The following is a 144,179-nucleotide window of genomic DNA, read 5'->3' as shown; positions in this document are numbered from 1 at the left end:
TACAGATATAGAGATGTCTAATTGTGTCTGCTGATTTTCTGTATCGTGTGATGAGCTTTTAGAGAAGGAATGCAAAGTAAGGTTCCCATATTGAAAAGTTGATAGAAAGCTCAACTAATACAGCACCGATTTTTATTATAATTATTTAGAGCAATTAACTGAGAGTCAGCTGCAGATTGAGGAACTAGTATCACATTCTGTGGTGTCCTCAGAAATGTGCTGTCAAAGATGAATATGCAGCATGATTGGAGAACTTGCAGAACTGCAAGAATGCGTGTGTTGCCAAATGCCAAGTGGGCAAATTTAATGGTTTCACTACCAGATCTTTGGAATGGATCTTTAACCACAATTGATTTTCTCTCATTACAATAACCAGCTCAGTTGTCAGTGTTTCTTGCACTTAAGGGATGTACTGCACCGCAGCTGAATCTGCAGCCCATGGCACAATATTATATTGACAATAATATTCAAACTTCTTACTGTGTTATTGTTGCTGACAGCATGTGAAAATATTTGTACAGTGCAATATGCTGTCCAGTTTGTGAACAAATCACTCAACTGGGTAACAAACCTTTTAATAAAAGATTGGTGGTCAGTGCCAAAGCAACATCACGAAAGGAACACTTTATTATTATTATTTTTAACTATATTTATTACTGCATATATGTACTATGGCCCAACACTTAAGTTTGTATTTTGAATGCATGTATATCAGAATGCATTTTGTAAAAACATAACATAAGAAAAAGAATATTTCACCCAATTTATAGGAGATGAAGTTGAGTTTGTTTCATTATCAGAACACATTTGGATAAAGGTAGCATTACATTACTTGATTACCAATGGATCCTCTGTAGTGAATGGGTGCCGTCAGAATGAGAGTTCAAACAGTTAATCAGTAATCCACACAACTCCAGTCCATCAATTAATGTCTTGTGAAGCAGAAAGATGCATGTTTGTAAGAAACTAATCTATCAAGCCATTTTAACTTTAAACTGTCGCTTCTGGGTAAAAATATCAGGTCATAATGCATAATAAAATTTCCTCCAGTGAAAAGGTCCCCACCCCCTGTTGTCCTCTCACATCAAATGCACCAACATATTTGTTTTGGACTGTCTTCACTTATTAACAGTGATCACAAATGCGAAGGTATATGCATATTTTCAACCTTTTCATATTTTATGGTTTGAAGTTAAATCTGTCTTGATGGATTTATTTCAGACATGCAGTTTTTGGATTACTTGCATTAGTGGAGGATTATTGTGATGATTTAATGAGCTGTTTGGACTCTCAATCTAATGGCACCCATTCACTGCAGAGGATCCATTGGTGAGCAAGTGATTTAATGCTAAATTTCTTCAAATCTGTTCTAATGAAGAAGCCCCTCTACATCTTGGATAGCCCGAGGGTAAGTACATTTTAAGCAAATTAAAATGTTTTGGTGAACTTTTCCTTTAAGTTACGAAACACAAAATTAAATTTAGAATGACTTGCATCTACAAGCTACAAACAAGATGACTGAAAACAAGGATTTAAGTGCTTTGGTTTTGTCCTGCCTGCCTGCTGTTACTGACGACATCTATTCCCGAGCCAAACTGGGCCCATGTCCGAATGTGGCGGCATTTAATCTTGACTGAGATGTTAGTATGTAGCCAAGTCACACACAATGTCAACATGGCTTCCTGGTGCCTGAGAGGGTGCCAGTAACTTGGCCAGCCCCTGCACTTTGCTGCATTACCCCTGCTGTCTGATTCCGTTCGAGGGAGCATTTTGTAGTCCCATAGCTGTCTGGTTAGAGTCTCTTTATCGTAATCCATTCTTTCACAGTAACTTCTAATGATGATGAGCGACGAGGGCAGCAAATGCATTTTGAACAGTTGGTTTGTTTTTTATTTCTAAACTTAATTCAATAACCTTTTTCTTGTCCACAGACTGACTGTTCATTTGGAAATATTGTAGATCCCGAGGCGAGAATCCTAACATGGTGGACAGAAAGGACTTCGGAAAACATCAGTTTGGTCACTTCTGTTACTATCCAGTTACATTACTTCATTTCCAGGTGGAAAGAAGGCGACGTGCACCTTGGGATGAGGTAGTAGGTTGTATAGTTTTAGGGTCACACCCACACTGGGAGATAACTATACAGCCTACTGTCTTTCTCAAAGTGAAAACGGACCTACGGAGTATCACCCTACCCTACATTTCCTGATGTTTAATATCAGTGATAGTGTTGTCACAGTATGTGCTGGCAAGCTGAAGTGTTTTTGATTGTTAAAAGAGATGGCAATGCTTGTGCAGTGTGAGGTAGTAGATTGTATAGTTGTAGGGTAGTGATTTTATCCTGTGTAGAAGATAACTATACAATCTATTGCCTTCCCTGAGAGGCAGAAATACACACCAAATGAAAACCTATTTATCTTAGACAATGTGATTTTTTTTTTTTTTTTTTTTTTTAAATCAAGCTTTAATTTCTATTTGTGTCTAAAGTAACTTTCACAAGTATAATAAAATTATTAGCAAATTTATCTGTGTTTTCTTTTATTTAAATGATTAGTATTAAGGGCTTCCTGGTTTAATGCCTTTTGATTAATAGAAACATTGTATGGTGCTCAAGTAAAAAGAGGTTGTTCTTATCACCGCAGCATCATGCATTCATCCTGGAGATGGCGCTCTTGTATTGTCTATATATTGAACACATGGCTGAAGTTGACAGGATCACTGTATGAATGATCGGCCACCAAGTTAGACACGTATGAGAGTGTCTTTAATTTTGTATTAAGCATATGCTGGATTTCTCATATTTCGGTTGCTTATTATACTTAAATATCCCTATAGTGTCAACTTACCAAATTTTGCATGCATGAAGGATCTGTAGGTAATTGCTGTGTGGGTCTTTTTGGGATGGATTGTTGCTTAGCAACTAGAAGTTAAATTTGTAGTATTTAAATCGTCAGCCTCACTATCTTGTTTGAGATATACTTACATTTCATCTGAGTTGACCATTTAGGTGAAAGGTCTAAGTCTAAGTGGGTCTGATGTTTCATATTTAAAAGGTTGCACAATTCAAATATACTTACTGATTGATTTTACATGATTAATTTTGATCAGTCTTGAAACCTAAGACTGTCAGTGCTCCATTGATCTTATAAATCGAATGGAAAAAAAATATGAACTGGTATGTCAAAAGTTAAATTGCAGTATTATAGACAAAAACTGCAAACATAACCAGGCACAATGATTTGAGTTTTCAGAGTCATTGTACTAAACAATAACCATTTTCATTTCTGTCAGACAAATTAGTATAAATATTTAGTCTTCATATTATTTAATAATAAATTACAATTTAATAAATTGTGTTGGGCCTTTTCAAGCTATATATATATATATATATATATATATATATATATATATATATATATATAAACTATATGCCTTTAGTAGTAGAGATGCCTCATTTGACCTCTACTAACCTACAAATATCCATTTTTATGATTATCAAAAATCATGGTAAAATAGTTGACGTTTTCATAGTGTGTTTGGCAAGCTTAAAAAAATTACAATTTAATAATAATAAAAAAGACGCACTAAAGAATTCATGAAGTCTTTTAATTATTCTTATCTAAATAAATGTTCGTTATTTTAAGGATATATTATGAAGGTAGCATGATTTGTTGGTGTGTAAAGATAATATGAGTTACTGTCAAATTCATTGCTTACACATATTCTAACAAGAGACACTTTTCTTGGAATGACCTTTCAGTTATGAGCATTTCATCTAACTTTCTATTTCATCTATTCATAGTAATAATCCTTACAGAGTTCAAAAGTTTGTGTTTAATTATTCTGGTTTAATATTTGCTGTCCCGGACTACACGTGTCTTTGACATCTGTGTTTTGGAAGGTGGACAGATGAACACATCTCTCGCCTCGCAATTAAAGACTCGAGGTGGGTGAGGGGGGAATCTAAAGTCGAACAACTTCTTTCTTTTCTCATGGGAGGAGCAAACGGGTGCAGGAAAATAGATAAAAGCTCTGTTTAAGAAGCTGGAGCCTGGAGTTACTGCGATATGATCTTCACCAAGGAGCGCACAGAGAAAATACCTTTCTTAGATTTATCATGGTATTATAGTTATAATAGAGTATAGATACATATCTGTTGCTTATTACTCGGCTGTCGTATCTCAAATCAGATTTTTACCTCCCTACATATCGTAGGCTACTTCTATGTGTGTTGTTAGGTTGAGCGCGTGCTCGCGGTGGGTTTTGAAGTCATTAGTCGCGTTATCAACCTGCTACTCAGCTTCAGGAGCGCACAGACGTATAAAGGAATATCGGGGAGCTTAATTTCCTCCAGAACACGCCTTGATAGATTTAACAGCTACACGATCTGCTGGAAAGTGCTGTGAATGTAAAAGCGGGTAGTTGTAGTCTGTTCCAGTAAAACGAGACGCGTAAAAGTGATACAGAAGTTGTACATATGCAGAATAACATTCATCTCCACACGTCCCGGAGGATATCAGCTCAGGTGTTCACGTCAAGTTTTCACGGAGTTTTGCATCCCTCCAAGGACTTGCTTTGCTTGTGATAAAACCTCGAGTCCACCGGTTAGGCTACCCATCAGGAGACTACTATCATTTCACAGTCTATTAACAAAGTACAGACTGAACATGAGCAGGAAAACACGCCGCTGGATCTTTCACATTTTCCTCTGTTTGGGGATGATATATCTGAAGATTGGGTAAGTAGGGTAAACTGGGATTTGTTTATCTGCTCATTTACTACTGCATTTATGCAAAAACCTAGTTGTAAACAGATTATTATATTAATTAGCATTTAATTATTGCGGAAACAGTTTTACCGCCATTATGACACTGATCAAATTTAGTAAAATGTTGTGAATATATATATATATATATATATATATATATATATATATATATATATATATATACAAACAATAAGTGAAGTGCACAGTTCTGATCTACATGACCAGTGGTTGTTTTTTGTGTCTAAAATGTTTTCTTCTTCTTCTTTTATTTTAAAGAAAACAATAGTTGTGTGGACTTGTTTTCAAAGTTTAAATAAAGAAATTTGTAGTCCTTTTTAATTGATGGTTAAAATAGATTTTTGTAAAAACACACACACACAAAACAAAATTATAAAAACTTTGCATAAGATTAAAAAAAAAAAAAGATTACTCCTTTATATCATCTTGTATATTCTTCATTGTCATTGACTATCTTTGCAGCACAAGATTATCTATTTTTTTCTTCTTTTTCAGTTGTTTATTAATGACAGGTCCCTAAGAACAATGTTAAAATATGCTATGAGTTATAATACATAAGACATTCATATATTGGTTTGTCTCCCAGTGCTTTAGTGCTCAGTTTGGTTACATTCATGTATACTGTGAATTATATTTTAGTCATGGCCCATTCCACTAAAACTGTATTTTAAACAATCAGTATTTTCTTGCATAAATATTAAATTTAGTTTGAAACTTTACAGGGGCTTTTCCTCCGTGGTTGCGTTGGGAGCAAGTGTTATCTGTAACAAAATTCCTGGTTTGGCCCCTCGTCAAAGGACTATCTGTCAAAGCCGGCCTGACGCTATCATTGTCATTGGAGAAGGAGCGCAAATGGGAATCAATGAGTGTCAGTTTCAATTCAAAAATGGAAGGTGGAACTGCTCAGCCCTCGGGGAAAGAACTGTCTTTGGAAAAGAGTTGAAAGTGGGTATGTTACCAAATTATTACATTTATACTGTTACAGTATTCAGAAATGACTATCGACTAAGTTACTTTCTTTCGAGCCCTGGAGAGTGTCAAAGGCCAAATAAAGCTGTTTTTAGATTAAACTTGTGAATGAGGAGACATTTAGATTTCCTTTTTTTATTTTTTTTGCTACGAGACAGACAATCTTTGTGCTATTTAACACTGAAATCAGAGGTCACTCTTAAACACCTCTTAGAACACTCTTACTTTAGTGTTTCTTTCATGCAAATATAATATTTTTTTTTGGAATGACACTATATTGTGTCCTGTTCCTGACATCTCATTTGAAATGATTTGCCATTTAATGTCAGGCGTATGTTTAAAGTCTCACACAACAGTAACAATGTTATGTAGGTTTCAGCTGCATGCATTCATGGAGCAAGTGCCAATGCGGCTGGATTTATAGCTCTCTCAACAGTCCACCCTCTCAAAAGAATTCTTTTTTTTCTAGTCGTCCTGTCTTATCTGTAGATTTTAATGATTTGGCAGTCAGGGTTTTCACTTTACCACGGGTATAAGTTACAGTGGTTGAATAGTAGACCAAAAGAAAGTACAGTATTGTGAAGAAATGTAACAATATGTCACCTTAGCGAGACAAAGCATAAGTAATTAAGTGAGTTTTTCACTCGGGGGTAATGTTATCCATTTTCCTAAGGCAAACTTAGGCCTGTTAAGGAGTCCTTCAGTGCTATTGAGCCTGTGACACATTGATGAATGGTGGTGTGAAGGACTTTGCTTTAGTTTCAGACCCTACTAGCAAATAGGAGGTGGCATTACTGTGTGGTTTTTCCTGTGGCCGCAGGGAATTTCGATGCTCAAATATCCAAACTCTGCTGGAAATAAACTCCAAGATAATATTATCTGAAATTTCTTGTCTTTCCTTTAGCCCCACACTTTTAGGATCCAGTCAGTGTTGTGATGGTGTGGTTGAGGCCCAGGGGAGAAGCTTAGATCTGTAGAGACTTGTATCTATCGCTGAAGGTGAAGCTGTATTTTATCCCTCTGCATCAAAGACAAGCGCCACCTTAAAAAAGCACAGGTTTTTGTCTCTTTCCATCTCATTCTGGAGCTGCACATACTTAGCCGTTTACACTTGAATGGCAGCCTGGATGTGTTGTGGGTTCTGATTATATTATTTAATTCTGTCTGCTTGGACAGCTGCTATGGGTCTCGTGTTGTGTGTGCTCTCATCTAAGCACCTCAGAGCTGACGCTGACCTAGAGTGACAGACCGTGGTCTCTATTTCTGAAGCAGCCCAACTGCTTTATTTACCCGGACTCTTTTTGTCTTTGGTTGGCATAGGGGGGATTAAATAAAGTGGACAACCGTTCAAACGGGATTGGTTTCAGTGGGTGTATGACCAGTCATGCTCATAGTAGCAGAAGTTAGAAGATGAAAAGAGGTAGTTAATCCTGTGGGGAGGGGCTTGCGTACAAGTTGTTGAGTAATGTGCAGTAATTTTCAGGGCCTGGTACCAAGGTCGGCTTTTGGCACACACGGCAATGGATTCCACTTATAGGTGCACTTTTGCACATTTTGTCGTCTCCACTACCCATGGACCCGTTCACCTTTTTATGTGAATGAAGTTCTGATTGAAATATAGCTTGCTGGAAATCAGCAGTTGGACAGATATGCGAAAGGCGTACCATCTATGTGCTTGTGTTACTTTATGTTGCTTGAGCGCAACCCTCCTAAATCTTCTCTGACTTAACCACCCTCTGGTATGCTCGAAAATAGTTTTCCTTCAACAGTATTAATGCCTCAAGTCCAGACAAGTACATTGTATGAGGTTTATAAATTAACCTCTTGCATTTACAGTTTTGGCAAGAGACACCTTGTACAGAATCATGCAATGCCACTGATTCAGATTTCTCTTTAAAAAAAAAAAAAAGACACCTATGTCAAAACACACATGTTTTATGGAAGTCTTATCTGCTGTGTTTGTGTTCAGAATATCTTGAATTAAGTAAACACAGCTCAAGTGATATACAAAGACAAGGAGCATTCTACTCTAGTATTGATAAGAATTTTTACGATTTTGCGTCAATACGGTCTTCATTTTCCTTTCTTCAGGATACATCCCAACTCCTTTGGCGACAAGCCCAAACAACTCATAAAAATCTCCAGATAATTGATGCCCCAAACTGGTCTTTGTTAAATTGCATGGGCAGAGTTCCAAGATGTTTATCATCAGCAGGTCAACACATACCAATGTTAGTTTCAGGAAACCACTGAAGATCGTTGCTGCCGCTCTCAATCGCTTGAAGGTGAAAATTCCTGAATTGCTGAGCCGGTCTGTTAACACTCTGACATACATCTGTGTGTTTTTCACTTCTTGCCATGAAATGATCAAAAGATAGAAAATATATTAATTGTAATAACTCATGACATCAATCTTTATGAGGCCTATAAAGGTTAACTTTTTAAATTGTTTCTTCGGTTCAGGTGTGTAAATGATTCTTAGGACAGTCAATACATGATGACTCATTAATCCAGAAAAGGATATGTACATTTCCGGGAATGTGAACATATCTGAGCAACAATGAATGCATCATATTATTAAGGGATTTTCCATGCAGTGCCAGGTCTCTTTTTTTTTATTTTTTTTTTATTTTTTAGCTTTTATATTTGGCAAATGCTTTTATCCAAGGCAGCTAACATAGTGTGAAAATTGTAAACTTGGAACTCTTGGAAAAGTTATTTGTTGCTTGATGTCACCTTACAAAAAAAGTCACTGAAATAACTCTTCGCAGGACTTCAGACCTATCTTTGTCCTTATAAATGAAGTACACCATTAACCTGGAAGTGCCCTGTTTAACAGTGGCAATCAATTAGAGGAGTTCTCTGGCCAGGGAGGCACTGCATGCCTGAGGAGTTCATCTCCACAGGGTGGATCCCTCGTTCTGACGGAAGCTGGGACAGTGGCCAGGCTAGAGTCTAAACACATACCCTCAATCTCTACCATTCTATTGTCTCTGAAATAAACCCTTGTCCTTTGTGCTTATTAAAGAGATGGACCGTTCCTTCTTTTGTTCATCTATGTGCAAACAGTTATTTGTCTTTCTGTTTCCTCTCTATGACAACTGAAGGACAATTATTTGTGTTTTGAGTAATCACAGGTATTTGATCCGAGTTTGTTTTGCCTATGTCGGTTCCAAGATCATTTTTATATCATGTTTTTCTCAGTAAGCCACCACACCATCGACCAGAGACTGCATACTGTTAATCATTGTGAAGTGTTCATGATAAATGAACTACACTTGACTCAACTAACACATTTCATTATTGCTATGAGTGTCAAGATATGTCAGGTATGTAGGGTGGTTTAAAACTGCCTCTGCTGGATCTTGTTGTCAGCAGTACTGATGGAGAATGTTCCTTTGAATCCAGGAAGTAAGGAAGCAGCCTTCACCTATGCCATTATCGCTGCCGGGGTCGCCCATGCCATCACAGCGGCCTGCACTCAGGGTACACTGAGCGGCTGTGGTTGTGACAAGGAGAAGCAGGGCTTCTACAACCAAGAGGAGGGCTGGAAGTGGGGAGGATGTTCAGCTGATATTCGCTATGGTCTGAGCTTCTCAAAGGTGTTTATAGACGCACGGGAGATCAGGCAGAATGCCAGGACACTTATGAACCTCCATAACAATGAAGTGGGACGCAAGGTATGTAGCATAGTTTGCATTTTTTTTTTTGTACCATGTCATGTATAAAAACATCAATTGGCCAGGGTTGTCCAAAACTGCTCGTAGAGGGCAACTTTTCTGCAGGGTTTAGCTCCAACACACCTGCCTGGAAGGTTTTTACTGATTAGCTGGTCTAGGTTGTTTGATAGGGGCTAGAGCTAAACTCTGCTGGAACATTGCCCTCCAGGAGCAGGATTGCCAGGTGTTTCTTGTCCTACAGCAGGGGTTCTCAAATCTGGCACTTGAGGTCCATTTTCTTGAAGATTTTAGCTACAAGCTAATCAAGGTCTTCAGGATCACTAGTTACAGGCAGACTGGTTTGATCAAAATAGGGACTAAACTTTTGCAGGAAAGAGGACCTCAAGGGCCAAGGTTGAGAACCCCTGCTCTTCAGGGCTGTTAAATAAATTTTCTCTACTTTGGAATGAGTAGTAGATTAACAATAACAAGGTGTAGCAATGCAATGCAGTGCATATAGTTTTGGCATGCACTTGACCAGCTATTTGTGATTATGGCAAAAATAATTTTCATTACTGTGATACTATTTAAAAGTGACAGTGATTCACTAGTGGACTTGGGATCAATTGGTGAGACAATAAAGATACTCCTGGATTTTATAGTCAAAGAAGACAAACAGATTTCTTGTGTATTTGTAAAAATAACATTAAAATGTATACCCAGAATTCCCGGGCAGTTTGACTGACCTTCATAAGCAATTCGTCATTCAGTGTCAATCTGGAGAATGTGATGTTTCAGCACTCTGGACAGAGATTTTTTTTGGGGCTTTAAAACCATAATCCTGACCAGTAACCTTTTATAACTTTTTTTCATAAAACTCTTCTGGTGTATGGTGCCTCACATGCACCAGTCCTCTCTTTATAGCAAGTATAATCAGTCCTGTGAATTGACAATTCACAAGAGGTTCTCAATGAAACTAAGGTCATGGCATCAACATGCCAAACACATGACTGTGATTGGTTAATGGGAAAATGCAAGGGGTGTGGCCTCACATAAGACACATGGATCTTTCCTTTGTAAACTTTTCCTGAGACTTACTGTTTATCAAGAATCAGCAGCATGAACATACTAAGCCTGATATGCATCCTAGATTGCAGACAATTGCAAAAAGACTCCTGAAAGTCTGAGAGGGAGGAAATTTTTTTTTTTAAATGTGAGGTAAAGCCTCTCCCATCCATAGCAAAAGAGAAAAGGGTGAAAGGAAGAGAAAGAGAAGAAGAGAAAAGACACATTAACCAACCACTCCAAAGATTACGCCGCCCTGAACAGGCAATCCACTGATGCCAATCAGACCCCTCGGATATCTTCCATATCTAAACAGGCACTCTGCTTCACTGAGTTCTGCTTACATTTGCCCATTCATTCATCTATTCTGAGCTAACCTATGCTTTTTCTGTGCATTTATGGTGCATTTATAAGCCTACAGCTAAGGTATGTGAAATGCATGTAAGTTTAATATTAGTTTGCATGCAAATTGAACTACAGGACAAGAAATGATACAGCATCGCTCAGTTACACTGCAGCTCAAAATGTTTTGTTTTTACCTGTGAGGTTTTACGTGCGTATGTATAACAAGGGGAGTCACACAGGCACCTGAAACCTGACTCCTGAGCTTTATCTGTGTACACTACACACAGGCTGATTGTTATAGGAACTCTGCGATCATCGTTCAGTCAGTGTTTATATAATATCCTGTGCAGATTTCGCTTTATTGCTTATACAAGACAAGAGACTCCTACAGACAACCTCTGATAGTTTGCCCCTTGCAACAATTTGTGACGTGTGTTGTGTACACAAATGAAATGGTTTCCTACAAGTAGTGAGAGAGCCTTTGAACACAAAGTTGTTGTGTTTTGCAAGCCCACTCTCTACACAGCGAGGGGAATAAGGTAGTCTAGCACTGCAAGTTTAACAATCCTTGCATTCTTCAAATTGGAATGTTAAAAAACATTTGTCTCAACCTGTTAAACCATTCCCAGAAATGTGTCTTAAAATACCAAACTGTATGCCACTGAGGGTGATTTCACTAATCCCCACTGTATTGTTAGTCTATCCAGATCTTGACTGGCTGGAATATGCCTTGTAGATGATGTGAATATATGCAAAAAGTTTAAACATGCTTTTTGACCAAAACTACCACATACCTTCTCGTAAACAACATCTTTTCCTTCCTCATACATTCCCCGCTTAGCATCAGTAATTCTATCTTTTGTAACGGATGATTGCATACTTCAAATTTGTCACCAGTTGGACTAACTAAATCAACAATGAGTCATCAAAAAGTCTACTTTCATAATTACCTTAGGCTAAGATTCCTAAAAGCAACCAAGGTGCCTAAACAATCACAAAAGTATTGACTTGTTGATTTTTCCTCCCACTTCAGGTCTTGGAGAAGAATGTGCGTTTAGAGTGTAAATGTCACGGTGTATCTGGATCCTGCACCACCAAGACTTGTTGGACCACTCTCCCAAAGTTCCGGCAGTTGGGTTACATCCTCAAAGAGAAGTATAACCATGCCGTACATGTGGAACCGGTCCGAGCCAGTCGGAACAAGAGACCTACCTTTCTGAAGGTCAAAAAGCCTTACTCATACCGGAAGCCCATGGACACAGATTTGGTGTACATCGAGAAGTCACCCAACTATTGCGAGGCAGATCCTGCAACGGGTAGCATGGGAACCCAGGGCAGGATCTGCAACAAGACTGCACAGCAGGCCAATGGCTGTGACCTCATGTGTTGCGGCCGAGGATATAACACGCACCAGTACTCACGCGTGTGGCAGTGCAACTGCAAGTTTCTTTGGTGTTGCTATGTCAAGTGCAACACCTGTAGTGAACGGACAGAAGTGTACACTTGCAAGTGAAATATTTATTGCTGGGGAATTGATACACACCTGTGACTAATGCGGTAGAGGGTCCACAAGTGACGCAACCAGATGGCCACTGCTATGGGTTCCAGGTATTGAGAGGAAAGAGCCATTTGCACTGGAGATCGTGGGTCTTGTGGAGTCTAGACGGAGTAATTGTGTGCAATGCATGCAGCTTTGCTCCAGAGTTCTGCTGAGGGCTCTGGTGTTGGTACTAGTACACACCTTTCTGTTCCAGTACTGAGCAACAGAGAAGTAGCCTGCAAAGTCTTGATCTGTAGACCGTGAGAAAGATGTGGTGCGTGATTATTGAGAGTGTTCTGCTCTGTAGACAGCACAGAAGGTATTTCTGAGGAACTTTGTTGGCCTGAGTGATTGATATAACAAATCTTACAACATAAAAAACTGTAGATGGACACAACAGTGATATTTAACTTTTTATTTAGAGACAATGGCTAATGTTAATTTATTTAATAAGGAAACTACTGATTTTTCTCATTGTGTTTACTAGCTTATATTTAGCTTGTCCTTTGTTAAATATCCTGTGTTTTGGATAGAAATAAACTGACCAACCTTTACACTGTACATCATGTGCTTTATCTTAGGGATGAACCAACAACAATGCACAATACAAAAACAAGTGCACAGCACTCAAGGTGTAATTACAAGTCTCTGAAAGAGGAGACTCTACTGTCTTTAATGTATCATTGTAAGGCTTTTTGCTTCCATTTTCCCACCTCCTTAAGTGTCAACCCTTGCACATATATTCCTATGTACAATTACACACTGGAATTGGGCATTATGTTTGAAGGCGTATTCCTTCCAAAGTGAATAACTCTGTTTATAACATTGGTCCACAAGAACATTTGTCTTCAAATTGGAATATTCCAATTAAAATAAGCAAATTGAAATGGGATCTAAAATCTACCCACTTAAACTTTGAGACCTCGTTTTGCACAAAGCTTTATGCTAATGAGGCTGGCCACAAGCTTCCCTCGCTTTTGGCTAATATTTGCTCTGTTGGCAGCGAAAGAGAATCAGTAATTAATTCACTTTTCTAATGGAATAGCCTCAATACAGATGCCCCACCTGCTACTGATGTGGAATGTTGAGATCAGATAACCAGTTCTATTAATGTTAGGTAATAGGTAATATAACACTTTTTGCTGCTAGTTTTGTTCTGTTCTGCAACTGTAGTTAGTACTAGTAGTATTTTGTGTGTTGTGACCAAATGTGGTTGTCCAGACAGATTGTCCCTGTGTTGACATATTTTGTAAGAGATTATTTTTATATTTTATTTATTTTGTGTAAAGGAAAAACCCACTACCGATGTCTTTTAGATGGACAGAAATTAGAGAGATAAGCTAGAAACAGTGTGATTGTGTCACGGTACCAGCTTGTGCAGGTTATTGTAATCTACATCTCAGTGAAGTATTACTCATGGTGATGTAGTTGCCAAGTTCGTAATAATGAAAAAAAGATAGTATTTTACAGTACGATCATACTGGCATTCGAACATGAAAACTTTCAAACGTAGCATTTTCATGACAAAGGTCCTGGATGTGGGATCAGTAAGGGAAAATGTAGTTAAATAATCCTGGGACAAAACTCTCTGGTACTGAGAAAAAATCATGACTGAGGGTTTTTACCAAAGAACATCTGAATTAGAGTTCGGCTCTTTGTCAAGAGCTTAAGAGCAGGATGGCCTTGATGTAATAATTATTTTTCAAGAATCTGTGATTTCAACAGATGTTTTGCCAAATTGATTGTAATTCATTATTGTGTCATCAAAAAAAGATGTTATGCATTATGTTTCCAACAGTGTTAATAAATATTTTCTTGGCTTCTACCATTTTTTTTTCTTAAGGGGGACGCAACAGTTTCCAAGGCATACTTTTTATTTATTTTACAGGGTTAACTCTAGTAAGTCAAATCAAAACTGACCTAAACTAAATGACTTGTTAGTCAGAATCATCACATTTCCCATACTATCTCCCAGCCTAACATCTTACAACCAAACAGAGTCATCACTAGCTTGACAGTCCCTCAAATAAGCAAAAAGCAGTATAGCAAGTGGCAAAACATACACTGCACTTATGGTCTGACATTTTTTACTACATGGATGACCGCAGGGCTGGGAGGAAGCTAACGAAAGTACTTGCATGTTAATGGTAGGGCTGGTGTAGAGCTTTAATTGATGAGTAGCAGCGAGGAGGGTGTCAGAGCAATGGGCAGATAGAAGGGGGGTAAGAGGGGTGATGGATCACTCTGACATCTGCTTCATTCACTTCCCAGCGCCGTCACCACAACAACGCCTCTGTGGCCCCAAAAAATGCTATCCAGTCTCCCTGAGAAGCAGGCCTGCCCATTAGTGAAATGTTAACTATGCAAAATCCAGCTTACTTTTGGATGCTATTTATTTTGTCCCCCCTAAAGGCGATAGGGATGGCAAAAAGAGAGGCTTTGCCATTGTGAAGGATGATGTCAAGAGGAATTTCGATCCAAAAGTTAGAAAAGATCTTAGCATCACCCTTGAATAATCGCCACAAAACGCTCCTTTGAGAATCGGATGAAAACTCATCAATAGGCAGCAGTGTGAAAAGGCAGCTGGCCAAACAGCCTTGGTTAAAGTAACATCGACACCCAGTCACCATGAGCTGAATCACAATATTGTGTGGTTTTGAAAAAACCTTTTGGATGTTACTCTCTTTGGCTCAGACTCCTGCTTCTTTTCCACAATCTGAATGGCATGACGTTGGAGAGCTTAACACTTGTAGATGGAGGAGACAAGAAATGTTAAAAGAACAATTAAAGGGAGACAAATTCCACATCTAGTTGCCTCCGTTCGTTACGCCTTCGCTTTCCCTTCACAATGAAGCCATTTAATTAAAAGAAACTCTCTGTGAAAACTTTCGTCTCAGAGTTGAGTTTTCTTGTCGTCGCGCCAATGTGTCGCCCCCCATTATGTTATCATGCCTGCTTAATTTCAGATGTGCAGGGATCAAAATATCAACTTTTACGCAATGCGTACGTGCTGCAGCTGAACATGTTAGCCACCTGTTAGGGTGCATTGCGAGAAACTGTAAGCCAGGTGTTCGGCATGACGGCAGAAGGTTGACTATGTACCTTACCCTCAATCTGACTGCATTTGGGTTTAATATTATGTTGTCTGCCAGCAACTGTTAATGCCAAGAGGCTATCATTGAAAGGCTAATTAAGATTCCCGCAATGTTTTCCTATAAACTGTGCTGTTTCCCTGCCAAACGCCTGTCTAACAGGGTGATGGTTGTGAACTGAGACTTCCCCAGCTAAAATGCTCTTTTATTGGCCACTTTAGGCGCACCTGTGCACACCTGGAATTCAACAGAAGCCTTTGATTTATAGCTGCCTGCTCATTTACTTGAACCTACTGCTGGAGCAATGCAGGGAACGGGCCACAGAAGACTGGAAATGTCCACAAGAAATGTCCTGGCCTAGCAACTACGTCATCTTCAGATGTCATGATGGCCGTTGTGCCATCTCATCTTTAAAGCTTCCTGTATTTAATATAAAAATTGATAAGGCCTCTTAATTATCAACATCATCAAAATTTTGCTGAAAAACCTGTTGTATACAATCCGCTACATGCCTTTTGCATCTGTTTATAGTTTTTAGCAGTTAAAAAGCCTTGTAGTATTAACAATGAAAATAATTTCAAATTCTAATGGTACATGTTTCTTTTTGCTGTGAAATCTCTACTGATTTCTTAAAAAGTATAAAAGAATGCATTTTATATTGTTAGCAATGTTTCCAGATGAACATTTACTGGGCCGAAGCAACTAAGGTTTACTTGATTATCCATGCATCATGTTTTAGAAAAATCATGTTAGAAATATTTAAAATATGACACATCAGGCTTTTAAAGAATATTTATTTGATATCTTAATCATTCTATTCCATTGCATTATATGTTTTGCCCCACAATAAATACTACAGCGCTTTAATCAGAAAACTAAGCATTTAAATATCATCTTACTGAGAAATATTATTGGGAGGTACAACTGATAATTTGGTGTGTATTTATCTAAGCATTCTGCAATACCATTATAAAAAATCTCAAAGATTTACAATTCAAAATATTAGAATATCATCTTACTTTCTGACCATAAATATAAGCAATTGCTCCAAATTGCATATTTTTGCTCCATTTGGGCTTCTAAATAAGAGAGTTGTTTTCTTTCTCCTTCAGTTTAGCATATTTTCCTGTGTTAAGCCATCAAAGCCTGATGTATCAAGTATGATACTCAAAAAGCACATATGAAAACTTTTTTGTCTATAGGTTTAATAAACTGTTCCATTTCCATTAATTATACATCATGCTTTAATGGGTTAAATCACTTTAGGATCAGTGAGAAACACTGGTGACTTCATTGAGGTGAGATTAGCATAAGATAAGAGATGACTCTTTTGGTTAAGATGAGCTGCTAATTCAGTGTAGGTTACCAAATAGATGTGTGTCATTCTTTTATTGGGCCTAAATAAATGCCTGCCCACTCTTCACAACATGGAACAAGTCTGAAAACTCCCCTTACCCAATATATTAGTCATGCATATTGCATAGTGCATAACTTTTCTTTAAAATATGTTACAACACAATCATACACGCAGCACAAGCCAGTATTATTGAGAATAAACTTTCAATACTGATAACTCCATTTCTACTCTTTAGATATCAAACATAAATCAGGGCACAGAGCAACACCCGAAATGTTCCACTGGCACACATATAATTTGCCAGTGGCATCCATTCATTAATGTTTGTGTGAGTGCCAGTGGAGCAACCATGTATATAGCGCAGCACAAAATGAAATTACTGATAGAATAGTTCATCCAAAAAATAAACATTTTTAAAACTCTGCTAGTCTTTCTAATCGAGGTGGTTACAATGAATGAAGACTAAAGCTCTGCAAAGAAAAATATACAAAAGCGTCATTAAAGTATTATAAAGGTGGCCTATATCACTTACAAATGTGATAGTAAAATGTTTTAAGTTGTTGCGTGATGCTTGTCAGAATTTGAATTCTCAGAAGTTAATTTCTATTTATTTCTTGATCAGCTATAATTACTGTCTTACAGATAGCCTTCTGGTATATAGTGCTTGACCATAAAACTAATCCTTCAGTGACTCTAATCCTGTTGATGTGGTTATTACAGATCTGACACTGTGCATTAGGATTCTTTGATTCTTTTCTTTATGCTCAGCACAGAATTTAGTATAGGAAACAATCTATGGTTGCTTAACAGGTGCACATCCATACATTTCTATAGTAATTAGAGGGGAAAAACAGTATTAGGGTGCCATATAGCCTTTCATTTCAAGAAGAACTTGACAAAAGGACATATAGAAAAGTCTTCTCAAATTATGTCTCGTATCGGAGCCTGAGGGACAAAGGCTACTCCTTGTATTTTTTTTTACAAAGGATTAGTGGTCTTACTGTTGACTTCCTTTGTGAAGAGACATGCAAACATATATGTGTAGAATCGAGATTGCTCCTCAAACATAATACGACCTTTATTTTACATACTCTATGTGTGCCTTAGTATCACAGTCCTTTGTATGACTTCTTTCTACATGTCACATGAGACAAAGATGGTTACAATCTAGGTATCTCACCTCTATGGAACCACAACATTAGATGTTTGGTATAATAACAGAAGATTAAAGCTGAGCCTGTGATCATGGATAAAAGAGAAAAAAGTATTATGCAACAGGACTTGCTTGTATATGCAAATTAGAGCAGGATCTGTCATTAAGAAATTATTTCCATGAGTTCAAAGTGGTGAAGAACTATTATTTAGAACTTTTTTTTTTTTTTTTACGTTTCTTTTGCCATGGAAAAAGATGATGTTGTTACACAAACAATGTCCGATCTGCTCAGTACTTCACACATATGATAAGAGTCCTGGCCTTAACACATCTAAAGCCCAATATTCCGTTATAATCATATATAGCACCACCTGCTGGTAACAGGAAATGGCTTGTTTTGCACTAACTTAAACAAACAATGTCCAATCTGCACCAAACTTCACATGTTTGATATAAGTCCTGGCCTAAAGACATCTACATTCACAACTTTAAATGCATATTCCTTACTATTCGCTGTCATAATGCCACCAGGTGGTGGTGAGCCCAGGTGTGAAGGCCCTTTCAACGCTGTTTGCAGCTTTAATAATTTTTTATATATAATTTGATTACCCTCATGTTGTTCCAAACCTAATGTGCATTTCCTGTACAATAACATAACTTGCTGTTTATGTATAATAATACAATGCATCAATACGCGGAAGTTAAGTTGCTACTTAGACCTTCGTATTGTAACCTTATCAAAGAACCTAATAAAATATGAAAATATTTATTCCATATATTTAATATAGGCTATAGGTAAATGCACTATGATGGTTCATTCGTGAACGAATCTTTTAGGTGAACGAATCACTCTCGTTCACGTAATCCACTGACTCATATTTCTCGTTCCTCCCTCCTCAGCAGCGCGCGAGCTCGGCGCTATTAGCAGCGCATGCGCAGCTCTGTGAACTGTTTCATCCTGTCAAAGAGTTACTCAAGATGTGACGGAGCATGTGACTTGTTGAATGTAGTGAACGAGTACGATCTTCTCGTTCGTGAACGAGTTGAATGAACTGATACATAGCTCGTTCGTGAATTAAATGAATGAGAGTATACAGGGTCAGTCGGCCAAGCATGCAAATCTCGATCAGCAATCAGCAGATACAAAGCACAGTTGTGGGTGCACATACGCTTGTTTTCATATTTAGAATACAGAACATAACTCCACATTTAATCCCCGATTAAACCTAGTGCTTTGTCAATCTGAACAATTTATTTAGACCATTTATTTAATGCGATCATGCACACACCTTAATAAAGCCAAATAAGTTTCTGACACAAGTAAAAATGTTCGTTAACTTAAGACATAACACACAAGACACTCTTTTTCGCCAACTGCTGGCGTATTTGTGTAATATGAAGAAATGGTCACTGAATGAATCAGTGAACTAATCATTTTGGTGAACGAACTGAAAATCAACGAATCTCTTAAAAGGATCAAAATTTCCACCACTAAATTCCATGCAACATAAATGGATTTTTAAAAATGTTGTTTTTAGTGACCTGCCCCAACTCGACCCGCGGGTTACGAGACGACCCGCGCATCACTATGGTATCTGAGAACTACTTTTTGCAGTTTTTTATTCTCCGTTGTTTTGCTTCTTTTCCAGTTGTCTGATCATTTTAAATACAAGTCATACTAACAAGAAACTACAGTATGCTTCTAACCACAGGTTGAGAGCTGTAGTTCCAACTTTCTGATGCTGTTTGTAAATGATTGTTCTGTGAAACATAAGGGCTTTTCACACTTGAAATTGTTAACCCTGGGTCATCCTAAACCCCGGATAAACTGAATACTGTGTTATCTGTAATCATGTTGTTCATACTATACCTGGGCCCAGACAGCAATATAGTGTTGGCCCAGATCCAGCCCACATCTGGCCCACGTGAAATCCATTCAGGCCGGATCTCTGCCGATACTTCTTGCTGTCTGGAGGGTTAACTGTTAATCCTGGGTATTCATTAACAGACGGTTCACACTGTACATTCCTAGACCCCGGGTAAAAGTTCTTATTTGCATATTTGCAACAACTGTAAGAATGATATTGTCTCCTCATCACTCCAGTTCACACAGTTTTCACAGTCCAGTTTTCATCTTTTGACATTTCTTACTTTTCTCTTACTGGCTACTGTTTACACGACATGCGTTTCTTGTTACTGATGTGACATGAGCCTTGCAGCTCACTTTCTGATTGGCTTTCTGTTGCCAAGTGTCCAGCAGCAACAAGCAAACACTGCTCCGTTTCACACTAAACGAACTTAGCACCGCAATACAGGGTTAACACCACAAATGTTGTGCTAACCCTGCCCCGGAGCAGGGGTTCATGACCCCAGGTAAAAAGCGGTGCTAACAACGGCCAAATAGAATCTTTGAATTGCGTTGGCTGACTGATGACTGAATTTGCGACAAGCCGTGTTTTTGGGAAACACAGCTGTGTATGACATTTTTTTTTATTGCTAAGTGTTCCGTTTAACATAGGAAACATTTAATTTAGTGAATCAGAAGTGTGCTAAAATTGAAGAGAAATTGTGTCAAGGAATTGCCTTACCCAAACCTGTAAATATGGTTAACAATATTCCAGCATTGAAATTACTAATCCTTGATAAAAAATAATCTGTTTATTTTGTGTGTGAGTGTGTGTGTTGGTGTATGTTTATTTGGAGGTTTGGGTGGTGGAGGGGATTTGGACTTTCACTTAAGACACATTCCAACGGTTGAGAGTTGTGTTGAGTTTTGAATGTGTACGACACAGGAGGTCCCGCGAAGGCTTTTCAAAGAAGCTGATCGCTCATGTTGCTATAGGAAATACCATCAAACTGCTCTTAATTACAGATCTCCCTCCCTGCTGGCCTCTCCTCATCATGTGTGGCATGTGTCTAAAATTACACTACATGTATAATGTCTTCCCAGACCTGTTCCAGCTTGTAACTCAACCCAATTTGTGGAATATAGAGCAAAAATATTGGTGGTATATTTAAAGCGCACAGCCTAGGTGGAGGTATGGTAGGTGTTTGTACATTAAAAGGCTGAAGTATGCTTCTTTGCTTCATCCCTTTAGATGTGTAAAGAATGTGTTAATGACTCCAGTCAAAGACGACCTGAGCACTGGAGGCCAAACGACTAAGATGGCTGTGAATACATCAGCACGGGAGCAGTTCCAACTTAATGCGGTGAAAACTGTAATTTTCAGAGAAAGGAACAGAAATAATAGCAGGATTATGGTGGTAAAGCAGCCATGTCCGTGGCCTAAAGCACAGGGATAAGTGAACATTTGCTCTTTCCGTGCCTCAAGTTCTAAACAGAGGAGGATGTTGGTTGCTTTTATTGGGGTTTGTGTGAAACACTTTCATCTAGATGTTTGTATGATCTAAAGGTGTTTGATTGCTGCCTGTGGTATATGAAATGAATAGATAAATGGGTGGTTGCAATTGTTTCATTTCTTAATATTTGGAAATGAGATAGTAGATCATCATCAAAGTCATACAATAGTAGTGCCATAAACCTTTATAAGTCTAAATAAACATTACAATAATATTGATAGTGTCAGAATAAGACTATATAAGTGTAAAATAGACAAACCAAGGGTGAAGCATAAAAAATAGTTCAGCTTTGTGTTACTGGTCAAATTAGAATTATTAATTCACTCTTTTTCATCACCTCTACAAGAGCACAGTTAGTGAAAGGAATGTAGTCGATCATCTCTGATGGTCTCCTTGAAAGAAGAAATAAAAACATTAGGACTGTAGAGACAGCGCAAAGCATTGCAAGCCTGTATTTTGAACCGTTTGATGACAGATGAACTCTGCATCACTTATAACAATTGAGTCAGCCGTAAAAGGTATTCAATGACAAATGCAAGAGCAATCACTTCATTATTAACACCAATAGCTATACTACGGTACTTCAAGTTTTTTATGCTTGTAAGGTTACTGTACATTGCTTTAAAAAATAATACTCATTCCAAAGTAACGTTTCTTGGCTTATTCCAAGATTTAGATTTTTCAAATGAGTATTCAGATTTAGTGCATCTCCAATAAAAGCATTATGGCAAAATATTCAGCTAAAGATGATAACTTTACAGCATACTTTGAGATGAGAAGCCCCAAAGCAAAAAGCTAAATTATTCCTCTTAACGTATTCAAGCAATAATTGCTATTTTAGAATCACCTACAATTCACCCTAGTTCAAGGCCAAGTGATTGATTTCATTGCCAAAGGCACCAGTCTCACCCGAGTCCTGCATGATAAGTACGGCAAGCCAAGACTTTCTAGGCCCAGAGGGCTTCAAGGGACTTGCTGCCCTCTTTTTGGTACACCCCCTCCCACCACCACCACCACCACCACACCCCAGAGATTTAAGAGCGTTCAGGAAACATGAGCAATGTTTTCCTCTTTGAGTTATGTGACCTACCTGGCTCTGGGGCTTACTTGTTCGATATGTCTGAACTCCGACAAGTCATATTTCATAGTACAGTAATGACTCTGGTTATACTAGACTTTGGTGACTAAAGGGTCTCAATACTGTGCGTTCCACAATGGCATAATCTAAGTTATACAATTTGTGGATGACAATTCAATAATGATGTTTTCCAAAAGAACGTCTCTACCTTTAATCCCTTAAGATGCTTATGACTGCAGTGTTTGCTCACTAAGACAAAGAAAACCTCGGAGCGAGGCTTATTGAGAACTTAACGCATCATCAACTATGGCTTGAAATGTGTCTCATCATGCATGTCTACCGAGAAACAAGAACAAGTACACATGACAAATTCCATCGTTGCATAATACTTCTGTGACTCTTCAAACTGTTTGGATGTTCTTTCCATTAGCAGAAGATTTCTTTTCCCAATTTTTTCCAAGTAAGCTGCCATATTATGTAGGACACTTGGATCATTTAATGATTGTCAAATATGGATTCTGGATTCTGCCTTGCATCTACCAGTTCAATACGAGGTCACCTTTATGACACTGAAAAGTGAGGTGAAAAACATAATGACTTTGACTACGTGGCTTAGTCATTTCAACTGGCAACACCAGCTGAGTACTGTTTCAATGAACTCACAGATCTGTCAAGCTCCTTCCAGAAAACAAGTTTGAACAAGCAACAAGATGCAGATTCTTCAGGGAAAAGAGTTTGGCTCAACTGCATGATTTCAAGGAGTGGCAACCTTTTGCGTTCATACTATTGCAGCCATAGACAAGAATACAGACAGATGACATGTATGTAATGTATATCACAAGGTCTCCAACATTGTTTGGTGGATATCAGGTAAATGAGTGGAAACAACAATACTGACAAGCTAAATTTTTGGCATAGGTGACACACTTGGTGATGATCTTTCAACTTGTCTGTTTGATGTTCTGACAACTTTGGCACATCAAGAAAGAGAGTGTAAGGGATCGGACCCAGTTTTGAAGTGCTATAATACAATTGCTCAGGTTGCACAGGCAAAGTAATTGTGTAGACTAGAGATACTATGACACAATGAATGGGCAGATTTTAGCCCAAAATTAAGTCGCTGATCTTAACCATTTTAAATGTGCATTATATGTTTCTTATATTTGTGAGCATTAACTGATTGTAAATACAATTTTGTTGCTAAAGAAAACCCTCCAAATTAACTAACCTCTACATGGATTTCTTATAAAGATATTTTGTGAAGTCATCATGATGGTCCTGGCCTGGTATATCTGTGCACCTGGCAATGGAGCAAGTTTAAGCAAACAGATGTGGGAAGCAAGTTCATATTTCTGAGGCAAAGGAAAATAAAACTGTTTCCCTCTACCCCTATTCCAAGTGGCGCATTCCCCTTTCCCAGGGTTGCCTCATGTTGCTTGTTACTGTCCCCCACTATCATTGTTTGGACAGCTTGGTCAGCTTCTTCAAGAATGGAAAGTTGATATTTAGATTGAAACCTTTGATTCACCATTTGCTGGAACAGTTAGATCTCCACATGGAGGAGGCCTTCAAATATTAAACATCAACAAAATAAAGTGTTTAGAATATAACTTTAAAATAAAATAAATATATAAATTGTTTTTGTAGGTGCTGCATTTAACTGTTACCACCAGGATCGTTTGTGCATTGTCTTACTTTTAATAAATTAAATGCATGTGATGGATGCCTTTGGTTGCAACGTCACCTCTTACTGTTTTTCAGCCTCTCGCACCATAAGTGCTGCATTTTTGGTGCTACATCAAATTTGAAGCATTTAAAAATGTATCCTGAGATTCCTGTATTCTGCTCCATTCAACTGTTAATAAACACAAGAATGTGTTCCATATGATTGACCTATGATGCTATACGATTTTCCTTTTCAGTTCTGCACGCTCAGGTTAGTTGAGTAACAGAGCTTCATGAAGCTCCACTGGCTGCCTCCACAGTTCAGCGCTGGGTCAGAGGAGACTGTCCTTCTCTCTTCAGAAAAACACAGCTGGGCAGCCTGTACTGATGTCAGATGAAGACACAAGGAGATAGATGTTAATTAAACAACTCTTCCTGCACTGGATGACTAATTTGGAATTAAATGGTGGGAGAAGATGACATTCCACTCACCGTTTCTAGTGAAGAGCATCAAGTTGAACCTAATGCAGTCGTTTATAAAAATATCTTGAGTTTAAAATATGTTAGGTTGTCTTGTTACATTGACTTTTGTGTTAATCTTTATATAAGGAAGAGTAGAATCCGATAAACAGTACTAGATAGAAACTGATTACATGTAATCTGGATTACCTTACAAACTATCATTTCCATCATCAGTTTGTAATCAGTAATGGACTACAATTTGTAAATAATATACCCAGCACTACAGATGAACATATTGAGTGAGGAAAATGGTATTCACCAGTTTGTCTCTCAGTTAGCATCTCTGTTCACATCTCATCCTGGCAAGAGAAATCAGGAGCAGCCAGTACAGACCTGTTCCACAGAAATATACCTTCATCTTATGTCATGTAAGTGTAACACTGTGCTGGAATGTCTACTGGGGTCCTGGGGGCCACTCTTCCATTCAGCAAACAATCACTGGCAGCTAATAAAGGAGGTATTTGTGTGATATGTCAGTGGTTTGTGTGAGGCTTAGATGGAATGAGATGGTGTGGGGAGATAGCATTCACGGCCTCTCCAGGAGGGGAAACATATACTATTATTACCAGAAGCCATTGTCACAGCGAGCTCTTTGAAATAAAATGTGGCATGGCACTGTCAGCCGATACTTGTGCGATCAAAACCCATAATAATTTGCAGCTCCTCAGGAATATTGATCTCCAGTTACTGGAGGAACGGCTACATTACTGTTAGCTATTCACAGTCACCCTGTTTGTACAGTGTTCCCAACTTAGCAATTTGCTGCTAGATTTAGCAACTTTTTTTTTTTTTTTTTAAAGCACAAATGTATTTGGAAACTTTTTAAAAGTGACTCAAACAATAAAAATGCCTATGTTTTCCTTGTAAATTACACAAAAAGAGGAAACAATTGAACAACTAGACAGCCAAGAAACACATCAGTTTGGACAGAGTTGAAGAGAAGTGCCAACTCATCATATGTGAATTAAGTTGCTAGTTGCAGTTGTTCAATAATAATTATTAATACTACACATTGTGTTATTAGCTTGTACCAGTAACTGATAAGTATATAAACTAATCACAATACACTGCTTAAAACTACAATTGTTCAGAATGTGTACAGAGGTTTTAATAATTTTGTTGTATTAAAAACATAAATAAATCTGATCATAACATATCTGAACATGTTTTGTGTTTCCATTACATTTACAAACAAATGAACATATTTCAAATAGTTTTTCGTGAGATCTCCAATAATTTTTCTTTTAATTAAGAGATGACCAGTGATTTTGAGTATTTTTGACTGTGTATTATACACAATGATTTAATTTTGCATTGTGGTTATTTAATGACTTCACTGCGCAGTTAAATCAATGTCATTTAGCAAATTTTCATAACGAATCAAACTGCATTTGACGTCACCTGAATTTTATTTTAATTTGTATTTTATGTTTATTTTATATATTATGTTTTGTAATTTTATCACGAACAACTTTGAGAATAAAAAAGAAACATAATAATAATAATACCCTTGCTACAAGGTTAGATAATAAAAACCAAGATTATTTGCAAAAGTTTATCCATAAAGAGATTGTTTATAAAAAAATATAGTAACCAAACAACTTGTTTAATTTAAGGGTCAGAAAGAGGGAAGAAAATGGTCACGTACTTTAAGTGGAAAGGAGGAAGAAGTGTAAGGAGAAAAAAAACTGCTACAAAAGTACAGAATATGTCCTGAAGACATTCAGATTGAAGCAATTAATAGAATAAATATCAGATATGACATGGATGGGATTTATAAATCCCATTGCACCTTCTGTTAATGTATGAACATGACTTCAGTGACACAAATATTTATGAGAAGATATAATTTCCATTGTATGTCTGTCACTAAGATTTTGGGGACTGGCCATCTGTGTGATCTGGAGAATCACAGAACGGCCGGTACTCCTGGATGGCCGGTGGGCCGGCCCACCACCTGCCAGGCGTGCAGTCTTTTTTTTTTTGCCCACTAATCTGTTTTACACTCCAGTACTGTAGGTGGCAGCAGTGCACCTTTAAGTTGGATGCCAGCTGCACTGGCCATGGCCGCCAAGTAAGGAGAAGAAGAAGTGCAAGAGTAGGAAGAAACGAACAGCAAAGACGTTAACATTAGATAGAAGAAGCATAGAAACAAACAAACAAACAATATGCATAACGCGGCTGCGGGTAAAAAACTGAAGCCGCTAAATGTCCCAAAGGAACTGAAATATATAGCAATATTTACCAGCAGCAGCACCTCGCAGTTAAATATAAGCAGCAGTGAAAAAGTGAGCCAGACAGCTATGCAGTAACATGCCACCAGTGATGATGATGAGGGACAGAAAGATGAATGGGTTCCAAAGGCAGATCCAGATCCAAGTATGGAACATGAGAGGAGAAAGAGAGTTACTTGCTAGAGATGATGTTAGGAAGTTATATTCAGGTTGCTACATTTTTAATGATTACAGTAGTTAAAACAGCTAAACTTCAACATTTTAGCTGTAAAATGACACATGCAGAAGCTCATATTAAAAAATATGTTGTGCTTTTACTTTAAAAAATGTTGGTAACATTACATTTAATGCTTACAAACTTTTTCATATAACTTGTTTCCGATTTTGAATACAGAAGTTACATTTGTAATGGTGTATTTTCATTTAGATGTGGTATTATTATCTGTGCAGTAAGATTAATTACTGCATAATTTAAGATTATTAAGTAATAAATTCATTTTAAGACTGCATGTAATAAAACCTGTTTTTTTTTTTTATCCATTCCATCGTTTGTTTATTCAGGTTGAGCTTAGACCAAGAGCAGAAAAAGACACCCACTCCAGCTCAACATCTAGTCAACATCAGTGCAATTGCTATAATTTGGATGGTATAGTATCATGAGCCACAATTAAAGTCTTGTGACACTCATGCCAGGCGTTATTGTTGTTGTTGTCGGGTTTACGCGCGCCGATTGCTTTGGGCCGGGCCTAGTCAAAGTCCAGGGCCGTTTTTTAGTCCCAGTCCGTCCCTGGGCTAGCCTACACACGATTTAAAAAAAAGAAACACTATTTGTAAATTTCCAAAACATGGACACACATAAGCTGTTTTACTTTCACTTCCCTGTAGTGTATCCTGAAGCTACAGACATATTAAAGCCATTTATCATCCCAACCAGCCAGAGATGGTAAGGGTGGTGATGGCTTTAGGATTGCCCTAAAATATGATGTGGTTTTGAACATCATTTTTATTCTGCAAGCGACCAGCACTTTTGTTGTGATTATTGTAGAATTAATTATGTTTTGCTGTGACCACCGGTTATGGTATACGTTTGTTCTTATAACAAACATCTTGGCGAGTCAATATAAATGGTTAAAACTGGTTTCAGTTAAAACCTTACAAACCTGCACTTTACAAAGATATTTTAAAAATGTCTAAATGTTCAAGGGATTACATGGCTAGACTGACATTGACTAGCTGTTTCTGGTACAAAATTGACCCTCCCACAGGGAGCTTGACTGACAGGCGATCTGAACAATCATAATGCCAAATCCACCATTTTGTCAATAAACAAATAAGTCAGGAGAGTAGATTAACTTTGGTGGACTTAAACTTGAAAAATTGTTAAAAATAAAATACCTTCTGATGTTAATTGATGTTTATTGTGTGCTTTCAAGCTGGTTTGCCTCTTTGTCGCCATCTCTGTTTGAAACCTGCAATTGCAGTTATTTGTGGATTTATCATCTTTATGTGGCTTGTGCATCGGCATGGCTCCTCAGTGCAGATGAATGGTTTGAAGAGTATGCAGGGCTGTCAGTCACTGGATATTCACTGTACTTCAGAATCACATATTCTAAGCCTTGGAAGTATGACCCAAATAATTATTTTCCCGAAGAAAATGTCATCTGAACATGTAAGTAACAGGTCTGCCACTTTTGTTCTGACCAACGGAGAGAAAAAAAGCATTACAATAAATCACGCTATGAATGGTGTTTAAATCTAACGATCACTTAGCTCATATCAAATAATTATTATTACTATACATTGTTCTCAAATTGTTAATGCTAATGTACTTACTGTTATTAGCTTGGGTGAATCTTCAGTTCAGATACAGATACAGATACAGATAGCTTTATTAATCCCCAAAGGGCAATTCAGTTTCTACAGTACACCGTCTAGACATACAACCATTCACACAGCCATAGTATGTATATAACAAGGGTAACATAGGGTCCGGGTCCAAGGACAGTTTATAAATAAAAAGACATCAAAGCAGAAAAAAAAAAAAAATCACTAATGATTGTCATTTGGACCTTTCTGGATTACAATCCTGATGGGTGCGATGGGTCAACTGAATCCAGACACCTTAATATTCACAATAGAGCTGTACAAACACAACAAAAAGTAAATGTTACTGCCAGCTTTAACTGGAAAGTACCAGAATGAAGAAGGAAATAAAGAAAGAACATGTAATATAGTACACTGCACCCCTTTCATAACAGAGAAGATACTGTCTCCAAGACCACAATGTGTGTTCCAAAAGGGACATGGTGTTATTTGTCTGACCAATTCAGCTACTGAATGTTCACATCTGCAACTCAAACAAAGTGTAAATGAACTCATGATCTCATCACTCTGCTAAAACAATTACGCCTTTTGGCAGTCGCATCAGCATATTTCCAAATTAAGCAATGCTTTCCTTGGTAACTATTATAAAGCTAACCTTTATTGTTTGTATGTATGTCTATGGAACAATTTATGACTATGTTTACGGATGCAATTTAAAATTTCACGTTTATGAACAAATTTCCTGAATTATTCAATAATTGCAAAGTAATTGGTCTATAGCCCTATGGGATGACTGATCCAATCCAAAACACTGACATAATACATTTTAAGCCTTGCTTAAATTTGTCACTGGCCACTTTGAGCTCATCATCTTCCCAAAAGCAACATCATAGAAGTCCAACCAAGCCCCAAAACCGTCAAGATGCTGAACAACAAAGCAGTGTCGGTTCAATCTCTATCCATGTGCTTCTGTTGGGTTAGGCCCCTTTAAATGCATGTAAAGGAGGCAATAATTTTTAGACGCTCAGTCTTGCTAAGCGTGATAAAGCTGCCTGTCACATTTTTGTCCCTAACTACAACAGCTCCCATTCAGGCCTGCGTCAAGCATCTCAGGGAGTGCCACACAGTCACCTCTTTCCGGCCTTCTCTGCATTTAAATGTGATCAAATCAAAAGGTGACTTTCCCTCACAGCTGGGCAGAAAAGCGGATTAGGTCAAAGCGACAGAGTTCCCCCTGAATCCTGAGACGGGTGAGAGTGTGTGTCCGTCGGTCTGTGTGGCTGTGGGAGAGAGAGAGAGTCAGAGAGAAAAAAAAAGAGAGAGAGAGAGAGAAGAAACATGCTTGCAGCCAAACAGCAAAGGTTTGCTGCATTTGTCAGACTCCCATTGTTTCCAATGGCAGGAGGCCAATGATGGTGACCTGCTTTCTAAAGGCTCGTCGTCAGTCTAGAATCTATAATGAAGTTGAGCCTATTGATCCAATCCTACTCACTTACCCTCGTTTCTTTTCACAGTTCACATAATGGCTTAAATGTTAAATATAATTTGCACTTTGTGAATAAACTAATTGTATGGACTGGCTCTAAAACTATCTCCAGGCTTGTTTTTGGGAAAATAACCAGATCTTGGTTTAAACAAGGCACTTGAAAGTAATTGGCTGACGGCATGTTCCACCATTCATGGGGTTTTTATAAAACAAAAAGGATGTGTTTTCATAAACTGCTATATGGTCTTGAAGTTTAGCTCTTGTGGTGCACTTGGTGAACCTCTTCCCAAATCTTCCATTGGTCTAATCTAACTTGGTTAAAGAAAGCAAGCCAGAGCGAATCTTAAGGCAGATACATGTAGAAATGGGAGAAAATAATTATTCGAATCAATATCAGTTTAAACTTAAACCACTGTACTTGCTTTGAAAATGATTTGCTAGTTCTGCCAATGATTTGATTGTGGGGAATTCAGTCAGGCATGATCTGTGATGTGGAGAGCGGAGGAACATTTCAAGTGTAACAGATCAATATTAGTGCACCCAGCTTTCTGCATCGACTAGAAAATTAGGCTGTCGCTTCTAAATGTCTTAATGTTCTAATAATCTGCTTTCCCATGTCCCCAACATCCAAGGTCCAGGAACAAGAGTGCCATCTGCAGGCTGTGTCTCCCCAGACACCATAAGGGGTTTTCTAAAACTTAATGCACATCCGTAAGAATCTGTCAAATTCATTCAATCTGAATAGTCATAAAACTATGAAATAACTTTTTGATGTGTGAATCTCAAATGATCGGAACGGTTGTAAATAAATTATGAATTAACTTTTGATGTGTTAAAAACTGAATTTTAAACTGCTGCTGTTTTCAACAGGTGGAGGCATGGTGTCAGACAGGTAATCAAGACAGGAACTGAAAGACATGCTGGGACATCAAAAGATATCAGCTAAAGTTTAATACGCACCATACAGGAAGATCTTTGGAGGCGTAAACATGATAATTAATGTACATGACATGCCTCCGTCAGTGGTGCTGACAGATATAGCGTCCTTCAGAGGGTATGGGCACTTAATTATTATTTGGCACGCACCTGACAGAACAAAATAAAAGGTCATGTAAAGTTGGTGTTCGCGCTATTCCTGAATTAAGACACTCGTAAATATAGCATATAGCAACTAATTTCACTTTTTAAAATGTATATAAAAAGCACTAGCATATACAAAGGCATAAATCACAGAATAATCTGCTAAAATGAAACACCTAAAAGCACATGCAACATGTTACACTGCATCCCTTCCATAATGAACAAGTCTGTAAATCTGCAATGTGTTTCCTTTTCACAGAGAATACATGTGAAACATGAGCGACTGATTCAACTACTGGACTTTCACATCGGTAACTCAGAAGTGTGCATTAACTAATGATCTCATGACTCTGCTGATATAATTACAGGTTTTGGCAGACACCCAGACGTACTTCCAAATTTGTTATGTTTTCTCTGGTTTCTATTGTACCGCTTCCCAGCCACTTACAGAATAAATGTGACGGCTTGTTTGAATTTGCCATTGTTCACATTGAGTTAATCTGCTTAGAAAAAGCAAAAAAAAAAAAATTGTCCATGTAACCATCTGACACATATTTTCAAAAAGCAGCTTGTCACATCGTCACAGTTCGAGTTTACTTTGAAGTCTTTGATGTGTTAAACTTGGTGGTCTTTGGTTGTTGTTTACAATCCAAATCAAAGCTTTCCGCCTGGTACAGTGTCCAACGCTCACCTGTCACAGCTGTGTATACACCTGTCATCACTCCACTGTCACCTGGCTGCTCTGTACACACACACACACACACACACACACACAATGCCAATTGCTGTAACATGACTATGCTCCTCAGAGGAGCAATTATATCCCTTTGGAGTGCATGAAAGGTTATTCAGCACTTACATTATGAGCATTAAGGGTACAGTTCAACAGCAGTGTAAAAGACCATGTCCAAGTTTTTAAATGTCTTTTAAATTGTTTCATTTTTTACATTACCTAATAAAGGACCTGGGATATTTTATAGTTAGTCTATAATCTAGATGAAATCTTTTCTTTTCCCTATCAATTTTGTTAATTCCTATGAATAAAAAAGCACTTTAACATCTGAAAATCTCTAGGACAATTCTTCGGATTTTAAGACTTCATAATGCTTTTGAAGTTTACAAGGAAAAGCGCTCTCACCTAAGGGCAATTCTTTATCAGGTATACAGCAGACATTTGAGAGCAGACTACAGTTATATTGCTCTGATGGCTGACATATGTTTGCGCTGACAGTGAAAATATTTCTGCCTTGTGGACATGTATGTGACTTGAGCTTGCTCTTCAGTTAGTTTTGACATTTTGTGTTATAACTAAATGTGGAAAGCGGGAATCCCAAGAAGTATGAATTACAGGCCTGACACTAGACATCAATAAAATCTATTCTTTACATCCTGTGCAGTAATTAGTCACCCAGATCTATGGCCGAAGATAACATCAAGGAGGTGCATGGATGTTGATAGTATTGTAAAGAGTGAGAGGAAGATTCCTCAGACAATGGAATGTTTGCTAACAGACAAGGATATCTTAATTAAGCATGGCAGTCAACATGAAGCACTACAGGAGCAGCATTCAGCTATATGCTGCATAGAAGCAATAGTCCTAAATGTTGAAAGACTAATGGCACTAGTTTGAACTACCCAGCAGGTACGGTTTGTCCATCAACAGCAGAGGTAAAAGCCTGAAAACTGGATACCTGAGAGCTACACTCAATCTACTACTGTAGCAAGACATTAAAGATCTGGGTTCAGTGGGGATAATAGCAGTGACAAAGTTTGGTTTCTGCATCAAGTGTGCATTATCCATTTGACTAGATGATTCACACTTTCAGTCTGGCTGTATTTTTTTACGAGGTACCTAAGGCTGTTGCAAACCTGCTGGAACATGGAGTTTTAATATGTCATTATATCATATATCAAACGTTTTTTGTCATTATATTAAGGCTGATTAATCACCACACTAAATTTCTCCGTAGACGTGTGATCTCTTTAAATATCAAAGGTCTCAATCAAAACATATTTACACACTACCAAAAAAAGACGTGTGAAGTCATGGAATGAACAATTATCTCCAGATGCGCCCTTCAAAAGAAAGGCATGGGGGAAAATGGGAGGTTAGGTGTTGTTGTGATGTTAGCTTAACACACCTTGAAGCAAAATATTTAGCCTCTCCATTTTCCACCAGGATTTTGTTGGCTGTATATAAATAGTTGTGTAATTTTATTTTCCACCCTCATCACAGATAAGTCAAGCGTTTGCACTGACACAAGTCACACATTTCAGGCCATTAATCAGATTTAAAAGTGCTGTAAACAGTGAAGCACCACCCATGAATATTAGAAAATACATGCCCGTATTGCACGCAGTCCTCCAAAATCAAAGATCACTCTAGACAGTATATCTGGCTATCAGTCTTTGCACGTAAAGGCTTTGCACTGATTTCTATATCTGCCCAGGCTACATCATGCTCTGTTTTCTCATGGAATTTCTCATTGGAATTTGGGGGAATTCAAAGGGAATCTGAAAAGACAAGTGAGTCCAGCAAACAGGTACCTCAGCCACAAATACTGCGCCGAGGGGTTGTGGTTTTCTCAGTGGAAACAGCAGGTAATCTCAGTGTGAGGCTAATTATCCCTTCACAAGCACGATGGGGCCAGACAACAGGAAAATTACTGAGCAGTCTAAACCCATCATGGGTGAGTGCTACACTGGCTCAGTAGCTCATCACACAGCCGTTAGGAGCTGGACGGCACTCGTTTCATGCAGGCAGTGATGAAAGAACTGTCACTTTCTGAAGCCTCTGATCATGGAGGATAAAAGCACCATAAAAGAAACAGGTGAAATTATGCAAAAAATGACAGGATCAAAAATGTCACCTAATGACAAGGTTTCAGTCAGAGGTCTATGGACATGTATAAAACTTGAATGAAAATTTACTAATGACCTAGCAGGCATAATTTATATAACAATGTTAATGTATCAGTTAAAGCGGTGACACTTTAGTATAGAGACCAATTCTCACTATTAACTAGTTGCTGATTAGCATGCCTATTATTAACTTATTATTAAGCTGTTTATTACTATTTATAAAGCACATATTCTGCATGACCATAATCTACATCCCTAATCCTACCCAATACATAAACATAACAACTAATTACTATTTATAAAGCACATATTCTGCAATGTCCATAATCTACAGTACATTCCTAATCCTACCCAATACATAAACATAACAACTACCTTACTAACTATTTATAAGCAGCAAATTAGGAGTTTATTGAGTTTATTTAAAATTTAAAGCTATCAAGGTCCTTCCAACAGTGCATGATTTCCCATTGAATATCAGAACTACATCAGATGTGGACTTAAATGCATTGCAGCTGTAGTTTAATGTTGTCTAACAAGACTGAGATAGTAAATGTTTTTGAATGTGTGAGGGTGGCAGGTTTTTGAGTGTAATGAGAGGGGGGAATGACAGTGTTTGACAGGCCCCTGCTTAATATCTATATTCAGGAAGTTCAACACCTGGTTTATGTCATTCATTTTCAGCACACTGTCCACACTGGCTCTGTGTTTGTGTGTGCATATTATTATTATGTGTGCAATTACCATGTCTTCATCTCACAGCTTCTTGTGACGAATCTCACATCGACATGCCATTACACCATCAACTTTCCATCTTTTCAGAGAGATTCTAATTGATTTAATTTCCTTAATTATAGATCATAACCCCGTAGCTAATGACAGAGCAGTCTGCGTCTCTTTGAACCGAGATCACTATCACCTGACAGATGGATAATGTCTATATGCCCTGGCCTTAGGAATGCACTGCTAGACCACGTTCATTCATTCACTCTTATCAGATGGTCATCAACCCATTTACATCCTGGATTTAGTAATTAGTCTTAAACATTCAAAATCAGTGTGCATCTACAGGTATATAATTATATGCTGGGGAAAAGCAGCATAAACAATGATTTTGAGGCATTTTTAGACAGGCATGTTGGCTTAGTCAGCATCATATCTTAAACAGAACTAACTGATTAATTTAATGCTTGTCATTCTCAGTCTCAGCGCCTTGTTCAGACAGGCAGTTTTTTTTTTATTAAATCCAAATTAAATCCTTTTCATTTGTCTTAACAGCATAAAAACACCTGAAAACTCATTTAGAATGCAAGGCAAAACCAGTTCCATAATATGGTATAAAACATAATCAAACTTTTTTTGTATACCTTTAAACTATAAATATCAGTATCAATTTCATTTCAGAAGTGACAAATTTACTAAGCACACAATATTGTCTAGATACACTCTTTCACATACTTTACACATTGTTTTTTAAATACGCTTTAATTATATCACAAAATATGTTATATTAACTATGTAGTGTACATTCAATAAGTGAACAAAATTTCTAGATTTCTGTTTTCTCTAGGCATCATACTGTCACTTACATCATTACTAGAGCAACCGGTGATGATACACCTGATATCGACTATAAAAGGATCAGTTTTCATCACTTGCAAATTAACAAAGAAAGTCATTCTTTAAGTTCAAATATGGAAACCAAACCGGATGTGTGAACAAAGATGTATAAAAGATCAGTGTCCTCATCATTGCACATGATTACAACAACGTTCCTGGGGGAAAAAAACAGCCAAATGTTTCCATCTCTCACACACCAAAGGGATTTTCCTTTCTCTAGCACTGTACAGCCAACCCCAATACTCCCACTAGCTATGATACTGATCTTCAGCTCACCCAGATTAAGACCAGCCCCTTCCGTACAACAATGTTGCCTTTCTCTTTTCCATAGTGCCTGGGATATCTGAGTGTCTGTCAACAGATTCCCTTCCCCAGCCCCAACTGCAGTCAGACAGGCCTACAGGTCACTCGCTTTCTCAGGTGAGTCTCACCTGCTAGTGAACTTTCCATTACCTCTCCCTCTCCTTCTCTTTTTCCTCCTGTCTTCACAAAGCAAACAGTGAATTCTACCTTTCCACCCCCAGGCGGTCATACTTCCACTGCCTAATATGTTTTTACATGAAGCTTTTAATCAAGGTGGGAGATTGTTCTGCCCACGTGCTATATAAAGAGACTTATCTCTGGAGCAGCGTTGGTATTGAATGGGTAAATCACGATCAGGAATGGATTCATCGGTTTCAGGCCAATAGACTGGAATTTGGGAAAAAAAACGTCCCCTTAATCTTTAGACCAGAAATATGTCCTTGCAGTTTTGGTAGTATGATAAAAACTTCAACCAATCACGTTTATCGCTATGAAACTATTTCACTTGTTGGCTGTCATTTCTCAGACATGCTCTGACTCAGGCTTTGAATGTGCCTTGGGGTGATGAACCGTGACTTCTGCCTCACTCAATCAGCTTTGATGTGGATTAATCAATGGAAAAACCCCTGTGAACAAGGACAACAAATTATTATTCAAATATTCTGACCTCTTTTTTTCTTTATCACCTTTTCTATTGCTATTTTATTATGTTTATATAATTAAAACATAATATAACATTATTAATAAAATCCAAATAAATAATACATAAAACTAACATTCGGGGACTTCATATAGCCTATGAAATATGGATGTGCAAAATTACACATTTTTACATTACATTTTACATTTTTATGTGCACACCTGTTTAAACCTGTAATTTTAAAATGATTGATATTATTTTGTTTCTATGTGGATTTTACAGTCCAAACTGGGCTAGATTAAAGTGTGTTAAACTGCTAGTACAGAGCACCTTTAAAAAATGTTAAAATGCATAATTAAATAAATAACTGAACAGAATCATTGTCTGACACAGTCATGTCATTACAAATGTATAGATTTCTTTGCTAATGTTTTACTTAAAGACTTTATGTATAATGCATTGTAAATAGTTATTAAAGGGTATAATGCATTATAATTATTCATAATGTGCCTTGTCATACATTATATGTTATCATAAATAATTATAACCAAAATTGAAATGCATAGTGTGTAACTATGAACTGATAAGTGTTATAATGTGTTAACTGTGGGTTAAAATTATTAATGAGATCGTACAACGCTTTATGAGGTGCATTACGAGACATAATTACTGCATTAAAACTACTTTTATAATGCATTATACATAAAGGCTTTAAGTAAATTGTTGCCTCCTTCTTTCTGTGGCTCACACACAAATATTTTGAATTATGGTGGTAACCAAACCGTTTCTCTTCCTATTTACTTTTTCACTGAATTACTTGTCTCTATAAGGAAAGTCAATGGCAACCAAAACTGTTTGGCTACCAGCATTCTTCAAAAATATCTTCTTTTACGTTTCACAAAAAAGTCATACAGGTAACATACTGTAACATAACATGAGTAACATGAGCGTGAGTAAATGATAACAGAATTTTCATTGTTGGTGAACTACCTCTGTAACAAAACAGCAACAGCAGCCATTCTTATTTAAGCAGGCAGGTGAAATTCCAGTTAGGGAACATGGCTTAAGCAATTGGGTAAACAGGTCAGTATGTACCACAAACTGGTTCCATAACTTACATCAGACTAGAGAAGTCATATTTATTTTATTCACTCTGCCAAAGCAAGGCGCATCAAAGGATATTTGCAATCATTGTGAACACACATCAGCCAAATCAAATTAGTCTCCAGTCAGACATCTCCAAATAATGATCACACAAAGCGTCATTACCTGGGAGCCAACCTGATGTGAAGCATGAAAAGGCTAATCGTTTTTGATATCTGAACACCTTTACATTCTTTGCCTCTGCACAAGATGAAAGAATGCACCTGAGCACACTTTATTGGTCAGAGGATTGGAATGAAGCCTGGAGATGAGCTAATGTGAAAACAAATTATTTCACCTCAAAGCAATTCCTAACCCTTAACTCTAAATATGGGCATTCCTATATGATATCTCACTCCCGAAGACCATCCTGATCCAAAGGAATACCAAGCCACCTCTATATGATCAAATAACACATTGTGCTTATTAATGATGTATGAATCGCAAACATGGGCGAAGAGAATGCGCCGCAGCTCATGTTAATGGATGAAGTAGGGCATGTTATGTAGAGCAAACATTTGAAGGCTGCTTTGTACCACTGGACACTGGTGGAATTCCTCAGGTGCATTTTGCAGAAGTCTCCAGTAAAAACACTGTGTGTGTGCGTGTGACCCACAATGCATGGTGTAAAGTGGTCATGCATCCCGACAGATCTGTCACCAGCTGCTTAGAGTGTTGCTCAGTCGATGATGGCTACCACCACTGCGCTTTGTGTTCCGCCCTGCAGCCACACAGACAGGCCTGATTTCTTACAGTTACTCTCTGCATGGAAAACTCTTTGTTTACACCTGCAAACGCATACCACAGTCTCATCATTACCATCAACCGATGTATCAATGGCATGCTGTAGGCATAAGAACTGGTCTTAATGCTCAATAAATTGCTTTAACATTCATCACCTGGACTGCAATACTCTGCAGTGTTGATTTAACAGAGCAATATTCTAAATTTTTCCTGGTTGGGGCACATGGCGTAAATCACCTAGCAGAAGAAACTTCCTCCTGTAATTGGTCGCAAATCTGACGGGACGTGTTGCAGCACAGGCTGTAACCCGAGGAAGATTCCATCTTAAAGGAGAAAACTGCCTTTTACAATAACAAATGATGGAATCGGCTCAGTATATAAGTTATATAGTTTGGCAATTTTAACTTGTAATCACAAAATAACCTTTTTATTTTAAGTTCATGCTATCTCTTTAGTTTTAATTCATACCATTTTCTCTTATTTAATTGTTCCAATCTTTAAAGATATTATTTTTACTTTTTAGAATTTACATTACAATTCAAGTGACAGTAAAGAAATAATAATATAATTATATACAAATAATATTTTAAAATATTGTATTTTTCAACAAAGAAATGAAGCCTTTTTACTGAAGCCTTTAACTTTTGAATCATCAAAGTGTGTATAAAATATAGTATATAAAGTATAAATCTAAAATATATCAAATAAATTCATTGTTATTATTATTATTAATGGTAGTAATAATAAAAATATGAAATATACAGTATAAATGTTTAAAATATAAAGTAGTATATATTTTTATACTTCAGATTTTAGCAGTTAAATTAGATTTTCTATAAATATTTTTATTTTTGCATTTTGTTATATTTCTACTTTATTAAATATATATTTAAATGAAATAATATTAAAAAATAGATTTTAGTAAGCTCATATTAGTAAACAATTACAAAGGATGTGTTAAACTTTTTTAATCACATTCTTTACTATTGTAACATTGATAATATGTGCCCATCAATTCATTTGAATGCATTCTCGCATTATGATAATTAGCATTTTACTTATGAATTTATGCGTGAAACTTAATTTGAAATATAATTTGCACTTTAAAGTGTTAAAGAAAAACATGAGTCAGACACCTGTAATCATAACCCTATGTATCCACTGGAATGACCGACTCATTTTTCAGACCACTACAAACACATGAAACACTGCTATGCTTGCCCGGGGTCTGACAGTGGGCTTTGACTGAGATTTGGGGGTAATGTAGCAGCCAGTCTGAGCCTCTGAGAACCGTAACACTAAAACAGGCGGAGCGCAGACTGTGCACCACACAGAGAGAGAGCAGCAGCATCCGTCACCACCACCATTACCCTTTGTTGTAGCCAGTCAGGTGCTGAAAGTCAGGGTTAAAGAGCATTCACCAAGAGGTAGTTCTCTTCCCTTCTCCGATTTCATTAATCCCCAAATTAATTCCCTTTTATAGAGGCTCTGTAAAGTGAAGGATATTTTTGTATCAATTACAAAGCAGTCGGTTTACTTATCTCAGAGCACTGACCTTGAGATGGGAGCAACTTTTAGACAAAGTCAGTCTGCAGGGAAATTGATTTCCTGAAAGATTCAATGTGATTTTCTTAATTCCGAAACATTTTAAACACTCCTAAACATGTTAAGCTTCTACAGGGGTCTAAAGAATCAACAACAGATTAGCTTTGGGCAGTATGATGGCTAATACTTTTTAACGGTAAAATGTGGCAGCCAGCAGAGTTTGATATACAGTTTTGCTATCAAATGGCAGATACTCTATATAGTCACAGCTAACTGTGAACAACTTACCTTTTAATCAGTATTACTATAGTATTACCAAATTATTATTTTCTTTAAAAATATCAATAGCTTGGTTTCGATCCAAAGATTTAAATTAAATGTATGCGCAAAACTGGAATATCACATAAAACATTTGTGAATAAAGCACCATTTCCATCCAACAAGTCAAAGAGACCACTTAATATAATAATCTGCATATATGGCAAATTACTTGTGCTTCAGTGAGTGAGTGAGTGAGCAGACGAAACACAATAAACACCGTCAACGCTTTCGGAGGTGGATGCTGCTGTTTGGGAACGCAGTCGTGTCAGACAATTATATAGAAATAGGCCTACTTTGATGACAGACTTTCAGAATGACAAAAACAACGTTTCAGGTGATGTGCATCAAGATTGGTCCATGGGTTAGTCAAGTTATCCCGTCCCATCGTGCAAAGTCACATGACATTTTTTGGTGCGCACGGTGGAATTTATTCGGTAAATGTGTTTCCAATGTAGTTTATGTTAAAAAATTATCGAATAAAAAGTTTATCCTACTCAGTTTTTATGCACATTTTTAGAATTTATGCATCTTAGGTGTTTCCATCTAGCGTTTTACATGCAATATTCCAAAATGCCCATAGAAATAAGATTATTTTAATCAGAATTGCACGTGCAGATCTTTCAACTAAAGGAACTAAAGATTTTGTTTACGAGGAAAATTGTTAGGAAAAAAACTGAAGCCATTTGAAAGAACCATCTTAATGAACAATTCACTAACATGAATCAGACTTCCCAAGACTGGTGCAGAATATTCACAATGATTACAATAACAAAATGTTATCGCACATCATCGAAAAACGTTTGAAATACATTTATTCTTTGTACACGGCCACAGTTTGCTGAACATAAAGGCTTAAGTTGTCTGCAAGCACATAAACCAAAAACATGCAAAAGGCCACCCACAAATATTTCTTTCATAACACAGTTCCCATCTTTGCTGATAAGCTCAGAGCCAAAGTAAATACGAACTCACTTTTCCACCTGCCCAAGAACTCGAGAGTAAATAGTGCAAGTGTGCGCAAAGCAGTTGGTCAACATTTTGTCTCTGATATTCTGCTTGTAACTAATAATGGTAAAGTCAAGTATGTAGTCATTTGTTGGTGAAAAAAACTGAAGCTGTGAATGCACAGAACTATATTTTCCATCCACATTCCAAAAGGACGATGATAATATTTATAGGGGCACCGTTAAGATTGCATCCTAACTTTTTTGGTCTTTAAATCATGCTGAAGATAGATTTGTTACCTGTCCAGCAAGCTGAGGGAGGTCCGTGACCTTTCATTCACTGAGAGTTTTATGATCTGTTAGGTTCAGCTCCCAGGAATGTTTTGATTTAGCACTTGTAATTTCATTATCAAAGGTCACATCAAAAAAACTGAAGCTTTATTAGTTCTACCTAAAATCCCTTTATCATTCAAACCTCCCTAATTATACCTGCTCTGACTAGCTCTGTTTTCCCCTGTGAAAGATGAGTCATCTCACACCAGACAAACAGTATCTTCCCCTGATGTGATGATGACTATTACATGAAATGGATTCTTGAGCTCCCGTGGCTTATTTAGTAAACAGAAGAGCGCAGATGCCTGCCACTCAGGTTAAAAGAGGGAAAAATCCTCAAGCTTCTTTTCAAGGGGAGCAGAGGCGGAGTGTCTTAGGGCCGTGTCGAAAGACATCTGATGGAACGGAAGCATTGGCAGGCTTTGTTGTCTGGTCGGGTGGCAACCCATCATTCCACTCTGCAATGACCCCTAACGCAATAACCTTGACTTAGACTTGGACTACTAGGTTTTTTAGTCTGGTTCCGATGCATGACAGTCACTATATGCAATGGCTTCAAAAAGTATTTTGGTGTTTAAACTGTATGAATGTTATTGCATTAGATTAAAAGAAAATAAAGAGGCATCAGTCAATATAAGAGCTTTTCTCAGAACTAACGTTTTTATGTTTTATGAACAAACTAGGTTATTTTAGTTGAAATATTAAGTCAAGTTCACAGAGATGTCTTAGCAGAGTAATCACAAGTGCAGTTCATACATTAACTAAGTGTGAAATGCCTAATGTCCGACAGCCAAAAAGTTCTGGTTGAATAGTATATCTACAGTATATCAAATTTTGAAAAGTAGATCTATTACTTTATCATCTAAAATCTAATAAACTCCTTTTTTGTGCTTTTAGAGCATGCTTATGCTATCTATGTTGTTATCTAAAGCAGTGACATTCATACATTCATACATTTTAAATGTGGCTTAAATGTCAAGATACACTATTGGGCCACTTATAATCTGAAAAATTGCACAAAGCTGTAGCTTTTTATATTGTAGATTTAAAATAATTTCTAATAAATAAGACAGATTCCCAGAAATGTTGGATAACTATGCAACTACGATGAAACACTGGTGGAATTCCTTGTCAAAGTGTGAAGCATGCACTGAGAGAAAGCACTTTCCTCTGCACAAAGCACTGTTTTTGGAGAGGAGAAACTGGAGGATTGATGATCCCAGCTGAAAATCATCTCCCACATTTGGCTGGGGTTCAAAAGCACAAATAACCATGGAAACTACTGGCTCAATGATCCACATGTTGGTTTCGAACACACCGGCTGTGCAGTACGTGGTTGGTACAGTGCTTCACGCATAGTAAACAGACTGAGGACTTACAGTACATCCTGGGAGGCAAGATGGACCCCAATCAAAACATTAAGCATTTCTTAAACGAATACTGAAAGAATACTTCAGACTATGTGAATAAATAACAGCCTAGTAATATATTGTCATAATAAAGTATTGTCATGGTGTGATTATATATATATATATATATATATATATATATATATATATATATATATATATATATATATATATATATATATATATGTAAGACATTTATATTGTTACAAAAGAACACTGTTTCAAATAGATGCTGTTCTTTTGAACTTTCTATTCATTCAAGAATCCTTAAAATAATAACATGATTTCCATAAAAATCTTTGGGGAAGTTGTGGCCTAGTGGTTAAAGAGTATGACTCCTAACCCTAGGGTTGTGGGTTTGAGTCTCGGGCTGGCAATACCATGACTGAAGTGCCCTTGAGCATAGCACCGAACCCCCAACTGCTCCCCGGGCGCTGCAGCATAAATGACTGCCCACTGCTCCGGGTGTGTGTTCACTGCTCTGTGTGTGTGCACTTTGGATGGGTTAAATGCAGAGCACGAATTCTGAGTATGGCTGTATGTCACGTCACTTGCACTTTTTTTTTATTTTTATTTTTTTTAAGCAGTGGCACTATTTTCAATATTAATGATACAAAATAATAATAATGATTCTCGAGCACCAAATCAGTATATTAAAATGATTTCTGAAAAATCATGTGACACTAAAGATGTAATAGCTGATGAAATCAGAATCACAGAAATAAATGACATTTTAAATAATATTCTTATTGCTTATTGTTTTAATAGTGCATGAAATTAAATTAAATGGCTATGATCTGACAATTTAACGCAAAATAATGATAACAATGGTAAACATTGCATAAAAAATTAACACTAATGCGCAATATCTATGTCAAAACTACCTCAAACAAGTCCACTGAAGGCCTGCGATCTGTCACCATGGTAGCTTTTAAACACACAATGCTGTCTTTCAGGCACAGCCAATTTAGTCATTTCGAGGTGGGCAGCAACTGAGTAGTCTAAGGTTTAAACTGCTACCATTAGTGGTTGCTGGGCCAGGCTTGTATTGGGGAGAGAGAGAAACCCAATCTGAACCATTAGCCTGAGTGAAAGCCTTTCAGAATACATTCCGATCCATGCACAATGAGTGCGTAACTCATTCACATCTTTGAGGTTTCATTAAACAATTTGCATGCAATTGGCTGTGTTACTTGAGCTCACACAAGCTGAATGATCAACCTCAATGGTTTGTGTGCAGGGTGTAAATGCGTCTGAATGTGATGTTGAATAAACTCATGTAAGGATTTGACTGAATGAATAATTTAATAACCAGACTGTCTTTGAAGAGATACAGAGCTGAGCGGAGTAAGCCATGCACAACAAGAGATATATGAAATTAGCCAAACAACAATCTGGGAGAAAACAAGAATTGTGTAACACAACCATTATCTTCCATTTGACATTTATCTCAACGATCAGTTTTATGTATGTCTGGCAGGTTCACTTAACAAAGAATATTTGTCTGGTCTGTAGTCACAAACTTTCTTGGTGAATTAGTTTATGTAAGCAGGGAAATGAACTATAATGTTTTAAGGCTGACAAGGCCATGAAACTTTAACTTGAAGTCTTTTAAATCTTTCATGGTCGTACTCATTTTCTTAATTATACAACATGTTTTTCCATATCCTCTTTGCAAATAATTGTTTGTTACGATCTCACAATTATTACAATTGGTTGAGTAAACATTATGCGCTGTCTAATGGAAGATGTGCAGAGTTTTTTTCTAACACAAAAGGTGAAGTTTGTCTTCAGAGCACATAACATGCCTTGGGCAAGCATTTCGCAAAAACCTTTGCGGAACAATAAACAAGACGCTGGATCAGACAGAGTTGAAAATGTGAAACTCAGATGAGTGTATCTGTGAGGTTTTGCTGATGGAAATTCCCCTAGTGGTTTGGTGAACTCTCGTTAACGTATCACCCGCAAATGAAGACACACTAATCAGGGTATTAAAAAAAAAAATGGACAAAGACATTGCACCAAACCACTTTCATCAGTCATCATCATTAAATAAAATTCAAGATGTTACAACCTTGCAATCCTTGGCCTGAAAACAAAATCAAGGATTAATAGGGTTAGTTTTTATTCCTAAAAATAAAAAAGAGTCATCATGTACCCTCATGCTGTTCCAAACCTGTTCTTTTGGAACAAAAAGGATGATATTTTGAAAACTGACTCAGTGTGTTTCTGTCAATTATGTGTGGGAGTAATCTTTTATAATATTTTCTTTTATATTCTGCAGAAGATAAAACATACGTTTAGATCAACATGATGTCTGTTTGAAGTTTTTAGATAATTAGTATCAGGATGAAACATGTTCTTCTGTGACTTGCAAAATTTATGATCCACTTTCTGGATGAGCTCCAGTTAATTGCTATATACATAAATTAAACACGTACACACATAAGATAAAGCCCTATAGAATGTAATGCATGTTATGCTTTGATGCGACTATGCATGTTAGGAATGCTTTTGACATTGCATGTCAAAACACAGAGCGCAGTTTGGTAGCAAACCTAGAGTTCATCTTTAAAGGGGTCATATGATGCTTTTTTAAAGACCATCATTTTGTGTAACAGAATATGTTGACATGCTTTGATGTTCAAAAAACACATTCTTTTTCAAATACTGTACATTATTGTAGGTCCTCTATGCCCCGCCTCTCTCAAACGCGTAGTTTTCTACAAAGTCTCTCTTTCCACAAGCGCCGTCTGCTCTGATTGGCCAATGATCCAGTGCATTGTGATTGGCTGAACACCGCAAGCCCTCGTTGGAAATATAATGTTCCTTTCCATAATTGTGAGTTTCATCTTTCAAAATAAATGTAAAGGTTTGTAGTTTTACCATCAGTTCAAGTTTGAAAGGGGAACAGAGTCACGTGACAGACACAGTGATGAAGCTAGTATGTGTTTGCAGTAAACAAGTCGTGGTTTAGACTCCACTGACTCCACACACACGCCACGTAAAACTCTGCATTTGAACAGTCAATAGCAAATACTTAAATAACAAAACATACTTACAGTAGCTGATTCAGAAGCCCCAGATTGTCGTAGCAATGTCAGAATTACCTTCTCGGTCGTCCATAAAATGCGTTGCTGTTCTGCTCTTAAGTAATCTTAAAGATTCCTATATGCATCTACTTTTGGAAGGCCAAATAAAGTGTTTTGCCATTATTGAAACCACGCCTTCTTTCTTTGCGTGAACATTTGGACAGCATTACGCAAATATTCCCACATAGTGACACAGACATGTGGGGGCGTGTTTAAATTAGCCGTTTAAGGGATAATGAATATTTCCTTGGATTTGAGACTTTAGTCTTTGCATCTTCTTTATGCACCAAGAGCTTGTAAGACCCCAAAGAGAAAGGAAAAATGTAAATCACATCATATGACCCCTTTAAAATTAGTAAAAAAGGACAAAATTTGATGCATTCTATATTATGTTTTTGAATCCCACTTGACTTCTTAATTGTTTGCAGTCTCCACATCTCATGTACACGTCACAACATGAACGTGTGCCTCGCTACTGTAATGCATCAGTGAAGTTTTGCCATCTTTTTGAAAATATGCCCAGGAGAGAATTTCTTGTTTTGGTATTGCTTACCTGACAAAAGCAACTCTTAAGGTGTGGTGGATGAATGAGCTTGCAGACTGTGTGAGCCAGAATTCTGTCGGCTTGCATCTTAATCCACAGGTTGCCTCTTCTCTAAACATCACGGAACAGCAATTTTTCTCCAGCCTCTGGGGAACAACAAAGACAACAGGGGTTAATCAAGTAAATTAATACAATTTAGTACATTTCAACAAGGAAATTTCTCAACTAAACTAAAATGCCAGTTCTAATGCTGGCCATGTCTTGCCTTTCATGTGCAGTGACATTTTCACTCCTGACATTTGCCTCATAATTTAGTGTGTGCTGACAAATGACATCAACACATTACATCAGTTCTATAGAACCAAGTACAATGATAACTCAAAGACGCAAAACCAAACTGTCCCACACATCCAACAAAGAACACAGTCCCTGTGTCTCACAACATCTCAGGCCTTTAAGTGGAGATAAGAGAGTATGAATGAAAGTGTTTGTACTCAGGCAGTGCAGGCCATTGACTGAGCGAGATGAGAATCACCCTTCCCCTTATCAGAGCCCTCAAAGCGAACAGATCAGGGCGATAGGGAGGGTGCACAGCTCCACAATGCCAGAGATTGCACAAGACATAAGGGCAGGTGCAAGGAACAAATGCAAGAAGCACATTCCCTGTGTTTTCTGAGGTGAGACAGCGACGCAGCTGAAACAATGCAACTCCAGTCATTTACTGTAGATGGTGTGATTTAGTTATGCTTAATAAATTTATGTACAATTACCAGAATTCCTCAGAGTATGAAGACAGAAAAGTTACATTACCATCACAGGGGTGATCTTGAATTTGCTGTGTGTGTGTGTGTCTGTATATATATATATATATATATATATATATATATATACAGAGTTGGGTAGTAACGGATTACATGTAATCTAGATTACGTAATCAGATTCCAAAACTCAAGTACTTGTAATTAGAGTAAACTGCTTTTTAAAATACTCGTAATCAGACTACAGTTACTTTTTTATGGATTACATGATTACATTTTATTTACGCAATGGTAATAATTTGTTCACAATTCATTAGTTTTCAAAATTCATGTTTGCAATGTAGCTATTTTTTTTTTTCATTGATAAATTCATATGTACCTCTAGTGTTTAATTAGATTAAATATTTAACCTGGCAGTGATATTGCTGTGAATTTCACATTTTTCAATATTGGTTTTTGTAGTGTGGCTGTTTTCTAAATTTACTTAATTATAAGTAATTAATTATAAGTTTTATTCAGTGTTACTAGCAAACACTAACAGCAAGGCACATTATTGTTAGTATTTTGTAAGTATTAACTGTCCACACATTGCACTTGAAAAAAAAGCAATTGTGGCTCTTGTTGGTGAATTAAATACATTTTGTTGTATATAGTATATAGAGCCCCTGAAATCCAAAAATAGCCCATTGTCAGGTCAATGCCTGGACATCATCCTGTGTGCTTTCAGCGGTACCACTCCTAACAGGTGGTGTATTTTCCATGGCCTGCTTTGGAACACCACTTCCTGGGAACAACCCAATTTACGGAAAATAACAAAACCACTGCTCTCTGGGGACATCCTCCAACTTCCGACCTTTCCCAGAGATCTGAACAGATGAGTCCAAGCATCACACACAACTTTGCTCATGGATTTACAAGAAAAGGAGTCAGTGTTTCTTCTACTTTTGACACATTTATGTCCCTGTTTTATATTTATTTATTAATGAAAACAAATATCATCGTATTTTCTTTTCATTGTTCAGCAAAGTGTGAAACGGATGTAAATCATTTAATTTTCATAAACAATTTTGCCTCAAAGAGTTTGAACTAAACTTAATTTAAATTATTTTTTTTAATTTAAACTAAAAAAATAAATAAATAAATAAAGTTAAATTATGAAATATATGTTTTTACCATAGAATAATAGTAAACACATAATTTGAGATGTGGTGAAAATTTGACAAAACATAAACTAGTGAGGGGTAAGTTAATGTGTGTTTTATTTTCAAAAAGACCACAATGTCAAAACTGCCCATATTTAAAGGTGCTCTAAGCGATGCCGGAAGTCGTAACTTCTTGTTGACGTTCAAATTGTTGTCAAACAAAACGGAGGCTAGCTAGACCAGGCGGGAAGGAAGTCGACCGGAAGTTGAAGTCGGCCGCGTGCCGCCATCTTGTAGCAGAACTTCACTTGCGTTAGCATCCCATTGAATCCCATTCATTTTGGTGTCACTTTGACAGCGAATAACTTTACATCTGAGGCGTTTAAAGACTCCATTTGTCCATTATTTATTTCTAAAGATACACGACAATGTATAAAGGGCTCCATTACCTTCTATGTTACATTATGGCCCCGTAGAAACAGTTTTTGTAAAAATAGGCTAACGATTGCGTCATAACCACTCGACTCTCTGTCGCACAGTAGAGAAATTACCGTACAGACAGGAGGAGAAGCTCGCAGGCAATCGGGGAGACGTCAAGAGAGAAGCCCATAGATACAAGCCCTGGGGTTACATTTTAAAATACTATACAAAATAATTAATCAGAATACTTACTCCTGCTCACTCACGCCAAAGAACTCCCTGCTCAAGCTCGCCCTCTCTGCAAGATTAACGATGGCAGTTTGCACGCACAGCTACTAGAAGATTTAAATCTGTCAGACAGGTTGCTGACGTCATCAAGCTTAGTTTGAGTCTGCGCGTCAGAAACGGAAGTGCTAAAAATCACTAAAAATGGGCTTCACTTGTCTCAATTGAGTTCCAATGGGATCGCTGTGTCCATTTCTTTTACTGTCTATGAGCTAGACCCTCCCTCCTCCTCATCCGTGCACTAACCCCCCAAACCCCACCCCCAAATCTTTCTTTTCGGTTATTGGCTGGAACAGTTTGTTATGTCTTGTGGTGCGGGTGAGCCCAGTTTGTTTTTCTTGTTGTTTGTGGAGCCTGTGGTGTCTAGAGAGACCCCGTTTTTTTACAGTTTGTTCAGGGGACAAGCAGCTAGCGGATAGTGAGGAGATGTTTGCTGGATGTGACAAAAAATGTTTTGGCCTAAAAAATGTGTGACATCACTTAGAGCACCTTTAAAGGCAGGCACGAAATATTGGCGCGCTTATATTAAACGCATGCGCTAAAATGCTTTTCCCTCGTTTAATTGTGCTACAAAAGGCTGGGGTACACATTCACACTGGCATGCTATAAGATGTCCTTTGAATGAACTATTATTGTAACACAAAAATTAAAAATAAAAAAAAATAAAAAAATTAGAACCTGGCAGAAACTAGTTTCATCTCCGGGACGATAAGTTAGTTTGTTTAATAGTGAGATTCGTCTGCTTATCTGACTGCAATAAGATTACAGTGAACTGGTATAATATGCTGATCATAATGGACTCGTAATTTGAGTGGCCCCACCTTCTTTTATTTGAAGTGATACAGTGATCTTGCTTCTCTCGAACTTGAAGTTCACACAGGGATGTATTTGGCTTTGGCCTCATCTCTTAGTGCTCTTGGTATTGCTGGAGCTCCCTCTAGTGGCCAAGAGTACAGTAGCTCTCTCGTATAAAGGCCTATGCATATAATATTGCAGGAGACACAATGGATCCCTTTATTATCCTGGAATGTACTGTTTTACTATAGACAGCTTTTTCATCCTTACCATTTTAATCAGTTTACTATAGGCCTACAGTATTTTTAATTATCCACCTTTTTATTTATTTATTTTTATTTTAGAGAACCAAAGCAAAGAGTGATTACTGGACAGTATGAAGTCACCTGGAACATTACAATCACTGACAGCATGACAGCCTTTTGCTATGGTTCTGCCTTTTCAACTTCTCAAACATTTCTACCCATCAGTCAAAACAAACATCTTATCATACAGATGGGGGGGGGGGGCACATGACATATGTAGACCCACCCATCAATCAATCTGACACTTTATGGTTGAAAACATTTTCATTATAGCATGGGCAACACAAACAAAACACTGTTTGTCTACTAGTTCTTCTCCCACGGCTGTGTTTGTCCATAAATCAATGCCTGATTCACATACAGATACGCTGACACATGGATGCACTGCTTACAGATACATATGCAGGGACCAGGGGTCACATGTTTTATAGAACACTAGGGATTGTTATTCAAGTATTTGACTGTGAGGGATGCTCATAGACAAAGCAAATCAATTTCAGACCTGTCCGAGTGCAAATAAAGATTTCAAAACAAAGTTGATAAGACACTTCTCCTCACTTCTTGACATTACAAATATAAAAATTGTAAACTGCAGTATCATTCTTTTTGTTCCATGCACTAGTTGAAAGCATTAAACCATCAGTTATGAAATGAAGAGTGTTTACATTGTTTACTTTAATATTTGTGTGACAGATTCAAACTGATGAGTCTGTGATTATATAAATAAGCCCTTGAATTTATTTAGCTTGGATAATGTCCAAAACAACCTTTATAGTTCATGCTTCAGACTTTCAATTATTTCACTGAATAGGGATTCGAAGGAGCCATGCTGAAGCTGTTTGCATCATTTCTGCAATATAAAAGCCCTTCTTAGTTACTCTTGTGTATTCTTGCTTAGCACAAGCTCATTAATAAAACTACCTTAAGTGCACAGGAAATGCATTAAGGCCAAACATTTTAAAAGTAAAAGCTGAAGGGCATTTGTTTGTCTCTTCCATACTGTCTACTTCAAATAAAGAAATCAGTTCCAATACCTGAGCATTATTTTTAAGTTGAGGCAGTAGCACAATACCTTGTAATATGAATAATGCATAAGTAAGTTGCAATTATTGAACCCAACAAACTGTATTTTTATTTGTCTAATGAAGTATCTACTGTTATATAAGTTAAATGATACTCATTTCCTAAAGTGGTACAACTACATTAGGCCTTGCATTAAAAAGAGATCTTTGAAAATGAAGCCCTCGCTATTATTATTATTCAGTTGCATTGTGACACTAATGGTTGTATAAGACACTAATGTCTTAAAAGCTCTGTGTTTTTTTTTTTAAGGTATGGTGTAATATGGAGCAGTTTCTGAGTATTTCACTGCAATTTACTATAATTTCACACCAACAATACAGACTTAATAAATTACATTTTTGTTCGCTATAATTATAAGCGGTGATGCATTTACTCATAGATGATTTCAGCTTTAAGATGTGAGTGAAAATCTATTTTTCTCACTTAATTAAAGATGGAATAGTTGAGAGAACGGGAATGGAATGTGGGTATAATGAAGATCTATGAAACATGGAAAAAGATCATCATTATTCACAATTGTTTTGTGCATAGAAAAACATTAGATATGAAAGGAAAATTGTTGAGATGATTTGCTGTCGGAAAACTTTTTGAGATGCATTCCATAAAGCTCTTATCATTTATCAAATATTATGAAAGAAGTAATGTTTCTCTGTTATTGTTATTTTTTCCCTCTCTTGTGGTGCCTGCTTATGCAAAATGATGGTAAAATTGATTCAGAGGTCAGTTAATTTTTATTATTTAGTTATTTCATACATGCTAACTTATGGGAATCATTGAAATAAAACATATGAGGTCCTCCCACAGAGAGACATTTCAATCATTTTTCCTTTATTTTAATTCTAAAAGGTTATAAAATTATTCATAGTAAATAAATATAAAAATAGAAAGGATAAGAGTGTACATGTGCATGGGAATCAAAGTAACCTATCCATCAGAAGATATATTAAAAGATGAGATGAAAAAAGACCCCCCCCCCCAAAAAAAAAAGTTTGACTTCACAGATCCAGAGATGATGAACCAAAGCCCACCCAATGTCTGATTAAATGAGAAGCTTACAGTACACCAGCATAATGTTAAGCTATATCAGGCCGCATGGCCTCATCTCTGAACCATATTTCTATGAACTGATGCACTGACCTGTGGGATCACGGTCAGGTGAGGAACTGCTGCAGACCACCAAGATGCCGCTAGATTTATTAACTAAAGCGGGGATGCAGCTAAATGGATTAATTCCAAGTCTTTTGTGGAATAGCTCAGATTCACAACTCCTGGGAAGACATTTATTCAAAAGTATCCAAAGAGCTGTTTAGATTTTAAGCTTATGCATGTTTGACTTTATAAAGTGTCAATCACATTTTTTCATAGAGCCATCATCTGTTCATTTACTCTAGAATGTACTGTACATAAGCTGGACCTGCCTTAAATGTTTTTTTTCTTTTTTTGATTTATGATATAATTCTTGTCTGTCTTTATTCCTGATGTGAAATATTCTGTAATGTGTCAACTGTTTCGGATGGATGCCCTTAAACATCTTTCTCGCTTTACTTTGACAGGGTTGCGAAATATCTATGATGCATAAATGTGTGTCACTCGTGACACTTTCATGACATCTGGATAGCACAGATAAGGAAAATCAGCCCATATAGGCATTACGATAACAATTTTACACTGCCAATGCCTCAATCCTACTCCAGTTTACAAATAATCTCAGATTGGTTGTACTTCCACACTGGATGTATGAAACACATGAGATTTGATTCCAGAACTGCACCTGAGAAGATGACTATTGCATGGATACAAACACACACACACACACACACAGTGACTCAAATGAAGGAGCTCCATTGATTGATGTGTTTCCTCATGAGAGACCTTGCTGTCATGCATACATACGTTCCCTTTCAGTCGGTCACTCTCGACACTACATCGGTGACCGACGAATATGGGACATCGCTTCGATAGACCAATCTACTTCGAGTGTAAACTAAACGAGCCAATGCACATTGGCATGCATTTATTGCTTCCAGCTGCTGCTGATCACTGCATGAGTATAAGATGGCAGCAGGTGCAATGCATTCCAGCTTTTTGCATCGGAGCCGAGCGTTAGTATCACTCTGCTCAAATGTGTCTGCTGTGAACTACGAGTTCAGCATGCTCTCGGAAGCTTTGTGTGTTCCCCCGTACTTCATTGTACCCAAGAAATGCGGTGGGTTACGACCGATCTTGGATCTGCGAGTTTTGAATCGAAATGTTGACACAGAAACGCATTTTTGGGTGCGTCCGTCTCCAAGACTGGTTTGCAGCGATCGACCTGAAGGACATGTACTTTCATGTGTCCATCCTTCCGCGCCACAGACCTTTTCTGCGGTTTGCATTCGAAGGACTGGCATATCAGTACAAGGTCCTGCCCTGCGGGCTGTCCCGGTCTCCCCGTGTCTTCACGAAAGTCACGGAGGCAGCTCTCGTTCCTCTCAGAGAGCAGGGTGTTCGCATTCTCAACTACTTAGACGATTGGCTGATACTAGCACAGTCTCGAGATCAGTTTTGCGAGCACAGGGATGTGGTGCTCCAGCACCTGAGCCTGTTGGGCCTTCAGGTCAGCTGGGAAAAGAGCAAACTCTCGCCGTGGCAGAGGATCTCTTTTCTCGATATGGAGTTGGATTCGGTCAAACAGACAGCGCGCCTCACAGAGGAACGTGCGCGGTCGGTGCTAGCCTGCTTGAATACGTTCAAGAGCAGGACAGCGGTCCCACTAAAACTCTTTCACAGGCTCCTGGGGCATATGGGGCCCGCGGCGGCACTTACACCGCTCGGCCTATTACATATGAGACCGATCCAGCACTGGCTTTATGGCCGAGTCCCGAGGTGGGCGTGGAAGCGCGGCACTCACCGGGTCCAAGTTACACCGGCCTGTCGCCAAACCCTCACTCCGTGGTCAGATCTTGCATTTCTCTGGGCAGGGGTGCCCCTAGAGCAGATCTCCAGGCATGCTGTGGTTTACACGGATGCCTCCACCACCGGCTGGGGGGTCACGTACAACGGGCATGCAGTCTCAGGGGTTTGGACGGGCCCGCAGCTGCAGTGGCACATCAATTGCCTAGAGTTGTTAGCAGCGCACCTTATCTTGAATCGTCTCAAAGGTCTCTTATGAGACAAGCATGTGCTGGTCCGAATGGACAACACTGCGTCTGTTGTGTACATCAACTGACAAGGTGGTCTGCACTCTCATCGCATGTCGCAACTCGCCCGCCACCTCCTCCTTTGGAGTCAGAAGATTCTGAGGTCACTTAGTGCCGTTCACATTGCCTGTAAGTAGCGCCGTATTGGCCCACGTGGACCTGGTTCCCCGAACTAGTGCTCCTTGCGACAGCCCCTCCTTGGCCAATTCCTCTGACGAAGGATCTACTGACTCAGAGATGGGGCACCATTTGGCACCCGCGTCCAGACCTTTGGAAACTCCATGTCTGGTCCCTGGATGGGACGCGGAGGTTCTAGGTGACCTACCCCAATAGGTAGCGAACACCATCACTTCGGCAAGAGCACCGTCTATGAGACACGCTTACGCCTTGAAGTGGAACCTGTTCATCGAGTGGTGTTCTTCTCGCCGAGAAGACCCCCGAAGATGCCTGATTGGGGTCGTGCTGTCCTTTCTGCAGCAAGGGCTGGAGCAAAGGCTGTCTCCCTCCACCCTCAAAGTCCAGGTTGCTGCTATTTCTGCGTACCATGACCCCTTGAATGGGAAGTCTTTGGGTAAGCATGACCTCATCGTCAGGTTCCTTAGAGGGGCCAGGAGGTTAAATCCATCCCGGCCCCCCTGTATACCCTCTTGGGACCTGTCTCTAGTGCTTAAATCACTACAGCAGGGCCCATTCGAGCCTTTGCATTCAGTTGAGCTAAAGTGTCTTTCATTGAAAACTCTGCTCCTGCTTGCACTGGCCTCCATCAAGAGGGTAGGGGACCTGCATGCATTTTTGGTCGACGATTCGTGCCTGGAGTTCGGGCCGGCTGACTCCCAGGTAATCCTGAGGCCCCAGCCTGGATACGTGCCCAAGGTTCCCACTACACCCTTCAAAGACCAAGTGGTGAACCTGCAAGCGCTGCCCCTGGAGGAGGCAGACCCAGCCCTGGCTTTGCTTTGTCCCGTCCGAGCATTAAGGTGCTACGTAGACATGACACAAAGCTTCAGGACCTCAGACCAGCTCTTTGTCTTTTACGGAGGCCGGCAGAAGGGGAGTGCCGTCTCTAAGCAGAGGATGGCCCACTGGATTGTGGATGCCATAACCCTGGCTTATCAGGCTCAGGATGTGCTCTGCCCGTTCAGGTTGCAAGCTCACTCAACTAGAAGTGTTGCATCCTCCTGGGCGTTGGCTCGTGGCGCCTCGCTGACAGATATTTGTAGAGCTGCGGGCTGGGCGATTCCTAACAAGTTCACTAGGTTCTATAGCCTTCGTGCAGAGCCGGTATCCTCCTGTGTTCTCACCTCAAAAAGGGTAGTGGCACTGAGAGGCCCCGGTTAGTGTCGGCTTGCTTAAACTGCTCCAGAGTGTCTGTACTGTAGACCCTGTTGAGATCCTCCATCACCCTAAGTAGCTGGACGCGGCGGAACGTCCGGCGCCAGGCCTTCATGATGTATCCGTGAGAACCATGGAAGGGTGGGTTCCATATTGAGACCTAAGCGGTACTCGTATGTGTATAGTCCACGGTATAGCCTTAGAGCCCGTGTTTCCCCGGCAGACTTCTGCCTTCCCAAGAGGGTTTTTAATCACCTCAAATTTTTCTGTATACTCCTAAACGGATGCTATATGTGTATTTGCCTCCGAGACCTCCTTCCGGAAGGATGGGGCTTCCGCAGCATCCCGGTTCCAAGCGGACCGGGTACGTTTTCCCAGTGTTATCCAATCTCACCCAGTGAGGTAGTGCTTTGACAACGGTGAGTGGAGCTACTTGTTCTGAGTCCCGGCCTACACCTAATAGGGGCGCAGGCGGCTCGCATAGGGCACTGGAAGGGGCAGCATGGCGCTTTGATAGGGATCCCATATTCGTCGGTCACCGACGTGGCGTCTCCGTTCCCTCCTTCAGGGAACGTCTCGGTTACGTATGGTAACCCTCGTTCCCTGAAGGAGGGAACGGAGACGCCACGGTTGCTGTACCGCCGCTAAGCTGCCGGGTCCCCGGCACGGCTCTTCAGCGAAAAACTGGAATGCATTGCACCTGCTGCCTTGTTATACTCACGCAGTGATCAGCGGCAGCTGGGTGCAATAATTGCATGCCAATGTGCATTGGCTCGTTTAGTTTACACTCTAAGTAGATTGGTCTATCGAAGCGATATCCCATATTCGTCGGTCACCGACGTGGCATCTCCGTTCCCTCCTTTAGGGAACGAGGGTTACCATAAGTAACCGAGACGCTCACCACAACAGTGAAATATTGTACACTTTTGGTCTACACAAGTAAGGTTAAATAATTTTTAGTGTTTCACATGTTTATATAGAGCATGGTGGGAAAGACTATTAGGTAAGTTTTTTTTATGTTTAGAAATAGATACATGAGATAGCATATCAACTATGTTAATTATATTATTATATATTTTAAATATTAAATAACAATAAATAATACATATTGTTTATTAAATTATAATGAATAATAATTACAAATACAATTATTATTTTACTTTTTTTTTTTTTTTTTGCTAGCCATCTCTTACATCTAAGTGTATAAAATGTGTATAAATGCACAGTGAGCAATTCAGTTCTCTGATTTCATCTTTGGTATGTTCTACAGTACATGTAGTGTCTTGAGTGAGTCGCTTCTTTATTTAATATGGCATGTTACAAATGCTTTTGATAACAGATAAACTGTTTTCATTGGGTAATAGGCTGTTCTATTTAGAATACCATCTTGTATCTTTAAAAAAAGAAAACAAATAAAATAGACGTGTAAGGTTGGCCCTCTCCAAGAATAATATTTCACTACCTCCACTGAAATCGGTGTAATTATACCTATTACAAAGAGATAAAAATCAAATGGTAGTCCTGACTTACTGTTTGTATCTGACACGACATGACTTTAGTGTAGCTGTATTTTTGATGAATTATTATGGATTATTGCAAAACACAAAGGTATGCTTGACAGAAGTATTTTGTAACAAATGTATGCTTTGTGAGGAAGATAAAACAGATTATCCCTGTTTAATTAAAACATAATAACCAACAAATGGTAATTCTCACGAATAGGGTTTACTAGTGTTGCTATTTTAAACATAGATAAAAACCGAATAACAAAGATCTCTAGATGGACAAAATAGCCAAAATTACTAGTCATTATACCAAAAGCTGACTCTATATCTTTGTTTTTATTACAATTTTTGATCCTAGAAAATACTGACACCCTATAGTAGGTCAAAGGTTTGAACTCTGTGGTCTCTGATGTTTTTATACAGACACTGTGTTTTTGCTCATGCTGGAATGGAAAATGTGAGCATATAGTATTTGATGGGCTAACACTAAAACAGGTTACGCAAGTGTGTTGTGCAAGTGAGCATTCCTTCACCAGCCACAGGATAGTAATTAAATGAGTATACAGCCCTTTAAAGCAAATCCATCTCTCTTTGTGATCTGAGCATTATTATAATTCTGTCTCAGCATATTTAGAAAAATCAACTTCCAGGAAAAATGTAAGATATCTTGCCATTTGTAAACTTTCCTTCAAAACAAAGAGAAAATGGGTTTAAATCATTTAATTATGGATGTATATAGGACACACTGATAGATTCAGATACATCTAAAGAGTTAAAAGCGTTTATATATGTGTTTCTGGTGTATTTTCTGGCCACGTCTCCATTGGAAGCTTTTCTGAGCAGAACTAGCATTTACTTGCCCCATGTTGTACCCCCACCTGCTGAGGTGCTGACCCCTTGAGTTATCAAGAGACACCTACTGATAACCATCAAGACTCTATGTTTTGTAGAGCGGTGACATGCTGAAAACACTCTCACACATCCACAGTCATGCACGGATATGTACAACCACACACAAACAGTTTGACTGCACTAAAGCTTAAAAATACCACACTATGTTTGCAGACACTTAAGAAACATGCTAAATTCACATTCTTTGAAAAACAACGCTGCAGCCAGTTATGCTACTTGACATGTGGGTTCAGTCCCGGAATGTCTGTTTTTGTTTTGGTCTGTGTGATTCTGTTCACTGCCAGTTTACCCAATAGTATTTAGACACCCCAGGTTGCCAGTTAATGGAAAATACTGTATTTCACAGCTAAGGACGCAGGCAAATAAACTGGGTCAGAGATTGCAGATTCTACCCGATCTAAAAGCCTTGGCAACCAACTGGATAGCATATTAAAACACAGACTTCAACTTACAGTGGAGGATCATCACCTTTCATTATCAAATGCACTCATTCCTGTGTTCTGTCAATCTGGCAACCCACGTGAGTGTCAAGTCTGAGAAGGAATGGGCTGGAGAAACAACTCTCATCAATATTTTGAATTTGGTCTGCAGTACATTCAACCATTCAACATAACATACTGCACCTAGAATTGATTATTTTAGCCAGGCAAAATTAGCTTTTTTTTTTTTCATTCTTTCTATTTCCCAGTAATGTTTTTCAGAATTCAGCCGCAGATACATTTAGCGATGTAGACTAAGTGATGTATATACCTGAATGAGTCATTGATTTATTCACTTAACCAATTTGTTCAAAAATGTATATTCATTTTGAAACAAAACAACTGATCGTCTGTTTAAGTCATTAATTAATTTACTCAATGGATTTAATAAATAAGAAACGTCTAGCTAGTATGGTATTTACTCAAAACAACAACATCAACAAAATAAATAGTATTTGTTGAATTTGTATATTTGTTTGTTGGATTCAAGCATCCTGCGTGTTTCTGTCATCACTACCACGCAGACTGATTGATGAAAACAGTCATAAACAGATAGTGATGCCCTTGTTCTGATGTTAGTCAGCCAGACAGCATGTCGATGACAGTGCCAACAGCCAAAGCAATTAAGAGTCACACTTTAATGTTGACCTGAGGAGCATGGGAAGGTCATCTGAGGTGAACCAATATCTAACTCCAAAGCGTTTGAAGTACAACACTTGCGACCAGGCACTGATGAAAGCCTTCGATTTGACCCAGCTGACCACACAGGTAATGATCCCGCCTTTTATCTTCAGATCCCGTTTTGGATTAAAGGGTATAGCTTGGTGTGAGTACCAGCTTCCTACACACTCTCACACAGAAACTGCCTTTGTGCAGTTCAATTTCATTTAATTACTACCTCTTTAAGTTCATATTGACTGAGCTCAGATGGTTTACTAGTTTCATTGATTGGAGACAAGGATGAAGAACAAGTAAGCTTCTAGGGTCAAAACAAAAACTAAATTGTGAAGCTGAAGGCACACAGATTAAAGATGTAAATTTCAGTTGATTGGCATCAAAGAATCGAAGCAGATGCTGCTGAAGGGCATTGGGATAGCACAGTTAATGATCCACTTCAGTAATTAACTTGCATTTTTGGCACAAGCACTTGCAGATCTCAGATATGCATTTTACACAACAGTTTTACTTATTTTATTTATTTACATTATTTTTTATGTTCATTTTCAATATCCATTCAAATTAATTTTATCAGATTTTGGGGCTGACAGTTCTACAATTATAGCAAAGCAAAACGTAGCAGGACAGGTTTCACTTTTATAATGTTATGCAGTACTAGGGCTTTTCACTCTTTTCACTGTTTGCCTGATTTGTCTTTATATATATATATATATATATATAAGTATCAACATGTAATATTAAAGAAACGAAGGAAAGACTGTCAATTTGCCTTAGTGCAGTGGGGTTTTCTTACAATTTTACTGCATCTTTTACCAGTATGTGGCGACAAATGACTTCGAAGTCAATTAATCATTCATTTAATCTGATTTACTCATAAAAACACCCATTTCCGAAAAATACACTAGTATACTACTGTTATATAAATATATGACAGAAATAGTAAGTAATGGCAGTATGCTCTTTCCAATCTAAACATTTCACTAAAATAAATTTTCTGAGTTTTAAAATATAATTCAATTCAATTCAATTCAAGTTTATTTGTATAGCGTTTTTTACAATACAAATCGTAACAAAGCAACTTTACAGAAAATTATGTTTCTACAATATTTAGTAGTAGCTAGTAATTTGTGCACGTTTGACAGGATTTTAGAAAAAAATAAAATAAATAATAATAATACAAGACGTAGTCAGCTAGACGATGAACTATCAATATTACTAATTAATAGTAATTATATGATGCAGTCACACATGTAGCAATAATTGATTATTGATAAAACAATAGATACTTTGTTCAAACTCAAGACTATGATGAACTACACCTGTGCACTTTAAGAAAAAAAAAATGGAAAAAAGGCTCAGAAAGAGATGCTGGCTCTTAGAAAGTCTTTAACTGTAATGCATTTTACTACAGAGCAATTATAGTTAACTAAAACTATTAAAACATTTTTGTTAATTAAAACAAAATAAAATATAAAACTTACTGATAAACTTACAGTAAAGCAAACAAAAATGCTGCATCTAACTAACTTTAAGCTGAAGCACTAAAAAGCTGGTAATAAATAAAAACTAAAACTTCAATAAAAATAAACACATAGTAATATATATATATATATATTACTAAAAATAAAACTAAAGTTAAAAAACTGAAATCAAATTCTAAATATTAATAAAATTATAATACTAAAATAAGAATGGTTTACAAAGACATTACTACAAAAATAAATAAAATGTAAACATTTATACCACTATGTAAAGCCTGTTTATCAATCAAAATGACATCTGTGACAATGTAAGTGAATCATTAAGACTTTGTGTGAGTATTATCGCAAAGTTCATAACTTCATGTAAGCATCTTTATCATAGAAAGAGCCTGTGTGTCTCTCAGTGGCTTCCCCTCTTTTGGCAGAACACTTGCTTCCCAAAAAAACAATAATGTATATTTAGCCTCACTGATAAGCATGAAGAGGGAAGACGGTAATCTGGAAGAAGCAGCACACTCCTTAGTGTGTGTAGGATGGCATCTCAATGGGCGGAAGTGTTTGAGCCTCGACAGTCCACAGGGAGGACAGGGGCCATCCAAAAGACACCATCAAATAGAACTTGTTGCAACTATGTGATCTATGACCATATTACTGTCAGAGTGATATATCAATCTTATTGTAATTGTTTTGATATTTAGTGATTTTTATTAAAGTCATTAGGTATAAATGCTCTTGACAGCAATTACTACACATTTAGGCTACTTCCTGACTGGTGTTTTTTTTTAACCAGGCTAGTGTAGGTGTGATATATGGAGTGCTGTTGAGCTGACGAATTGTATCATTCATCCCACTTAGCCGATAGCAGCCAGAGGTTATCTGTAGGGATGTACTACATACACAACCATGCTGCCGGCTTTGAACAATGCACACCCTTTTCCGATACCTACACAATGAAAGGCAGGGTTGAGCGGCCTCCAGGGTGCGACAGAAAATGATAGTGCTGAGGTCTGATGAGAATTGCGATGGAAAGCACAATGAGAGGAGTAAAGAGCAAAGAACCTCGACTCTCCAGGTTGTTCCAAAAGCTGAAAGCAGCCCACCTTTCCTATATAAATACCAACACATAAGACAGAGTGGTTTTTGGTCTTTAGGCCATTTCCTGAACGTAAAATGCTGTTTGCAAGCCATTTTACATGTGTATTATGATGTATTTCTGAGCGAAACAGGATATTTAATGAGAAAATATGGGGTTGGCAGTTTTTATCCATTGATATTTAATTAAACTGAATGAAAACTTGCTAAAACAGTTGGCTATTATTTTATTCCAAGAATATTTTCTACATCTACATCTCACGATGTAGATAAGTCTATAAGTCTACATCTCACTATTTTGTTTGTTTCAGTCATAAAAAAAGAAAAGAAAAAGAAATACAAGGGTAATTGCAACTGTTTTTTATCTCATAACTGACTTTGTTCTTTTTCAATTCTTAGAAGAAAAGTCTGAAATTTGCAATTGTGTGAACAAAATCTGAATTCAACATTGTGAGATATAAAGAAATTACATTTTATCCCTTTTTTATTCTGTGGCAGAAACAAGCTTCCATGGGTCATGCCCAAAAGCCCACAAAGAAAAGTCCTTTCAGAGGAAGAGCAAGTTACTGCTTTTTGATTAAAAGGCTTTCAATTGTTTATTTTATTTTTTTATAACATGCACTGATATTCATTGATTCCATGTTGAATTTAAATGCATTTGTTCGTACAATAAAATATTTCATTACTAGTGGAATTATATCATCATTAAATTTGACGGTGGTTTATGACCAATGCAACATGCTGAAAGCAAAGTGAACCTCAGCAGACAAGCAACAGTTCCTCTTCTCAACACCAGGAGGTGATCCTTTACTTTTAATAAAATAATCAAACAGAACAAACAAATGACGTGACAAACATCTCAAGTAATCACTGAGATACTAATAAAAAGATTAATGATGCTTTATTGAAGAATTGGATCCAGTAAGGCAGATAATATGTAGTGCATTATTATACTGATGCGTTTGGTTCATCCGTGAATTTAATGAGTATGAAACGCTTTTATGTTGATACATAATATGTTTCTCAGTGATGAGTAGAATTGTGCTATGATTTCAGATATGCTGTGCGTGAGAGTATATCAGGATGATTTGTATGGTTTTACCCTGAGATGGATTTTCAAGACAGTAATACATCAAAATAGGTCCAGTATTACGAAGTACAGAGATACGAAAAGACGTATAACAATGAAAACGTTCTCAGTGCTTCTTTGGAGCTCACACATTCTTCATGTATGTGTGTCAAACATCTCCAAGACGGTATATTAGCACCAAGAGCTACAAAGGGAATGCATTTGAAAGAAACATAACAATCATACACCTTTTTAATGACAAGTGGTTAACACAATGATTAAAGACATGATCACACAATGTTGTCTTTCGCAGGCTGGAATGATCTGAGGTACTCATGTGAATTATCATGGATACTTTTTAAAATACAGTTATTGGTTGTTTAGAATGAGCTGTGAAATGATTAGACGTCTGGCCTATGGAGGAATTGTGACAGCCATTAAAATGTGTAACTCTACCTCAACTCTACTTTGCCAACCCCCGAAGAGAAACATAGTGTTGTTATAAAAGTAATGAAGTGCTATAAAAAGCAGTTTCAGGCAATCGAGATAAATTGGTACAGTATAAATATAATCAGGTGTAGTGTACTTTCAATACTTTGATGAGGAAAAAACTAGGACTTTTAAAAGCCAAATGTTTCTGTCAGTCTCTGTACTCCATCCTGTTTGTTCTCACTCTACTTAAAACAAGTGGTTGGATCCCAGTGGGAGAGTCCCATCAAAGTCTCTCTGAGCAAAATCCGTTAGGCAAACAGAAGCCTAAAGATCTGCCAGATGACAAACAACTTCAAGGCAAAAGCTTGAAGAGTTTAACACCATGTGGAATCAAAGGCGTCGTTAGACAAGAGTAATATCACATGGAGGTTGCTGTGATGAACACGTAGATGCGGGCTAGGAAAGTTGTGAAAGTTCCTTGACGCAGCAGCTTCATCTCCACGTCGATGAGGAAGTCCCGTGGCTCCCGCACCTGCCGGTGCAGGTACACAGCGCCTGTGAAGCTGTTGAGCTTCCGTGTGCTGAAGTAGCCTTCCTCGTTTCCACTCGGGATGCTGATGATGATGTTGTCACCCGAGTAGGCAGGCGAGGGTCCAATGCGGAAGATCTGAGCTGGGATGACGATGTTGGTCTGGAAGCTCAGCTGGTAGTATGTGATCCGTAATGGCATGGTCTGGCATTGCTGGAAGTTGGGGCAACTTACTCGCTCGCAGCGTCTAAAAGCATGGGAGACGTCAGAGTTTTGGTCAATAGAACATGTAAGGCTGATGATACATGGCGATTTTTAAGCAATTTTATTGGGCAATGCTGCTTTGGCACTTTCCCATTGAGAATGGGTAACACATCTCTATATGGATATTCTAGATTGGTCGTGGACCCTGTGTCTCACCTGGTTGCATGTTGATGGTAACATTTCCCAAAGTTGCCTCTCAACATTGCTCAAAAAGTTGCCCCGTGTATCATGTTCATGTCTTTTTTTCATTAGTCGAAAAGAAATTAAGATTTTAGAGGAAAACATTTTTCTCCATATAGTGGACTAAAATGGGATGAAGGTCCAAATTGCAGGTTCAGTGCAGTTTTAAAGGGCTCTGCATGATCCCAGCCAAGGAATAAGGGTCTTATTTAGTGAAACAATCTGTCATTTTCTAAGAAAAATACTAATTTATATACTTTTTAACTACAAATGCAATCATCTTGCACTAGCTCTGCCATGCGCGTTTGTGATATTGACATATTAAGTAATTAGAATGCTTTATATATATATATATATATATATATATATATATATATATATATATATATATATATATGCTGTAAAGGTCAAGGCAGTTACTTCTTCATCTGTGTACTCTGGTTAAAAAAGGTAAGGTGATGGGGCATAAAATTCCATCTCATTTTCACCTCCAAATATTCCAATATACTTGTTTACTTTTTTGTAAGTTTTGGGACCTTTTCAATGTGACCACATAATATGTGAGGTGTGAATGAATCCTTTTAAAGACAAACATCTAAAATGGATCTTAAGACATTAACAGACTCTCTAAAGAGCTAGTTCAACCCAAAATATTACAAAACTGCAAAATAGTTTTACTTACTTTCTGCTGTGGAACATAAAAGATGATAAATTGAAAAATGTCTCACTGTTTTTATTCCATAAAATCAAAGTAAGTGGAGTCCAGTGTAGCACTGACCTAAATTTGTAAACTTCATTGGCTTTTATTTAAAAAAAATTAAACAAAATTAAACATTCTTCAAAATGGCTTCTCTGTTCCACAGAAAATAAAAGTCTAGAACATTTGGGTAACTGCTACAAAGCAAAACCAACAAAATATAGAGCATAAAACAATAATAACTAATAATAACATAAGTAAATATGTCAGAATTTTCATTTTTAAGCAAAGTAACAATTTCTGCACTGAACCGAATTTGATATATAAAACTTCAGCCTGTAACTGATCCCAAAACATTTGTGCTAAATGATACCTCAAATTATACAGAATTAAACTTGAGGTGTGCTGTTACTTTTCTAAATGATCAGATTTGTGATTTTTACCTGGTTGGTGATAAAACAAGCATCTTAAATTGAAAGAGTCATATTGACACTTAAGGGGAGGCTCTTTTGATTTAGATCAATAAGGACAACCAACCTGAAACACCCTCACTCACTATTGTCTTGTTCCACAGATTAACTAAATATGTTGTACAGCACGACATACAGAACATAGGTAACACTGGAATAATACAGTGACACTGTGTTCTAAAACAACCACATCATAGTCAACGTAGGTGTTTTTGGACCTACTGACTGCTAGGTGCTGTTAAATCTCTGATATACAGTAGCTGCGAATCTCAGGAGGGCTGATGGTGAACAGTGGGAGTTCCCACCAATCAGAGTCCATGCTGACACTGGACAGACGTGAGTGTCTGAACTACTGCCTAATCAAAGCAATCTGCCTCCATTGCCTTTTCTTAGCAGAAACCATGCTCTGTAAGGAGCCAACGTCAATACAGATGGCACAAGGATGCTGTAGTGAATGTATTTATGCTCTTGTGCTCAGTGCAGATGTACACAGCCAGTACAGAAAGTGTGCATGTGCATGGTTTCCAGTTTCACAATTTTGCTATAAAAGTTTATTCCTTGATAAAATCTGAAAGATCATTTATTTCTTGCATTAAGGGGCAGTTAATCTAAACATAAATATTTTGATATCAGTTACTCATCCTTATGTTGTTCCAGACTTTGGTTATTTTTAAGGAAATCTGAGAGGTTTCTGCCCTCCCATTGAAAGTCAAGGTAACCAAAACTTAGAGGCTCCAGAAAGGTAATAAAGGTGTCTTTAAAAATAATCCATATAAATCGAATGGTTTAATCCAAGTTTTATGAAGAGATACAATCACTGTAAATAACTGATGAACAGATTTAATTCAGGCTCTTATTAACATCTAAAAAATAATCGACACATATAGAGCACATATGGTAACCATATGGTAAGGTTCTGTGTTAACCATAAGTGACGTGCTCTATGTAGCCTATATATAATCTGTTCATAAAGATATAATTTAGCTTTATGATAAGACCGGGATTAAACCACTAGATTAATATGGATTGATTTTATATCGCATGTATGATCTTTTTGACCAATTTGTGTTTTGGCTACCTGGATTTTCAATGGAGGGACAGAATTCATTAAAATCATGCTAATCATGCTAAAACATGCTAGCAAAATGCTAATCATGTTAACAACATGCTTAAAATATAATAACATTCTAATCATGTTAAAACAAACCAGCAACATGCTAATTATTCTAGAAATATGCTAACAACATACTAACCAAGCTAAAACATGCTAGTAACATGTTAACAAAATGCTAATCAGGTTAGCAACATGCTAAAAACATGCTATCATGCTAGCAACATGTTTTTTTGTGAAATGTACTCATCTAGTTGTTCTTGGATTGAAAGGGTCAAAAGTGATAACAGAATTTTATTTACTTTGTATTTATTTATTTTTTATGGTTACATTCCCTTTAAGTGTTATGAAACTTCTGATTAGTGCGGCAAGGTTGGACAAGGTCCAGCAATGCTAGCAGGTTCACCGTTGGCGTCCACATGTGTTCTGCATGATAAATGTGATTGGGAAGGAAGTTAGCAGGCCATACTTACGTGTCCGACACTCTCCTGTAGTTGTCTGGACATGCAAATGACAAGCAGCGGAAGCCTCCTTGGATGTTGTAGCAGGTCTGGGAAGCAGAGCAATTGTGTGATCCAATGGCACATTCATCAATATCTGAGAACAAAAGGGAAGACAACAGCTAAATAGATTGTTATATAACCATTCGATCGAAAACTGAGACGTCTGAGACTGCTTAAAACTTTCATTTCATTATTCCTCATTCTTTTTAGTTCTCACTTCTTACATAGCAAAAAAAGTAAATGGAAATCAATAGTGAATCAAAATTAAATTATTAGACTTTTGTGAGGCTTTATTGCATAAATAAATATCTAAATGGCAGCGCATGTTAAATTTTACCCAGTCCCAATCAATGCTAGCAGGGTTGTCAGGGGCGACTGATGTCTGCGGTGACTAACTGCCAGGCTTCATTCTGGTAGGAGTCAATTTTGGCCCCTCCAGAAGTAATTAATTATGCATCTCATTTTACAAAAGCAAAGTCGTTGTTACAGCTCGCCGGCTCCAATCCGCAGACTAATTCGTTTGGTGCAGGCTAGCGCCAACCTCCGGGAGCATGTACAGGCTCTTCTTCACCTCTCATCGACTTTCCTATCTTGAGAGCCTGAGGGAGTTTCATCAATTTCGTGATCTTTCAGAGAGTGATGGAGGACACTGAGCAGCGCTGTGTTGAACCTGAGGTTAGCTCCTCACAACACAATGTGCCAAATAGAGAAAATAAGGCTCTGAATTGAGTTTGTAGCATTTAACTTTAGAAAGGTGTTGTATAGAAAATCTGTAAATCTCATTTCTTTCTTTGGCAAAACACAAAAGAGATACTTGCTTTTTTTCTACTGCTTTTTGAGAATAAAGACGAGGGACATAAATTGGGGAAAATGTATTATATTATATTATATTATATTATATTATATTATATTATATTATATTATATTATATTATATTATATTATATTATATTATATTATATTATATTATATTATAATATATTATATTCAGATTACTTACAAATTTTAATCTGTTACTGATTCCAAATTACAAGACAAAAATTTGTTTAGGAATTTTGTGTGTTTGAAAGATAAATACCTTCCAATGTAATACATGGTCAAAAAACCTACTGAGTGATAATTCAAATAAAAAATAATGTGTTCATCAAAGTTGATTATTGTCACACACCTGGACTCATTTTGTGTGTTTTTGCCCCTGTGACCCAGTTTCTGTCTTCCGTGTGTGGATTGATTAGTTCCCAGGTTTGTCTAGTCATTTCCGCATGTGTTCCATGTCCCTGTTAATTTAGTCATGCCATCCACCTGTGTTTCCCCATTATCCCTTGTATAAAAGCCTTGTCCTTTCAGTTCTGTTTGGTGGGGTCTACTCGTCAACTTGTCAACTTGTCAACTTGTCTACTTGTCTACTTGTCAACTTGTCAACTTGTTACCTGTTACTTGCCACTTGCCACCTGTTATTTGCTACTTACCTTGCCTATGTTTGATTTAATAAATCCTTGTTTCGTTTATCCCTCGGCTCCGTGTTCCTTCCAGCAGCGTAAGCCGTGACAGAAGACCCGACCGAAAAGTTAAAAACTGCGTGTTTTCTCTCCGTTTTGTTTTTACGGTTTTTCACAGTCTTTTTCTTTCCGTAGTGTGTCATGGATCCCCTCTATCGCCCCGAATACCTCCTCCTCCTGCTGGAGCAGGAGGGACTGTCTCTCGAGGACCATACCAGACGGTTTCTCTTGATAGCTAATGCCACCAGCTACCCGGACCACGGGACTCACTTTTATCACGCCAGCCTGAACTCCAGGTGCAGAGCGTTGTCGCCCGAAGATGGTCCTCGGGAGGATTTCGCCGCATTCATAGAGTGGAATCTGGTGAGAAATGGGTCACCTCTCACGGTCGGCCCAATGGAGGATCTCGCCAGGTCCACTCTGGACCCAGAGCCCAGCCTACAATCTCCCCACGGTACGAGGCATAAGCCCGAGCCCACCGATGACGGAGAGCCAGAGAGCAACCCGTCAGACCAGGTGCGAGAGCCGGCGACACTGCCCACCATGAGGGAGCAAAATGTGGAGCGCCAAATGGGTCAAAATGAGGGGGTTTCCAATTCACCTATGTCAGTTTCTCTGTTAAGCCCAGGAAGGGCTCCTGATTCCCCGTTAAGCCCAGGATGGGCTCCTGATTCCCCCGTTAAGCCCAGGACGGGCTCCTGATCCTCCTGTAAGCCCAGGACGGGCTCCTGATCCTCCTTTAAGCCCAGGACGGGCTCCTGATCCCCCGTTAAGCCGAGGACGGGCTCCTGAACCCCCGTTAAGCCCAGGACGGGCTCCTGAACCCCCGTTAAGCCCAGGACGGGCTCCTGAACCCCCGTTAAGCCCAGGACGGGCTCCTGAACCCCCGTTAAGCCCAGGACGGGCTCCTGATCCTCCTTTAAGCCCAGGACGGGCTCCTGATCCCCCGTTCAGCCGAGGACGGGCTCCTGAACCCCCGTTAAGCCCAGGACGGGCTCCTGAACCCCCGTTAAGCCCAGGACGGGCTCCTGATCCTCCGTTAAGCCCAGGACGGGCTCCTGATCCTCCGTTAAGCCCAGGACGGGCTCCTGATCCTCCGTTAAGCCCAGGAAGGGCTCCAGCCCCAGAGCTTACTCCAATACCTGCTCCTCCAAAATTCCCACCCTCCCACCCACTCCTGCCTCCTCCTCCGCTGTCGTCTGGCTGCCCCTCTGCTCGCCCTCGGCCTACCATCATTGTGGTGCGAGCTCAGCGGGACCGCCATCCTCCAGCGACGCCTTGGTCGGCGTCTCCCTCACCTCCGCCTCCAGCCTCTGAGGCCTGGACTCCGCCTCGGCCCGTTGACCCGTCGGCTCCACCATGGCTCCTAGCTCCTTCCTCTCCGCCGTGGCCCGGCAGTCCGCAGGCTCTGCCTGGCTCCCTCGTCCCTCCGGCTCCGCCTTGGTCTGGCGTCGTCCATCCTATGCCTCGGGACTCCACTCCTCCGGCTTCGCCTCATCCCTCCGTCCCTCCGGCTCCGTCAGGCTCCTTCATCCCCTCGGCTACACCTCAGTCCTCGGTCACTCTGGCCTCACCGCGGCCTTCCGGATCCACATCGCCGCGTCAGTCACCAGAGCCATCAGTTCCGCCTAGGACCTCCGGCTCCTCCCCGTCACCCTGGCTCTTCGGCTCTCCGTCTCCGCCTTGGGCTCCTCCTCCACTTGCTCTGTTGCCGTGGGTCGAGTCCCTGGAGTCGGTGACCATTCCTCCTCCATGGCTCCTTCCTCCGTCGCCCCCACCTTGGGCCGTTATGGCTGTGGCCTGGGTCCTGCTGGGTACCTCCTGCTTCAGATCCTTCCTGTCTCCTCCCTGGCTCCTCCCTCCGTCATCTCCTCCCTGGCTCCTTCCTCTGTGGTCCCTGTCTGCTGGCCCCCTCCTGGGAGGCTGTCCTCCACCGGAACCTCCTCCCAAGTTCCCACCCACGCCTCCCTTTGTTGTTTCTACGGTGCGAGGACGCACCTACCGGGAGGGGGGAGTACTGTCACACACCTGGACTCATTTTGTGTGTTTTTGCCCCTGTGACCCAGTTTCTGTCTTCCGTGTGTGGTTTGATTAGTTCCCAGGTGTGTCTAGTCATTTCCGCATGTGTTCCATGTCCCTGTTAATTTAGTCATGCCATCCACCTGTGTTTCCCCATTATCCCTTGTATAAAAGCCTTGTCCTTTCAGTTCTGTTTGGTGGGGTCTACTCGTCTACTTGTTACTTGTCTACTTGTCTACTTGTCCACTTGTTACCTGTTACTTGCCACTTGCCACCTGTTATTTGCTACTTACCTTGCCTATGTTTGATTTAATAAATCCTTATTTCGTTTATCCCTCGGCTCCGTGTTCCTTCCAGCAGCGTAAGCCGTGACAATTATATAGAGTTTTTTTTGCTTTTGTGTAAATAATATGTAATCATGTAATCCATAAAAAAGTAACTGTCTGATTATGAGTATTTTAAAGTTTAATCTTTTTATAAATACTTAATTTTTGGAATATGATTACATAATCCAGATTAAATTTATGTTATGTTAAGTTATGTTATGTTACATTTTGAATTGTATTTTTCCTACTGCCTGCAACACTTCCATAAAAATACCTTTTACATAGGAGACGTCCGTTTACATACTTAGGTCACTGCAACGAATGTAAAACAACCATAATAATAAAATAAAACCAAAAATCATATTCAATAAGATAATATAACATAAGACACATATGACACATAACAACATAAAATGCAAAATACCATCATAACATCATAATCAAACATCATAATAAAAACATCATAATTAAAATATTACACAGGAACCAAAACTGTTACGCTATCAGCATACTAAACTTATTTTGTATTCAGCAGAACAAAGAAATGAATTAATGTTTGTAGCAAAATGAGGGTGAGTAAATGATGACAGAATTTTCATTATGGGAATGACTATCCAGAACTAAATCCTAAACATTTCGTCTCATGCTATGTGCTTTTATTTATACATAAGATGAAGGAAAGATTTATATGTAATATGAAAAGTAATATATCACTTTTGTGTTACCTTGACAGGTGCGTCCATTAGGTGACATAGAGTAACCATGTGGAGGACAGGAACATTTGTAGCTACCTGGGACATTCACACACTGGAATGCACAGAGGTTTCCAATGCTCTGTGAGCACTCGTCGATATCTAGAGTACAAGTAAGAGCATTTCATCTTTATCACTGAGAAAACTAGCCATTTATAAAGAACAAACCACTGTGAGATGGATTTGTCCATTAACCAGAAAGATAAATGTTTAGGAAAATGTGACAACAACACACTAACTGCTATACTGTGCTGAAAAAAAATCTATCCTTATTAAAATATTCAAGACATTATCGATCTCATATTCCCATCAGAGTATCCCCATCATCTCTTTAATCAATGTAATGTATAATGTAAATGTGTTCTTGTGTTTTAATCCTTAATGGCTTACAACCCGAATTCCGGAAAAGTTGGGACGTTTTTTAAATTTTAATAAAATGAAAACTAAAAGACTTTCAAATCACATGAGCCAATATTTTATTCACAATAGAACATAGATAACATAGCAAATGTTTAAACTGAGAAAGTTTACAATTTTATGCACAAAATGAGCTCATTTCAATTTTGATTTCTGCTACAGGTCTCAAAATAGTTGGGACGGGGCATGTTTACCATGGTGTAGCATCTCCTTTTCTTTTCAAAACAGTTTGAAGACGTCTGGGCATTGAGGCTATGAGTTGCTGGAGTTTTGCTGTTGGAATTTGGTCCTATTCTTGCCTTATATAGATTTCCAGCTGCTGAAGAGTTCGTGGTCGTCTTTGACGTATTTTTTGTTTAATGATGCGCCAAATGTTCTCTATAGGTGAAAGATCTGGACGGCAGGCAGGCCAGGTTAGCACCCGGACTCTTCTACGATGAAGCCATGCTGTTGTTATAGCTGCAGTATGTGGTTTTGCATTGTCCTGCTGAAATAAACAAGGCCTTCCCTGAAATAGACGTTGTTTGGAGGGAAGCATATGTTGCTCTAAAACCTTTATATACCTTTCAGCATTCACAGAGCCTTCCAAAACATGCAAGCTGCCCATACCGTATGCACTTATGCACCCCCATACCATCAGAGATGCTGGCTTTTGAACTGAACGCTGATAACATGCTGGAAGGTCTCCCTCCTCTTTAGCCCGGAGGACACGGCATCCGTGATTTCCAACAAGAATGTCAAATTTGGACTCGTCTGACCATAAAACACTATTCCACTTTGAAATAGTCCATTTTAAATGAGCCTTGGCCCACAGGACACGACGGCGCTTCTGGACCATGTTCACATATGGCTTCCTTTTTGCATGATAGAGCTTTAGTTGGCATCTGCTGATGGCACGGCGGATTGTGTTTACCGACAGTGGTTTCTGAAAGTATTCCTGGGCCCATTTAGTAATGCCATTGACACAATCATGCCGATGAGTGATGCAGTGTCGTCTGAGAGCCCGAAGACCACGGGCATCCAATAAAGGTCTCCGGCCTTGTCCCTTACGCACAGAGATTTCTCCAGTTTCTCTGAATCTTTTGATGATGTTATGCACTGTAGATGATGAGATTTGCAAAGCCTTTGCAATTTGACGTTGAGGAACATTGTTTTTAAAGTTTTCCACAATTTTTTTACGCAGTCTTTCACAGATTGGAGAGCCTCTGCCCATCTTTACTTCTGAGAGACTCTGCTTCTCTAAGACAAAGCTTTTATAGCTAATCATGTTACAGACCTGATATCAATTAACTTAATTAATCACTAGATGTTCTCCCAGCTGAATATTTTCAAAACTGCTTGCTTTTTTAGCCATTTGTTGCCCCCGTGCCAACTTTTTTAAAGACCTGTAGCAGGCATCAAATTTTAAATGAGCTAATTAAGTGGATAAAAGTGTAAAATTTCTCAGTTTAAACATTTGCTACTTTATCTATGTTCTATTGTGAATAAAATATTGGCTCATGTGATTTGAAATTCCTTTAGTTTTCATTTTATTAAAATTTAAAAAACGTCCCAACTTTTCCGGAATTCGGGTTGTAGAATGGAATGATGGAAACTCATTTTAATCTATTTCCTGTCTTGTGGACATTGATGACACTTCACCTTCACACGTGTGCCCGTCTTCTTTCAGGTAGTAGCCCATTCTGCAATAACACTGGTAAGAGCCATAAATGTTTGCACACTCCTGACTGCAGGGATTGTTGTCACATTCATTAACATCTATGAGAGAACACAGTAAACATCAAGTTTTTGGATTAAAAACTGTTTGTTTGTATATATTTGCATAAATCATTACAGTGTTGTGCATATTGGCGGTGTGTCATATCAGTGCAAATATACAGTAAAACTGAAAAATCTGAAACTACACTGAATATTTGGGATTCAAAATGTATAATGATGTACAGAAAATTGCAATTAAATATTAATAATAGATTTAATTAAATAATAAAAAAGGAAATATTTTTAACTCTGCACTATTTCTAGGTCACTAATCAAATTCCTTTGACACACTGTGTATGTAAACTAATGGTCAGATGTTCTTCCTCCACTGAAGCACAAGACACTTTCTGGATCATTCTCAGTTCATGCTGGAGAACAGGACAATCAGGTTTTCATATTCAATTTGGTTTTCATTTTTCCCTCAAACTGAGTACATTTTATTTTTAATTAAATCATCATATTAAACTACGAATTCTGCAAAATGGCACATACTGTTGTCCCTCTGAAACCAAAGTAAAAGTCACTTCATGAAAAGTTCCTCAGGCTATGTCAGCCACCAAGTCCTTGAAACAAACTCTGAATAAATGAATGAATCTGGCCATGATGGAACTAGTAAAAAAAAAAAAAAAAAAAAGTGTGCTCCGGTCCCCTAGAAAACTCTTCAGCTGACAACTCACTTGTCTATTTTTGCTTTGCACTCTATTCGTGTATCACTTTAATTGGAAAGAAAGAACATTCATACTGTCAGAACACAGCACATTTTTCGCAGGCAGAACTGATCCGTGTTCAATTCTGCTAGTGCAAATGGATGTACCTTCACAGTTCTTGCCATCAAAGGCCAGGGAGAAGCCAGTGGTACAGGAGCACTGGTAGGAGCCTGGCGTGTTATCACAGGTCTGGGCACACAGACGGCCCGGGTACCGCCAACACTCATTTACATCTGCCAGCAGAAAAGATGCAGAGAACTGCGTTAGTTTACAAACATACTGTAGTCTGGGAGCATCTCTTTCTCTTCCCCCCTGCCTTGCTGTCTTCTTTCACTTTGCTATAGGAGCAGAATGCTCTATTGAGCATGAGCTGCTGTCAGCTTCATCTATATGCATGCTGTTAGTTTGGCTAACCACAGAGAAGACAACATCCTTTGGGTAATTCAGTCACGGTATCCAAACTTTTTTTATGCCCTTCAAGTGCTTTATTTCGCAGCTGTAGTTTAAGATACTTCAAAAAATGGCTGAAACTTGAACGTGTTTGGGGTCAGAAGTCAGTTTTCCTGTGCCACAGATGCTAATGCTAATGTTGAAAAACCTCCTCTTGTATTGCGTAGTATTTTGTAAGGTCATTTTTGAAGTGACGTTTTGTGTGAACTTGCTATGTGTGGTTTGGCTGTGTATTTGTTGCGTGTGTCGATGCGTCTGTTAATACACACCCACACAGAGCTTGCGAATGGCGTCGTACTGGTAGCCGGTTTGGCAGTCACAGCGGTAGCTGCCGGGCAGGTTGTGACAGATTTGGCCCTCTCCACAGCGGTGGGTGCCCATCTGACATTCATCTACATCTGTAGTACATGTTCAACAGATTTAATAGTTCTTTCAGACTCTGTTAGCATATATGCTAACAAAAATGGTAACAAAACGTAGCTACCATGCTACTAGTGTGGTTTTACATAATTCATAATTGTTTGTACGTGGTTTAAACAGCTTTTTTGGACATGTATCATAGTAGCTTGGTATTTTTTGAGCATGGTATTATCATCATTTACCATGGTATTACCACAGTATTTCCTAGGTACAGTACGTTGCTTAAACAAGTAGAATTTTCTTTTGTCAAGCCAAATTTCAGAAGAAATGTTTGGTAAAAAACCATTCAAATATAGTAAAATAATAAAATACAAAGTTCTATACATAGCGTGTGTATATATATATATATGTATTATATACATTTTATATAATACTGTACACTACCATTCAAACGTTCGGGGTCAGTAATTTTTTTTATGTTTTTGAAAGACATTTTGCTCAACATTTACTTTATTCAAAGATACAGTAAAAACAGCAATAATGAGAAATAGTATTACAATTTAAAATGTACAAATCCAGTCTCTTTAATACATTTAACAATGGCATTTCTGTGATGGCAAAGCTGAATTTTCAGCATCATTACTTTAGTCTCCAGTGTCACATGATCCTTCAGAAATCATTCCAATATGCTAATTTGGTGATCAGTAAACATGTCTTATTATCAGTGTTGACAACAGTTGTCCTTGCTTATATTTTTGTGTAAACGGTGATACATGGATTCAGAATTCTTTAATAAATAGAATGTTCAAAATAACAGGATTTATAAAAAAAAAAAAAAAGTCTTTAATGAATTCTTGCTAAATAACTGTATTGCATTCTTTAAAAACTCTGACCCCAAACTTTTGAACTTATAATAATGGTTAATTAAAAACTAAAAAGATGTCTGAGTTTCAGAAGATGTAGTGATAAGGTATAGTTGTGTATATTTATGTGCATCCTCACCAATACATCTTGCCCCATCAGGGCTGGAATGGTAACCCCGACTGCACATGATAATCTTGCGCTGACAGGTGTAAGAGCCCACAGTATTTATGCAGTTAAAGCCAGTCGTACATGGTTCACTCACACTGCTGCATTCATCGATATCTAAAATAAAGAGAGAGACAGCATGAAAGTCATAAAAATAGAAGGAAAATGAAACAAATATGCAACTTTCTTGTAAAAATGTTCATAAAAGTGTCTTTACTGATTTTGTATTCTATGGCATCTGTCCACTAGGGGGCATTGAGTGACTCTGAAGCTCGCTCTTCCATGTCTTACCAATGCAGTTGCCGTGCGAGTCCTGAGAGAAGCCTGTGAGGCAGCGTTGCTTTGGGTTACACGTGAAGGAGCCATCAGTATTCTGGCACTGGAAGCCCATCCCACAGTTATGGGTTCGCATAACACACTCATCAATGTCTAAAACAGAAAGAGTGCACCAGATGTCAAAACAGGCCAGTGCACCGGACAGCAAGACGCCACCCAGTCGGGTTCCATGCTCTGATAGATTTGTTTTGCTTTTGAGAATGATGCTGTTATAAGGTCCAAACAAATTAAGTTTCCTCTCTTAAAACCTTCAGGAAAATTTGTAAATCTCACCAAATTTGGCAAGCATGGCAACATATTGAATAGACTGAGCTCATCTGAGACATCTTGATGGAGGAGATGAGTTTGGACAGATCACAACACTATTCAATTACAAGTTAGAACTTCACAGTAGGTGGCACTGTGGCTCAATAAGGCCGGGAAAGCATGCTCACACTTGAAGGCAGATGATCTTAAAGGATCAAACCCTATTTATCATCAGTCATCCACAATTGCATGATATTAAAAGTAAAAGCTAAATGATTTTATATTTCGCAACTTGTTAATGGTACTGACATAAAACTTTCTTCATTTTGATATAGACATGACTGAAAGCAATAATAACCTGCAGCTCAGTAAATGAGTCAAATGATGGAAAGTACAATGAAGGATTCAAACTTTTTGAACTCATAGTCATTAAAATAACCATAAGAATCATAACAGTCAGTCATTTGGGATTACCATACATTCATCATTTATTCATTAAAAGAGAATCAGCTTATAAGACTAATTTGTTCATGAATCACAATGCACTGGTCATTCAGTGTGTGTTTTTCATTCACTAAAAGGAACCAGCTCATAAAAGTCATTTGTTCAGGAATCGGATGAACTTTTTCATGGAGATTTTTTAATTAGCAAAAAAGAATCAGTGCGTAATGAGTCATTTGTTCATGAATTGGCTGCACTGGTCACACTGTCTGTTTTTGATTCACTAAAAGAGCAAGCATATAAGAATGATTTGTTCAGAAATCAGAAAATGGTTGTGTAAAAACAAGTGATTCAAATGAGTCATTTGTTCAAGAATCAGACTGCACTGAACCAGCTCATTGTTTGTTTATCAGACTGCACTGCTCATGTTGTATGTTGCTTTAGCATATAGCCCAAGGGCAAGTCTACAAAAAAATGCTTCTTGATATTGTCAGTAACATTATTATTTCTTGCATTATATTCAATATTCAGAACCCAGGTAAGATATGATTTCTTAGCACAGTTACCTAAGCAACATGAAACCCACTTATGGCTATTAGTAAGCCCTTAATCTCAGGCTTAGGGTGGTCTTTCCAATCCTACATCTGCACTATAGCAACAGAGCATTCATTTTAAACACTCCAATGTCTGCAATTAGTTAAAATACACTATTACCATTCTGTCTCTTAGGATGATTATAATCCCTCCACACTTATTAGCATGCACCAGGCCAAGTCCTGACAAGAATCAGAGACTCTTGCAAAGTTTTCCCTGTTCAAAGGCAATTGTAAAATGTGTCTAGGCATCTGCTTTGTGTAAAAACAGAGTGCGGGATGCTTTCATTGTTGGCGAGCGAGTCAGCTGTGGCCTCTTTCGAACTGTGAAGGCCTACAAAATGAACATTTTACTGCACAGATTGATGCATAGTTTCTGGTTCTTCTCTACATCGGTAACGGTGGTGTGTTTAGATGATGAAGACAATGGTCCGAGATCTCTGAAGTAGTGTGGGCTAGAGGACCCTGACAAAGACGGAAGACCGTTTGTTATTGATTTTGTCCATATGCATCACCGGATAGCAGCGATAGCTGGGGGACAGTTGGTGCCATGTTTCTGCTGATTTGATCCAATGTAAAAGCAAATTTCACGTACAGTAGATGTAACTCTGAACATACTGTAATTAATAAAAACAATGCACTGTGGACTTTTAGTGAAATTAAAGCTTAAGTGTGTAATTTTTGGTATTAACGGACTGTTGCAGTTACTAAAAAGGTTAAACGTTTTTAACCTTTTTTCCCTTATCTATTCCTTAAAATACTAAAAGTGTCATTAATTAAAATGAGATAAAATGTAGGTAAATTAGGAAAACAAAATGATGTTGCATGTGTTTTATGTGTGTGTGTACATGTGAGCATTTGTTGATATTGTACCCACCTTCACATACTCCATTCCGCAGCTGGTAACCGCTCGAACATAAGATCTGCCTCTCGCACACAAACCCTCCTACCGTGTTCACGCAGCGCTCGTCGGCCTGGCAGGTGTGCGTGTTCGTCACACACTCATTCACATCTGCAAAGCAAAATCACAGCGTTATTTACCTGATCTCCAAAGTGTACAGTAACATCCTCAAATAGGGCCAGGGACACAAATGGAGAGTACAGTACATCCACAAAAACCTGGAATGAAGAAGCTGAAGCTGATGGAGAAGCAAGCAGGTGAGACAGCAGTGAAAAAAAAAAAAACAAAACAAAAAAAAAAAAAAAACCCAAGATACCATTGTGTGTTTCCATTAGCCGTGGCACACATAAGGCATTTTGCTTCACATTCTTTAGCTCTGGCGCTGTTGCGAACTGTCAAGATCTTCAGTTGGCCAGATTTATTAAAGGCAATAACTCTGGACTAAGTTGAAAAAAAGACTAAACAAGATTGGAAAGCAACGCGGCCCAGAGAGAGGAGAAAATAATTACTAAAGGCTTAGACAATGGCTGATTTGTAGGCCAAGAAAAGGCTTCAATCTGTCATGTTGTTGCCAGAATAAATAATTCCATGGGACTGACTGGAAATGTTTTTGCTTTCTCCTAGCCACATTAAGACAAGAGAGAAAAAAGCAGCACATGCTACCTTATCTGTTCCACATAACAGCTGGTAACAGCATCCAGAGAACACTGAATTTGAATGTTTGAAGGTTTTTTGTACATGCACTTCCAGGATGAAAGAAAAAAAATATATAATATATAATGAAGTGAATTGACATTCAGCCAAGTATGGTGACCCACACTCAGAATTTGTGCTCTGCATTTAACCCATCCGAAATGCACACACACAGAGCAGTGAACACACACACACACTGTGAGCACACACCCGGAGCAGTGGGCAGCCATTTATGCTGCGGCGCCCGGGGAATATATATATATATATATATATATATATATATATATGTGTGTGTGTGTGTGTGTGTGTGTGTGTATGTACAGTATATATATAGGAAGACTGTAGATTATTGGGTGGCACATATTTCTTTTCAAATAAATAATTTCTTGTAAATGTATGTTCTTGTTTATTATTACATGTCTAAACAGTAAATTATGTAGTAATTTATACATTTTATTTCATTTTAAGTTACAATAACATTACAATGCAGTGTTAAATCATTTATAACTTTTCATCATATAGTGTTTTTACAGTTTATGGAGTTAACAGGTTTTTACTGTAGCATTTGTTACAGTAAAATTACAACCATTTATTACAGTTTACATGACAAGAGGACATTGTTCAGCCTAAATTAAAAATCATCTCATTTACTCACCATTATGTCATGTCTCTGTTGTTTTTCTATTCTCTTTTTTTAATCTATTTTATGTCATACAGGTTTGGAATGACATAAATGTAAGTCTATGATGACAGAACACATTTAAAGGTCCAAACTTCAGTTGCCAGGAGAGTGAGATCACTGTGTTTTATGTGCATAATGTTTAGCCCCAAAAGTCACACAGAAAGCATATCCGACACCCTCTTGCACTCTGTCTTGCACCTAGCACAAAAGTGTCAACAAGCTGCCTCATCAACATACATGAGCAGTGGCACTTATTCCAAAAATTTGCTTTATCATAACAATATGGTGAATTGCCTTCAAAATGCGGTGCTCTGAAATGCATTAGAGGATATGTATGGGATGAATAATGCATTTCTGTGGACTGGAGGCAAAGGGGAGTGGGTTAGTTATATTGCAAAGGGATGTGACTGCAGTGCAAGCTATCAGGATTATAGCCTGTCAACACTATTTCTGGTATGATTGATAGTTCTGTCAACATTATTTCTGGTGTGATTGATAGGGGTTAAGATGAGAGGGTGATGATGACCGCCCAAGATGGTTGCAAGCTTGGGTTCACCTTTTGTCTAAATTTCCTGCCTTTATTTATGAGTCAGTGTTGTTGTTTTAACAGTTTTTTTGTTTTTGTTTTTTGTTTTTTATAAATCTGAAACAATATACTGTATACTACAAATATTATGGCCTTTTTGACAAATTGCTTTTGTTCACTTTAGATAAAAGCATGTAAATGTAAAATATAAATATTAGAAAACAAACAAAAATTTGAATTGTTGCCTTGGTAATTAGCTGAAATAAATAAGTCTAAGTACTAAAATTGAAGTAAAATAAAAGCTTAATAGAAGTAATAAAAAACTAAAAGGAAAAACAAGTGTTTGTCAAATTAAATTACTAAAGCATAAACAATTTGAAACGAAAACTTAAAATGTAAAAAATAGAGCTAATTATTATAAATACTAATGTATCTGATAAAGCTAATGTTAATACATATTATAATAGGACATAAATAATACTAAAATAACATTATGGACATGCACACACATTTGCATATTTTTATTGTGGGAGTACTGAGAAGTAATACATCTAAATAAAAGTATATATAAAATATAAAATAATTACTTATAAATGCATTCAAGTATTGAACAATAGATTATATATTCAAGTATAACACTAATAGTAATATATAAATAAATAATAATATAAAAAAAGGGTGGGATTTATCAATAAACAATGATGACTAAATAGTGACAGCACTTTCATTTTTGGAGCACTGTTCCTTTAAGAGCATATGTTTAACAAGCATGCTCATTAGAATTATTATCAATAATTTTGAACCTAACATCACCATTAAAAACTGTAAAAATGTATAAAGTAATTTTCAAAGCCTACACCAACACTTCTCTGTCTAGCTCTGTTTAGAGGCCGATCCAAAATACCCATAAACCACCTGAAGAATCAAACTGTTTTGTAATAGATTGAGACATCTGTGTATGCTAACCACTAATGCCTGCTATGTTTTGGTTATGTCTGGAGAAAGGCAACACAAATTCGGAGAGGCCCCGGAGCTTCTGGTGAGAATTCTGAGCAAACATAATACCCATAATGCAACCATATGTATGTGTGCTAGTTGTAAGAGCATGCTGATGAGCTTTTGTATTTCCTCCTTGAGTGTTAGTGAGTGTTTATCTGGGCAAGCGCTGGACAAACATGCCCCAACAGTGAGCTGAAACGGTCTCACAGTGCCAGTTGAAACCTCTTACCCACACAATCTCTATTCTGGTTGTGAATAAAGCCCTCATCGCACATCTCATTCAGCATCACACACTGGTAGGAGCCCTCCAGGTTCACACACACCTCGTCCCGAGAGCAATTGTGTCTGCCGTTCGTGCATTCATTCACATCTATGATACACATAACAGTTTAGTTGAAAAAAGAACACACACATAACACATACACGCCACTTCCACCCTCATAGTCCTATTAGCATTTTATGAGGTGTGAGATCAGATCAGGTTTTGTTTCTAATAGTGAGGTTTGCTCTCAATTAATCAACCATTTTATTGTTGTTTGAAGTAGGTTTTCTTCGTGGCGAAATCGCATGCATGTCTGGCTTTCTGATTCTATAACGCTTAATATTTACCACATGGATATGGCTTAAAAAAAGAAACAGATGTTAGAGAAACTCCGGGGAGGATATCCATAGTCTCGTATTTTGAGCATGCATTTGGAAGTGTAAATGTTGATTATAAATTGAATGAAAGTTAACACTAAAACATTTCATTTAAAAAATCCATCCAGTTTCCTGTAGAGTGTGACTTAAGTCTTTGGCTCCAGCAAAGCCAGTCAAGCTTGATTTTGTTACTGCCAAAATGAAATCAAGGTCTCTGCCCACCCGCATTCAGCATATGGGAACGCTTTGACAGAGAGACACGGAAAGAGAGAGAGAAATAAACTCTTGAAATACAAAGATAATTCAGCAGTGAAAACTACCCTTTCATTATATCATCCCTTAAACTGTTCTCACGTGCAAAAACTGCCCTGATTTACAGCTTATGTCTCCCGAATCAAGGTGAACATAAAGTAAAATTTGACAATCATGTTGTGCCTCTAGGCAGTTTATGTTTTAATCCAATAAACAATATTAATTGCTGTCGAACATCACAGTAATTCAAAATGAGCTGAAAATGGCTAGTTACTTCTACATTTGCTGTAGAAGTTAAAAGTTGGTACACTGTGCAATTCATTCTGTTCTTTACGACTGCTGCTTGTCAGATTGTGGAATATAATAGAATAGAAAAGTAATTGAAAATGTTTTTAATCCATAAAAAGTAATTACTCAACATGAATTTATCAGTATCAGAATTTTACAGTAAAATAAAAATTTAATTAAACAAACTTTAAACTGAGACTTATTTTTAGTGAATGTTTCTAACTTGCATTTAATTATTTATTTTATTATATTTAAGTACATATTAAATTAAGTTTTTACTGTACCACACACACACACATATATATATATATATATATATATATACACACACACACTCTATACTATATACTGTAAATGAAATAAATAATTCTCCACAACCAAAATATTGTGTTTCTGATCCGGTTTATAGCAACAGCTGCGCATGGCAATTTTACTAGCACCCTCAGTAAAAAGTGTCAGATCAGACAGAAAGATGTATTGTGAGAGAGCGGAGCTGTCGAACCCAGGGCTGAGGTCACTGTTTATTATTATAGTCAGGTTTGAAGGAGAGTAAATGGTTGTGGATCAGTAGCTGAAGCTGAAGGAAGCAGGTCCTCAGGTAAGACTGTGATGTTTAGGCCATGAAAAATCTCTTGTCATAATCCTTTGGGTATAACTGCTATACATGAGTGATTCAATCCAATAAGAGATTGGTTAGTCTGGTATAAGAGTTTTATCAGTGTTTTCTGACAGCTGCATCGAGAAGAGGTTGTGTATGTGTAGTTTTGGACAAATTTAGAGTACTCTACCTTCACAAGTGTGTCCGTCAGGCATCAGAGAGAATCCCGGGAAACAGGAACATTGGGCCAATCCTCTAACTGCAGAACACTGCTGAGAACAAGGCCCATTACCTGCAGACCACAGCAAAATTTAGTTAATGCATCTTTCACATTTCTTTTTTATACATTACATTATACATACTGTACTACGTCAAGGATCACTGTTATTATTGTTCAAACTTAAAAAAATGTATACTTTTTTTATCAACTACCCCCTAAGCCTAATTATTAAAAGTTGCATAATTTGTGCTACAGACATCATTGATACCTCAAATCTGAAAAGAAAAGGGAGGCAATGTGATTTTGTAAATTTTTCGGACTTTTCCAGGATGTGTGAGAGGGTGGTTAATTGTGATGAAAAAAAATATAATAATAATATATAAAATAAAATTTATATACGATTATAGTTTATAATAGCATTTTAAATTAGTTTTATTTATTTTTTTCAATTGAATATATATATATATATAAACAGTATATACACACACAGTATATATTCTTTAGGCTTTACAAATTTTGTTGTGTTTTTCAAATTTTTCGTTTTTTCCTTTAATATTTCTATAAAGTTCCCAATATTTTTATTGCAGTTTTGGTTATTTTAGTATATCAAGTTAAACTAAAAGATAATGAGCAGTGATGCTTTGGCAACTAGCTGAAATACTTTGTATTTATATTTTTTATTTCAGTTTATATAATTTTTTGCTTTAGTTTTATTTATAGAAGCAAGAGCCCAGATATCAGGCTGAGTGTGTACTTTCTTTATGGCACTAACAGATTTAGTAAAAAAATTAAACTGTAATCAGCATGAGTTAATGAGTCGCCCAGATACATCCAGATCATCGCACTGATTGATACTCCAGATGCTCAAGTCCTTAAATGTCTACCATCATTCCCAAACCAGCTATACATTAAACTTTGTGGAGTAATGACTTATCTTCTAAAGCGCTATATCTTCTGGATGGCCTGCTGAATGAGGAGGAAAGAAGATTTTTTTTTCTCCTCTGTCAAGCATGTTTCAATTAAGATAACATTTGTAGTGCAGAACATCAGATCAACCATACAGTACCTGTGAGGCTACAGTTCATGATCTGGAATTTAGTTCTCTGTCATGGTGCCAGAATTTCACAGATCATTGAAATACTGTGTCAGTCTCATGACAATTGAAAGAATAATGGTATGCGCACATCAAAACAACCCATTATGCCAAGACGTGACTAACAGACTGGCTGCTGATCAAAAACCACTTCATTTCAAGTAGAGGATTCTGAGTTCTACCAACCACAAAAAATTTGCATATTTTTTTTCCATCATGAATGAAGCTAAAAAAACAAATCAGTATTTTTATACAATATATATATATATATATATATATATATATATATATTAGGGCTGTTAATTTAACGCATTAATTAGATAAATTAATGTATGATTAATTTTTGATTAATTAGATTAATTAATCGCCACATCATGTAAAATTTTTAATCGCTTACCAGCCCTAATATGTGTGTGAGTGAGTGTGTGTGTGTGTGTGTGTGAGAGTGAGTGAGTGAGTGAGTGAGTGAGTGAGTGTGTTTTACACCCCATTCACAACTGTATCTAGCATCATCCACTAGTCATCAGCCTAATACCAGGCGTGAACAGGGCCTAAAAGTATTTTTTATTTTCCCAAGAGAGTAGATAATGCACTGCTAAATTGTATAACACACACCAGCACATGGGTTATGTAAGACCAGGGTTTGAGTAGTAGTTTCTTGTCTTGCTGGAGGTACAGTTATCAGCCTGTCTTCCTCACTAACTCTGTTGTCCTCCTCCTTGTTCTCTGTGAAAAAAGCGAGAGAAAGCAGTGAGTCATTCTTTTCAATTCTGCATCCTGTCAGATGGTATTTTTGGTAGAGAAACTGCCAACATTCTCTCCAACATTTAATCATGACCAGATGAGAAATTATGGTAAGTGCTTTGATTTGTGACATTTGCCAACATATATCTTGTCATCAGAATTCCTAGCATTCCTAAAGTCAGCTGAAGGTTGCTGGAGAGAAGTTACTTGTGGTGTATCATTAGTTCACTCCTGACATGAGATCATGAGTCATGTTTCACACTGGAGAAGCACAACACGATCTCTATCAACACCTCCATGTCACCAGAGACACTAAAACAATATTGACACATAATGACAATCCCATCGCGCCTTGGCGTTGTTAGGGTTTGGCCGTATAACCAGGGAAACAAGACAAATAATTACAAACTGCAGTGAATCAGGCAAAACTAAGGTTGACTGCTATCAGCCTATCACTACTATCTAAGGATGGTTCACAAAAATGAACTGTTATCATTATTTACTTATGGGATTGGAATAGAAAGATATTTTAGGATACTTTTATGATGCTTTTTCAAAATTTTCTAGCAAGACAGCTCCAGTTCTCCTTAATTTTATAATATTGAAAAGACTGTTCAGGATAAAATCATGTTTTGTGTTTTAAAAGAATTTTCAAAAAGATTTAAAATAACATGCATTGTTGTTATTATTTGCAAAAACTAAAAATACTAAAACTCATTATAGTTAATTGAAATGAAGCAGAAATCAAATGTAAATATTAGATGAAAAATGTGACCCATCACCACAAAACCATTTATAAGTCGCACAGGTATATTTGGAGCAATATTAATAGAAGTAATAAATAGATTTTTCTTTTGTGCCAAAAATCAAAGTAAAGATGCTCCATGAAGATATTTTGTAAATTTCCTACCGTAAATGCATAAAAACTTAATTTTTGATTAGTAATATGCATAGCTAAGGACTTAATTTGGACAACTTTAATGGCGATTTTCTTAATATTTAGATTTTTCCAGATTACAGAATTTCAAATAGTATGTAATACTATTGTAACACTGATACCATGATGTATGAGTAAACAATTTCCATTTTTGGATAATATTTGATGGCAATTTTACTTCATTTCAGCTTATGTAAAATCATGTATGCTATAGCATATACCGAATGAATATTATTCATTCGGTTCCTTAGACTTCAAAGGTTTGAAAAATAATATTAGGATGTCTATTTCACTGACTCATGATAAAAAAACTTCACTCGACTGCTGTATGTACAGTCACGCATCTGAAAGCACTTATGGCACACAAAGAGTTATCTGAGGTCATTTTGAATCCAGATCAGATCTAAATAACAAACACACACACACACACACACACACACACACACACACACACACACACACACACACACACACACACACACACACACACACACACACACACACACACACACAGTGCAGACAGGATGTTGATCAGGTATTAAGATTAATTCCCCTATTTAATGCAGGGCTGATAGTGTGTGTTTTGAGTGCATAAAGATGAGGCTTGCATATGCTATGTTGTATAAAGAAGCAGATCTCTGCTGTGAAAATCTATGAAATAACATTAACCCTGAAGGTTCTCAGCAACTTTTATGCATATAAGATATTTCACTGAACTACACCTGCTTAATATAAAAATGGTTAACACATACAAAACTGTATGTGTATACAGTAAGAAACACAAATATGGCTTTTTGTTGTATACTGAGTCATCAGAACCCAAAGAGGAGCTGATCTTACCTGGCTCGCAGGTGCGACCATCCTGCAGGAGCGTGTATCCAGGGAGGCAGGCGCACAGGTAGGAGTCACGAGTGTTAATGCAGGTGTGATGGCAGAGTGGTGCAATTCTCTGGCACACGTCATCATGCTCCAAATCCTCTAGTGAATTAACTGCAGGATCCACATCCTCAACCGACAACGCTTGCTTCGGAAACTGACTTTCTGATACTGAGGAAGAGAAGCGATAGTAGGTTTAAAGGCTGATATTGCTGTATATCTCTTGCATATGACTCTATTTACATTTTTACATTACTTGCTTACCAGTGAATCCTCTGCAGTTAATGGGTGCCGTCAGAATGAGAATTCAAGCAGCTGATAAAAACATCACAGTAATCCACAAGCAATCAACACAAATTCGGCCCAACAATTAAAGTCTTACTGGTGTATCAGGAGAAGTGGTTTCTCTAGCAGTATCAATTCCAATCATGATTAATGCCCCCAAAGAGTCAGTGTGTGTTATGAGTTATGATCATTTCCAGGGCAACAGTGGAACTTTTCAAAAGTTAGGTTTAGTCAGGCCCTGCTGAAACTCTTAATCACTTGTTGTGGCAAAGAAAAAAAAAAACAGCCAGTGAGACAACAGTGAGTTTAGAAACTGACATGATGTAACTTCTTAAATAGGCTATTAGCCTGTAAAGATTATTGTCAACATTACTGTTGTTTTGCTGTCGCTGGAGACAAGGTTAACCGAGACAAACACAGAAAGAACACTGCGGAGGACAGAAATGGTTGAGCTCAGTGTAAGATGAGGAAGATACTGTATTTTTAAATGTTGTTAATGTTTTGGATACTTTTCTGTAAGGGTTTTGGGTGGGATAAATAACAAGTTTACCAATGAAAGGACTTTTGAGGAAAGTCTGTGTGCTCAGTGGCCCAATAGCTGTCTGGTTTAGGGATGGGTTCAGTTCCAAATCAACCAATCCAGTTTAACATGAACCAAAAGTGGAGGGCACAGTGGCACAAAGATGTGAAATGAATGCCCCCTTCATTTAGGGGATTATTTGCCATGGCAACAAATGGCTGAATTGGTATATATCTGGCAGAATATGGACCCATGGTATTTCCGTGTCTAGTCAGTAATACTCCCAGAATTGTCTGAAAATCTACAGTGTGTGCAGGAGTTTACTGGTCCGTATACAGCTCTTTTCATGCAGTGTTGTGAAGTGAAAAGCTGTTTTTGGATTACATGTGGATTATTGTGATGTTTTTATCAGCTTCTTGAACTCTCTGATGGCACCCATTCACTGCAGAGGATTCACTGGTGAGCAAGTGATGTGATGCTAACTTTCTCCAAATGTGTTTTGATGAAGAAACAAACTCATCTACTTCTTGGATGGCCTGAGGATGAGAACATTTTCAGCAAATTATAACCAATCCTTTAAACTTTGTCTGACAAAATGGAAGTAAAAGAATTAAATATTTATATTAGCCAACACAAATAAATAAGAAGATCTCTACTATTGTATATCAAAACAAGGATTTAATTAAAAAAAATATAAAAGCTTGATTTAAAAAATAAAAAATTAAAATGCAATACTAATTTTAAATGGTTTCATGTGTATTTAAAGATAGTTTAGTTGTGATGTAATGAACTAACAGGACAGCATATGTACACACCTCAATCATTATTTCTTAACCTAACATTAAACAAGTAAAAATTATTATTATTTTTCTTTTTTCTTTTTTATTGGAGTGCCACCATTTGATGTGAACCTGAACTAATCTTCTCATATCATAAAAAGCATAAACTGACTGTTATTTTGAGAGACTTATGGGCTTTGACTCACAGAAAGCGTTTGATTTGAAGGGCCCTTTGAAGCAGTTATTTTTGAGCACTTCTTTCTGGAAAGACACTACATTAACAGCTGCTATGATTGTTTTCCCTTCAAAAAGCCCTGAATAGTTATCATTTATGACATCTGAATGTCGTGACTTCAGGGGTCCTCTCTGTGATATTATTTAGTTTGGGGGGGACTTTTGGGAAGGTGATTTTCAGAAAAGTTTCTTTAAATATCAGTAATATTTTAAAACCAAACTTCTTCATTTTTTTTATTTATTTACATTACTTATATTTTTCAAATCAAGCACTTTTTTTCTTCCAGTACAATCCAAGGATCATAACACCCATATTGTTACTTAATATCCCATAAAACACAAAAATTTTAAACTTTGTCCATCATATGACATATGTATTAAAATCATTGGGTCTTATTCATGAAACAAAAACTTTACGAAGAATTACTGGCTGTGTAAACTGTTTTTAATATTATTCTTAGTAAGTAATCTTAGAATAGTTTTATGTTCAATAGATTTAAACCAAAAACGAAAAAAGCACCACATCATGCATTATTTTTCTCAATTATATATATTTATCGAGATAAAACTTTCTACTATGCTGATTAGTCGATACTGTTTCTCAACTGAACTTATTTCAATAATACATTCATGTCATTTAATAATACATAATATGATTCCACTAGTGTCTCCGATGAAGGATAAACCAGATGTCAACCAGAAGGACTTGGCAATGAAGGACTACTTGTACATAAACATAATACATATTAAAGCAATACGCCAGTCAACATCTGTAATTTCACCGCTGCCAGCTGTTTCTGCCACACCCTTTGTGTCCTCCATCTGCCAATCACCTCCTATCAATCCAAAATCCACATTCACTGAATTCTACACAACAACGGACGGAGTTAATGAACAGGCTTTCCAACACTGCGCAGCAATTTGGCAAGGCGTTCGACTGACTTGGCAATTAACGTCTGACTAAACATAATAAACAGACTCGGCTTCACCTTCCACAGCATGCTTGTGTAAAGTAAATATTTCTCACACTCATTAACTGAAAGTAAATGCAGTGAAGGGAGAAAGAGATTAAAGATTTCCGCTATAATTAATCACGTTACGGGTGGGAGGTGGCAGGGGGCCTGATGGAAATACTTACCTCGCAACCGTTTTTGTATCGCCTAAACCTTTGATGCAGCCAAGAGGGCTTAAGTAGTTAGCAATAGTCTCCTTAAAAAGAAAAAGAAAAGGCATCTCTGCGGGTACCTCTATGGAGGCAATTTAATTGGACCTATTTTAGCGTTCATGTGTGTGCACCACGAAAAGGAAATATACACACTCGCGCCACAGCTAATCTCACCTTGCCTCAGGATATCAGGTAGGCACTTTAGGGGAAGCAAGGCACTGGTCCAAAGGAATGTGCCACTTGAGACAAAGCAAGAGGTGAAGTCTGGGTTTTGTGTTTCATTCAAAGGAATAGTGACCTGGGTCTATTGACTTGGGCTTTGCTGATAACTGTGGGAGTGCTAGTTAAGCAATGAGCGTCTGCCATTACACAGAAATGGCACAATGGCTCTCAGGGTGATAGAATAAAAGCAAGGACAGTATTGGAAAACTTTATTCAGCTGTAAGCCACAAACTGGTTTAAAAAGTGAAAGGACATACAGCCAAGTACGGTGACCCATACTCAGAATTCGTGCTCTGCATTTAATCCATCCAAAGTGCACACACACAAACCATGAATTCACACTCGGTGCAGTAGGCAGTCATTTATGCTGCGGCGCCCGGGGAGCAGTTGGGGGTTTGGTGCCTTGCTCAAGGACACTTCAGTCATGGTATTGCCAGCCCGAGACTCGAACCCACAACCCTAGAGTTAGGAGTCAAACTCTCTAACCACTAGGCCACAACTTCCCCGCATTTAATTAAACTGTGGGAAATTTCCACAAAATTTTTCCAGCACTGCTAATGCTTCTCTGATAGTGTTTAAACCGTATTGAAACTTAATCTTATTAAACATTTTAATGCATTTTTTTAACTTCTTGGCTTTTTACTTAGCATGGGTTTGGGTTATATTTTTTAATAAAAATATTTTAACAAATTTAATATTTTTTTATATTAGATGGCATTTTACAAGTAAAGAAAAATTAATGTTTTAAATAATGTTTTAAATAGTTCGAGACTCGAACTAGTTCAAATGTGTACTGCCCACAGGACAATTACAGGCTGGAAATTTTAGATTAAAATAAAATCCAAAACGTATTACATGTATTACAACTTACATTACACATTTTAATGTTTTTTTTTCATCAAACATGGCTCATAAATATTTGAATATATTTAATAATAGTTTTATATGAGAGGCCATTTAACAAGTTAAGAAAAAAATATATATTTAAAAAATGAAAAAAATACATTTTAATTTTGAGTAATAAGTTAAATGAACTACACAGGCAATGTTAGAATGAAAGAACAAACAAACAAACAAACAAAATAAAGCTTTACTCATTTCTGTGTTTGTGTGGGTCTGGATCTGGATTTTCTCCAGTGAACATTATTCAAGTATTCCCAATACAAAAGGATCAAGTCAACATCGATTTTCCAAATACATTTCATGCAATGAGATCAGGTTAAGAAGACAAAAGAATTGTGCTGCATTACCTCATTTTCATAAATTTAATTAAAAAAGCAGCAAAAATCAATTTTTGGAGTGTACACAGTCTACTCCTAAAGCTAATATCAGCTCTTGTCCCAGTGTAAACATATAGCACAATTCACAGGATGAATAGAAATCCAGAAAGAGAACAATGTTTCCATGCAAATCCTGCCAAAATGAGTGAAAGTAGTCAGCTGAAAAATTTAAGACAGAAGGAAAGTTTGCTGGCACGGGCAGAGAGGCAACAGCCTGCTTTGCCATCTGCTTCTGATTCAGCCCAGCTTGCCAGCATCTTTGTACGTTATTCTGAACTGTAACGTGACACCTGACCAATCAGCTCTGGGCATCTTTCTTTCCTCTGATCCATCAATGTCAACCTCTCGGCCAGCAGTGTGACGAACTTGAATGTGAAACTGAATGCCAAGACACAGCCAGACTTCAGATGCTTCCAAATATGATCCGGGCTTCAAAAACAAACAAGCAAAGGCTCTGATGTTAATATGAAGACATACACTCAAAAGTCACTGGGATGAAGAGATAACTGGGACATTGTGTTAAAAATGCAGCTCAAAACTGAGACATTCCAGGTTCTGGTGTGGTTTCACATCATATGGTGTGTCTCCATCACAACGCTTTCTTGGCATGACAGCCCGTCTAGATCAGTCCGTCAAAATAAAATAGGAACTCTCACTCACCCCAGACTCTAACCACTGGAAATCAGCCATAAACTACAGGTTACACATTGCAAACCATGCATTCTGCTGTAAGAAAAAGACAAGAATTTCACCTCTCTTAGGAATAACGGTCGGTTGAGGCCTCTGTTTTTTCTTGATCGTAGGCGGAGCAAGACCCTCCTCTCCCTCCTCGCAGCAGGTGAGGAAGACATGTCCGCAAGGGTAGCTAAGGTGCTGATGCACTTCACAACCTTTACCTTCCCTTTGCAAACGCAGACCCAGCGCACAGCAGTTACAGCAATCCTACATGAAACAGCAAAAATTGCATTGCAAGTCCTAACCAGTCATGCTTAGCAGCAAGTGTTTATCACACTAAAAGTGAACATTTATGTCATGTGATGTCATGCCAATGAGAAAAATCTTTTGTCACACTTTATTGTTAACAATAAGGGTTAACGAAATTTCACTGTGGGGTTAAAAAATAGAAATATAAAGACAAGATGTCTTGCTTTTCTTTTGAGTTCACAGCTTGTTAAGACAAAAATGTTTAGGTTTTTGCCTGGACATGTAATATTCAGCCATTCACATGACCATTCAGTAAATCATTTTGAATTGCCAAAATAATGTCTGTTTCCAAACATGCAGAATCCCACAGAGATTATACATCATTGGTATTTTTCTGTCATTATTTGTGGTCTCTGTGGACTGTTAAAAACAGTCATTATTTTGCAGCCACTATTTAAGATCTTACCGTTTGAGAATCTTCCCCGCAGAGTGGGCTGTTTCCCTCACAGGCATGTCCGGCCCTTGCTGCGTTCATGCCAGCCTGACACCTGCTGTCTCTCAGAGCACCTGAACAGCACTGCTTCTGGACAACACTTGAACAAAGCAGACAAAAGACATTTGAACAGAATTTAATACCTGATTCTAAAACTAAGTCTCATCAGATGCACTTATTGTTATTTAGAGCAGAGGACCTCAGGGGCAGCAAAAAAAGTGCTAGGCAAAGGTATAAAGTTTTTATGAAAAATAGTATAAATAAAATTACAGTTTATTACAGTTTTTTTTTTTTTAAAGAAATTAAAGCACCAAATCATCATTAAAGAATGATTTCTGAAGAATCACTTTACACTGAAGAGTGATGACTAAAAGAACAAATTATATTATATTATATTATATTATATTATATGATATTATATTATATTATATTATATTATATTATATTATATTATATTATATTATATTATATTATATTATATTATATTATATTATATTATATTATATTATATTATATTATATTATATTATATTATATTATATTATATTCAACTAATATACCCCTGGTTTAAAAAGACCACATATTTGGAAAATGATAGTTTCAATTGATCAATCAGCAGTAGCCTTTTACATTTTATTTGCATTATTTCTTTTTTCAGTTTATTTCTTCTGTTGAGCACAAAAGAGGAATGTTTTTTGAAGAATGTTGGCAACCAAACAAATGATGGTAGCCATAATATAGAAAAAACACTATGGAAGTCAGAGAGGCCACCAGCAACTTTTTGGTTACCAGCATTCATCAAAATATTTACTTTTGTGCTTAACAAAGGAAAGAACCTTATACAGGTTTGGAACAAGTGGAGGGTAAGTAAATGATGACAGTATTTTTTTTATTTTGGGGTGAATTATCCCTTTGATTCTTGTGGTCAGTGGTTTTTGGGTCAGCAACATATACTTTACTGGTCAGAGGAAATATAACTGCAAATAAACTGGATTCTGTGGTGTACTGAAGAGCATAACCAAGGCATAGAAATGGTCAGCCACCTTACCCACACACAGAGTTGAGGTCTTCTGTTTTGACAGGCATACGGTTACAGTTCTGGTTCTCCTCTGCCCATTTCTGCCCGGCCACACAACAGCTCTCCACCAATCCTGGAGGTGAAAGCGCCAAGAGGACAAACATCTCACACATCACTTTTTTAGCTTACATAAACCAGCCAAAAGAATACAGAGTTTACAGTGAATGCTTTTCTGACAAGAAAAGGGTAGACAGGCAGACAAGAAATACAGCAATGATAGAGCCCCAGAGGCGAGCCAGACCTGAAGTCCAACTTGGATTCACAGAAAACGCATAAAAGACGAAACTGCAGCCTTTGTATAAGGAAAGAAAAACAGAGAGACTGACTCAAAGCTGATGGGACACTGTCATGGTATGTGCATCATCATAGGCGTCATTCAGCCTTCAAATATTTGACTTAAAAAAGCACCAATTTCAATAAGCCAGCTACTGAAAGTGAGTTCGAGGAGCATATCCGCCTGATCTTTTCAATAAATTGTGATACAAAGAAACAAGAATTTAGTAATGACTCATTTCAACACTTGACATTTTGAATCATTCATCCCTCAGTGTGATTAAATTTCGGGTATAAAATCAGCTTGCTAGAGTGATGGATGAAAACCATATAAATGTAGTCAAAAAATACTTTTCTTGTCAGACATGCTGTGAATCGGCTAAATGAATTGCATATGATTAAATCCCATTACTTTTATGAGTGCAGAGACAATGTAGATGGGACTTGATAACCTTAAGTACAAGTCTTGATCGGTTATTTCCTATCAGACCATATGAGGGGAATAAAAAAAACTTGGTGTGAGTCTTAAGGCCCCTTCATAGAAAACGCTAATATTCAGGGCAAACGTTTGGTGTGACTAATACTTTGAATAGAAACAATGGAATAGAAATATATTTGCCCTGGGTAAAAACTGTGAAAATAATGCATATCTTTCTTTTGTCAAAAAAGGCTCTCAAATAGTTTGGCTTAAAGACCCAGATTTTGCACTAAACAAGCTTTGACCTCATAAAGTTTATCTTAGAAAAACAAACAAAACTATTCTTCATTATTACATTAAATATGTATAAGTTCAATAATAATATGCCAGTATTTTTAATTATTATTAATAATAACAATAATAATCATTATCATTAAGAAGCAATACAGAATATAATTATATAATAATTAAGAATTTTATTATATATTATCTTCATTTTCAACCCAATTAGAACGAACATGTGCTACATTTTGGGGTCTCGCTCCTCCTGCTTTAAGGCACGTGTTTATATAGAAACTGACTTTTTACCAAGTTTGAGAAATAGTCACTGAAGGTAAAATTGTGACAACTAGCCCCTATCTCCTCTAAAACCAGACACATCCATAATTTATGAATTTACTAGGTGAAGATCTAATTGTAAAATCGCTTTAGCAGTGACATGAGGCCCCGAGCGCACTGGGATTCCTGGAACACTTGACAGGGGTCACAATCTGCTGTTCCAGGTGACTTTTTGAACTCTGTGATAAACTTCCATCTGTACTAAATATCTTGGAAACAATAGGGCCTCTAAGCTATTTATAGCTAATCAGTGGACAGACACAGAAGTAGACACAGAAGTAAACACAGAAGGTCTCACTGGCTTCATATACAGTACAACTAAAACATACTACTTCAGTCAAATGTGCAACATGTGTCTGCAGAAGTCAAAGAAAAAACTGAAACACTTGTCATTCACAGTTCTTCACACCCCTTGTCTGTTTGTTTTTTAACTATTTTGGCTAATTCGATTATGCTCGCAGGAGCCAACAACCACATAATACTGTCATCTCTTCTTTCCCACTTTAAAATAATTTCCAAAGCCCAACAAGATAAAATTACTGTACAAGCAGAAAAAAGGTATATACTGTAGGTATACTGTAAGGTTTAAATTTGAGCTGCCCCCGATACTATAACAAATCCCTCAAGTTCCACAAGCAAAACCATAAAAAGGATGGAGAAACACCATATGTTCTTAGTTTTCTTTACATTGCGAGTGCATTAAGCCATGTGGCATTTTCACTTTTAGCGTGAATCTTCCTCATATCTTGTGTATATACTACAATATTTATTAGGACATTTTTTATATAAGTATATTTACTTTAAATATATTAAATACAGCAGAGGAAACTGCAATGTGTCTCCAGAGACAGAGTGACTAGATATAAGCCCACAGAGCATTAAAGAAAACAAAAACTGACCTCAAGACAAAACAAATCAAGTCTCACAGCAATCAGCTAAAAAGAAAAAAAAAGAAAAAAGAAAACAAAACACTGCTTTCCTGTTTAACTTTCACAGCCATAAAACTTGAGTGATGTCTTTTTTTGAGCCTTGAATTGTATTGGGGTTTGTTTATTTGTACAAGGGCAAACTTGTTATGTTCCTTATTTGCAATGGACGCCTTGACAACATAAAAGTGTGTGGGCTTAAACGGATAGTAAACACAAAAATTCAAACTTGGTCACCATTTACTCACCCACATGCTAAACAGTTTTGGCTCCCATTGACATTCATTTTATTTTTTGCTTATACAATGGAAGTCAATAAGAACTGAAACTGTTTATTTACCAGCATTTTTCAAACTATCTTCTTTTTTGTTCAGAAGAAGAAAGAAAGTCATTAAGGTTTGGAATGACATGAGGGTGAGTAAATGATGACAGGCTTTTTATTCATGGGTTGACTATCCCTTTAAATTATGATTCATAACAGTGGAATATGCAGCTCCAAATGAATGGTGAAATCTGTAAAAGCGCTTTTCAGTAAAGGCTCAGAAAATGTAACACGTGTCTTTCATTAAGCCCAGACTTATTTTGCATAAAGGCATTGCGCAGTATGTTAAACAAAGTTATTGTTTAGACTTTTACTTCAATAAAACATCCATCTCAAGGATTTTCTTCAAGTATGTTTTCAAAAGCCTAAGAGGCTGCTGATTCTATTGATCTTGAAGTTCTTGAAGCTTGTCTGTAACGCATCCCATAGATAACATATAATGATAAATGTTCACTTGAAGGGGTGTGCGCTAAAATGCGAGCTGTTGCCATTGCTCTGTTAAATCATCATTAGGTCATCTGTAAAGCAGATGGTTACAATACAAAGCGCTCTTCAAAACACGTCCTCTCTGAGCTCGACAGATTTTGTTTTTTCTTTCGCAGATGGTCACAGAACATCTGCAGGATCAAAACAAGGGAGATTTGTGAAACCCTTGGATCGAATCAGTGAACAGTAGGTTGGCAGTTGGAGTTTCATCATTTCAGTATTTTCCTTAAAAAATCATTGATCAATCAACATTTTTGAAATACAGCAGTTCAGTTTGTAAATTCAGCTTTGAATGTATTATTTATAAAATATTTATATTTGTATTTATATACATATAAATAAATAACCAGCATTTATTTTGAATACAATTAATAAATTAAAATATTTATTTTTGTATTTATACAAGTCACGCAAAATCTGGTTAACATTATTTGAAAAGCCTTTAATGTTTCGTTCACATTTGTTCAACATCAGCTCTTCAAAAAACGTCAACCACAAACCTTATGTTACTCATAAATTCAAAACCGCCAAAATCCATTAGCGATTCCCAAAGGTACTCATGGCAAATTAGCTTAGGTCGACCTACAAATTGACATCAAGGCTGAACAGCTCTTTTGGGTTTCACAAATGCCATAATCAGCCACAAACTGCAGATTCAGTCACCCTAGTGATCTCATTTTTAATCTTCTCAAAAGCATTCATGGCCCACTGGCGTTCAATGACATATCTGTGATGACGAACTTGAGGTCATAAGCTGAACTTCAGTTAACCGTATGCCTCTTTGACTAGTCATAGAGTCTCATTTTGACCTCTTAGTGGCAAACAGGTCTGTGGACGATGCAGTAAACATCGGACTGCATTATGTTCTGCAACACCTAGACAGACCGGGGACTTATGTGAGGATCCTGTTTGTGGACTTCACCTCGGCCTTTAACACAATCATCCCAAACCTCCTCCTGCCCAAATTAACTCAGCTCTCCGTGCCCACCTCCATCTGTCAGTGGATCAACAGCTTCCTGACAGACAGACAGCAGCTAGTGAGGCTGGGAAAATACACATCCAGCACCCGTACAATCAGCACCGGAGCTCCCCAGGGCTGTGTTCTCTCCCCACTGCTCTTCTCCCTGTACACTAACGATTGCACATCTAAGGACCCTTCTGTCAAGCTCCTGAAGTTTGCAGATGACACCACACTCATCGGCCTCATTCAGGACAGTGATGAGTCTGCTTACAGACAGGAGGTTAAAGAGCTGGCTGTCTGGTGCACTCTCAACAACCTGGAGCTTAACACGCTCAAAACAGTGGAGATGATCGTGGACTTCAGGAGAAACCCCCTGCACTTCCCCCACTCACCATCATGAACATTACTGTGACTGCAGTGGAGTCATTCATATTCCTGGGCACCACTATCTCTCAGGACCTGAAGTGGGACATTCACATTGACTCCATTGTGAAAAAGGCCCAGCAGAGGTTGTACTTCCTTCACCAGCTGTACACCAGGTACAACCCTCCCTTCTATTCAGAACTGTACTTATCCAGAGTGAGCAAAACGGCTGGAAAAATCACTCTGGACCCCTCACATCCAGCACAGTCCCTCTTTGAACTGTTGCCATCTGGTCGACGCTACAGAGCTCTAAACACCAGAACGACCAGACACAGGAACAGTTTCTTCCCTCAGGCAATCCATCTTATGAACAGCTGATAATAACTGTGGAACACACTACACTATTTATATTTATATACACATACACTTATTTATCTAACACACATACTTAGCGTACACTTAAATTTTTTGCCCATAATATACATGTACATACATAAATGCTCATTGTAATATACCTGCCATACATTGTCAATTTGTATATTGTCATTCCTTACCCACCTATTTGTATTTTTTTTTGTATTTTTTATTCCTTATTGTGTTTTTTGTTCTGTCGCTGCTATGTTGCACTGCGGAGCTTTTGTCACGAAAACAAATTCCTCGTATGTGTGAACATACCTGGCAATAAAGCTCATTCTGATTCTGATTCTGAATTGTTGGATCTTTCTGGGCAACCATGTTGAAGAGCTCTTGATTTTGGTTATTTACTCCCAAAGCAGACAATGAGAGATCCATTTTTCATTCCCACAGAAAAACAGATGTTAAACAACCAAAATATTTATTCTGTTTCGTTTTAAACTCTTTTATCAAATGGCACCAATCGAATCTTTCCTTTCCTGTTTGAATCAGGAATTTCAATGAGAACCCCTATGTTAGTTAAAATAGAAAAAAAAAACGAAGAAACATCAACATTGTTCGTGCATCATTATGATATATTCCATATACAAACAAAGACTGTACATCATCAGCAAGCCGGTGTTTTAAGAAAACTGACATTTTCTCTGTTGTTTGGACTTCAAACACAACACTGAGGAACTAAACACTACTAACTAGACCCAGACACTTTCGGTGGAGCTCTGTGGAATGACTTTAAATATGGTAAAATAAGTATATTTTCCAATTTTGAATATTTTGAATAAACAAACCAACAGGGTATAGGAGATGCATATAAAATCTCCAGGACTTCCTAACATTAAACATGACGGCTATTCAAAAGGATTAAAAACCTCACTGCATACTCTGAGACTAATGACAAATGTCACTTCACAGGGGACACAATTTAAAATCTGAGCACTCTGCTTGGGTGTGACATCTCGGTGACAAATACACTTCCAAACACTGACACAGGGCCACTAACTAAAGTACATCACTTTGACATTAAGCACTGTAAGGGCGTTGAACATTGGCATTATTTCTTGCTGCATTTCAGCACAGGGCCCCAAATGTACATTTTCCCATGTACTTCTACATGTGCAGCATACGCACATCTGTTTTTTTTTAATAAACAATATCTATGAACTCAGCACTTTGAACAAGTGCCTGAAGCTTTTCAATTTTAAGCGAGCATGCCGAGCCGCTCTCCGCTCATGAATGAAAATTGATTTCTTCTAAATTAGTAGACTTATTCTCACATTACCCCTGTTGAGTGGTCTCCATTTTTTTGTTTTTCTAAATCAAATAATGGAAAAGCACTGCACAAATAGGTTTGAGAAAAAAATAAAAGTGGAATGGAAATTAGAAATGGACATAATGCAAAAGCAATACCATGATATCTTCTGGACATCCCTTTCCATTCTGTCATTATAACAATTGGCGCACTTGTGACAGTACGAGGAAAACAGAGGAGTTTTTTTTTTTTTTTGCTGTGTGGCTGGATGGAGGAGGGATATAAATTAACCGGAAATTGGAAACGTGTATATAAGGAGGAGCTATAGGAGGAACGAAAAAAAGAGAGAAGTGAGAGAAGGAAAGAGAGAGAGAGAGAAAACCGATTAACCGCCTAGTTGGTGAGACTGAACGTACTCGGTTACTAACGTAACCTCGGTTCCCTGAGATGAGGGAACGAGTACTGCGTAAGCTAGCTTACGCTATGGGAAAAGGTCCCCTTTTCTCGAGAATATGAAGCCAAAAATTATCCTTAATTTTTAAATAATGTAAAACGCAGTGCTGCAGCACAGCAGACCCAAGCGAAGCGGCTCGCGCGCTTATTGGCTGTGCTGCGGCAACTGCAGCAACCTATGGTGAGGCGGCGGAGAGTAACGAACCAATGGGGGCGCTTCGCGCCCATTGGACGTCAGAGCGCGCCAAAATAGGCGTGGCTGGAACTATATAAGCCACCGCTTCACCATAGGGATCAGGTTTTAAATCGACTGAAGCGATCACCCGGTCCGAGCACATAGCACAGCAGGTTACGCAGTACTCGTTCCCTCATCTCAGGGAACCGAGGTTACGTTAGTAACCGAGTACGTTCCCTTTCGAGAGTACTCTCGTACTGCGTAAGCTAGCTTACGCTATGGGAACACAATGTAAAACGCCGTGCGTGCTCGGGAACTTCGACCTGTCACAGCCCGAGGCGAGAGCTCGGGGCTTTATAGCAGGAGAAATCCCAGTCCCAACAGCCAACCTTAGTGAGCTTTATATAGGGAACGAAAAAAGGAGGACGTGATAAGGCTAGCACGTCTATATAGAAAGTACCCTGGCCTGCAGGGCAGGGACTTGCAGATTATAGAATCTAATAAATGTGGACGGAGAGGCCCAGCCTGCCGCACAGATATCATCCAGTGGTATCCCGCAGGACCACGCCCATGACGAGGCCATACCTCGGGTGGAATGGGCTCTGATGCCGAACGGGCAGTGAAGGCCTTTAGATTTGTAAGCCAGCGAGATAGTGTCTACTATCCATCGCGATAGGCTTTGCTTCGTGGTGGCGAGACCTCGGGTGCGCCCACCAAAGCATATGAAGAGCTGGTCCGACCTCCTGAATAAGGCGGAGCGCGCGATATAGGTTTTGAGAGCCCTGACGGGGCAGATGAAGCTCGCGTTGCTTTCGTCGCTTTGCGAGGAAAGGGCTGACAGCGAGATGACCTGCGCTCTGAACGGTGTTGAGAGCACCTTGGGGACATAGCCGTGTCTTGGTCTGAGAATGACTCTGGAGTCATTAGGCCCAAACTCGAGACAGTCAGCGCTTACAGATAACGCATGTAAATCCCCCACTCGCTTGACTGAGGCCAGAGCCAGTAGAAAAGCGGTTTTGAACGAAAGAAGCTTCATATCGACAGACTGAAGCGGTTCAAAAGGGGGGCCCTTTAAGGCCTCTAGGACCGTAGACAGGTCCCAGGAAGGGATTGAAGGGGGTCGGGGAGGGTTCATCCGACGAGCTCCCTTAAGGAAACGAATGACCAGTTTGTTTTTTCCCAGTGATAGGCCGGCCACCGGAGCATGAGAAGCTGCAATGGCTGCCACATACACTTTGAGCGTAGACGGGGATCTGCCCGCATCTAAACGCTCCTGTAGGAAGGAGAGTATCTCCGTCACGTCACATAAGTGAGGGTCTAGGTTCCGTGTCCCGCACCAGGTGGAGAACACTGACCATTTCTGCGCGTACAGGCGCCTGGTTAAGGGCGCTCTGGCTTCCGTAATGGTCTTTAACACTCCCTCAGGGAGGTTCCCTGGTACCCGTTGAGGGGACATACATGAAGGGCCCAAAGTTCATTCTAAATGGCTGAGGATCCAGGATCTGTGTGTCGTCAGTAGTTCCTCGGAATGGGCTAAAACTAGCCAGTCGTCGAGGTAGTTCAATACTCGCACTCCCCGCATTCTCAGGGGTGCGAGAGCGGCATCCATGCACCGTGTAAACGTACGGGGCGCTACGGAGAGGCTGAATGAAAGAACCATGTACTGATAAGTCTGCCCCTCGAAGGCGAATCTCAAGAATGGCCTGTGATGGGGTGCTATTTGAATGTGAAAATAAGCGTCTTTCAGATCCACTGAGAAAAACCAATCCCTCGGGCGAATTTGCGCGAGTATTTGTTTGGTAGTTAACATTTTGAACGATCGCGTCATAAGCGCTTTGTTCAAACGTCTGAGATCTAGGATGGGTCTGAGACCGCCATCCTTTTTTGGTACGAGGAAGTAGCGGCTGTAAAAGCCTGACTCGCGCTGCGCAGGGGGAACAGTTTCTATCGCCCCTTTTGCAAGAAGGTTTATCAGTTCGGCGCGAAGGACGTGTGTCATTTCGCTTTTCACTTTCGTTTCGCCCACGGCGCGAAAGCGCGGCGGTCTGCGAGCGAACTGTGTATCAGCGCGTTGTCCGGTGCAGCTGGGTGCTGTAGAGGGGGGGGGTCCGCAATGGAGCCCGACCATTCCTCACTACTGGACGCGGCGAGAGAAAGGCTGTCGTGTCTGTCCTCTTCCGCCTCAGGCGCTCCAAAGGAGAAGGGGGCGCTGGTGAGCAGGGACTGGCGCTGCTCGTCCACGAAGAGGACAGGCGAAGGAGAGAGAGCGGGCGAGGCACGCGGGGAGTGTTCCGGCGTGAGCTCGCATGTAGCAGTATGCTCAGGCATTCTCTGATCGCAGCGTTTCTTACGCGGCACTTGAGAGAGAAGAGGCGGAGCGGGTGGAGCATCGTGGCTGGTTCGAGCTAATCGAGCCCGCAGGGTCGATATAGCCATGTCGTCGCACTCAGGGCAGCCGCCCTTGGAGAGTGCGCTCTCAGCATGCTCGCGGCCCAGGCAGGAGACACAGATGATGTGGCGGTCCTCGCTGGGCAGAGGGCCTCGGCAGGAAGCGCAGGCCCGAGGCATTTGAAACAACGCCTCGATTTCTGGAGGAAAAAAGTGTGATGCAGCGGCAAACACACTAGCTTTGTAAAGGATATAGGCACGCCGGATGGCGCAGCAGGAAGCGAGTGCTGATGGCGGCGTCGAGATGAAGCACGAGCCGGCGTCCTCAGATCTGTGTTGCAGTGCTATCCCGCTGAGAGGCTTTTCGACGGCGTGTAGAGGCTTCTCCGGAGAAGACAGCGAAGTGCAGGTGAGATCGCTGAAGGAGATGAAATCTGATCCCTATGGTGAAGCGGTGGCTTATATAGTTCCAGCCACGCCTATTTTGGCGCGCTCTGACGTCCAATGGGCGCGAAGCGCCCCCATTGGTTCGTTACTCTCCGCCGCCTCACCATAGGTTGCTGCAGTTGCCGCAGCACAGCCAATAAGCGCGCGAGCCGCTTCGCTTGGGTCTGCTGTGCTGCAGCACTGCGTTTTACATTATTTAAAAATTAAGGATAATTTTTGGCTTCATATTCTCGAGAAAAGGGGACCTTTTCCCATAGCGTAAGCTAGCTTACGCAGTACGAGAGTACTCTCGAAAGGGAACGCATCGCTGCTGTTTGAGCCAGTCTAGGTCGCTGAAGCGGACGCGAGTTTCCGGGGCGATATCTGTAGTGCGGCCTGCAATCTCGGCTGCTGGTTGCAGGGTGACGTAGTCTTTGGGGCTGACGAGAGCGAGTGAGCTGCTCAGGTGAACGAACTCCTGTTTAAACTTCCTTAGTTTAAAAGACTCCAACCGACAAAAAAAAAACAGTTTCCTCCCTGCCATTATCAGCCCGAGCTCAGCGCTCCTCACAAACACACACAAACACACACTACACTAACACGCAAAAATACCTGAATATTCAAGCACGCCCATTCATCACATCGCACCAAAGCAAAGACTTTTTCCATTTCCTGGTGTTTGGTTCGATTTAGCGTGAAAAAGGTTTTTTTTTTTCTTCTTATAAGTTATTTTTTTTATGTACTGAAGAACGTATGTTTTTTTTGTTCATTTTGAATTTAAACCAAGGTGATCTCTTTATACTTTTTATATACTTTTTCATCCTTTCTGTTTCCAGTAGGCCTACCTACTGTTGAGGAAATGTGTGAAACTAAGGGTGCATAATTTTTATTTATTTATTTATTTTCATCTCCTTTGTTGGTGTTTTGTGATTTTTCTTACCTTCATTGTTTCCGAAAATATATCTATATAACATGACAATGAACTTGTGAATTATTTTTGTTTTTGTTTCCTTGTTAGTTTGGTGAAAATATATAACTGTGAAGGTTAACTTTCTTCGTGTGAGACTCTGATTTATGTTTGTAATCTGTGGCTAATAGTGACATTCTGTGGTAAAAAGCAACAAATAGCATTTGTATTTTGACAAGATTAAGCTTGTCTGGCGCCCGAACTGTGTATAGTTAAGTTAGACGTTTTATGTAAGTTTCTTTGGGCCTGCTACCGTTACACACTTGTAATGGCAAACAGCGCTTCATACTTTATCTTATACCTCTGAGCCACATATGAATTTCCTTGTTATTTTTTGTTAATCTTGCCTATGAATAGCAATATCCTCTTTCTAAATTCCCCTTTAAGCAAAAAAGCATTAATTGATTAAAAAAATGGAAAAGAAAAAACATGTATATATTAATTAAAAAAATTTGTTTTGTATTCGAAAGCATTTGAGTAGGCCTCATTATTTGAAAGTCATTATTTAGCTCTATGCTAATGTTAACTTTTATAAAATGTGTAAACGTATGTATATAACTAGCTTTATAAAATTCAGCATCTCCTCCTTCCATCATTCCTCTGTAAATGACACAATACTCAAGACATCCTTTGATAATTATTCTAAAAGCCTTCAGATGCATAATGCATTTCCCGGGACAATGAACTCCCGGGCTTTGTTGGTTAAATTCTACACAAAGTCTCTTTGTTTAACAAGTCTAATCTCTTACAGTGACCTGTATCCCCATCCGGTTCTCAGCTCTCTATCGAGTTGTTCGCATCGGGTAATCTATCACTCTCAGGAACACGTCAACACAATTTTGTGTACAAAGGAACATCCAGGAAAGAGGCTGAGGCGTAGCTGGCATGTGTCGGAGAACTGTGCGTTTCTGCTAATATGAAAGAGCACAAAGAGGAATTAGTCTGGAGTCCTGCATTCCAGCACTTGCATTCCAGGTCAAGTAATTTCCTATTCTGCTAAGCGATATCACTGCTAATGTCACACAAATGGTTCCTGCATACTATGCAGTAATAAACTGAATGATTTAAAGTCTGAACTGAATTTGAGATCTGAAAATATATTTTAAAAACATTTGTATGTGATAAGTCTTAATGGTCCAAGTCAATAGGCATATTATCAATAATATATAATATTAGAAGTATATGTATAATTTTATAATAAAATATGACCATTGTTATATATACTAAAATAACAAATATAATAGATAATACTTAATATATAATTAATCTATGCTCCACATTAAAAAAAAGTAATCGTATACTAAACGCAAGGACACCAATTCAGTTCTATAATAAAGGCAGATAAAGTCATCAACACCGATAGTATGACTCAGCAGTTGGAATTACATTACTGTCATAATCTGAATCTTTAACCAATAATCTTTTCATTTCCTGAGAACGATTACTGTCTGCCACAGTGCTGCACCTGCCACAAATGCAACATCCAATAAAATGACTGGATCTGGAAAAATCGACAACCTAAATAATTTCAGAAATATGAAACCTCACCCAAAAATATGTGCTACCATAGTTTGTAGACCCGTCCACAACTGCACTTCTAGCTAAGTAAGAGGAGCTGTAAAGACCAAAGTCAGCCAGACTCTTAGTTCTTTATAATGAAAGGCTTGTGTGAGCTACTTCTCACACGATTATACTTCATCATTATTTTGAGATGTTAAGACTATAATGTCAGCTATTTTTTGTCTAACCTATTGTATAATAAACAAACCCTTTGTTAGGTTATTGATTGTGAAAGATAAATCCTTGCTAAGAGCGGCATTGTTCCACATTGTTGTAAGAGATCACTATCTTAATTGCTTTTCAAAATACAATCAACTCCCTATGTTGATTTCTTATGGCATTAAAGCAGCTCATGGGTGATTTTCCGAAACAGACCTTTTACTTTGTAATATCAAACTTAAAACAGTTAATACCCATGATGGCCGGATTTTTCCAGGCAATATGCAGAACGGGCATAATAAGGTGAAATGGAAAACATAATACACAACAAAGAAACAAAACAAAAGGAGGAAAGTCTGCTAGTCCAACTGCATTCCCAGATAAGCTAAAAAAAAACTTAAAGCAAAGGCAGAACTGACCAACATGTCAAACTCTGGTGTGAATGTGCGTGAAATTGGCATCCAAAAAAATTAGCGTTATTCACTCCCCCCAAAAAAATCTCATATGGGGTTTGTATTTTAAATACCCTGCTTCAGAGGCTTTCTTGAATACTTTTCTTTCAGAACGAGTCATGGCAGCTTTTCTACTCGGTCTGTAAGCTCAGAATAGAGAACTGTGCACATATTTCAGGGGGAACAAAAAGAACCAAAGGTGCAGAGAGAATAAAGGAGAATTTCTCAAGGACAGTAAAACATTAAGACACACTGGCAAAAACCCACAGACCTACAGTACTCATATTTTTTTTTTTATAGCAAGGGCTACATTGAGCAGAAACACATGATTGGTCAGTTTTCTTGTGCTGGTACATGATTGTGCATGATTCTGCAAAAATGCAGGATCGAGACCTTCAGTTAGGAAAGAATGGGTTGTGAACGTATGGACGATGTGGGTCCGTGGGATTTGAGAAATCACTTCTGCTAAGAGCAGCACCCTGTCGCCTGGCTTCTAGAAGCAATAACTGGACTTTTTCAACCGTTCTGTGAAATGATGTATTCTCACAGTGACTTCAAATCATCCTGTCACGCTAGGCAAAAGGACAGGGTTTAATAGGGCATCTCATATTTCTCAAAAGGCCCTGAACTTTTGGTTTTTCTTCACTTCATACCATACTGATATAGAAAATTCATGCCAATTACCAAGACTTTGCAGCCTGTAATTTTCTGGTATGATAAAATCTCTGTGCTGTAATGTCATAGGCTGATTGCTGCTTGCCAGAAGGTTTTTCATTGGCTCTTTTTTTTCTGTTAGCATTGAGGCTATACAGTTGTGTACTTGACAAAATTAACTTTTAGCAGATATACTAGCTACTGAAAAACAGCAAGGATTCATGAAATTGATCAAGTGACATTAAAGACATTTATAACTTTACAAAATATTTGTATTTTAACTTTGTTGAAAAATCCTGACAAAAATGTTTCCTCATAACTATTAAGCAGCACAGCGGTTTTCAAAGTTGATAATAATAAGAACTGTTTATAAGCACCAAATCAGCATATCAGAGTGATTCAGAAGGATCATTTTACATTAATTGAAGACTGGAGAAATAATTTCTGAAAATTCCGCTTTGCCATCAGAATAATATCAATTACATTACAACTTAGGAAAGCTATTTTAAACTGAATTTTTGATCAAATTAATGTTGCCTTACACATGAACAACGTATTTCAAAAACATTGAAAAATCTTACCAACCCTAAATTTTTGAATGGTACGGTCTAATATAAAAAAAAGTGATGTCCCTCCTACTGATACTGCCTGACCTCTACTAGCAATGCAAGTAGCAACAGATCATAAATGTGACTTTAACAACTATTGGCTTTAAATAAAAATAAAAAAACAATATAGGGACTGCATGTCATGTCTATTTTTGATGTTTTAAACAATATATTCTCCTGAAAGACCAGTAAATTACTTTGTAACCTGTGAATGCACAAAACAGATCCATACAATATAGGATGTGAAAATTCAAAATCATAAAGTATGTGCCAATCTAACTCTTTCTTATGGCGTAGATACACTGTCAAGAACTCTTGAACTCAGCTCTTTCAGCTGTAACAAGCATGACAATCTGGTCCCAGTCCTGTCTAACATGAAAAAAAAAACACCAAGAAGCAAGCTCACATTCAGTTGGATCTTTCATATACAGGCCAAAAACACTGGAGAGAAAAACCTACTCCACAATAGACTCTGACACTCCTGTAATATTTATCACAAGAGAAAAATGGATCACACTACACCTGTGATTGACATCCACTGACTCGCTCAGTGATTTCTTTTGTGTGATTCTGGGCTTTGCTTGTTGGAGTCTCTGTTTGACATTTAATCTCCAAGCTCTCATATACGGCCTTGTGTGTGTCCTTGATGTCAGATGATTGATCATTCGTGTCTGTGGACATACTGTTTACCTCAACTCATCTACATTATTCAGCAGTAGTTGATCTATAAGCACGATAAAAAACGTGAATTTCTATGGGGTCACAGTTATGATGTCACCACATTAGCATATGACCACCCCCATATAAACATATAATTTAAATATTAATGGATCCTCAGTGTTCAGCAGCCTGCAGTAAAATTTCAGTAAAAAAAATACAGTAATGTTGTGTGATATTATTACGGTTTAATATAAATCGTTCATCATCTTTTGTACTAATATGCTAATTTGGTGTGCAAGAAAAAAAAATGAAATATATGGAAACCATGACTTGGAACATTATAAGCATACTTCAGGGGAAAATAAAATGTTACAAAAAGACAGAAAATATATGATAAACAAAATGCATACACAAAAATAAAATGTATCTTGCTTATTTTACTTTGAGTGTCTTCATATATTCAGAAACCTGTGGCTGCAAAACACAAAACTACTATTATCTCTAAAATATGAAGACCTGTCATATTCTGAATCTGGATCTGCATGTATTATGGATAGAAAGAACTCCGTAGAGATATCTTATTCATGGATGAGTGTAAGAGCCAATCATCAGCAATTTACATTGGGCAGAATACAGGCTTTGAGGCTGACGGGCAAGATTCAAATTAATGTGCATTTCAACACCATAAAATCCACTATGCATGAGGATTGCTGCCATTTATCTTAGCACAAACTCATATTTTCAAGGATGCAGAAAGCATACATTAGCCACAATGATCTGTTTGTTCGTTTCCATACGTTTTGGAATCTGGCTAAAACACAGAGGCCATTCATCTAAGAAATCACCAAATCTATTGGCATCTCACACATACTCTGTTTCTCCACAAAATCTTTCTGGCATCAGCTCTTGGAAAAACCAGCCAACATTATTAAAAGGAAGTATCCATCTTTCTAGTTTAAACATGGCTGATTTGTTGAGAGGGAATATTAGGAATTGTAAAGCTCAAGTAATACATTACCAGTGGTGATGAGTACCATTGTGTTGCCATTTGAGCATTTGATGCATCACACAACTTTACTAGTTTGTCTATGTGCATTATATTTGTAAATCTTGACTTTATAAAACACTTCAAATTATCAAACCAGTATGGGATCAGCAATATATATTTTCAGATATTAACAGAGTTAGAGGTGACATTCAGAAGATAGGGTTTTGAAGCTGGAAATGTGATTTTTATCCTGCACAACCCAAATTTTGCTAATGTGCCATTCTCAGAGGACTATAAATTTGTAAATGGAAGATTAACTTATATTAACAGTAATTTAAAAAAAAGAAAAAAAAGATTGTTTAATTTAGTTATTTTTGTTGCTGAAATCTTATTGAAATTGAAGTTAAACCTTGGTTAAAGTAATGGAAACAAGAAGAACACTCTACCATAGTGATATTTTAAATGCAGTAAAAGCATGATGTTTTGGTGGTACAGGATGAAAGCCACTAAAGTGATGTTTCCTTATGAAAGAGTGTAACAAATCGGAGTACAAACTTAAATGTAGACTCGACTTCCTTCAGTAAGTGTCAGCCTTGAGGGGAAAAATAAATCTCCAGAGCCCTGTCTTTATCGTTATCTCTGTATGGCTCTGAGTCTCTTTAATACTTAAATGTGAACAGAGCCTAGATGCATTTGAATGAGGAGAAGACAGGATCACAAATCACTGCATTACTGCTGGCAGTAAACATTCAGATGTAAAAGAGGATATCAACAAAGTGCTGAAGTTCTCACTATAGCAAGACAACACATGCACATACGTACACACATATTAGCACTAGCATCTTTTCATCCCAACAAAATAGGAGACCAGTGTTTGGTCTTGTGGTTTGATTTTGATTCATTTTCTTGATTTCCTCCACAAATTCCATTTTTGATCATTGTGACTGCTGATAGTCGGTTTAAAATGGTCCATTCTTGTGATTAGAATAATATGCTTATAATAGAGCTCAATCTTAGAGCAAGAGAACACAGATGCTCCAACTTTCAAAATAAAATTGGTTCACATATTGGTTCAAGGAGAAACTGATCAATAAAACTTCATGGCAGACAGTCCATGAGCCCTTAAGTGCATGTTTAACTCCCCTGTCCTGTGTTTTAACTTTAAAAACTTATATATAGTCATGCTTTGGATATTCCCATGGCTTAATGGGGCTTAAGCAAATTATTATTTTTTTTTTTTTAGTCACAAAAAAACAACTACAACATAAAAACACGGTTCCTAATACAAAGTTTGCCATTGGACGATGCTTATCTCCATTGCATAGATTCATGATCGGTCGGTGAGATGCATCATGCAACACAAACAGTCTAGGTTGCTACTAGGCTCTGAACCTCTGACTTTAAATTCAGTGCACATGTTGATAATGCCGGTATGCACAAAACGATAAACCGCTTTCCTGCCAAACATATTATCAGTACAGTGTGCCTCCACTTTCCCTGATTATCATACTCATGCAATGCAGAAAGGCAAACTGTTGAGAGCTCCAAGTGTTTCTATCCAGTGAGAGCTGCTTATTTCGAGCAATGGCCAACTGGCATCCTGCAAGATAACTAATTCCTCTCCTTATCTAATTGTGCAATGTTGCCTTTTGGTTAAAGTAGTCTTGTCACAGTGATCTGGACTGACCCTTCCAGTCTAAGATTTAACTCTTTACTATTATCAAGGAATCAATTTGACTGAGAGGTTAAGCTTCACAAGCATTAATTTAGAGCTTCTTGTCTTGGTCACAACAAAAATAGCAGCTCACTAATCTTAAAGAGACAAGCTGTGACCGTGCCTAAACAATGAAAGCTAGACAAGACAAATCGGTCTGATCTTGGCAGCCAAACAGTAACTAAACAATAAGAAACGATAACGGATTGAGTTATTTGATGCTATTCAAAAGGTTAAATCTATCTACGTTATATGCAAACAACAGTTCAAGAAAAACAAGAAACAGGAGAATAAAAGAAACTTTTAGAATAAAACTGAAAACCCTACACTGGTGAATGTCATTAAAACATGTCCAGGTCATATTTCACTCCAAAATCAAATCAAATAAATGATTTGTACCAAAAGAAAATAAAGCCTATTATCAAGAATGTTTGCACTGTGACATAACTTTCATGACAATTAAACATACTCATATTCCATATTCCCATTACTCTAATGCTTCCAGATGAGTTTATAGTCCATATGAGTTTTGTTTTACAGTTGAGTTTATTTCAATAGCGATTCTCTTCAGGTTCTCATTATTATAATACAATGATTTATTTTTACTGTCTTGCTGCCTTACCATCTGAACCTATAAAAAAAATCTAAAGCCAGTGATTTTGTCAAGCGATATTTAGAAGGCACTGGGAACATATTTAGTTACCTTGGTGCCTCATTCAAAGGCCCAATTAAATATTTCTGTTCCAGTACAAGTCAAGACGAATTATGCAGACAAAACCTATAAACACCTTTTGGTTCAAAGTCACAAGCCATTTTCCAGTCAATGGTGTGTTTACAGCTAGTAATGTTTTCTATTAATTGAAGCTTTGAGCGTGATAAACGGCACATGGGTGTGAGGTGGTGAGTGAGTGAATATGATGACTGAGCCAGGAGGATGTTCCCAGCGGGTCCGGTGTTTGGCTTAATGATCCAGACGGCCCCCTTGAGTTGAATATTTATGCTCCAGCTCACAATTCCAGGGACTAGCAAGAATCCTTAACATATACCTGTACATGTTGAAATCAAACATGACAGCAAACAGTTTTTCTAAGCGCTGGGTGATACCAGAAATACTTTAATTGGTACCCTGCCATGTGATCAGTGAACCCAGGCCTGTTTGTTTTGTCTTGTTGTACCGCAGGGTGCAAGGCCCGGCAATGTATTACAGTCATCTTTACACAGCTGTGATTGTCTATGGCACGTTGCCAAGCACTCAAAGAGTTTATGGTACGAGGTGAATGTCAATTATAAATCACATTAGAATTAATTATGCACTAAAACTCTTCAGCATAACAGTTCAGCAGTAGAAACACTGAATAAATGACATGCATCGCTTGTTAACTCACCCTCCTCCAACCTAGAATGAGTTCTGAGGGTGTTGTCTGCTTCTTCCTCCTCCTCTCTGAAGTTAAACAGACTGTGGGTCTGTTTGTTTGAAGGTGGGCTGGTTGGACTGAACTCAACTTGAGAGAACAACTGCCACTGATGTTTCCCCTCAAACTCTGTGTTTTGTTCTCCTAGGGTCTGCACATGTTCTGTTTCAGGTTTTTGGCGCTCAAGGGGTTTAATGTGTTCAACAAGATGTTGTTTGTGGTCTACAGAAGGTTCCCTGTGGTCCACTGAGAGCCTTTTGTGTTCCTCTTCAAGTTCTGCTTCTAGTTTTCCATGTTCTGTCAAAGTTTTGGTAGGGATGGTCACACTTTGCTTAAAAGGACTTGGACTGCTTAGGATATGTTCATTCTGAATGCCATCAATGCTAGTAGTTTCATTCAAAACAGCTTCTTTTTCCTTACTAGACCCTCTTGATATGGTTTCTTCTTGTTTGGAGCCATCTGTTTCTGCCGTATTGGGGTTAATGTGAAGTGAATGAATTTGACTCTCCGATACACCATCCAAAAAGGTCTGCGATGAAGTTGTGGTTTCCTGAAGCAGAGATGTAGTTTGCTCAACAGCCATCGGAGAGTCGGTAACCATTTCACTATATGTGGTGTGTTCCTGTGAGGTATATGTATCCCTATCAGTAGTTTCCGAAGGAAATTCAAGCTGTTCATCATCTGTTAGGGCCTCTTGATTGGAGTCGTCTTTATAAAGACTAAAGCTCTGGATCTCTGAGGTATCTTTATGAGTTACGAATCCCACTCTGTTTGTAGTTTCCACAGGAAGGATGAATCGTTCCCGGTCTGTTTTATATTTCAGAGGGCTGAATAGCTCGTTTTTTGGTTTGTCGTTATGAATGCCGACTCTCATCCTGTCAGTAATGTCCTTATGGAAAGGAAACTGTGGTTTGTCTGTTGTGGACTTACGAATACCAAACATCTCTCTCAGCTCTTGCTTGGCTCCCCTGTGCACACCCTGGCGGGGGGTAAAATTATCTGAACGAGATACAGAGATGATGGATGACTCTGTGGGAGCAGCAAAATCATGCAGAGATGGAGCTAAGGAATCAGTGGGTGAATAATCATAGTCTTCTTCATTCTCCTCCTCCTCATCTACGTTTCTCATATGTAGCTTAAAAGTACGATTACTATCGCTGTGTAAGGAAAAGTGTTTGTTAAAGGAACCTCTGGAGGCTTGAGGGTTAAAAATGTGTTTTATCGGGTCTCTGTACCGTCTCTCTGGTGTTCTGTCCTCAGGAGTTGTGGTTAGCATGGGTTTTGAAGCGCGATTTGGGTCGCAGTTTGGAACTGGATAACACATTAGGTCTCCGCCTTCATTTGGGCAGTGGCATACTTGGCAAAGGTCAATTTGGAATGAGTGTCCGGCTTCATACTTCTGCCCCTCGTGAAGGCATCCAACTCGCTCGCACTGAATGCACCCATCCGATGGTTCCGACAATGCTATACAATTGGCCGGAAGCTCAGGGCATGGTATAAAATGGCAGCTGATCCGTCCACCTCCTTGAGGACAGGAGCATTCAGTACTTCCAAAATCCACAAAGTACGACTCACCTTCTGGAACCTTGCCGTTTCTGAAGCCAGCACTGATGCAGTCGTAATACTGGTAACCCTCACACATGCAGCCCGTCTGCATGCAGGTAGCACAACATGCTCCGGTGTCCAAAACCTCTTCAATGCAATTGCGCAATTCAGGGCAATTCACGCCAGTGCAATCCCTTTGACAAAGGCAGCCGCTTACACTTAGCAAAAACACCAAGTTCAAGAGGCCATGGGCCATTTTGACTTGGTACCTGCTGATAAATGTCTCCAGTACAGTCCAACCTCTCCAGATCCCAAACAGTCAGCTTTTCTCTTGTGAACTGCAAGCAGTCAGTGAAACCTTGAAAGAGAGATGCAAGTTAGAGAGCACTCTGAAAATTTCCTGTGGAGTTCTTCCAGCCAGCCCAAAGTCAGTATGTAAAAGCCAACATCTGGCTTCACAGTTGAGCTCACCCTTCTAAGACCATCCCACATTTTAAAATCACAGGGTTGTCCAAGCCTGATCTCATGAGCAAGTTTCCCCTTAATCATGAAGCACCAGCATTCAAGCTCATTACCATTACGCGACCGCCACACGAAAAGTGTATTCGGGGCATTAAATTTGTAATATTCCATTTGATGGGTCTTAAAAGCCTTAGCACACCATACAATTTCTCTATTATTTTTGATTGCTTTTTCTGATTTGTTTGACATTTATGGGACAACTGTGATTTGCCTCAGTTAGTGCAGGTCTGTAATGAAGGAAGTCATACTGAACTCTCATTTGCAAATAGCAAAGCCAACTGAAAGGACTCAAATTGAGGCATTCAGTGCAGACACAAAGCCATTTTTGTAGTTGATGAGGTGTTTTGTGGGTTAAACATAGAGGGGATTTAAAATAATTTAGCAAAGCTATGTTTTTCTGTAGTAGTGATGACTACAGCAGACTACAGCAGTACAAGACTTGTTCCTAGCACTGTAGGCCATTTGTATTGAATTGCTTTCCATTCAGCAGCTGAGAAACATGTTCTGTTTACTTTGGAAAACCATTGGAGTCCCGAGGCCCTGAACATTTAGATTTCATGGCAGATGAAAGGAACTGCTTTAATTGTTTCCAAAAAACACCATTAACCTTAATATCTTAAAGTCTGGGCAAAGTATGTGTCTCTACCACACGCGCCAACATGCCATTTGCAAGGTATAGTCTACCTTTGATTTATAAAAATAGGTCTGGTCAATTCTATAACCTATATGAAGAGTTAAAGGGAGACTTGTTTTAAAACCTGTTTGATGTTCTTTGTTTTGTGGGACACACAAAGTGAATATAAAGGATGTTAATGAATGATGACTAGATGTCGAGCTTCTAAAAAGATGATAATTCACCATAAAGCTACAGTAAAAGTGATCTGCATGATACAGTACAGATACACTACAAAATCTGGTATCTCCCCTAGCTCTTCATCTCTTTCATTGAAGAAGAAATGTCTGATTCATAAATGAGTAATATGAGTCTTGATCGTTTTCCGAATGATTTGTTAATTAATCAGTTCAATCTGTTCTCAAGTTAACCTCACTGAAGGTGCAACGCTGTGGTTAACAGCTTACTGTTGGAAAGATTATTGAAAGACAACATGAATTTAGACTCCGTTTCTAATACAAGCACCATATGACCTCAAAAAATAGTGCATTAGACACACTTTAGTTACATTTTTAGTTTTTAGACCAAAACTATTATAACTTTTTTATTATTATTATTATTATTATTGAATATGTGTATTTTATCATTTTAAACACATATTAAACCTATTACATTAACTACAACAAATATGGCATGTGAATCACAAACTTTGCATATGCCTCTTTATAAAAAAAATACTATGATAAACAGTTTGCGCTAAAGCTCTTCAAAAGAAAATAAATGAAATATATGACCATTCTAAATCTATTATTATTGTTTTACAGTAGTAGCAATAACACAATAACGGACATTTTGGCAAAATCCGCAGTTACCATGGTAAATTATAAGTGCTGTCCGATGAATATGGAAGGACACCTCAAGCGCGCGCTCAAGGAACAAAAGTAGCACCACTTCTATTTTAATTCGACTTGTTTGCATAAAGGCAAAACCAGCTAAATAAGCATTAAAAACAATGTGCGGTCAATGTTGTCGGTCGTCTAACTTTACAAATCTGCCACTGCAACAATAAACTTGTTTTGCAGAGGATAGATGTCTTATAATACACGTGAGCAGCGCTCTTTTGCTGATGTTACAAAATAAAAAGCGTTAAAAACTGAGGTTTTACCTCGCTGAAGTCAGGTTCTTGCGTGCGTCCATAGGTTAGAAGTTGCAGCCAACTAACTTGCCTTATCAAGCCTACAGAATGCAACTTAGAGGGCGCTGAGAATTGTAAAGGGGAGGGACAAAGTTGGAGACCTCCAAACATACAATAACTTTTTTTTTTCTGGAGCAGCCCATTCATTGAACCTTAACCATAAGATAATTAATGATTAATCGATTGATACTGTGGTTGATATTATATAAAAAAATACCAAGTTATTTACTGAAAATATAAGAATGCATTCATTTAATGTTAATCAGGAAATGTTAATACACATTTACAATGACTTTTCCTCATAGCAAAAAGACATTTTACATTGCTTCAATTATTTTATTGAAATAACTGCACAATAAATTGTAGTCATGAATACACACGGGGAAAAATGCTTTATATGATGGACTCCCAAACTGCAATAATAAAAAAATAATAATAATAATACAGAAATGATGTTGTAAGCACAAACAAATGTATTGCATTCTTAATAAATCAATTAAAATACCCATTGTCATTTCTTTTTAATATTATTTATAAGACTTTGTTTTATTGCATTTATAAGTAAACAGTAGCAGCCACCATTATTCTTTGATACAGTCTGTAGCTCTTGATAATCTTAGATGAAAGACAGTCAACTCATGTCTGTAAAGCTCAGTTGAGTTTCTCAAACACGTTTGTGAAATTCTTCACACCACAAACAAACCAAACTCAGGAGAGTTCCTCACTACATATAGGAGTTGGTTTTGTTTGCCTTGTTAAATTGTTGCTTTTGCACACAGTTTTCACTTCAAAGCCAAGCCTGCTTTGGGCTTTTGGAAATCAACACCATGACGAGTTTGTCTTCTGTCCAAGATGCTGTTTTAAGGGAACTTACAATGGTCATTCTTGTTCAAACAAAGGCCTTACGCATATTGGCACTCAAGTTTCTCTGTCTTTACCGATAACTTGATTCATTTCCATTTAAACACACGTTGTGCATGTCGACATGCATTATTCCCTCACTATGTGCATCCTACTTCTATGTTCAGTGTGTTTGATCAGCATTCAGCAGTGAGCAGCACAGCTTTTAATGAGCATTCACGCTGTCAAATAATTGCAGCAACAAAGCAATCTGAATTCATTCATTATCAATGAGAATTGGGATTTCCAATGATAAGAGTGACAGCAATGCACCAGTTAAGGAGATATTATGCAAATGAGCAGGGATACAGTGTGAAAACAACCATTGGAAGTGAAGGCTGTTATTTGCCACCTGAAACAGTTATGAAGAAGCCAACAAAAACCTGGCAACCTTTAATGATTTATTCTATACCAGCATACGCCCAGCATACGCCCACGTCACCTCACTGGGACACTCAACTGGGTTCAGAACTATTATGGTGTTGCACTCATATGAGACCTGTCCAAAACAATCAGACTGCATGACATCATCAAAGGAATAATATGAAATTATTCACATTGATTAAAAAATCATCAGGAGAACATTGTGATCTTTGTGTGTTTCTCTAGAGTCTTGACAAAGTCCTCTTAGAAATCCAACAAAATGATAATTTAATTCTCAGCTTTGCCATGAAATTTAGGCAGGAAGAAGAAACTGTTCCCAGCACATATGACTCCTTATTTTCAATTTCAAGTGTTTACAGGCCAGTACACAATGCAGTACAGGGAAACATTTGACATCATGGAAACTGTATACAAATTTAATGTCCTGACAATTTCAATGAGATATGGAAAAAGTCTGATATATATATATATATAATTGTAATAATTTAAACTTATGATTCCTAACACGGGTACACTTCAAATCATCTAGTGTTCATTGTTTTGTTTTTTCAGTATTGTTAAACCTAAATCAATTGGTTTAATTGTTTTTTATGTAAGTTGTTGCAATTTATGTATTAAAAAAATTACAAAAATAAATAAAAGAAAAAGAGTTTTGAAGGTGTACTGGAGTTTTACCGATGGTGCTGGGGTTACATAAGGCATAGGAAGTCTGGGAAACACTTTTTTTAAATTATTTCCACTATCGATGCCAAGCAAAGCATTTTTCTCAACATTTTACTCAAACAGCCATGCCTGTTATCTGCAGGGTATCATAAATTTGTCACTTGGTAGGAATTTCAGTGGTGTAATTTTGTCTTTGAATAGATATAAATGATGTTGCTCAGGCATTGACCTGATCAGGATTCTGACCCAGATGAGGCTCCGATGAGGCCCCTCTAATGACCAGGCTTTAGGAGACCAGTGCAGGCTGTCTGCTGCAAAGATAAATGAGTTTTACTCTGATCCTTGTAATTGATACTTCTCTTTCCAGGTCTACACTCCTCCAGCAGGCGGATGAGACAGTGAAATCAGCACACTTTCAAATTCATTTAGATGCTCTGTTTTGATTTGCTCAACTGGAGCAAAAAAGGTCCACCGTTAAATGCGCATTAACGCAGGATTAATTCTTGAAGCAAATGTGCTGAAATGCAAAGCTGTTATGAACATCTGCAAAGCCTATCTGTGCCAGTTAATTCAGTGCAGTGACATTTACCAAAAAATTGTGCAAGTTTGTTTTGTTGGCGAATAAAACTGAACTCACAATTGGTTTGTAAAATGGTCAAAGAAGGCCTATAGCAACAGTTACGGTGATACTGACTTGGGCAACAATCAAAAGGGTGTTTGTGGGAACTTATTTTATTCTGAGAGTCATGCTTACAGGCATACTAGAGAGGTTTGTGGATTCCCTGTTTGATCTCAAGAAGAAATTTATCAGACACGGTTCCAAAAAGTCAACAAAAAGCAATAGCATGAACCCGGTGGGGGGGTTGAAAAGGATTTATATAAATACAATACCACACCTGCTCACCTGGAAAATGGAGAGCTTCTGTAATCTGAGGCACATGGCACATTTGAAGTTGGTCTAGAAGTGGTCTCAGCCTCAGACGTCACGCCCATGGACCGTTGACTAAATGTCTGATGCGCATGGGACAAAAAAGTTGAAATCCCTCAGGAGTGTCGAAGTCGTCATCAGATTGGTTGCATTCTACAGGATTTCAGTGAGATGTGTGTGTCGTGTTATTTAAAGTTTCGCCTGGAAAGAAGAAAGCCGCCGTGTTTACAACTGTGACAACGAGCGCTTATCAGGATCACCTAAACATTGGATTTTCAAAAGTATGTGAAATATTTAAATATTGCGGCATTTAATCTTAAAAATATGTCAGAGAGTTTCACACACCAGTCTGTTACTGTGGCGACATTTCCAGGCCTCGAAACATGATTGGTTGTTTGATATGTTGGTCAAACAGCCTCATGGGTGAGCCTTGGCCAATGAAAGCTGCCATGAATTCCATGAACGCGAGACTAATCGTGCTGTCTCCTTCACTTTTAGGTTGATTTTAAAAATGAAATACCTTTCAGCACCACAAAAAGTTTAAAATATGATGTGTCATTCCCATGTGTATTATGTGCATAAAAGCCAATTGTTCAGCATGGAGGAGAGCATCTGGGACTGCTATTAGGGCTGCTGTAAACTTCTACTGCTGAGGCTGGATTAATCCACTTATGCAATATTCTACAGATCATAAAACCCTGGAAGAGAAGAGAATGAATAAAACAGTGTTTTCAAATCAATTTTGCAGCCACTGTGATAGAAATCTATCTCTGTATGTTTATAATAAAAGTTAAAATAAGGTCGAGGTCTCTGACATAATCAAAAACATACATGTTAAAGAATTTAGACCGACTCTCAAACTAATGAATCGGAATGTATTTATAGTGAATCAGAAAAGGTACAATGTGACAGTGTAGTTTAATTCACGAATAAATTACTGTATTAAGTCGACTTACACTGTATGAGCCGCGGACCACAAGTCAAAAAGACAAAGCGGTTACTGACACAGACTACAATTAAAGTTGTTTATTTTCAGAGATGTCTGCATTTTAATGAAACAAATTTAGCTATTATCATTATTACTTACGAAAAAAATATATTTAGCATGTTTCAACAGTAATTCACACAAATGCTTTCACTGCATATTGCATTATTAGCCTAAAATCTATGAAAGATTTAATTGAAAATACACTTGCTTTATGAAAACATATTTAAGCTGCATAAACATAAACAAAATGATTAAACTTTATATCTCGGTGAAATCACAGATTTATTTTTTCCATGTAGATCCTCTCTGCAATATAATATGCACATTATAAAGGATATAACCGGTGGATAAAGGTGACCTTGATGAATTCTTTGTGTATAGTCCCTGTGCTGAGATATTGAATATTGTTCATGTATGATGAATGTTCTGTTTTCTGTTGCCTCCCTTAAAAATCTGATCTCTTATTGGTCCCTTTATCTCTTTCTAATGAAAACTTGCAGGAAAAACACAGTGTCACCCAAAGGTCCCAAAATACAGAGGGACCACCCAGTGCAGCGATGAGCATGTTGGTGTGACCTATAGCAATAAGTGGGTTATCTTTGTAATGCAGTGGTGTTAAAGGACTTGTAAATTGTGGGAAAAACCAAGAAAGCATAGAGAGAAATGGAAAGGGAGAGAGAAAGACAGTGGGTGTAGCTGAAGGTTCTGGAATATTCATCAGCGTCACATCTGTATAGAGCACTGTTTTTTGGAGTGCTTCTCTTAGGATTGTGACAGGTAACTGTGATCCTAACAAAAGCAACTGAATGTACTGCAACAGCAGAGGGGAAGGGTAAAAATAACAAAAACATATTCTGTGTTTGAAGCGCACACATTGACAGAAACCTCTCAGATAACCATAACATTTTTTTCCACTGTTAATGCACATGCTTTGCTGATAACTGTGGAAGATATTCCGTAGGCTCTGGTGACATCCTGTGAAACCACACATTAGCAAGTGTGGAAAGTGTGGAAAGTTCCCATTTCAGGAAATATTTACACACAAATTCAATAGCACTGCAATCCAGGTGTATGTCATTTACATTCAACTTAAGGAAACTATTGACTGTTAACAGATACAACACTGAAATTGACATTAACTTAGATTAATAAATGCTGTGGAAGTGTTGCTGATAGGTCATGTTAACTAACGTATTCAACTAATGTTTAAACAAATGAAACCTCAACGTAAAGTTGTACGGAAAAGCTTTCTGATTCGGATTGTTAAGTGACTCGAACACAATACCACAGAATTAAAACGCTGCATACATGAGCAGCACATGACTAATAAGCAGTAAATTATTAACCTACTTTTTAGGATGTTTGAAGCCAGTTTCTTGTTCCAGCTAGGCATCTGTCAACACCGTGGTGAAGGAGACCTGGGTGGGCAGCACAGCTTGACAAAACATGATGAAAGAGGGAGAAAGAGACCTAAAGAAAGATGGAAAAATGTAGAACACTCGTCTGTCTTGAGTTGAGTTCATGGGGTCGAGTGGACTCCAGCCAGACCACTGATCTTCTCACTCCTATTTGCCAATTATAATGATTTGAACAAATGAGTTAATAAGGATTGGATGTCTTTCAGAAACACAGAAAGCACAGGACAAAAATCAGTAAAAAGCTGACTTTTCTATACACAAAGCCACACAATGAGATTAGGATCTTTCAAACTTTTAGGGTCAGTATACCGTCGTTTTTTTTTTAAATGAATACTTTTATTTAGATGCATTAAATTGTTCAAAAGTTACAGTAAAGTCTTTCAATTCGGCTTTGCATCACAGAAATGAATTCAATTTTAAAATATATTAAAATGAGATATTTTTTTGTGATCTTAGAGTTATGTAAAAATTCTATTTTACTTCCATAATGTGATGTACCGTATGAAACAGCATATTCAATAAGGAGAAAAAAATGTAGGGTTGGACTTTATTTTAGCTGTCAGCAACTGTACTTTGTGGCTTGAGGAGGTCTAAAATACATGAAGAAAGATATCTTTCAGCATTCTCATTTATATCAGTTGCACAGCTAGCAAAAGCCTTTGGAAGTAGAGAAAGACATTTCAAATCTTCCATTAAATATTAATGAATTGGAATTTTATTTTTTTTAATCCCAGATGGTGTAGTTAAATCATATACTCACAATTGCTAAGGGGCCAAACCTTGAGCACTTAATATCAACCCAAAAAATTTAGACAGACAAAAGCTGTGTCTCTTTTCAAAGCCTGTGCCCTGCAGGTCACATTTATTGGCCACATATGCCACTGAGGCTGCCTCAGTTCAGAAAAGTGACCATTACATTTCAAACTAAGAAAAAAATTACAGTAATTTGGGGAATAACAGTCAACTGTATAATTACTTTTCTGAAATGAAGCATCCTTGACGACATACACTGTGTGACTGATAAATGTGACCTCTGGAGGGCACAGACTTCGAAATGAGACACAACCAAAGTCGTTACAAACTTTGAAATAACTCAAAATGATCAAACATGCATAACACAACCCATGTATTAAGATTCTAATTTGACCCTAATTTTGATTTCATGTTGCTTTCATGTAAGAGTCTAGAAACTCATCTGTGTATAATTATGTAGGGTGAGATTAGTTAGCTAGAATGTCCAAGTCACCACTGGAACTACTCTGCTTTGTTAATGGCATTACAAGCTGAGGGTCAGAATCTCAGGAGAGATGTTTCAAAAAGCTTCTGATGTTTCTTCTGTAACAGCAGTGACTACACAGTGAGTGCACAAAATGTGTTTCAGGGTCTTGACGTCTTCATAAGAACATTCCCGCTACCACTGACCTCGAGTGACAGGAAAGTGCTCGAAATATAAAACGTTAACACTGTTGCCTCCAGCCGGTTTGAGGCGAAATTCTGCAACAAGCAAGAGTTTCTTATTTTATCTGACTAAGAAACTACTTTACCTTTGTTTTTAACATTAGCGCATGGTTGTGTTCTTTTCCCAGCTCACGTATTAAAGACAAACAAGGTTGAATAATTACGTGACAGAAAGTAGCTACATTGATCTAAGGTATCGATACGATCAGATTCTGAAACGATTTAGCAAATCTTGATGTTTGTTGCATTTAAGATGACAGCTCATTAATTTCTACCTGATGAAATCACCTTATCGCTGCAGCTTCTGTAATGTGAGTATCTATGAAACACGTCCTTTCGTTATGTCGCAATGACAGTCAAAGTTGGTTTAAGACTCATAATTAAAATAAGTGCAGTTTTTAACACTAGCAAGCCACAGAAGGATCATCAAGCTGAAGGCCTGAGGCAAATGTCATCACTTGCGTTCATGTTTTGACTAATGCCTTTGGAGAGATTCCAGTTTAGCTTGTGAGGGATGGTTCGTTGAGTAGGAATGTTGTGGCCCCTACTTAATCAACTCCTGATTTCATGAAATATTCATGTTCTACCTGTGGGCTCTCAGCATGCGAATTGTTTTGTTTTGGATATATGTGTGTCTGAATGCAGATGCGGAGATGCAGATAGCATGTATAAATCATGCAAGACTTGAATTCAGCATCTCTTGTGCTTCAGAACAGGTAGGCAGTGATGTCAGATGACATTTTGGAATGTCTGTTGTCCATAAATCAATGCGGTGTCATAAAAGTTATAATAGTGTCTGAAATTGTTTTAGGGGAATATTCATAGGGGGACGAAGGTACACATTTTGCTGTAATATGGCATGTTATTAGGTGTGTTAGTGTTAGTGTTTATTAGTGCTGTGATTCATGATGAATAAAACCCTTGTGTATTAGAGTAGGAGAAACGTTAATTGAACAAACTCAGCTTTAAAGGGCACCTATTATGCCCTTTTTACAATATGCATTATAAATCTGAGGTGTCCCCAGAGTGTAGCTTTAAGGTTTTAGCTTAAAATGCCCCACGAATCACTTATTATATCATTTTGAAAATGCCTGTTTTGAGTGGAAGCAGAAACATGCTGTTTTCGTGCATGTCTTTTTAAATGCAAATGAGCTGCTGCTCCCGCCCCCTTTTACACACTTACCTCAGATACTCTGCTAAAAATGTATTTTGATTATCATCTCTATCTTGCTGAAATCATGCATTTTAAACCATATTAGTTTAAACTTCTGATATATGGTTTTCTGAGTGCACAAATCCGAAACACATTTATTTACATTTATTCATTTAGCAGACACTTTTATCCAAAGCGACTAAAGTTCTCTTTAATGTCTGAAAATGGCTTAAATGGTCAAATACACAAAAGTTTATGTTAAAAACACACACAAGTTACAATAACAGATGTTTATGTATGTGAAGGTAAACAGCTGGGAAAGAAATTACGGTGTTCAATCGGTGTATTACGTGACATGCTGATATATGAACCAAACAAATAAAATAAAAATAGAAAATCCAGTGTGATGTGATCGACGTGCATTGTAACAGATATAAAAATTCTATTCTGTTTGAAAAATAAAAGTATAAGCACAAGGATGCTTCCAGATAGGGTTTTTATAGTTATTATAAAGCCTATAAATCACCTATATGATTACCTTTTGTCACTCTTCTCTCTTTGACAACAGCTCCTTTCATCTCTTACAGCGATGCATTATCTGCTGGGATGCTTCATCTATAGGCCACTCACTCTGCACTGAGGTAATTCTCTTTCCAGCTGCTCTATATCTCACGCATGGATACTTTCAGTCTAAACTGTGAGGGGAAAAGATCCATGTGCAAAAAGTTCCTTCAATTTCCCAAATTCTGCTGTGAGAGGTACAGCTTAGAAGGTATGGTTCATAAAGACCTTTAAATGTCATGCTTATTTATTCCCATAAAAAAGTTCAAGGTTTCTCTTCTATAGCTATGCTGTTTTATCCGTATTGTTCCAACTACATAATCATTCTGATCGAAGGAAGAGCCAGTTAAATAACAAAGAACATAATAGGAGAACTTCCCAAATAGTTTCAAATGTCAGTAAAAGTTGAACCCAGAGGTCAGTGTCTCCTCCCTCACAACATATTATCTATTACTGGCATCATAACAGGAATAACAAAAAGTCTCTCATATGTAATAATACAGTCAATGGTACACTTCGATGTAACATTTTAATATTGCTACGGTATGAACTACATTCAAAAGCCCCCCGTTTTCTTCAAGTTACCTTTAAATGGTCAACACACTGAAACTAGTAGTTAAAAAAGGTATTTGTTATCAAAATCACATCTAAAGCCATAAAAGGCATCAGGAAAAGCTTAGGATCAGTATTCATCTAAAACACAGAAGGGAAGTTATGTTTGCTAAGAAAGGAACAAGCAGATCTCTGGCCATATGGGAGACAGAGGGAGCAAACATAGCTTGAGGCTGTTGCTCTGTCTGCCTCTTTCATTCTCCCCCTCCTAATGTTGACACTCCACTGGAACTTTTTTGAATCATTTTAGATGGCAAACCGTTAAGGCTTCTAGTTTATTTCAATATATGGTGCTTCAGAGAAAAGAATGGGAATGAAATCAAGGAGTTGGATGAGCTTCAGAAAGCTCAGAGTTGTAGACATGAATCATTTTCATTGTGTGCCAAGACGGTGTAGTGTAGGTAATCAAAGGTTTACCAAATCTGACTCCAGAACTTTATTAGGGTTTATTTGCGGCAATGATGTCAACCGGTTTGCAGATTACAGTGCTGGAATTGATTTTTAAGAGCATTTTTTTTTTCAACTTTGTGACAACGTCATCCATATACACTATTTTTCGAAAGTCTATTTTAATATGTTTTAAAAAGTAATTTATTCCTGCGATGGCAAAGCTGAATTTTCAGCAGCCATTACACTGGTCTTGTCTGTGTCAAATGATCTTCAAGAAACACTTATTATTATCAATATCAAAATCAATATCAATATTGTGCTGCTTAATATTTTTGTGGAAACTTGATACTTTTCTACAGGATTTTCTGATAAATAGAAAGTTCAAAAGTAACATTATAAATGTCTTTAGGTTTGACTAATGCATCCTTGTGGATAAAATTATTCCTTTATATATATCTTACTGAACCCAAACTTTTGAACCGTGGTGTATGTCAGATACTTCAGTTGAATCAGTTCGTTCAAATATTCATTATGGTTGCGTAACCCATGGCCAGAAATTTATCAAAACAGGAGGCACATTTTACACCAACATCTGAAACATCTGGGGCTTTTTTGTCACTTTTAGTGGCATTTTTGCCCCAAGCCCTGGTTCTCTCTGACCTTAATACTGTTACCAGGCCAGCCACTAGGAGGCTAATGGTCGACTCCATTAATGTAATATTGAGAATTTGTCTTTGGGCCAAAATATCCACATTAAAAAATGTTCCATTTGACGTGAGCAGACAAACTAGAGTTTAAATATAGAACATATCACATGTAGGATGTGCGTCATTTTTAATTTATGAGGCTTTTTCCTTCATTAAAATGATAGTCCATCCAAAATTCTTTCTTTTACTCAGCGTCATGTCATTCCAAACCTGTGTTCTCTCTTTTACAAAACAAAATGATTAAAGTTGATACAGTAAATACTTTATAAATGCTAATTCTGAATGTGAAATTCAAGCAACCGCATGGGACAGTTTTTGCTGTAAATTGAACAGGATGTTTTGTACAGTGAGAGGACAGATTTGCCCCCTAACATGACTCACTTGATCTGAGTCCAGGGCAGAAGGCCAGTCAGTCATCATTAGACAATCAAATCTGTGGAAAACCCTTTATTATACTTGATCTCATTTCAACATCGTCCACAAGATGGATTTTAGATTTAGCTCAAGCACTTCGCTAAACACAGACACATTAAATTCACTTTAAACAACCCATGACCTGGAATAGTCTTTTATTCAAAGGCACTGAAGGGCAATTTGATATGATCTCATTAAAACGCCCAGAAATATCCAGCATCTGTGTAAGGTAATCAAACTGTTGTGGAGACATTTCCAGTGTTTAACGATTAACTATTATGAATGTCTTGATGAGAAATATGTCAGACTCCCATCTGGACACTGAAGGTGTCTGTTTTTCTCTCTTGCCTTCATTAGATGGGAGGACTATCTGTTCGTTGTGCCTGCTTTTGCCAGATATTGTGCGAGTCAGAGCTGTGTGTGTCTGGAGGGATTATCTTCCTCTGTATTTTCAGTTAATAAAAACAGCTTTACATGCTCTCACAACTGTGTGCACACAAAACAAGTTATAATTTAAGGATGGCAGGTAAACATATTTTTCATTTTGATTACACTACAATGCAATGTATTGCATTCCTACCAGTAGGTTTTATGAGAAAGAAATGTACATTTGAAGCTTGATATTTTTCTTGTTATGATTTCTGGTGTATATATTTTAACAGGTTGAATGGGGTCATCAATCATATTTTTTTATGTTGTATTTATATTTGCACATTTTTACACAAGGAAGCACAAATACTTTTCTGTGTGTGTGCATATTTAATCTAATTAATTAGATAATACACTGTTTAATTAATCAAGTTAATTGCATTCATGAAAATGAAGATGATTCAAATAATTTCTTTTTGTAGCAGATGACTAAAAAGCATTGAATAGATTTTACAAAATGTGGCTTAACCTTTAAATTAATAGTTCACCCAAAAATGTGGACTATTCTGATGTTTTTACCAACCTCAAGCTTTGGCTTTTTTGTGTTCTAGATATTTTTAGTGGCAGCTAACAGGTCGAAACTTAATGTTTTTATCAGCTTTTTGAACTCATATTCTGACGGCACCCATTCACTGCATCCATTGGTGAGCAAGTGATGTAAGGCTAAATTTCTCCAAATCTTTTTTGAAGAATAAACAAACTCATCTGCGTCTTAGATGGCCAGAGGGTGAATACATTTTCACTAAATTTGCAATTTTGGCTTACCTATTCCTTTAAGATGGCATTTCAGTCTAGAAAAGTCTATTAGATTATGAATTTGACTAAATTTTCACACAAACTTGATAGTCGCTATTCATAAGAACATTATACACTCTAGCAATGTACACACGCCCTGTTCAGTCCATTTATAATTCCTGACATACCTTCAATTCATTAAACGGCAAGTTTCGATTTCTGTCTTGTCTTGCCGGGAATTCCTCCACCGACTGGATGAGCTGCAGAAAGACAAGACAACTCAGACAATCCCATGGTGAAGCCCCGATTCCTCCCAGTGCAGATGTTGCCATGATCAACATCTGGATGTATTTGCATCGCTTTTATATCCTGCCATTTTTGGGGCAAAGGATATAAATGAGTGTTACACTTATATAGAATATTTGTTCCTCCTTCCATAATGAACTGCACATTATCAGTAACCAAATAAATGTGTGCTGCAGTTAATCAGGAAGTCATGTAATGAATCTTCTCTAGTCCATAAGCACAGCATTGTAAATTATGGTGTGCTAGTGACAATGCTACTGTCACATTAACACCAGGACTGAAATATAAGTCACTGCAGCAATTAGGTCTTGTGAACACTGAAAAACCATCGAAAAACTGTGATCCTGAAATCTGGGGCTTATTGTGAGAAGTTATCAGAACTTTTTGATAACACAAGGGATTGCAAAGTATTCACCTTCAGGTTTTCTGTTGCAAAATATCTCAAAACTACAGACCCCTAAAGGGACATGATGATAGAAGAAATTTGATGGGAGGAAAAAATTATATTTCAATGCTTTTTGTGTTTGCTGAAAAAAGTATTGCGGTTCCCCCAAGAAACTTTGCATTGGTTCACAAAACTTTTGTGATGGAAATAAATGTAGTTGGAGGGAAAACTATACATATATCAATGCTTTTGTGAGCAATTGCAAAGTATTTTAGAGGAAAATAATACTTTTGCGTGAGAACCATTCAAAGTTGGAGGTCAGTAAGAGTTTATTTTTGGAAAGAAATATACTTTTATTCAAGTACAGACATAATATAACAATATTATAATATAACAAAAGATTTCTGTTTGAAAGAAACTGAGCTTTTTGAACAGTGTTCATCACAGAATTAATACAAAGAAATATTAAGCAGCACAATACATGTTTCTTGAGCACCAAATCAGCATATTAGAATGATTTCTGAAGGACCATGTGACTGGAGTAATGGAGCCATTGTGAGCATAAGGGACTTCTTTTAAAAACGTATCACTTATATTCTCCAGCCCTATTTAAGGCATACCTCAATATGCCTGCCTCACAGAGCTTGAGATTTGGCCTTTTTGTGTTCTAGATGTGTTTTAGTGGCAGCTGACAGGTGGAAATCATAATGACCTGGGTAACTGATCTCTGCTTCTTTCATGCAGACCCCCAGCCTCAATCTCCCGCACCTAACAGCTCTGGTCACACGCATAGTCTCACATTCTCTCACCTTTTCATTATCCTTTCATTAAAATTGGTTGCTGTGCACAACAGTTGCACTACAAAGGTCTGAAAACATTGATGAAAGGTAGACAGGGTCAATATAATTAAAATATCTTTCTGACATAAAAAAAAAAATGGGCCAGAGAAAAATGTAAAACAAGCTCACCGTTTTCAAAGAGATTTCATGCTGTATACCTTCAAGGCATGAGTTCTCCGCTCTCTGTGGGAAAACAGGGGCTTTGTGTTTGTGCGTCTTGGCTGGTCAGCCTCATGATTGATTATTATTTGGGTTTTATCCAGAGGTAAGGGCCGTTCACAGGCTATGATGGATTTTTAATGATGAAAGCTGTGTCTGAAGGTCTATGAGCCTGCAGTGCCACAGTCTCTGTTGCTTTTTCCATCGCAGTCATACCTTCATTTTGGTAGGATCATATTTTCAAAATGGGACGCTGGAAGCCGTCTCCACCCAACAGGGCAGACTTCAACAAAAACAATGTACAGTATGTCAGACTTTGGTGCACTCTAACTGTCTGAATGTCTTTGCTGCGAATGGCAACTTTCATTAATTTATAGTTATGGTGGAGCATGTTTGTCTGGCAAAAAAGAAAGGCAGCTCTCTTGAACTGAGCCAACAATCACAATAGGAGATCACGGAACGTTTGGATATTTCTCTGTGGAATTCTGCCAAGAGATTATGCTCTAATATCCCACAGCCGACGCCTTTTCTGCAGCTGCAAAACAGAACATAATCATTAATACACAATCATAAGTTGTGAGGCAATGTTACTGTAGTACTCCCCTGGGATCCGGTGAACGGACCCCATAGAGGAAAGAAGAAACATTGAGAGGTTAGAATCAGTGGGTTATTGTGAATTTACAGACAGTTTCCTAGCATGAGTTGAGATAATAGAATACTGCACTGTGATTTGACAGCTGACCAACCCTTTCTGATGCAAGCAAAAATTGGCTGCAAAGATACATGAGCAATTGCAACAACTGCTGTCATAACTTGGATCGCAGTCAAGGACAAAGAGAGCCTTAGTTGTTGTTTTCCTCGAGCAAGTTCATCATTCAAACAACATAATAACACTCAAAAAAACCTAGAGAGCTGCTTCATAGCCTATGTACAGTACTGTAGACAGCATTACTGAATGTATCCGCATGGGAACAGTGAATAAATTAACGATCCTGGTTCCTTAAGATTCTATTAATGCTAAAAAAAAAAACATTAAAAAACATTAAATATTAAAAAAAAAACATTTTTATTTGTATACACATACAACCAGTTAGTTGTAAACTGTATGTGTTTGGATCAGACCACACAGTTTGTGTTGTATGTTTGATTCACTAAAAAGAATCGACTCCTAAGAGGAAAACGTACTATACAGGTTGCGCTGTATGTTTTTGATCCACTAAAAAGAATCGACTCATTAGAATCCTTCACTGTGAAATCAGACTACACTTTTGCTGTCACTGATCATAACATAACAATTTAATATAATAATCTACCATTAGATCAGTGCTTGTATCTTTTGATTCACTAAAAAAGTGTGTTGTGTTATCAGACTACACTTGTTGCACTTGTTTAAGGGATAGTTTACCCCAAAATTTTAATTCTGTCCTACTCACCCTCATGTCGTTCCAAAGCGGTAAGACCTCCGTTCATCTTTCGAAAACAATTTGAGATATTTTTGATGAAATCCGACAGCTTTCTGCCCCTTTATTGGCAGTAACACAACTGACACATTTATGGCCCAGAAAGCTAGCAAGGACTTTATTAAAATAGTAAGCTTGACATCAATGGTTAAACCCTATTGTTTTGTGAATGTGGAAACTGACACAGAAAATAGAAAATTTTTGAATAAAGTCTTTTTTTTTTTTTTTTTGCACACAAAAAGTATTCATGTAGCTTCATAAAATTACGGTTGAACCACTCATGTGACATGGACTATTATAACAAAGTCCATACTACCTTTCTGGACCTTGAATGTGTCAGTTGTATTGCTATCCATGTTGTGTCTGTCTATGTAGGGTCAAAAAAGCTCTCGTATTTCATCAAAAATATCTTAATTTGTGTTCTGAAGATGAACGAAGGTCTTACGAGTTGAAACAACGTGAGGGCACTTAATGTCAGACTCATTAGGGTCATTTGAATCTTTCCATGATGTAAACAGGCTACACTTGTTGCACTTGTTTCAGTTTGATTCACAAAAGAACCAGCTCATGTGAATCATTCAAGAATTGGACTATAATGATTACGCTGTCGATTTAGTAGTAGATTAACGTTGTTGCAAAATTCCATCACACCACAAGTGATTTCTGGTCTCAAAAAAGTCTCTCGAATCTGTCCTCAACCAAGTGCATTTCTGGCCTAAGGAGATAAACTGATCTTGAATCTGCCCATATGGAGCAAGTGCTCACAGGAGCATGTGCTGTGTGTGACTGCAGTCCACATACATACTGTACACACTCGCCTCCTGCAGCCACCTGCTGGTCCGCTGTTCATATTGCAGTCCTGATGAATAATGCATGTCCATCTGGAGACAACTATCTACAATAACAAAACAGGCAAAACAAGTCAACTGATACTGTAGTACACTGTCATTCACAATTAAAAATAAAAATACAGCTGCATCATTCCATTCTGAGCAAAGATGGCAGATTTCAAACCTGAGCCAGAAAAGCAACTGCTGTTGAGATTAATTCTAACAGTATAGACCTCCATGGACAGGTGGACTATTTTTTTTAAATAACTAGTTTATGAATATATCTACACACTCACGCAAAAGGCAAATAATTTGTGCGACTTCTCTTGATAAATCGTTTTTACTTTGAAGTATCGGGAGTCCTTGGCATTTTCCAGTAGCTGCTTCTGCCTCGTGAATGCAAGACACGTTACAATCCTGAGCAGCCCGGGGACTTAAAGCTTTAAAAAAATTAATAATAATAATGCATGTGTGTCACATGATGATTTTGATCCTGCTTTTCTCCTTCCCGAGTTCTCTTCTCCACAGTTTTTGAGAGCTAAGTGGATGCATAGAGAGTTCAAGAGAGAGAAAGAGACTGAAGAGAATGAAGGCAGAAGCATCTCACCATCACTGTCTCGCTAATAGAATTGGTCACTGTTGGAAAGCGCTATGATGGTGTTGAGAAACATGCACCAGGGTTTCCTTTCAACAGGATCTCTCTGATTCGCTTCTTTTGTAACCCTCCTTTGAATTATATATACTGTATATACAGGAACTATGGTAAAAGAGACATATTATTTTCTGTCAAAAATCTAACCGGCTGAGTAGACTAGTTCAAACCAGCCTAGGGTGTTTTATTTTATTTTATTTATTTATTTATTGGTCTCCCAGCCTAGCCAAACTGTTGTTTTGCTGGTTTATGTGTCCAAAACCCTTTGAAAACATCAAAATATGCCTGACCATTAATAACTAGTCCATAGAAAAGTTGGCTTCTCGCATGTTTTGGACTTTAATGTGCATCAAATAACATTTAAAGAGGCTATAATATAGTATAGTATAGTATCAAAAACAGACATGATCTAGTCTTTACCTATTAATTCTGAGTCTTTTAAATAAACTGTCTTTTTTACATTTACAGTAGGTGTCTAAAAAGGTAGTACTCTTTTTTGATCGGCTAACCTCTGCTAATTTTACAGTCACATTTCTCTTGTGCTTTATAATGGCCACTTGATTAAAAAAAGAGTGCATAGATTTTGGATGCTTGCATCAGAAAATGCTAAGATAATGTTGTGTATCCAGCATACTTGAAATCTCCAGCATTCAATGTACTCTACTTGCCTTTCAAAGAGACATTGTGAGGAGAGGGGGAGAATGGCATTTGATTACAGTCTAAAATGAGCAGCTGTTGAGAGCTCTTCCAGCCGAGAGAGCGACTGGAACACTTTGATAGAACTCGCACATCTTCCTTAGATTTACTGCAGCACAATGTGTAGAATCTGAGAGTTGGGACTTTGCTGGAAAAAGTGAATCAGGAAAAGAGGTCACAAATATATAGGAGTTCACTACGGTGCGTTTAAGTCCTCCTGGGAAGTTTGTATTAACAATTATGAATTATTTGACAGATCAGATGGTCAAAGGAAGCAACCTTTATATCAACAACAGATCTGACGTCAGAATTACAACAGTATGACAACACCTTCAAAGCAAATCACCACATGGAAGGTTACGCACATTAGTCATTTAAAAGCATTCAGGATCCTGGTTTACTAGATCTTACTCTGCTTGAATTGCACGTCAAACTAGTCAAAAAGTTGTACTATAAAAGAACCAGCATTGTTATGTCAACAGCATTGGTAAAAAAAAAAACTATGATGCGTCCTGCGGGTGTAATGACAAGAAAAACTTGCAGATAATGTGGGAGAAAACAAGGTACCGTCACATTGTTGGCCAACAGGAAAGTCCCCCTGACAGGATTTTAATGATGGCTCTAGCAGACTGAATCTCTGCACTCCAGGTCTCATTCAGGTGCCACTTATCAAGGGTGATGGACTGTTTTTTGAAAGCTAATGTGTGAGAGCTGGCGTCAAGCCCAGTTAGAAGGCCCAGCTGTTCCAATCACTTTGACATCAATCTGCAACGTCCAACCCAGGATCACACCCTATAAACACAGATGTCAGTTCACAGGAGAGAAGGCTAAACATAAACTAAACAAACTTCTGTCACTGCAATATTTGATCACCATATATTTAACAATTATAAATAAAGACAAATTCACATTTAGTCATTTATTTACAAATAAATATAAATACAAATTTAAAATGATCAAGAGGTTCTAGATTATGGCATCAATTACTAATTCATTAACTGAAAAATGTAAATAAATAATTAGAAAAAAATTACTAATATTTGCTGAATATTGAATTTTGCTCAACAAAAATAACTTCAAATACATCTAATTTCATCTTTTCAATTTCATTTTGTCATCTTGAAGTTTTGTATATAGTATACCACTGTTCAAAGGTTTGAGGTCAGTATGCTTTTTAAAAAGAAATTAATACTTTTATTCAGCAAGGATTAATTAAATCGATCAAGTGACAGTAAAGACATTTATAATGTTAAAAAAGATTTCTATTTCAAATAAATGTTATTTTGAACTTCCATTCATCAGCGAATCCTGAAAAATGCATCATGGTTTCCACAAAAATATTAAGCAGCAAAACTGTTAATCAGTATGTTAGAATGATTTCTGAAGGATCATGTGACAGTGTGATCATGAAGACTGGAGTAACGGCTGTTGAAAACTCAGCACTGCCTTCACATAAATATATTACTATTTTCAAATACATGGCTAATTGCTTTCTTTTTTTTGAAGTGGCAGTCTTTGTCCTCCACACTAAATTTAGCATGGGCAAAAAGCTCAAGAATTTTTTTTTTAAATGACTGACAGCACTTTAATGAATAGGCGCATTTCAGAATGCAATTCAAAAACTCAAAAATATTTCCCTACAAATATGTTTACCTCAAACAAGGGATTGAATGCACACAATAACTTATGCACCTGCTCCCATCAGACAAATCTGCCGAATAGCCTTGAATAGTAACAGGGCACCCGCTGCCATAGCTGAACTGGCAAAGTGCGATCTAATAACAGTCTAATCTCATTTCCATCTATATTGAATTGCCTTTACGATATGCACAGCTCAATGGGTGTTAGCCATTATACCAGTGGATGAGCTGATCCAGCCTGCAGAGAGTAACATGGGAAGAAGAGTGGACTTCCTTAACGGTGTCATCTCGTTCTATGTAGGAAATGGATGGTGGTCAGGTGTTAAATTTGCCGAGAGCGAAGATCTCCCACCTCAGTTCGTCTGAAGATTGGGCTGTGCACTTTTGGCTGAGTTAACATCTTTCTACAATTTTTGCCTTGCATCTCCTCTTGAAATTGTGAACCAGATAATAAATTCTGAACTACAGAAGGGTGGATTTCTAATATTAAAAGAATAGTTGTTTATTGACTCACCCTGATGTCATTCCATCCCGCTGTCATTTTCTTTACTCTGTGAAAAGATCTGAGTTTTCTATATGAAGAAAGTGGATTGTGAATTACAATGCCAAGCTCTAAAACGGACAAAAAGCACTATAAAAGTACCATAAAATACTCTATTTCATGTCTTTTGAATATGACAGATGTGAGGAACAGCCCAACATTTAAGTCGCTTAGGTTCAATGATAATTTTTCCCTCTGTGGTAGCTTTCAAATTTCATTTGCAGTCATGTTTTTCAAACTTTGACTAGTCACCCAATAGAGAATCAGTCAATGACATTGAACCTGGTGAAATGTGTTTAAAGACTACATCAGTTTAACACACAGGCTATTGTATGGTCTTCAAAAGACTTGTACATGTGTCTATAGACTGATTCAGTTTTTAGTCCTTATTGGGGCATGGCAGTAAAAACTCCATCTGCTTTCATTGTATAAAAAAGAACATCTTGGACGTTCCACCAAATATCTAAATTAAGGTAAGATTTTCATTGTTGGGTGAACAGATCCTTTATTTACCTCCACATGGAATTTGATTATGTCCTCACCACATTCTTGAGATCAAACATCTCTTAAACAGCCCCCTGAGACTTCAATAGAGATTGTAGGTTGATTCCCAAGCTGAATTCAATTCTACAACTGTATATAATTAAGATCAAGCCATGAGTGACTGAACGGTGAAACTGTAAACTTTGTTTATAAATGAAATGTATTAAAATAAATCAATAAATGCACAGTCCCGCCAGGCACTCAGTATGAAATATTCAGTATCCAACAACATTGCATTTTCATTCAATGCCACTTAAAAGTAATCTCAAGGATTCATAGCTTCCCCATAGCCATGCCTAAATGAGTCAAGACCACTTCTAGCATCTCTTCTTCAAAGAACAACCGAAAAAAGTCCTTAATCAGGCTGAAGAGTAAGGACAAAGCGACCCATACTCATTACCTCAGACTATGTAAACAGGGCATAGCAGCCGTTAATGAGAGCCTGTAAAATGGTGGCGATGGGGAGTCTGAATAAAGACATCTGAGCTGCTTTTGTAGCTCTCAGACGGACAGCTCACATGACATCACTGGGCTCTGGGCGTTTGATCGCTGAGTCATATACACCTCCTGAAATAACTCTTGACATCATTGGAGGGTGGTGTACGGGAGGGACATACACACGGTTGGCATAATGGAAAGCTCACAGAAGTGCATGTTGTTTTTGGCTTTCAGATTGGAAAAAAGTTGTATCAAGTAGAATAAATGGTCAAATCATTCACCTTTTGAAAGCATATCCACGTCATGGGCATTCAGCTCAACAAGCACTCACAACGCCAAGGTCATGGGTCTAATTCCCTGGGAACACACATGCTGAAAAGTCAGTATAAGTAGATGATATCTGCTTTTGCATTGCAAAACAAACACACTAACAAAAGACACTGAAAGCAGAGATGATGAATAATACAGCACATTTGTCTCGCCGTTCAGCACTTGCTTTCAACATTAATCTTCTCCGGTTATGGCAAGGCTTTCGAAAAATAAACCAGCAGGTGTTTGAAGATTTCATGCTGATGGAACAAAGTCATATAAATCATATGAAGTGTTAACAGATATAGTATACAATAAACATGAGGCCTTCGGTAATTGCATTGTTAGACTTGATTTATTTCCTGGTTCTTACATGGAAACGGCATTAAATAAATGTTCCAGGTATAAAAAACATGACAAACCCAACATGAAGACATTTGGCACATTTGTTAGATCTTAACAAAGCACCATCTCTATAGATTTGTATAAATGTATTATATTACCCAAGTAATTAAGTATTTTTATAAATTAAAACAGGTTTAAGTAGACAAGATATGATTAATGAGTTACTAATTAAATTTGAAGTAATTTTATATCAAAAATAATTCAAGACAAAGGAATCAATTGAATATACATATTTCATAAAGTGGCACAAACCACAATAAGTGCATAAGACGTTTAGTGTTCAAGGTGTACACAAGGTTATGAACCAAACAAAATGTTACCAATGAAGTAGGCAAATTTGAAATCCTATTTAGACCTATGCACATGAAATACTCATCAGAAAGTCATGTGTTCAAGCAGGACCGCGGTGGTGCTTTTCATGTACTGATCCATTAAACTGCTAGCTAGACCTAAAGGGTTCACGTCTTTCAAGTGACCTCCATACGCATCCTTTTGACGCCTTTCATTTAAGAGAAAAATAAAGGAAACAAAAAGAGCCCTACTACACTCATTAGTGTCCATTACCAAGATCCCTCCAGCACCTGAGTGCAATATGAGACTCATAACCTCAACCCAATACCTAAAAAAAACATTAATAATTCTCAAATTTTCCCATTCCAAAAAAGAAAACACCTTGCTAATTTAGCGATCTTCTCTCTTTACTTTTATAACCTAAGTCTTCAACAATGATACGTGGAAAGGGAGGTATCATTGTAAACAAATAAATAATCATATTTCAGTAGATTTTAAAACTTATATTTTAATTCACTGTTAACATGATGTGTGTAGTTTCTGTACCATTGGCTCCTCCAGATATTTCAGCTGCATCTGAAATCGCAAACGTCCCAACTGATTAATAGGCAAACGAAGTAGTGTGTCCGAATTCACACAGTATTCATAATAACAGTACGCCAATGGTGCCTGGATGACGCCCGAATTACATTCACACTGTACACACATTGTTACTATCTAGAATATAGTTCTTTAATTGTTAGCAGGTAATTACTTATTCCAGGGGTGCAAACACATGTATGGTCAAAAAAGAGAGAGGTAATCGAAGCCCCCGCCCAGTGGCAAATATCCAGATACTTACATTGCCACCAACCCCTACCATCCCCAGCCCACCCCATAGGCACAGTCAAGACTAAAATGAAATTCTGAAAATCAAAATACACAGACGCTAATTTGTAATATTCCATTTCATTTTTTATTCCGAAACATAAACTCTCATTGAACTATCTTATTGCTTTACTCCAACTTCCTCTTCTTCCTGGCCACCTCCTGCAACGTATCCAGGGCCTTGTGTCTGGCTTCATTAATTTTCTTATCAACATGTTTGAGACGTGTCTGCCTCTCTTCGGCCAGAGCAGTGGTCTTGGCCTTCTCTGCACTTTCACATGTAGCACTGCAGCCATACTCCACCTGCCTCTTCTGCTTTGCCTCCATCCTCTTCTCTCTGTCGGTCTTGTCCCTTCTCCCTGCAACCCTAATGTTCTGGCAGAGAGTTTTATCAACTGGCCCCAGTTTGATGTCATCTATTTTGAACATGCCAATGCCAGTCTTGCCCTTTGACCTCAGCACATATTTGACAGTCTGCACTGCATCAAAGGTGGATATCTTCATGCTAGATCTTTTAGCATCAATCACATCTCCCATGAGACTAAAGGAGGACTCTACCAGTGGTCCATGGAAGATGGAGAGGGCCCCTCTGATAACCTGGCTGAGAGCTGGATACTTCCCCAAACTCATGACATGGGCCCACCACTTCACAATGTCATCTCCATCTTCATACTTGGCCAGGTTGGGGTCCACATTGTACCTAATGATCTCCTGGGTGATGTCACTCTCTAGGGGCACTAAATCACACACACAGACACACGGATGGAGAGTGCGGCGGCGCACACGGAGCGGAAAAGACCCGCTCATGAAAGCTGCGCGAGAATGAAACCCGATCCACATATTTTCGGCTTTTCAATAGCAGCCGCCAGGGGCGTAGCACCAAATTTTGGGCCCTGGGTACAAACCATCTTGCTGGGCCCCCAATACCATAGTGATACCAATGGGTAAGGTATTGCATTTTTATCATAAAAACACTTTAAATGTAAACAAAATAGGCCACACTCTGATTAATATATTTTTGTTTTATTGTCGAAAGTACTACTTACTGAGATGACAAAAGGTCTAGCAGGTCCAAACCTGGACTAAATCAAATATACTGTAAAGCAGTTCTGAAAATGACCATACCAAATGAGAAAAACTTTGGTCTGAAACACAAACTAAATAATGTCAGTTTTTACTAAATGCCCATTGACGGGTCTTTGCATGCGCAAATTTGCTGATCAGGTCTTTAAAGTCCAGTTTTTTGCTAGCATTTGAACAATAGTTTTCCTGTGCTTATCAGTAAGAGTTGTTGGCCATAATCCTGGGTCCTCTGACAATCCCTCTCCAGTATCCCTAAGTCTCTCATTCTCTTCTCTTTCCTCTTCAGCTCTGTCCTCCTGCTCCTGACTACCTTCATCACATTCTTCACTTTCCCTCTGATCACTTATATGAATATCAACCTCATCTTCTATTTCTGCCTCTGCTACAAGAGGAAATAAGCAAAATGGGTACATTGTTATTGTACACATTTAAACTTTAAACTGTAAACTTTAAACTGTAATTAGTAATTACACTTTAAAGTTTAAATGTGTACAATAACAATGTACTAATTTTGCTTATTTCCTCTTAACACTTAATTACTAATTACTAAGTGTTAAAAAGCTCACCTTGTCTCACTGTCACACTCACATCCACCTCACTGTCACTGCTTTCACCTAGCCATGATGAGGGGCCTGCTGCTGCAGGGTCTGACTCTGAAACTGAAATATATGGCTTCAAATGGTTGCTAAAATATCCTTTATTGTCACAATACCTTTTTTTTAAAGTGCAGGCTAAGTACAAGATAATTGATGATTATTTGTCTGTTTAAAATAAATGCAGACTAGACTATAGAATCACAGGGTAAACTAACCGCCAAACTAGACATTCAGTCTTTGAATTATGTTTTAAAATAAGTCATTTTTCAATCATTAAGATGTGCATTATTATACCGAGAACAATCCTGTACTTAATGTAAGAGCGTGTGCGAGCTAATTTGCATAACAATGCGGTAAAATAGGCGCTAACGATCTGTGTTTTCGCGGGTGTTAGATTTTGACAATGGAGGGAAATATACAGTGTTTTCATGTAAACTTCTGACTCTGAGAGTGGGGAGAACTGCAGCAGAAGAGGAGACAAGCGTTTAGGCAGCTGCCTGGAGTGGCAGTGTGTTGAGCTCCGTCTGCTTCTCACTCCCTGTTATTTACGTAAGGGATAATGTATAACGTTAGATTACATTATCCTCCGCTTCGTGTCGGGGTCCTGTTCAGCCTGTCGGGGTTGTTATTCGCTAAAACGACCGCCTCTCTATACATTATCCCGCTTATTACATGGCTACCCACAAAATAAATAAATAATTTGCCACGAATTATTGATTTAAAAAGGAGTTTATTGATTTAAAAACGATTGTATTGCTTCCGCCAAAGAAAATAGTCCGTTCCGCGTCCATAGCAACGCGCTGTTTTTCATGGCAACGGTCTGTTATACTTCGCAGCGGTCTGTTATCAAGAAATAACAGACCGCATTCTACATTGGAATTCAGCCAAGCCATGTAATAATCAGAAACATTGTTTGCTCGCTATGAAGGGTGTGATACTATAAAGTATTGGTATATTATTCATAAATGCAAACATAAATGTATGCTATTCTACCGGGAGTAGATATTTATGTTAAAACAATGTCAATGCTTGATGATGCATTTGGAGCTCACCTCTCTTTTTAAAAAAATTTGTGCGCAACTGCTTGCCCTCATTTGCCCTTCTCTCTTTATTCTGCTTCTCTTTTCGTTTTTTAGCCCCTGATTTTCCTTTCTTAAGGAGAGACATGACTCTTCACGGCTCACTCTAGCTCCTGTCTCATCAACTGATTCAATCACCGCGGGTCCGCAGCAGAAGCACCTGACCTGCGGGTCGTACCATTTGCATTGATTCGAGAGGGGTGTGGGGCCCTGCACAGCATGAAAATGACTTTTTTATACCAAACCAGCGCCTAACTACAAGTTTAGTTTTGCACAGGAACTTTTTTAGTTGTACATAAATGCTATACAAATGTTAGTGCATGTATATGTATGTATAGAAAACTGACTTCTAAGGGCCCCCCCCTTGCCTCGGGCCCTGGGTACTCGGTACCCTTTACCCCCCCAGTCCGACGCCCCTGGCAGCCGCTACAGGAAATCATTAAAACGAGGCAAAAAAAAAGTGCTGCGTTAAATGCGTTTTTTTAACGCGTTAAACATTTCAAATTAATCGCAAAGATTAACGCGTTAATTCCCCCAGCCCTAATTAATATTAATAAAACATCCTAACTATCAGCATTGGCGTGTTCTACCTCTTTTACTGATGGCTTACAAAATGAAACTGGTAACGTTAGCACCACAACCATTATTTGCACTCGCACAAATTAGCAGTAACTTACTCCTGAATATATTTTTAGGTTACCGTATATATCGACGGATTACATTTTTCACGAGCACATGCGACCAAAATGGTTGTAATTTCGAGCCTAACAACTTTTCCTATGTAGCTACAGCCATCCATAATTTGATCTGCTAGCTAGCACTAACGTTAGGTCTTTACATGTGAACTTGATGAAGCTAAATCGTACTGATAGCAGGTTACACACAGACACACAACATATTACCTCGGCCTAGTTAAAATCTTTAATAAATTACATGACTAGTAGATTACATAACATTATAAACCAAAAATATCCTTACCTCCAATCATTGATGATCTCACCAGTTTCCTGTAAAACGGGAAGGCGCGGCGCCGAACTCGGGTCTCAGGGAGAAATAATGCTGCAGTGGCAGATATACCGCAGCGAGAAGAAACATAGTGGTTCACACCAGCGCGCATACCGGTGCTGTTTTGGCGCGCAGTGTTCGGATTTGCTCATTTACTTTTTTGGTGGAGGCAATCCTGAATTACTGATAGTGAAATTATAATCCGACATATAATTTTTTAATATTTTTTTTCCCCCGGGAAAAAAACTCTTCGGATCTGCACGATTCACACAAGTCACCCAGACGGCCGTGAAAAAAGCGAAAGCCGCCGAAAAGCGCGCTGTTTGCACCCCTGTTATTCAAAAGAATCACCTATTTAGAAAGTATGCGATTTTGGATGCAGTCCTTCTCAGCCATGAGCCACACAGAAATATAGATCTGCCCCAAAATCATGCCATAGGTGCATGCAATTTTCTAAAACTTCTAACTCGCTTCAAAGACAACCCTCTGAATACCAGCCTTGAGCTTGAAATAAAGCTAAATAAAAGACATTAATTTACTTACCCTCATTATGGTATATATATATATATATATATATATATATATATATATATAATTTTTTTTTTTTCAGATCAAAAAAGGAGTTAATTTAGAAAATGTGGATAGAAACAGGAGTTTGTGATGGAAAAAAATATTAGATGTAAAGAAATGTATCATTCAGTGCTTTGGTGTTCATCTGCAAAAATTTATATCGCTTGAAAAACTTTTGCGTCCCCAGAGAAACAATATGTTCACTTGAAGAAACTTTACATTTCTTTTGGACACCTTGAAAAACTTTGCACTTACTTGCAAAACATTCCCCCAAGAAACTTTACATCCACTTGCATTATCACTGAAATACAGTATAGTTTTTTTCCTCCCACTTCATATCATTTCCACATATTATTATCTTGTGAGTGAACACAAAAGCATTGATATGTAATTTTTTCCTCTCATCTCATATTTCTTCCTATCATGTCCTACTTATATTCCACGAGAAA

General features: G+C 38.0%; 2 protein-coding genes and 1 long non-coding RNA gene across 4 annotated transcripts; 1 reads left to right on the top strand and 2 right to left on the bottom strand.

Annotated features, from left to right (window-relative positions):
* The first annotated feature begins 3,670 nt into the window (after positions 1 to 3,670).
* wnt7aa (wingless-type MMTV integration site family, member 7Aa) lies at positions 3,671 to 14,189 on the top strand. The gene is made up of 4 exons (XM_059537219.1): positions 3,671 to 4,738; positions 5,509 to 5,735; positions 9,164 to 9,435; positions 11,858 to 14,189. Exons 1-4 carry the CDS (start codon positions 4,668 to 4,670, stop codon positions 12,335 to 12,337), a joined length of 1,050 nt encoding a protein of 349 aa, XP_059393202.1. The 5' UTR covers positions 3,671 to 4,667; the 3' UTR covers positions 12,338 to 14,189.
* A 48,854-nt stretch (positions 14,190 to 63,043) lies between these two features.
* fbln2 (fibulin 2) lies at positions 63,044 to 117,365 on the bottom strand. 2 transcript variants are annotated; one of them, XM_059538434.1, is made up of 18 exons: positions 117,267 to 117,365; positions 113,395 to 115,324; positions 94,746 to 94,848; positions 93,672 to 93,798; positions 93,034 to 93,223; positions 87,761 to 87,967; positions 85,855 to 85,965; positions 84,117 to 84,218; positions 82,379 to 82,519; positions 79,226 to 79,360; positions 77,024 to 77,161; positions 76,706 to 76,849; positions 75,613 to 75,741; positions 75,001 to 75,126; positions 74,070 to 74,186; positions 71,985 to 72,113; positions 67,387 to 67,510; positions 63,044 to 64,438 (listed from the first exon to the last, which is right to left on the bottom strand). In XM_059538434.1, exons 2-18 carry the CDS (start codon positions 115,220 to 115,222, stop codon positions 64,081 to 64,083), a joined length of 4,209 nt encoding a protein of 1,402 aa, XP_059394417.1. In that variant the 5' UTR covers positions 115,223 to 115,324; positions 117,267 to 117,365; the 3' UTR covers positions 63,044 to 64,080. The 2 variants fall into 2 exon arrangements, with proteins under 2 accessions (XP_059394417.1, XP_059394418.1); XM_059538435.1 differs by lacking the exon at positions 82,379 to 82,519.
* A 16,797-nt stretch (positions 117,366 to 134,162) lies between these two features.
* On the bottom strand, positions 134,163 to 139,060 carry LOC132126652 (uncharacterized). The gene is made up of 3 exons (XR_009427429.1): positions 137,807 to 139,060; positions 136,518 to 136,615; positions 134,163 to 135,155 (listed from the first exon to the last, which is right to left on the bottom strand). It is a non-coding gene; the product is annotated as an uncharacterized LOC132126652 (long non-coding RNA).
* Between the last annotated feature and the right edge of the window lie 5,119 nt (positions 139,061 to 144,179).

This window comes from Carassius carassius, chromosome 44, assembly GCF_963082965.1.
Source record: "Carassius carassius chromosome 44, fCarCar2.1, whole genome shotgun sequence".
NCBI lineage: Eukaryota > Metazoa > Chordata > Actinopteri > Cypriniformes > Cyprinidae > Carassius > Carassius carassius.
This window is presented reverse-complemented; position numbering and strand designations above follow the sequence as displayed.

Coding starts and splice junctions, on each gene's coding strand:
- fbln2 (XM_059538434.1), bottom strand. CDS start 115,222: ATGGCCCATGGCCTCTTGAACTTGGTGTTTTTGCTAAGTGTAAGCGGC. Junction 93,224..93,671: donor GCGGGGAAGATTCTCAAACG/GTAAGATCTTAA, acceptor TGTTTCATGTAG/GATTGCTGTAACTGCTGTGC. Junction 74,187..75,000: donor TGATGGCAAGAACTGTGAAG/GTACATCCATTT, acceptor GTTCTCTCATAG/ATGTTAATGAATGTGACAAC.
- wnt7aa (XM_059537219.1), top strand. CDS start 4,668: ATGAGCAGGAAAACACGCCGCTGGATCTTTCACATTTTCCTCTGTTTG. Junction 5,736..9,163: donor TGGAAAAGAGTTGAAAGTGG/GTATGTTACCAA, acceptor CTTTGAATCCAG/GAAGTAAGGAAGCAGCCTTC. Junction 9,436..11,857: donor ACAATGAAGTGGGACGCAAG/GTATGTAGCATA, acceptor CTCCCACTTCAG/GTCTTGGAGAAGAATGTGCG.